General features: G+C 32.4%; 3 protein-coding genes, 1 long non-coding RNA gene and 1 pseudogene across 5 annotated transcripts; 2 read left to right on the top strand and 3 right to left on the bottom strand.

Annotated features, from left to right (window-relative positions):
* Nucleotides 1-9,351: 9,351 nt before the first annotated feature.
* On the bottom strand, nt 9,352-32,623 carry LOC134695987 (von Willebrand factor A domain-containing protein 7-like). Its single transcript, XM_063557496.1, has 20 exons — nt 32,234-32,623; nt 31,614-31,736; nt 30,003-30,164; nt 29,289-29,361; nt 28,790-28,872; nt 27,252-27,437; nt 26,235-26,453; nt 24,643-24,762; nt 23,978-24,142; nt 23,547-23,668; nt 22,847-23,006; nt 21,273-21,349; nt 20,288-20,441; nt 19,204-19,373; nt 18,363-18,474; nt 17,501-17,696; nt 14,240-14,309; nt 12,421-12,650; nt 11,342-11,492; nt 9,352-9,946 (listed from the first exon to the last, which is right to left on the bottom strand). The coding sequence occupies exons 1-20, from the start codon at nt 32,439-32,441 to the stop codon at nt 9,713-9,715; spliced, it is 3,015 nt and encodes a 1,004-aa protein (XP_063413566.1). The 5' UTR covers nt 32,442-32,623; the 3' UTR covers nt 9,352-9,712.
* Nucleotides 32,624-55,311: 22,688 nt separating this feature from the next.
* LOC134696166 (uncharacterized) lies at nt 55,312-74,251 on the top strand. Its single transcript, XR_010102907.1, has 4 exons — nt 55,312-55,430; nt 65,742-65,837; nt 72,231-72,457; nt 74,092-74,251. It is a non-coding gene; the product is annotated as an uncharacterized LOC134696166 (long non-coding RNA).
* Nucleotides 55,891-63,823, bottom strand: LOC134697437 (uncharacterized). 2 transcript variants are annotated; one of them, XR_010103115.1, is made up of 2 exons: nt 56,550-63,823; nt 55,891-55,943 (listed from the first exon to the last, which is right to left on the bottom strand). XR_010103115.1 is itself a non-coding variant. In XM_063559716.1 (2 exons), exon 2 carries the CDS (start codon nt 62,991-62,993, stop codon nt 56,844-56,846), a length of 6,150 nt encoding a protein of 2,049 aa, XP_063415786.1. In that variant the 5' UTR covers nt 62,994-63,085; nt 63,692-63,823; the 3' UTR covers nt 55,951-56,843. The 2 variants fall into 2 exon arrangements, 1 of the variants encoding a protein (XP_063415786.1); XM_063559716.1 differs by lacking the exon at nt 55,891-55,943 and having other exon boundaries at nt 55,951-63,085; nt 63,692-63,823.
* A 14,210-nt stretch (nt 74,252-88,461) lies between the features above and the next one.
* LOC134696636 (uncharacterized) lies at nt 88,462-104,371 on the top strand. Its single transcript, XM_063558549.1, has 7 exons — nt 88,462-88,551; nt 93,637-93,759; nt 96,818-96,901; nt 97,045-97,197; nt 97,636-97,740; nt 102,381-102,461; nt 103,516-104,371. The coding sequence occupies exons 1-7, from the start codon at nt 88,532-88,534 to the stop codon at nt 103,640-103,642; spliced, it is 693 nt and encodes a 230-aa protein (XP_063414619.1). The 5' UTR covers nt 88,462-88,531; the 3' UTR covers nt 103,643-104,371.
* Nucleotides 104,372-113,367: 8,996 nt separating this feature from the next.
* LOC134697694 (uncharacterized) lies at nt 113,368-115,096 on the bottom strand (annotated as a pseudogene).
* Between the last annotated feature and the right edge of the window lie 249 nt (nt 115,097-115,345).

Below are 115,345 nucleotides of genomic sequence, written 5' to 3'. Positions count from 1 at the left end.
TAATTAACATTGGAATTTCGTCTTCTATCTGACACCGATAAGAATATGCAGTCAGTACACATATGAAATATTGAAGTGATTCATTATCAATTGAACAGTTAATAATCGTAAATATAGTCTATTTAAACAGATTAATCGTGACAACTATGCAATTTATAACAAAAAAATATTCACTTTTAAATCTTAACCTAAAAATAGTAGGGCTTACAAATCTATTTAAGTTAACAAGAGATATTACAGATAAAAAGCCATGCAATTGAAAAGTATAAGATTTTCATTGCAGATGAGATCAGAGTAATTTATTTTCTATGAAGTAGACAAATATCCTTTAAAAACATTCACGTAAATATTAAACCAATTGTTGAAAGAGCTGTTTGTCGATTATGAAATGTACAACTAAGTATTCGGCTTATAACACATCTTAAGGGAAACAATTAACCCAAGATGACAAAGAGGAAATACATGACGACAAACACCTATTTGCTTTTTGACTTTTTTTGGAAAACCTACGATAGTCATCAGGTCCACTGGTTCGATAATGCACGGATATGCCCATTTCATATCTATACACATGGAAAAAAGTATTGGAACACCAAATTGGAATTGAAATTAAAAAAACACTCTTTATTTTTTTGGGATATAATTTGGTAAAATAGAACAAGTTAAACATTATTTAAGTATCACCTGAGTTTAATCAATAAATATAGGCTCGATAATTTTTTATCTGCACATGCAGCTACTGTACCCGTAAACAGCAAACAGTTGTTTATATCCTCATTGTTTTCAACACTTTAAATAACCAAATTTTTAAAGTTATGTGATTGACACCTTATAATGGGACCTTGACAACTCTTAACTGCAGCAATATGGCAGATTATCAGCATAAGAGAAGCAGGGATGTCGCTGTAACAACTGCACGTATTGTTGGTCATCACCATTTCACTATAAGTCGTTTTGATAATAAATCAGGCAATAAACGCTGTTACAGACCTTCCGAGATAATGAAAACCCCCTATACCATTTGCTAAGGAAAACCAAGCATAATGAAGGTTGGTCATAAGAAAACCCATTGCATACAAGAAAATCATAAAAAGAGAGTGGTGGCCATACAGGAGCCTTTTAACAAGAACTGTTCGAAATCGACTCATCGCTACTGGATATCGTGCGATAAGACCATTTCGGAGACCTTTGTTAACGAACAGACACACAGTCTTCCGTATCCAATGTAGTGCAGAGCTCGCCAAAGTTGGAAATTAGCATCGTGGAGGAAGATCCAATGTTCAAATGGAATTCGGTTCATCTTCCTTGGCACGATCGTAGCCCGGATTTCAACCATATCGAGCATATTTGGGACACTATTGGGCGGAAAGTGCGCGAAAGGACACCCCAGTTCAAACACATCATAAAAATAAACAATGCCCTTCATCAGAAATGATTGCTGCTATCTTAGCAACAAATTAGTCGATTTATGGCAGGATTCAGAAGACGTTTAGATGCGGTTATCCGTTTGAATGGAGGCTGCGCACAAAATTCTAATTCTTTGGCGTATAACGATCAACAATGATGTGAACAGTCATCTGAAGATTAATTTTGAAATGTCTGACATTGTAAAGTTCGACTACAGTAAAAGTTGTAAAATGCATTTTTTTTGTACAAAAACACTTCATTTTGGTATTAAAATTGTGGTTATATAAATCATATTTTATTATATTTCATCCAAAAAAGAGGCTGGTTTTTGAAGTTTTAAAAAATCAAGGTGATGCAATACTTTTTTCTATGTGTATATTTAATAATTATTTATCTATAAACAAACATGTACAATTTGATAATTTTAGACACAAACATGTCATATTATATCTTAATTTTAATTTACAGTGAAACAAGTAAATTCTACACTCGAGAGGTCGATTATAAACTTGGATATATGTGGTCCACAGCCGATATAAAGCAACAGACGAATAAATAAAGGCAACAGTAGTATACCACTGTTCAAAACTCATAAATCCATGGACAAAAAACAAAATCGGGGTAACAAACCAAAACCAAGGGAAACGCATTAAATATAAGAGGAGAACAACGACACAACACCGAAACGCAGCACACACAGAAACGGACCAAGCATCAGACAAAACACCACGAGAATAACAAATATAACATGAAAACCAAATACATGAATTTGGGATAGACAAGTACCGTGCCACGTCTTATCTCAATATCTAAAAAAAAGAGAAAACACAAACGACTCAACGTTAAAATGCAACACACACAGAAACGAACAATAATATAACAATGGCCATCTTCCTGACTTGGTACAGGACACTTTAAAAGGGGAATAAAAGTGGTGGGTTGAACCTGGTTTTATGGCATGCCAAACCTCGAACTTTAATGGCAAAGTTAAATATAACATTGAAATGACAACATAATATTACAGGACTACAATACAAATAAATAGGAGAACATATTAGACAAAGGAAAACATGATTAATAGATAACAAAAAGCATCAGGTTTAAAATTCAATACGCCAAAAACGCGCCTTTTCTACACAAGAATAAGCCTATTTAGCACATTACAAGGCCTTAAACACTGTGGCGTTCAAAACATCTTAACAGGTTTGTTTTTTTATGGGGGGAGGGGCAAATAATTAAAAAATGATCTGTTGTTTTGACAGACATATATAATTTATCAAAGTCATTGACCATTTCCTGCGTTTATGGTTACTAACAATAATGATAATTCAAGAAATAATAGAGTAATTTTCTGAAGATCGAAGCGTTGTCAATCTTATATATGTTTTTGATTTATGAAACAAGGAAAAAAATGGTTTAAATCATATTTAGAAATCAATATTCAAAGAGAGAGGCACCAAAGATACAAAGGTAATATTCAAACTTATATGTCGATGCCAATCTGAAAACGTCATGGCAATAAAAGAGAAAAAAAACCAACATAAGTTAAAAAAAATATACCACATGGAAAATATTTCAGACTGAAGAACATAAACCTTATTAAACAGCTTCTAAAGAGAAAGAAGATTCTGCTAAAATGTGGGACTTGTCGTGATTTAATGAAAGAACAAGCAGGCTCTAAGTCTAATTCAGTGATTTCCAATATAAGGATAAGAGAACAGGATTATGGTTGCATCAATTGAAACATATTCATAATTATATGCGACAAAAATGGCGATAACGGTCAACAAGCTTGTGACGGTGTCAGGATGACCTTAGCATCACCAATTTGGTATAATAATAACTTTTTGTTAATATCGTATCAACTGGGAGATATATATTCAATACTCAGGTTCTGTTAGAATGTTGCAACATAGACGTTGAAAGTTCAGAACTAGGAAACCTGCAATCATCTTTGTTATTATAACATTTTGTTCTCAACAGACTCTAAAAAATATAAGACGTACTGAACCGTATCTGCTGTATCTCATATATAATGTATGATGAAAAAGATCTGCACAACTTATTCTTCAATCGTTTTTTTTCAATTTGATGCGAGGACAGCATCTGTATTGTGGAACGGGAAGTGAGTGTTATAATCTTAGCATTTTGTTTAGTACAAAACTCCTGTGAAAAGTATGTCTAATACGAATAACGAAACAAGTCAGCAAGGAGAAAACACATGATTGGCACCAATTGAACTAAATGAACACAGACCTGTATCTATAAGGGCCACACACTATTTGTCAAATTCATGGAAGAAGCTTAACCGCTGCTGGATTATTCTCAGGAACGTCATTAACTTGCAAGCTTAATGCATACATAATACAACGGATATAAAGAAGTAAACGGCTTAAACATTTCCCTGGTTACCAACATCTACTTCTGCTGTACGAAACACTGTAGCATTTGATTTCTGTTTTCTACAGAACTTCCTACTGTTAACCTACATTGACTCGTGTAGATGCAAAAATTAATTAATACATTAAAAATTCAGATATTTTTCAAAAATCAAAACCATGTACTGTTAATACATTCGACATTTGATGACAACCGTTACTTTTGAATCTTCTTCTATCGTTTCTATTCGTAAATATAAAAAAAAGAAAAATAAGCAGACGTAAGCATGTTATATGTCACAACTCGAGATTTAACTAGTAATTTTAAAGGAAAAACTTATTTTATACAACCTCTTTTAAAAACCTGGACTGTCCCACGGACAATTACGTCGACGGAATTGAATGGGCTTCTTTATGGTGATGAAACTCGACAAACTTGTAAAAGGATGAACAAATACCGGTCTGATTTGTAAAATCCTCAATCCGTTGTTTTTTTATAACCATCTAAATAAACATAACCAAAATCCTTTTAATCTAGATCAAAGTACACATCATCGAGAAAATTTATCACCAATCCAATAACACTTTTCTAAGTATTCCTTTCCGGAGAGATACAGAAAATTCTGGATAAGGGAATTCGGTACTGCAATGGCATATGGTTGCAATGATAACATGAACGGAGTAAGATGTTTGTTAAATTCAAGTCTTGGAGCTTTGAGGTCCTTCCCTCACATCTACAAGGGTACAATTACCTAACATCTACTCATTTGTTTGTTAGCTTTCTAAACAACTTCAGAAATAATGCATTTGAAAAGTGATGCATAAATATTTTTTTCTCCAATAAAAAGACTGGTAAGTAGAATTTGTGATGTAGCTCTTTTCCGTCTTTTTAAACCAGATCAGAAGCCTTGCATGGAGATGAAGAAAGATAAAAGATACAAATGGGACTCTCAAACTCACAAGTCGAAAAAAAAAAGGACAAAGTCATTACTACAATGACAAACAAACAAACAACAGTGCACAAAACACAACATAGAAGAATATAGACTGCGCAACACGAACTCAAGAAAAAAATAGTTGGAGTGTCTCACGTGCTTGGATAGGTAAACAGATCCTGCGTTTGAAAACACCTAAGATTAATATATATGAATCGATGTGTTTTATTGCAATGAATGTAGAAGCAATTTCCTACAATGATCAATACCTTTTTCAACCCTTTTTTTCACGCAACATGATTTTGTGGTAACACACCTGATGTTATCGGCTAGTCGAACATGTTTGTTGTAATTTGTATTTTCCATAACAGTCAATCAATTGTTAATGGCGTCCGTTAAATTCAGAAAGGATTGCATATATGAAATTTCTTCCAATTAAGCTTTCTTATGAATGAATGGATGCTATAAATATAAACAACCTTTCATCGCAAAGAGGTAACTTCTAAAATTTCACTTAATATTTTTAAATCAGACTGTGCCTAATCTATCCTACACTTACACCATAACTATGTCACCTAAAGTATTCAACTATAAGGAAGAATTGTAGGGCCTTGATTTAGAAGAAAACTTTAAAAAAAAAAACTCAGACATTTGACTGTTTCCACTCGCCTTATATTAACAGCCCCTATGACCAAAACTAGAAATCTAATCTCCGAGAGACGACATCTCAAATTCCTAACATCAACACATCATTTCGAATCATTACTTCAACATACTAATGGATTTCATGTTGACTATGCAAGAGAATGGACTAAATAAGATGAATTTGAACTTTACACCTTGTAAGAATGGGTTTCAGTGTTCAGGTCAGTGATAACACATTGAATCCAAAGTTTTAAAAACTAGGTAAATGATCAATCAAAGACCTTATACAGAGACAAAGAAGCTGTTAAATGTCTATCATCTCTTCACGATTAATACATTGTTGTTTCTGCGGTCAGAGCTTTGAATAATTTTGTTTTGTATGAACATCCTACAACAACGGCTGTCTTATAAAAGATTTAGGGATAAATGAGCAGCCAGGTAATCCCACTTAAACAAACATATCATTTGACAAGGATGAAATTTTCGCGATGGTATCAATGAACATTTAATTAAACAGCCAATCTAGGGAGTTACCTTGTTTGTATTGGATACTTAAGCTTCGCAAAATTCCATACAAACATTGGTGAATTGCCGGCTCAGCTGCATTTCCTGCAATTGCAATTTCCATTGGATTGACAAAAAGTTTGTCCGTAGTGAAAGAAGGTGTTCAGAAATATTATGAAACTGTTCACTCGCAAAGTGGTGATAATCATATCATATGGATTCTAAAAGCAGTAAATCACTTTCTTTTTCTGATTTTTTTCTTACCAGTACTTGCTACCACTTTTCCCAATTTGAAATTGAAAAACTCATCTATATGAAATAATCAACAAATTCATTTCAATATGAAAATGATAGCATTCGCTATGCATTTATTGCTTTAGATATGTCATTTGGCATATTTTGATAAAAGTAAACTCATGCTACACCGAGGAAGAAGTGATCAGTATGCTGGAATTTCTTATTGACAACTTAATTGTTGAATTTAGAGGATGCACTTTGTCAAAAGATTGTCGTCATTCCGATGGGTGACTCTCCTTGCAAACGTCTTATATCCATATGAGTCAAAGTACCATCAGACCCTTGTCAAAGAAAGAAGAGCCAGATCATTTATTTTATATTCAGATATATTGCTGAGGTTCTTTCCATAAACAATAATAAACAAAAAACATTTCAGATTGGATACGATATATCAGCTAGAACTAGATGGAACAGCAAAAAAAAAAAACAGACACGAATTTCCTAGCCTCATATTTAGACGTATAGCCTCATATTTAGACGTATACCTCGGTTGAACATAATGTCATTTAGTCTTAGATGCATGCCTTTTTTATTAGTTGTTAGTGGCTTTGAACTTTCCGATTAGATTATCCTCTGAGTTCAGTATTTTTGTGATTTTACTTTTTGATCTAGCTGTCAGATAACTGCGAGTTCTCTCAGATATGTTCCTAGTGTCTTTTTGTTGTTGGGATGTACAAGTTCCCGGCCACGTCCACTTGTATTTTTGTCAATCTGATGAGTTAAGCTTTTTTCAACTGTTTTCTATAGTTCGTTCTTATAATGTACTGTTACACCACTGTCCCAGGTTAGGGGAGGGTTGGGATCCCGCTAACATGTTTAACCCTGCCATATTATGTATGTATGTGCCTGTCCCAAGTCAGGAGCCTGTAATTCAATTCAGTGGTTGTCGTTTCCTTATGTGTTACATATTTTGTTTTCGTTCATTTTTTTTTTTATATAAATAAGGCCCTTAGTTTTCTCATTTCAATTGTTTTACATTGTCATTTCGGGGCCTTTTATATGTGACTATTCGGTATGGAGTTTGCTCATTGGTGAAGGCCGTACGGTTACCTATAGTTGTTGATGTCTGTGTCATTTCGGTCTTTTGTGGACATTTGTCTTATTAGTAATCAAACCACATCTTCTTTTTTTATAATAATCACTCTTAGGTACCATAAACTATGACAAACGAGACGATTATAATTTTTGAATGATAGATTTACGCAATCAGATCAGCAATATATCAACGTCACCTGCATATCGGATATAAATTTTCCAACTCATTTAAAAAGCTTCGAGCTGCTACAATGTACCAAGACTTAATTAAAAGCACCAGTATTTGACCAGAAGGTTGACGAACTATGATTATATCAGAGATTTGTTTTAACTTTTTAAAACGAACATTCATCAGTTTGCATATTTTTTGTTGTGTCAATATACCTCAATTCTGTCGCAATTAGTTGAGTTTCGTGTATACTAATGGATAACTTTAAGATAAATTTATTTTTACCAAGCAACATATCCTATATGTATCACCAGGAACCCTTTCAATGAGAAATTTGATAATGTATCACGATGGATCATTCTGGCTAGAAAGTCAATAAATATGCTAAGGGTCCGATAACTCTTATTAAATTTGAAACAAATAAAAACAAGTGTCATACTCCTGACATGTTTAAGGCATTTTCTTATATAGAAAATGGTGGAGTACATCTGCTATCAATGTATTAAAACGCATATTTCGAGTTAATTTACACTTTGTGCTTTCTGATGTTTTGTTACTAGTACTATAATGAGATTAAAGAGGATCAGAAACAACAAAACACTGTTAATTCCTGCGCCTAGTGAATGTTAAGCACGTCAGATCTTGTCTTTCGATACACTATAAGTTTTTTTTTAGTTAATAATAAACTGATTCAGAAATGGGGGTATTTAATGATATTATAAATAAAATTGAAAATTGAAATGGTGAATTTGTAAAAAAAGACAACAACTCTACCAATGAGAAGAAAACAACCGGTGTCAACCAATGGGTCTTCAACACATCGAGAAAATCTTTTTACTAGAGGCTAGCCTTAAAACACAAATGCAAAATAGTTCAGTAAAAATTGATGTCATACATTGTACTAGTGTTTTTTTTTTCCTTTTTAGCCATGACAGTGTCGGTTTATTTTCGTCTGATGAAATTGACCTGCCTTCTGGTATCTCTCGTGTAAACTCCGAAATATTTTAATAAACTAAATCTATAACAAAACGTACAAGACCAACAAAGACTAGAGGCCCATCACTTGGAACAGGCGCAACAATGTGGCGGGTTAACTATTTTTAGTGATACCTCAAAACATTCTCCAATACCTCTTACCAATGTAGAATAAACAGATACACAGCAATACGCACAGTGACACTCATTTTAAAAGGAGTGCGAAATCAGGTGTCACAAAAAAGGAAAAATAACGTCGCTGGGCTTCTAAAATGTCGTATATGATTTTTTTGGCTAAAAATACTTTTTGACACCAATGGTCTGGGCGGGAGGAAATCTTTGGTATGACAAAATAACATACAGTTAGACCAATCAAAATGTGTGAAATAAAACATATTACAAAATTGCTATTGTCAGTTGTTTGTAAAGTTTGCTTTCAAAATGTTGTATGAAAACTTGAAAATCGTTTTAAAATGGCTTTGGAAAAAAATAATTGTACATTTCTTAATTTCTTGGAAAATAGTTTAAGTTCTTGGATAATCCAGAAATGTCAAAGTTTTTATTTTGTTATGCATTTTGCCAAAATTTTCAAATCCTGTTTGTGAGAAAAAAAAATTCTTGTAATGTACAACATTTTAGAAGCCCAGCGACGATAAGAAACTTTGCAAGAAGAACTTTGGCTAACAATTCCATGCTTTTTGTTGTTTCCCAACGTTGTACATATTTCTATCACTTGCAACTCCTATCTTAATTGACAGTTTAAATGCAGTAGATCGTTGATTCTCTCAAACATTCCGTCTACATCAAACATTGATTACTGATGAATAAAGTCTTTACTAATGAATTACATATTGACTTTCTGTTTTGTTCGATTATCTGAAATTCTGTGGAATAACACGATTAAACATAAATATTTCTTGAAAAATGTTATTTCATGAAGTGTTTGTAAGTATATATCGAGAAGTTTGTTACTTTATTGCAACAGATCGCGCGTATAGTTGGTTAAAAGATTTTTTAATGGAGAAAATAGCTGAATATTTGCAGTAAATTCCGTTGTGTCTCGCTACATCATATAAGAAAAAGACAATGTCATTTAATCATATTTGGAAAATAGTAAACATACAATATTTTGTGCATGCGCAAATATTTCATGACAGTTGTGAGTGTGATAAAAATTAAATCATAATCGGTCAACAAACAGACATTATACACAAAAAAGTCATGTGAAAAAAATTAATATGCAAACAGTCAACGCAGATCCATACATACAAAACAAAATAAATTTTATGATGCAAAAGATAGTATTACAAAGTAATAAAAGAGCCTATTATTGTGAAAGCACTAAGTTGATATGTTGCTAATGTCACTCAAAGGTTTTCCTTCTCGTCACTAAGCTCTTCTAATGTTACTGGATGATATTCTACACTACTGGGGCGTTGATTTTTGTCTATTCCTCCTTTCATGTTTTGGTTTACATTATAATTTACATTGTATGATGCCCGTTTAAATTTTCTGTAAGCAATGAATCCTTTAATCGACAAAACAACAACAATAATGACACCAACTACTATCGCTATGACAATTACTGTGTAACTATCCTCCTAAAAAATAAGTGGTTTTAGACATTAGACATTATATATTACGTTATATAAAATTGTTGAAAAGTAAAATAGTATTAATACTAAATTAAAATTATACATAGTTAATATATATAGATTCTGACACTGCAACAAGTGTATTACGACATTTCTCCACTCGAGACAGTTAAATTTTAACACGAGTTATAGTGTCGGAATCTGTTTCTCTAATGCTTTTTATCGTTCTTTTTCAAAGATTTGCAGAAATTTGTGCTCTTTACATGCGACGTCATCAGGCATTGCCGCCTTTTTTCATGACGTCACAATAGGAAAATTCAAAAGAAAACAAAACATTTAGATGTTATAATCAAATTTCGACTAATCACTTGCCGAGAACAGATTTTTCACTAGTGAGGAGAAATATTTCTCTCACACCGGTCAGGTAATGTGAAAAGAGTACAAAAATTAGAGAAACATAGTTCTCAAACTGATGTTTTGCTTTATTCGGCTAGTCTATAACCTAGTTTCCCTGAAAGTCCGAAGATAGTCTTGAAGTATAACATCCTGGCACTGACGTTGTTTATTATTTGAATTACGTGTTTAAGTATAGTGTTATGTTTTTTTTGTCTTTGTTTATATCTTAACTTCAACTTTTAGTCCAATTTAGGGAATATCCATTTGGTGTGGCTAGGTGTGCATACACTCTACCATTGTGTTATTGTACTATGGTACTTTTCTGTTCTGTCCTTTCGAGCTTACAGCTTTGTTTCTATATTTCTTTTTGCTTTTCTCAGCCGATATAGTTATTTGTTTTAAAGTGATTAAGGTTGTAAAATAATGTTGACTTTTATCATCATATATGGTAATTAAATAGGCATCTGTCATGCAATTGTTAGAAAAATCTATGTATACAACAGGTTAAATCAAACATATGTTACCTTAAACGTTAAACCATGACATTGGTTTGATGTGTTCAAGGTTTTGATTTTGTCATTTGTTAATTAACTTTCCATTTTGAATTTTTCTTTGAATTCAGTTATAATTCTATTTTTCTTTTACTGTAACCTAGTTTTTTAACCAACCACTGTATATTTATATATGTAAGGATGCCTCAGCGTTCTTGTGCATATCTTTTTGCATGTAAGGTTTTGAAATAATAATTTTAAGTGTACGTTCTATCGCCGAGATTATTGATGGAATATTTAATGCAGGTCGTTATGCAATGTTTTCAACATAATCTAGATGATGTTTTTATAATACTATGGACTATTTGACTGTCTTCAGACATCTTTTGTTGTTGTGTATTTCAGTTTGGAAGAATCAATACTCTTATACATTACAAATTCTTATTAATACTCTTATACATTACAAATTCTTATTAATACTCTTATACATTACAAATTTTAATTATTATGTTACCGAATTATCTGTCGCCACTGGGGAATTATCGGGGTCATAAAATTCCATTGGCGTTACAATTTGACCTCCTGAAAATTCTATTCTACATTGCGCTATATAACCATCAGTGTCGACAGCAGCAAGTACAACTGAAGGTGTACAACAACTCCCTCTGTGGCGAGATAAAAAAAAAATTGCTTATACAATATGGAATACAAATATCTATCAGCCATGGCTATAGGGTGACGAGTGTGTTTCTTAAAGTACAGAATATATCTTTGCATCTAAACAGGAGTAAGTGTACATTCTGAAATTGTAATCATTGAAAGCGAATCAAATTTCTGAAAGTGTTATAGAATTATGATGGTATCAAAGTTGTTTCAATTGGTGTCTGCTGATTTGATATATAAATTGTTTTTTTTTAATCTACAGAAACAGGTTTGCAATAAGTGGTACACAGCTAGTCTCAAATAGGAATTCCGTTAACTACATAAGCAAAAAGCTAATTTAATACAGGATCATGCAATTGGCTAGATAAAGACTTACATTTAATTTATTCAATACAAAGCTTAATTAATATCCTTATTTTTTATGCGCATTCTATTGACTGGATAAAGTGTCATGTTCCATGTATTTAATACAAAGCTTTATATTGCTGATATGCACAAGACCACGTCATCTCCAAGATATAGAGCATTTTGCATTTAAAATATATAATGCTTATCTCATAAAGATATTGAAATCACCATGCATTTGATAGTAACAGGACGTTGACGACTTGCATTCAGTTGAAGTAAAACAAAGCAAACTTGATACTGATATTCAAAGGACGTTAGCTTTGACTAGCTAACAGGTCAATTTCTCCTTTTGATTACGTGTAACGTGACCTGATGATTATATTCACAGAACTATGACTTTATTTTAGGTAAGGACTCATATTCCTTTACAATGATACAAAGTTCACCCAATACTGATATTTATTGCACAAAGCTATTGTGTAGATAATGAATCGTATTCAACTCTAATACTACATTGCTAACCTGACACTTTCAAAGAACAGTAATTTTAACTAGATATAACTTAAATAATGCAAAGCTTACTTGATACTAATATTCACAGGACCATGCCTCAAACCAGATATATCATCATAAACTAATTCAGTTGCTGAACCAACGGATGAAGTAAAATTGTCCAACTCAGTACCTTTGAATTTTATTTCAGCATCTACGAGCCAGTGATATTTATGGCATTGTGCAGTATTCAACGACGAATTACCACAAGTTCCATTGACAGTAACAACTGTACAAACTGGTCTTTCAATGTCAGTAACCTATAAAAATCAAGTGTAACACATGCGTTATTATATAGAAGCAGGGAAACATGAAGTTGGTTTTCTGTTCATTGTCTTACTTCGGGGAAGGGGAGACAATGTAGAAGAAAATAAATAAGATTGTCATAATTAATACTTGACAGTTGTTTAAGACAAACATCCTTATGAAAATTGATTGATGTTTAAGAAAGTAGAACTCAATTTTTTTAAACAAATACAGCGTTATTAATTTTGGTTAAGGATGTCCTTTCGTGCTCACCAAATATTGTATCAACAGCATGGAACAACGCTATATCACTAATTATATCTAATTGAAATCTGTTCTGGAATATCGAAAATTAGAGAGAATATCATAAGTATCATATAACATCTCTATATTAAAAAAAAATACAAAAAAAAAATCTTTATCAAAATTCACGCTTTAAAAAAACCAAACTACAATAAGGCTGAAATGTGCAATCAAATTGTATTGCACCCATTATCGTTAAATCGAGAGAAGGTTGTGCGCTTGGCAAATTTGTACATTTTGTGTTTAATATTAAAACAAAAACCAATATAAAAAGGGTTCTTGGAAGTATTTTCACCAAGAACGCTCAAACAAAGAGCACAAATGAATTGAAACATCATTATTCGTATGACCAAATGGGATTTAAAACAACTAAACCATCAAAGACAAACTTTGACTGAAAGCTTGGAACCATTTTTCCTTTAAAATATCAAAAAAACAAAAAGCATAGAATTAAAAATAATATCCTAAAAATCATGTCAGACCTTTGACACTAACTATACAGCTAATGAAACCAACGGGAATCATCTTAGAGCTATGCAAATGAAAATAGCACTTAGTGACATTTGGTAAATATACAAGCGTACTTGATAAACAATTTGACAAACATGGGACCGAAATGGAGATCAAATCTATATATATAAGGTGCAGCTATTTGTCAGGTTATTAAAATTTCCGCTTTATTAGAAATGTTTATCTTTTGTTAAGGTAGAGTCATGGTCAGATTTGACATTCAATGCTTATAATGTTTTTTTCTATTTAAAGAAAACTTGTTAATTAATTATATTATACAAAATATTTTAACAAATATCATTTTTTGGGGGTTTAAAAATCATTTTTTTTCAAATGAGTCATTTAGGGGGAGATAACTCTTTTAGTACAAAATTTATACTGGGCTAATAGGGATTTTTTTTATTTTTACTTGTAGCAAGAAAACAAGTTCGGTGACACCATGCTTTCTTTTTATTTTCTTAAAACATATTATGAAACCTTTCTTCTGACAATCTATTTCAAAATTCTATCTCATAGATTTTTTTTTATGCACACTAATGTGTTTTTTCATGAACAAACTAACTAAATTTTGGCAGTTTTCAACGATTCATAGCTTGAAAAATAGCACGGTGATCCATACTTATTATTAATTTTTTGAAAAGAGCTTAGTAAAATCTTCATTTTGGCAAATTATAAAAAAATTCTGTCTAAAAAAATATATACTTGTGATCTACCTTAATTATACTTATAAATGTGGAATGTTACGAAATCATGTTCACTTGTTATACAAAAATTTTTCAGTTATACTTACGAGAACCGTTTTTGAAATTCTTTGATTAATTTCTGATGAGGATCCCAGGTAAACTGTAATGGCATATTTCCTACAAGTTGTAAGTTGATATTATAAAAAATCAAAAATGAAAGCACAAAAATACTGTACTTCGAGGAGAATTCAATAACGCAAAGTCCCCAATCAAATGTCAAAATCAAAAGCTCAAACACTTCCTGATTTTATAGCAAAGCTAAAACTCTCACTTGTATAACAGTCGCATTAAATTCAATTCAATTGACAACGATGCGTGAACAATATAAAAGATAAAAATTTCAAAATATGTAAGTATTCGTTAATAATTTATTCTTATGAACTGATATGTAGTTCTCAATCTATCAATATGACACATTGTTGAAGTGAGCCTGATTGTATCATAATGTATTTTATCTTTAGGAACACATTGAAAACTTCAACTAATGCCTACATATTGATAGTTTATAAAGCGAATTTCAAACAGTGCCATGAATAGTAAATTCAAGACATATTCAACACAATTATATAGTGTAAGTACTATAAAGAGCTGATATTTTTATTGTCTTGTTTATTATCATGGTTGTGTACTATAGTTAGTTATACAAGTGAATAACTAATTTGGACCTGATGGAATATGTCTCATTGGCACTCATACCACATCTGGGACAATACCCCTAATGCGCCTTGAAATGAGGAACACAAAAGTCACATGTAAACAAAAAATCTCTGTGTAGTGATATTTGACACATTTCTATGATAAACAAATGACTGAGCTGAACCATTAGTGTTAATTTAGAAAAATAAGGGAACTCAGAATAAATGTGTAAAAACCATGGAGCTATGAAATGTGTTCAAAGTATTAAAATTTCAAAGAACTTATTGTGTTAAAATTGGGATTTTTTAACATGAGGAGCGACATCGCAAAAGGATACTCGGGGTTTGCTAAATTACGGAAAAATGAATCACACTTCGTACCCCGAAAATTTAACCACATATGTACAAATGTCTCAGCTTCGAAACAAGCCATCATACATATACAAGTTTACGATATGGGCTGAGCAACAGAAGAAAACATTACCATTACGGCCTATGGAATAACAATTGCGCATATTGCCCCATCTTGTAAGAGAGGATCCAGAGATATCTTAAGCTAATTTCACCTCGTACACCACAGAAAATTGTTAAAATGATGGTTAGTAGTTTTTTATTTATACCTAGTTATCATAAATGATTTCAGATAAATATTGTTGATAAAGAACAGCAAAAATTCAATAAAATTTTCACTTTTAAATGCATTACTGGCACGGGGCTGAACACTGTTTTTAGGCACAATCTTAACTTTGTTTACCCCCGAGAGATCCGAAATGAATTGTTTATTCAATTGAAAAAGGCAAGAAAAAACTTACATGTAATATAAATAAATTGTAAGTAATCATGACACAATATAGTCTTTGTTATGCAATTATCACTCTGGTCTACAGGAATAGCTGATAATCAAGGGAGATAACAAACTTCACACGAGTAAAGTGAGATACATTATACATGTGCTTTTATCCAATGATTTGACCCTGGTCAGTAGATATCATATGCAAATAAACAGGAAAAAAACATGTACATGTATTAAGAAAATCACGAATTACTACTGTTAATGCACACGAGCAAAACACAAGATATTGTCATTTCTCAGTGAAAAAGGGGGAGGGTCAAACCTTCTTGAAAACAATATTGCTATTCAACTACATGTATTAAGCTAGTTAGCTACTACTCATTGCTTCTAATATAAACAGTTTAAATGAAGGTGGCTAAGACACAAGGGAGAGGCATTTTTCTTTCTTTGTGATAAAACTTTCAAGAATTAGATTTTTCTCTCTCAATAATACTTATGTATTTAAATTAAATGATAATACAGTTTGAGTTAATTTTTTTGTCTTATTTCAGTTCCAGACATATCATTACTTTTAAATATGAGATGACAAACTAAAGGTTTTAAAAAGTCCTGAATAACTGGAAAGCATTTTGTTTTATTAGGTAAGCTCTAAATTATTTATTTATGGTATTTGTTGCAAATAAAATTACAGTCGGTATGTTAGAAATATGCTTATATGAAAACTGTTGCTATGGTCTTGCTATTAAATGAAAAGGCTTGGTTACTGATCTTTTCGACTCAACATTTCGAGTTAAATCTTGCGGCAACTGATTCTCATGTAACACTGCAAACTCTATTTAGCACTATTTTGATCTGTCATTATTTAATGACGCCATAATACGTGTGATGTCACAATGTTTCCTTTAATACCTCATGTGGATTTCTCACTGATAAAGGGTTTTCACTGAAATACATGTAAAAAGCCTTTTTTTCTCTAATAGAATTATGTGAATGGACAAGTTTTGAAAATTTGCACTTCATTGCACTCTAATTACATGATAAGAATGACTTTCCCAGTAGTTTTGAGGGGTTTCCACAGTATTATATACCAGATGTCCACTAGTAAGAATAGTTATTTTGGTGTGGTTTTTTTTATGAAATCTACATTTTTGCATAATTTCTCTGTCAAAATGCACTTTAAGACACAAGAAAATGTTATAGCATGCTTTAATAGGGTCTGTGTATTGCAATTTAAGGTTATCATCAGAAGTTGTGTCCTTGTTTTGACTAGTAAAGGTATACTGGAAGAAATTAATTATACATACACGTTGTATTAAAAATAAATGAATATAGCGATAAAAGTGTCATTGCCATATAGTGCTGAAACGACTTAATTTAAGAATAAATGTGTAAAAACCATGGAGCTATGAAATGTGTTCAAAGTATTAAAATTTCAAAGAACTTATTGTGTTAAAATTGGGATTTTTTAACATGAGGAGCGACATCGCAAAAGGATACTCGGGGTTTGCTAAATTACGGAAAAATGAATCACACTTCGTACCCCGAAAATTTAACCACATATGTAAAAATGTCTCAGCTTCGAAACAAGCCATCATACATATACAAGTTTACGATATGGGCTGAGCAACAGAAGAAAACGTTACCATTACGGCCTATGGAATAACAATTGCGCATATTGCCCCATCTTCTTATATCTACCAAATAACATATTTCAATATTAGATTTAAATCTGACAAATTAGTAATTCCAAATGAACTGCTGTGAAACAGATTTCATTTTGTATTTTCTTGTATTTGTTTAAAATCATTCTCAATTAGCGACTAATAATTAGAACACCTTTTGATAACACATATAGGCATATACAAGGTAAAGCAACGTACAAGATACTAGATGTTAATGTAGGCTTCATAGTAAACGATCCATTACTTGTATCTCCCGCTAAAATTGTATGCTGTCTTCTCATTGGTAGTACTGAAGCAGAATGGTCGTCTGAAATCGCTACTTCATAAGTTTCATTAATCGTTCCTGTATTTTCAACTTCATAATATACTAACACTTCTTTTCCAGTTACTGCACCTATAAAATTGAGAATAGAAATGGGGAATGTGCAATAGAGACAACAACTCGACCAAAGAGCAGACAGCAGCAGAAGGTCACCAACAGGTCTTCAATGCATAAGAAATTACCGCACCCGGAGGCGTCCTTCAGCTTGTCCTTAAACAATTATATACTAGTTCAGTGACAATGAACGCCATACTAACTCCAAATTGTACACAAGAAACTAAAAGTTAAAATAATACAAGACTAGCAAAGGCCAGACCCTCCCCCTTTACCTCTAGCAAGTACATAAAACTAAACCATACATGAATTTGATAATGTAATTTGAATGATTCTAAATAAAGGATTTCTCCGAAAAATAGTGTTCCTTATAGTAATATGTACGATGAAAATCGATTGCATTATTACAAAAATCGAAATAGAATATTGCGATAAAAGTAAGGAAAATCAATTAACCAAAATACTCTGTGATTAATCTCTGAAGAATCACATTTAAATAACATTTGAATAAGACGAAATATGTATTTAAAACTAAGTCTGAAAGATGCAGGCTCTGAGGCTGATATATAGATATAACAATTGTTTGTTAACACTTCAAAATATGCAGAATTGATCGATTTAGATTTGTTTACTGTTTTGATGTTAAAGTCATTACTTATATTTATATCTATATTACATACTCACTATCGGGCGGAATTACTCTTAGTTTAACATTTGTAGGTTTAAATACTAGTGAATTCTTTCTGGAAAATTCAAATCCGTTCTTGTCTGTTCCGTTTAACTTCAGCTGGAAAAACTACAACGACAATTTGAAATGGACACTGTTGTTTGATGGAAGATGGCCATTGTTATATTATTGTTCGTTTCTGTGTGTGTTGCATTTTAACGTTGAGTCTTTTGTGTTCTCTTTTATATTTTGAGATATTGAGATAAGACGTGGCACGGTACTTATCTATCTCAAATTCATGTATTTGGTTTTCATGTTATATTTTGTCTGATGCTTGGTCCGTTTCTGTGTGTGTTGCGTTTCAGTGTTGTGTCGTTGTTCTCCCCTTATATTTAATGCGTTTCCCTCGGTTTTAGTTTTTTACCCCGATTTTGTTTTTTGTCCATGGATTTATGAGTTTTGAACAGCGGTATACTACTGTTGCCTTTATTTGTTTCGTACGTAGTTGTCGTTTGTTGGTGGTCATTTAAGAGGACAAAATACATCATCTATGTCACTTGGGCTTAAAGTTGGGAATGACAGTAGATTGTTTCGTCCACAATAGAATCATCAGTGGCGCTTAATTCAAAACAGTTGGAAACCCAATAAAAATTTAAAGAGCACCAAAAGTTTTGAAAAATGATATTATGGTATTCATTTTATTTGACCCATAATTAGATGGAAGTTTCAATCTCTCATTGAAGATATAATAGATCAAAACAGATTTTTCTATGTTTTCTACATTAGAAAATTAAAAGACATAAATAATAAAAAAAAAATTACATTAGTGATTACATCTATTTACAAACGATATAATACCTGATTAGGTGTAGTGAATATGGCGGCACATCTTACTGCCATGTGTGTTGCCGTCTGAATAATAGGAATTTTTAACAATTCATTGCCCAGCACATCAGTAAGAATAAGGTCATTACAAGTCCCGTTTTCTCCAAGGTTATATATGTTAACATAAAAGGTATAGTTCTTTTCTACAATTGAAAAAAGCATGTTTGGTATATCAAAAAGTAAAGTTTAAGTAACATGACATGCGTGTATGGACATAATAAATTAATAACCTTTCTCAAAGTATTACAAATATACTTTGAAAACTTATTACTTATTACATAGAAACAGGTTCACACATGCATTTCAAAGGAAATAGAACAGAACATATGGTTATAAATGAAAAGAATTAGAAAAAAATTATTATACGATTTCAACATTTTACACCAGGACTTAATTTTCAATAGTATAACCAGAATTGAATACTTTTATTAAAGTTCAAAATAAACTGGATCGCCGAATTTCAAAAATTAAAAAAATCTATACCAGCAGAATGGATTCAAATTGTTCAAAAAGAGAATTCTGTCAAAACTACAATTAATATTCAGAGAAATAAAATCGTATGGAAAAATAATTTTATTGAGACTACATTATTAACAAATAAAATGTTATACAACTCTTTGGTAAATACAAAACTAGAGTCGTCAATAGGGATAAACAGATGGCTTAAAATCCTACCAATACAAGAAACTCTTAATATGAATTCATTGTACAAATTTATTTTTGAATATATGACTGAAAATAAATTAAAAATATTTAGATGGAAATTATTACATTATATTGTTCCAACTAAAAAACTGTTATTGCAGTGGAAAGTAACTAAGACAGATAAATGTAATTTTTGTAAGCAAGAAGAAGATTATGCTCACTATTTTTTGAAGTGTAGATATTTGAATAAATTTTGGCAAAAAATCTATGAACTCTTTAGAAGAAGTAAAATAGATTTTGATATCAAATTGCAACATCTGGTATTTGGATATAAAATCACAGATAGTAATTATTATTTTCTGAATTATATACTAACAGAATTGAATACTTAGTAAAAAGTTGTATGACTTACCTGCAATAGGACTTCCTTTAAGAATAGGTAATGCACCACTTTCAGTATATTCAAGTATTTCTGTTTCCAGTTTAACTGGACTTTGAGCTGTAACATTAACTGACCATTTATTAGGTAACTTCCTCTGTAGATTATATATGCCTGGAGGTGGACGCTGAAATTTAAAGAAACTTAAACGGCTATAATTGTTTTCATTTTAACCTTATAAGTTATACATTACACAAAGTATATCTATCAAACATTTTTTTTTATAGTTTAAGATATGAAACAAAGAATACACATTTGTCATTTAAAAGACAAATGGTTTAACTATACTATGCATATAACGTTTCCTACAAATACAACAAACACAACCTTGTCATTGCAATTGTTATCATGCATATATAGAAACATAAGATGTGGTATGATTGTTAATAAGACAACTCTCCACCAGAGACAACATGGCATAGAGGTTAACAATTACAGGTCACTTTACGCCTTTCAACAATGAGGGCCCTCATGGGGTTTTTGATTATGTGATTACTTGGCCGTTTTTTTAATGATTATTTGATTATTAAGCCAAATATTTCATGATTATTTGATTACCTAGGACTGTATTTTTAGTTTATGATTATTTGATTACTAATTAAAAGATAAGCAAATATTTAATGATTATGTGATTATATTGACAACAAACTGGTGATTATGTGATTACTAGGACCCCCCATGAGGGGCCTCAACAATGAGCTAGACTCATATTGCAACATTCGTTATAAGAGGCAAACAAATGTAGATGTAAATCATTTCAATAGAGAAAACTAACGGCCTGAAAAATGTACAAAACAACTAATAAAAATTAAAGGCATCTGAGATGTATTAGTTTATATTGTTAGTTTTAAATTAAGAGCCCTTGTTTTTATCTTTGCACTCAGGCAATGAAATGAGTAGCAATTACCATTCCTTGATTTTAATGAAACATAAAATGAAAATGTAAAATCATGTGTACCTGAAGGGAAATTATAACTTCTTTCCTCTTAGTGACAAGTTTACGTGATAATCTACTTGTAAATGTTTCTTTTGTTCCTGGAAAAAAAATTTAAAAATACATCAGCTCAAATAAACCTATAAATTTAGAAAAGCATATTTTGGAAAAATACAAAATAAGAAATTTACTGTAAATATGATAAGGAGATGCGATAGAGACAAATATCCACCAAAGACGAAAAGAATTAGAAAGCAAAGATAATTGGTCTCCTTCCTTCAAAAATTAAAGAAACCCATACCGTCCATTAAACAGAACTTATTAACCTTAAGTATATTATAGCTGTCTATTATCTCTGGAGCAAAATCACCGTAGCTTTTTCACAACAGTTCTGGGTGTATTGTTCCAAATGCTATTCACCGTTTAATTTTACTTGGCCGTTTTATCTTTTTTGGTCTGAGCGAACTGAGGATTTTTTTGTATACGAAAAAACTCATTGGACGCATTCAATCATAATCCTGTTTGATGTATCTAGGATGTGTTTACTTTGATAGATACATATGTTTTATTGTGATTGTAATTTGGTTGAAAAATACTATTTCTGTTCTTGTGTTAGTGCATTATCAACAATGAATATTGGTCATTTGCAAAATTGCGATTGTTTAAATGTGGCACAACGATATCTCGGATGATGTTATCGCGATATTTTTGACCCGTCATAGTCACACCCAGAACATCCAGAACATATATGTTCATTTTGCAGTCGAACGAAAGGGCAACCCCCATCTGTTAAACCACACCGGCGAACGTTGTAGTTCAAAGGATGTGCTGTTTCCTGTATGTTGTATTCCCATGACGCCATACGACCATGCGCTCATCAATACGATGAAGGAGGAATCTGCTCTCGTCAGACCAATGGACAAAACACCACTGTCTCAAAGTTCAATTGCGGTGACCATGTTACCACTGATGTCGAGCTTGACGATGCCTACGAGTAAATGTCAGTAATGGTCCTTTGACTGGTCTATTGGTACATACATTGGCACAATTTAGTCCGCAGTTAACAGTTTCTTTTCATTGCACGAAACTTGCAAGGAATACATTTGTATGTATCTTTTGAAAACCTGTTTTTTAAGGTAATTAGGAATATGATTAAACCTGAATTCTCACCTGTCCATTACAATATATTAACGAAATATATGGAAACAAAGCAGTATCAAGTTTAATTTAAAAACAAAAAATAGAAGCAAAATTATGCAAGTGTTCTGAACTTTAAGCGAGGTGTATAGTTTAATTAGACATTTTTTATTTCAATCTTATATAAATAAATCCTTGTTGCTTGTCATAGTTTTTGAAAGAAAAACAGTCATTGTTAAACATATGAAAAATTGAAAGGGATTCAGTTTTCGCAAAATTTCCAGGCATATATCTCGAAAAAAAAACCCACACAGACCCGTAATTGTTGCTGTTTTATTTGTTCCTTAATTGTTGCTGTTTTATTTGTTCCTTAATTTATTTTCTGTGATTTTACAACAGCTTTTAAAAAAACCTTGTTATTTTGAATTTTTTGTTGTTGTGAATAACCCTAATTACTTTACCGTTTGGGTAAAACAGTTCTACTCCACTGTCTTCGCCTGAACAGCACAAAGCAACCTTGAGAACTGTTACTGTACTATCAACAAGAAACATTGTGTTGTCATTGGATTTTAGGGACCATTCAAATGAATCCAATATAACTTCAGCAACAGGAAATGTTTTCTGGTAACAGTAAAGGTAATATTTATGTTGGATTAGTCGTTCATAGTGCACATATGATGCCCTCTCATCTTGATTAGGTTTTGTTCAACAAGCATTGTTTATATAATTTCTTTACATTTGGTTGAGGGCCAACAGTACATAAAAAAAAATCAAATAGGCAAACTTGGCGATAAGTACATCAAAACTAATGTTGCCGAAGATGGCGAACTTTGCGAATATAGTAATAATTTTGTAAAAATTGACGAAATTGGCAAATATAACGAACTTAAACACAATCCTGTACCTGTATAAAGATTTGATGGTAATGTTGATTCTTTATAAACGATAGATTATATAAAAAAAACAATACGTACGACTGGTCATTCAATTGCATGATCTATAATTCATTATAGAAGTCAGCAATAGCAACGCTGCAAAATTAACTAGTAAACTATCAAAATATATAATAAAATACATAAACGATTTGAATAATAGAAACGTTAAAAGAGGTAAATAGCTTGCACTAACAAATCATTTTCGTGTTTAGTTTTATATTTTTACCTCAATGATATCATTCAATACAACAGTTATTTCTTCTTTCGTTGTACGATAGACCTTTCCTCCTGTTGCCTGAGCAAGACGCTGAAAGAATGACTTAGTATCTCTTCGCTTTACATGTGTATCTAACAATAGAAAAAAAGAGTTACTAAAGTTAATAAACCATTGATCGAGAAAGTATAACAAAATATAACAGAAATTGAAATGAATATTTAGCCCAAACAATACAACAAACAATTGTGTACAAAAGCGAAAATAAGCGACTTACTTTCTTTAATTGATTTTTAAGTACTGTGAGTTTTTTTCCTACCAAACGTTGGTGGTTCTCTGCGGACACTACAGCTTCCTCCATAAATGAAAACTGATCGTCACGAAATAACAAAATATTACTGACAGTGGCATTAAACAACAACCAATTAATCAAGTTTACTTACTATTCACTGATCGCCGTCGTCTTGAACAGGTGCCGGTCTGTAATGTGGTTATGGAAATAGTTTTAGCTATTGCCAAATTTGCTACCTCTTGCTGTTTATCGTCATCTTTGGCGTCAGCGTCAGTAAACACAAATAATGTAGAACCGTTTCGAGATTTTTTGATGGCTAAAAAGAATACGACTTTACCAATCATCATTAACAAAAAACTCAACAGAGGAAATCGAAAGATAAGGTTTAAGTTGGTTTTAATTGATTTACCATATGAATTTTGTATAATTAATTGATTTACTTAGATTAAATTTAGATAGTGTAAACAAGCATCTGCCGTAGCAGAAAATTAAATAGATGACGGACTGAGTCTTTATGTTTTTATTTATTTAGCTTCTTATTTGATTGACTTATATAATTGCCAGAAAGCTCTCTGGTTCCTTGGTTTGAAAATAGATTAGGTATCATTATGGACATCTCAGCCTTTAAGGTTAAAAGCTTTGGATGTTCTTATATTTTGGACCTCTGTCATCCCCGAAGAGACATTAATTGTAGAAATACATATATCTGATGCAGAAAAATGTTATCATTCGATTTTGAAGGTAGTGAAGTACAACATGTTCAATATATGGTGCTACCTATTAAATTATGGTAAAACAAATTAACTGGATGTTTACCTTTTAAAATACCATCGGCTGCGAATTCAGGACAGTCACCACCTCCATCTACTATGATACTGTCGAGTTTCGTAATCATTTCATATCCGTCTCTAAACACACATGCTTGATTCATTGTGACTAAAAAAGTAAACAAACCGAATCATCAGTTGCTATGAATAATATTCAATCATTATTGTATAAACGAATTGCTCAATCTTTATTTTTTTATATAATATATGATATGTTTGTTTATCATATACTCAGACAAAATAACATGTGATTTATACTGTATGATAATAGCGTTAAATTGACGTAAATTCCATATTTTTTCGAATTGGTGCCTAGCGGACTGATATGAAAAATTTATCACATGCTTCGAGTGTTACATGTATCACATGCCTTTCCGTAACGTTATTGCATGGCATTCAGGTGAAACTCGGCTAATTCCGGAAAATACACCTCAATGCTACGTTTTCACTGAAAACATTACAAAGTAGTGTACCAAACAATTATTTGGATACTGGAAAGTAAATTTTGCCAATTAATCAAAACAACCCAAATAAAAAAAAACAAACAATAAAATTATTAAATAAATGCATTTGTTAAAAGTTTCAAATATAATTTAGAAAGTTACAATACAAATACAAAAGTTGACTTTTCCAAACAGTGTTCATTATGTATATTTTGAATTATTTTTTGGTCGTTTCGTCAAAATTTAAATGTTTTTCTTCTTGTTGAGGCATATGATAGAAAGATTTCATATCGAATGTACTAAATTTGGGGTACGAGGTCCGTGAACTTTTCACTCTTTGAACTTCTATTTGGGAACCACGTAAAATGATCAATATATGAATCTGTGATTTTTCTCCATCGTTGAAGCATATGATAAAAAGTTCATAACTTGTCATTTTTCATATTGCATGTATTATCAGCCCTCGGTCAACATCAGCCATCGAGCCATGCGGCTCTTGGGCTGATATTGAACCTAGGGCTGATAATGCATGCGATATGAAAAAGGCCATGTAATAATCTGATAACACATGTGTTTTTGCCATCGACTTATAAGTTTGCATAACCCATTTTTTTTATTTCGACTGCTCTTTTATAAAAACAGTCGAATTATATCATGACAATTAAGCAATATTTACACTTAAATCAGGACCCTGTTAATCAGTGGTTGTCGTGTGTTACATATTTGTTTTTCGTTAATTGTTTGTACATAAATAAGACTATAAGTTTTCTTGTTTGAATTGTTTAACATTTTTAGGTCTGGCCTTTAAGCTGACTATGCGATATTGGCTTTGCTCATTGTTGAAAGTCGTACGGTGACCTATAGTTGTTAATTTCTATGTCATTTTGGTCTATTGTAGAGAGGTGTTTCATTGCACTCATACTACATCTTTTTTTTATACTTGTATCTTAGTCCTAAATATTTTATTTAGAAATTTTTTCTTGATTTGAAACTTGTGTGTTTTTTAAAATAAAGATAGTTGTCCGTTAAATCCTATCAGATCTATAATAACTGTGCTATTAGTAATATAGTAATACTATGTTACTTTTTCAAGATCTCTTTTTTGAATCCATAATAATTGATTTAGATATTTTCGAACCTGGATCATTAAACAGCGATAATACATAATCAGCTGGTTCATTGTCAGAACCTATTGTAGCAGTCACAAGTTGAGTTATCTGTTCTTTAACAGCAGCAATTTCTTCCTTCATGGAACCTGAATAGTCTATAACGAACGCTAGTGACAGATCTTTTCTCGTTTTGATGTGGAATATTTCGTCGAACGTTTTACCTCCAAGCAAACTAAGAATACCGGTGTCTTAAATATAAAACGTGAAATTTTATAGTCATATAAAACAAGTGACCGGTGAAAATATTATTAATCCAATTCTTGAACCATTGCATACACTTAGTCTTCTGTGCCCGATGTTATCACCTTTTTTGCATACATTGCGGATAATCGTCAAAACATATTTCAATTGGACAGTGTTGTTATGAAAATACGGCAGACAATTAACAGTCGGGTTTTGAAGTCGAAGTTTAACGAATTTCACCTGTTTGTAAACAATCAACCAAGAAGCATTAGTTTATGATGTTAGTATGCATTTGTTCAAGAAATGGAATAACGTTATTTTTCACCGGTCACTCGTTTATTATGACTTTAATTGTTTGCTGGAAGCAAGCAATTAAAATCAAGTATATTTCATTTGAATTTCGACAAATTATAGAATCTTTTTGAAAAAAAAGCAGATGTAAATTTGTACTTAAGTTTATAATAAAAACTAGCCATTTACAAAATTTAACAAACATAAACAAAATTTTCTTTTAATTTCAAGTTTCATATGACTTTCAAGAAAGGTTTGCTATAATATCGTCAATCGTTTGTGCCATTTTCAACTGTCAACTGACAACTAAGTACAAAATAAAGATTACACTTTGTTAAATAATTATATGTCCGAGGCGCTTTTCTAGTCAACTTCATCTGATGATCACTTTGTCTTTTAAAGTCATCAAAATGTTGTCAATATAAAATGTGCAATTAACGCAGCTGAATTTTGAATCTTGAGTCATTCACAAGACCAAATACATTGTTATTATCTTAATGAATCTCTATTACCTTCCATTATAAAAAAATCTTTAGTTGCGGCAACAGCAGATACATATGCCCTATAATGAAGATGATGATGTGGAGATAAATTTTTGGTGTATGTTTCTTTGTTTATTCCACATTTTGCTACCATTTTACGACTCTCGTCGTACGGCCCGCCATGACTACATTTCCCAGTGGTTGAACCTATTGGTCCTGTTAAATAAGATGATTATATATGTTGAGAAGAACAGAAGTGGGAAATAATAATATATACTACTAAACTAAAAGAGTCGCAACTTATCTCAAACCATATACAATGTCGGAAATATGAGTGATATGACATATAAATATTGTGTTTGTACTTCTTATTTTTGTCTTTGAAACCATTTTATTATAACTGAAAACGTTAACTATTGAGAAAATATACCAATTGTGAGACCTTTATCGATGCACGACTGATACGCTATCGCGCATGCTGTATTGACGAACTGCCCGCAAATTTCATATGAAGGTTAGTAGAAGAGTTAGGCCTATACGGTTTCTGAATTGTAGTGTAAAATCAATTTGCTTAATTAAACGCCACATTCACCCTTTTTACCCAGGTGCAGAAATGTCCAAAATGAAATTAGCGTTGAACGTGTGGAAGTGATCTTCAACACTTTTTTGTGTAAACACAGGCACTCGACGTCAGGGCCCTCCCCTGGTTATGTGTAATCACAGGCACCCGAAGTCTTGAACCTTCTCCTTTTTATGTGTAAACACAGGCACTCGACTTCCGGATCCCTCCCCTGGTTATGTGTAATCACAAGCAGCCGAAGTCTGTTACCTTCTCCTTTTTATGTGCAAACACTGGCACTCGACGACCGGACCCCTCCCTTGGTTATGTGTAATTACAGGCAGCCGAAGTCTTGAACCTCCTCCTTTTTTTGTGTAAAGACAAGCACGAGATCCACACTCTTAATTTCATCACTTGTCCAATTGTAGAGCAGTTTTGCAGGCATCTTTTTGTTGTGTTAAAAATGAATCATAACGTGTAACAACTAACTCGTTTTTCAATATATCTTATATAACATGGTATATATGCGTAAAAAGTTTGACGGTTTCTTGTGCATCTAAAACTGATTTCATCTCAGAACATTTTGTTTCGTATCCATGTTATTCATTTGAACCATAGTTTGAGGCTCGTTGTTTTTCTTAATAAGTCTTTTATTTTTGATGGTGGATTGGGTGTTTTACAATATTCACTTTAATCTTTGTGATCCTTTTTGTATTTTACATCTGATATCATAGGTTGTTTGGCATGCATTTTGTTCAATGTATAATTTTTGATTCAATGAATAACACAGGCTTGAAAAAGAGGAAAACGTGTCGAACTTCTTGTCTTAATTGTTAATCCATTGGCTGATCATGATGTTCTTGTCCTAAAAATCTCATATTCTACCGAAGAAACGCATAACTTTGATCTTACAACATTGAAACTGTTTAATTTGTATCAGTCTTGGATATTTTGTATAATTAGTTGCGCTACCATGACATCTGTTACAAGTGCATGTAACTAATCTTACTTGTAGGTTTTATGTTTCCCCTTCCATGATGGTAACCACTGGTCAGCTTGTTCTTTACTATGATATTTTGTTCACAGTTTAAACTGCAAATTCACATTGAATATATTAGTGCAACTTATTTATACCAAAACAGGTTGACGAACAATATAGTACGGTGACAAGTAAAATATTTTGTGGTGGATTGAATGGTGGGTTGGAGTGTTGATATAGCTGTTTCATGCATAATGGTCATTCTTCTTATGCTACCATAATGTGTAATGAACAATGCACTTAATCACGTGCAAAACTATTTGTCCTTGTTTGCACATGAATTACAAAACTATTTGTAACAAATCTAGCGTGCTCTACGAAAAAGTGTTGATGTTGTCATTGACAAGCTTGGGTCCTGTAAAAAGTCGTAACAAATTGGACTTGTAAATTTTACTAGAACTATGGAGCTATTGGTGTATTTATGTTACATTTAGTTAATGACATTATGCAAAGAACACACTTCACTTACTCTATATTTTCGACATCTTTACAGGTATCTTCCTCTGGTAGAGCAACTGCCATAAGTCTTTTCCCTTTTATACCTACATTTTCAAGAATTTATATTTAGAACTATTTTAATTTTAACTTGTATACAGCCTTCATGGAATATATATTCTAAATATGTTGAATACAAGAGAAAATTAAAGCACGAAAGAGATCATGTAAAGACATGTACAATGTATATTTTCCCCCAACTTGTTTATATTATTTTGAAATCAACGTGTGGTTTGTTGATCTCAACTGTGCATTGCTCAAAAGTTGATTATGACGTGATATTTTATTGCTTTCTTCTAATTTTGTGATTGTGACGTCAAAGGCAAATAATCTGTTTTTTTCTTTTTGATCTTTTTCACAATTATGGAAATGTCTCGATGAAGTATACTTCCGAACCACCTGCAGATATTCTATAAAATTTCAGTTTCCGGAAAATGATTGTATGGTTAAGATTTTCAGTAGGTTTTGTCTTGCTCAACTTCTATTATGTGAAAGTTTGTTTTCTGGTATCAGACAAACACATACATCTATGGTAAACCTTAAATCTATATAAATTATTGATTAGTGTAGTTAATTGTTATTTTATTGAAACCAACTCTGAGCTTAATTTCTCACCTTATACACAAAAAAAACACATTTCTATCGTTTATGGATTTGTTAATCTTTTAAACGATGTTTCCTCACTTACCGAAATCTGTATAAGGTACATCACCGTACATTTCGACCCAGTTGGTGTTGCTGTAAAACGACTGCACAGTGTAAAGACATTCTCCCAACTGTTTTCGAAGCTCCACTACATCGTTTTTTAATTGGATGAGTTTATCCTTACACGATATCACATGTTGATGAGCTACAATATTTATCAAAGGTATCATGCTTATAGTGTAATACACCATACTCAGGTTTCGTCAACACAAGACTCATCAGTGACGTTCAAATCAAAATAGTTTAAGCCACACAAGTATAACGCCAAACAAGATAAAGAGCTTTGAGATCCAAAAATACCAAAAGGTTTAGCCAAATACTGCTAATATAATTTATGCATTGGATAGGAAAATAAAAAAATCATATTTTTATAAACAGGCAATTTATAACAACGACCATATAATTAATATTCATATCAACACCAAAGTACTGACTACTGGCCATGTAATACAAAGTTATCTGAACATTGTATGATCTATGCAACATGTTCTAGTTCTACTGTAAAAATGATTTATCATTTGCAACATTCTATTAAAAGAAGCGTAGCTGATATTTACTTTTTCATTTGTAAAGTGTTGTAAATTGTGTACTTGTAGTTAAGAGAACATAATAAGAACACTATTTGTTTGTTTGTTTACGCATTGTTGTCAATAAAATAGAATTTAATGCGACTCTCATTCAACAAATGTTCAAGTGACAGGTTTAGCAAGTTATATAACCAGGTCTAATCCAGCTTTCTTTATGTCTGTACTAAGTCAGATATATGACAGTTGTTATTCATTCGTTTGATGTGTTTAAGCTTTTGATTCTGCCCTTTGATTTTGGCACTTTCAATTTTTAATTTTCCTCGGAGTTCATTATTTTTGTCATTTTACTGTTTGATATAAATTTACAGAACTCGTGTAATATATAAAATTTATATATCAAAACCATCAAAAATGTATCTAATATTGATTAATGACCGAATTTCAAACCACATAAATGCAAAGAGATTATTTCACCGTCGTTCTTGTATTTACAGCAAGTGTCTAAGCTTACACACTTAGATGAACATAACCATTCAGTTGATGATGAACGATTGCTCCCTTTGGAAAATGTTTAGTTAAGTAATTGGCAGCAACATGTTCAGCCACAGATCTCGATCTAAAACAATCAAATTATAATTAAATCCTTGATTTGCTCTTGTTCTCTTATGCGCCACATGTAAGAACAAGAACAATTCAAGGATTTTGTTTTAATAAGATTGGATCTAGAATAATATAAATGTATACTGCTTTGTACTATACTGTTATGTAACGTTCAACTTGCTAGTTTACAAACTGAAGTCTTTAAGAAGACAGACATATATAAACCTAAACGTAGACATTAATTTGCATTTTGTCTCCGAGTCGACCAGTTGTGCTTTCTTGTTTTAGAAACACTCATCGATATAACAATTGTTCAACCATTCGTAGTAAGTTAAGTTAGGTATATAAAACTGGCTCATCGATTTAGCCATGCCCAAGTTTAACGAATGACATCTACAAACGAGTTAAGTATTACTCATGAGACACGGGACAGTACGTATTATATATGTACATACATATGGCGTTACCTAATAATATTTGATCGGCATGACAATGCACGTAGGCAGTATCCTTCTTTTCCACTTGTATATCGGCAATTGACTGTATAATGGCATTTATTGATTTACCCATTTCTATTTTACTGGAAGCATCTAAAATTTAAATGTCAACAGCTTAATGCACATTTTGATCTATGATGAGTTTATTTGAAATCTTTTAAAGGGTTTGTGTTACTTTGTTACTTTGACCTTAAAACTTGTTTTCTCTTAATCGATTTATGACTTTTGAACACCGGTATTCTACTGTTGCCTTTATTTACTTTAAGTTAAGTAACTATTTGGAAAGATAATCAATAATGGGACAATTCAAATACATAGAAATGTTATTAACTTAACGAATATGTAGATCTTTCAAAGTAAAGAGCATTCTGTATCTCATTACAACGTTTTGAAAGCGTCTCTTATTTTTTCCCTTATACATGATTTTAAAAAAAGAACGCAAAATTGAAAATCAATGCAGATGGAAAAATGTACGATACCTCACAATGTTAAGGTATATATATCTAGGAATATTTTGCGGTACACTAGATTGATTAAATTTAAAATTGGAATGGATAGTTTAATTTTATGTAAATGAGAATGTCACGTACCTTTCTCATAAAAGACTTCTACAGCTGATATTTCAGAGCCATTCTGTTTTTTTAACTTATTTTTCCAAATATAACTTGACAGGGCCTGCAATGTCCCTACTTCAGTTATGTCCTCATGAGTATAAGTCCTAATGTCTGGCGAATGACGCGTGTAAAATGCGGAAGTGAAAATTGGTATTACTATCAATATCGGAACAATTCTTTTCATATTTACAACACTATCATCGCTGTGCCACACGTTAATAACTTCACTGTTGTGCACGATGTCACAAAGACTGTAACTTGTTGTTGAGTTGATTAAAAAAGTCTATTCTAGATATTTAAAAAATACTTGTCCATACAATTTTTACAAACAACGAAGATTGTGTTGAAATCTTTAAATAGATAATAATGTCCTTAACATGTGAAGGTCTTATGTAATTTTACCTGACAGGTTAAAAACAAGTAAAAGATTTACCTTGATGATGGCACAAATTCATTGTGTAGTTGTTATTATAGATATCATTATAGAGTTATAAAAGTGAATTTAAACCAAAGTTAAACAGTTGTATTATATCAATTATTTACCGAAACGACATCTGCCTCTATTATACCATTTACAATATGACCGTTTAAAATTTGTTTTTTAATAATCCCGTTATTTTAGATTACGCTATTTGTTCTTTTTTTTTTGGGTAAAATTTTGTTTGTTTGAAAGTATAATAAGATATCATATTGGTGTGTATTTTGTTTTCGATTCTGCATTCGTAGACATGATTTTTTTCGATGGAAGGAAATGGGCGATTTTAAAGTATATAAGACTTTTCATTCAGAGGAAAATTTTTCAATTACACTGACAGCGATTGCACATATCCTTTTTCGGATTTGTAGCGTACCGGTGATGTATTCAGAGGGTGGTACAGGGGGTGCTTGCACGAAAAAAAAAGTAAAATAAGACATCATTTCACGTTGAGAGTGTAATAATTTCTGCCATGAATGTTGCACAAAAAATAAGACTTTGATTTAAATCTTTTGTGACTATTACACTGTCCTATTGTATATATAAACTCTCTGTTTTATATGTTATTACCTATTTAGTGTACACTTTAATGCTAGAAATGATTTACGGCTTTTAAAAAAGTATTTATCAATAGTCTGAACTTTTAAAAAGGAAATAAAAGAACAACATAATAGGTTTTTCCACCTTAATCATTTTTTTCTTCACGATCGCTGCCTAGTGTTTGAATTGTATTTGAAAATGACCCTGCACGCAAAATAAGCATATGAAAATCACGATGCACGTAAAATTATATAAGAAGAACACGTTGAACGAGTCAACTGTCTTGCACGTCTGAACGTCAAATAAAAAAGTAAAAACACGTTGAACGAGAAACAAAAAACGGCGATCACGTTGCACGAAAATAACCCTTTACCACCCTCTATTCAGATTTCTGCAACACATACATAATACGTTCATTAAATACTCGACAAAATCTCAATGTGAACAGACAGTAGTCTGTACTGATAAAACTAGTTTTATATTGTTTGAAATCCTATTCATTGATAACATATCATTTTACTTTTATCTTTTTTGTATTAAGATTATGTTTAAAAAAAGTCACGATCAAGGACACGTTAACGAGCTGTTTCACAGATTTGATAAAATCATGCTAATATGAAGATAATAGAGTTATATTTTCCTACAGAATTTAAACATGCATGTTGTAACCTGTGACATTTTGCGTCTGTATAATTCGTATCATATTTGTTTTTTATTTAATGTTTTGCATGTTTATCTTTTCGGGACACGCATCAACACATGTTTAATAGGCCAAATAAAGTACGAAGTTGAAGAGCATTAAGGACCAAAACTTCCTAAAAGTTTTGCCAAAGACAGCTAAGGTAATCTATTCCTGAGGTAGAAAAGCTTTAGTTTTTCAAAAATTCAAAAGTTTTGTTAACAGTTAATTTATAATTATGGACATATCAATGATAACTCAAGTCAACAGAAAATATTAGAATACTAGAATCGCTAGATAGCTGAACTCATAATATTATTTCAAATGAGGACATATATAACTGAAAACGATAAAAAAGTATTGTTAAATATGAAACAAATGGTAAATAATTTCCGAAGATCTAGGTCAATTAATCTTGGTGACGACAATAGACATCAATGATAGTTTTGATTAATCAACTGTATATTTTCCAAATGGTGAAGTTGAAATCATCCCTTCATAAATTTTATGGAAACCATCACGAGTTGGTTGTTAGTTGTTGAATAACCGTTTTACAGATGATATCAGATATGCTGTTGTGTCGTTACTACTATCCCTTAAACTTTCAAAGAATTTGAATTTGATTAGACCATTTACCAGTTTTGTAATAAGATCATCAACACGACGGGTGTCACATGTTGAGCAGGATCTGCTTACCCTATGAAGGTACCTGCGATCACCCCTAGTTTTTTTTTATTGTAATTCAGTTGCATAGTCTTTAGTTTTCTATGTATGCTTGTTATGTACTATTATTTGTCTGTTTTTGTGTTTTTCTGTTTAACCTTGACGTTGTCAGTTTATTTTCGATCTATGAGTTTGACTTTTCCTCTGGTATCGTTTGCCCCTCTTTTTAATTCTTAAAGTGTTCTTAGAATAATAGAACATCTAAACTTTTAATTGATCCCGCTTAATATTGCACAAAACACATTACTTTTCTCAAAATTTCCAAAGAGTTGTATTCAAACATAGCAAATGTCGCATCAACATATATTTGCATTTGTTCTTTAAAATATTTAATAGTTGTTCTATATGATAATACTCCACAAAACGCATTATTAGCAATGTAGCATTTACGATAAGATTGAGTAAAATATCATATGCTTAACATGCTTAAAGCAGCAACTGCATGCCTAATCTGCAAGTAATATTGTACCTAATTAAGTTTCCCATTTTGAACATATTCTGCTTTCTGTAAAGGTCGTAAATTTACGGTTAAAACTTTATTTTATTAAGATTGAAAAATCGTTTGCAGATGATCCTATTAACGTATGCTTTTTCATATTGCTTAATTTCATTGCTTATCCCATGGAAACCATCTAAACAAAGATGAGGGACTTATTATAATTTCGTTACATATACATTAAATTATCATCCTTTAACGCAGTATGTTGCGAAATTTTCGCAGTTGTTATCAAAAGGGCATACTTATAATTTCTCACTTTGCACCATCATCACACAAACTCCGAGAATTCTTAACCGTTTCCTCTTTGGCTTATAGCCGGAACTTGTAAAGCACAACATGCAGATTGTCGTTTTGCATAAGAACACACCTGTAGCAACTCTAAAACCTGGATTTGTCGCCTGCTTAATTTATAAAGTTTCGTCCTGAAGCTTTTTAACAACTATAGCATGATGATCATCTATCATACCTGCGAAAACAATATAATCCCCTTCATCAATTTGTTCACAGGTAACCCATGGCTTGGTTTAACTCATTCAATATAGCCACTATCATCACTCAATTCCATATTCTTATTGTCCGAACTAGTTTACTTCTTCTCTACGTACTTGCCTTTGGAATAATAAGTTGGTCAAAATCAAAAGCGTCTTTTAAACTTATATCGGATATTGTATCGTTATCCAGTTCCTTTTAAGTATATAATCCTTTTGCATGATCTACCGTAGTTTTTGAATCTCAACAATATTGGTCAAAGCATATTATTTTGTACAGAAACTTTGGACGAGGTCGTTGCAAAGTTGTTTTTCTACAACGAATCGGCTTTTAATCTTTCTCCATTGGTTAATTCTTGATGATTTTTTTTTATCGTTATCAAATTCCTTTATTGTTAATAATAGGATCCATCGTCGTGTTGGTGATAATGGATCCCTCAACAACATTTGGTACATGTATATGCTTTGTACTTTTTATAGAAGTTAAATAACGAGGTCGATGCAAAGATGTTCTTTTACAACGATTTGGCTCATTATCTGTGTCCAATTGATTTTCTAGATCATCTTTTGGCGTTGGCATTTTTTCAGACAAATCAATACCAGCCCAAGTTGTATGGCTATCCTTTATTTCAGATGGTGGTTAAGCGCAAATATGACATCATCGGAGGAACGTGTTAGAACGATATCATTACTTTAAGAAGACATTTCGAGAATGATAATTCTATGAATAAAAGAGACAACAATTCATTGCAAGTCAGACCATTATAAGATACAAACAAGTTCAAATATTTATATTTACTTTCGCATTTGAATATGTGACACGTCGAGCTTTGAAATTATATATATAATTGTCCTTTTCTGGATTTAGATATTTCGGTTTTAAACGGGCAACTCCACACTAAAATTTACTACAAAAGAGACGATTTTTCGTTCCCTATTGGTTATTTTCCATTTTTAGATGGTGATATTCCTTTGGCACCATCTTACGGTGTTTATATTTCACAACTTGTTCGCTATGCCCGTGTCTGTTGTGACGTTTTTGATTTTAACGAACGCAACCTATGTATTACTGGTAAATTATTAAACCAGGGATATCGTTACCATAAATTACTTAAAACCCTTACTAAATTTTTCCTTAGATATAAAGATTTGATTTTGAAGTTTGATTGTACCTGTAGAAAACTTATTTCAAACGGGATAGCACATCCTCATTTCTACGGAAATGTTGTAAACCGTGCCCGAAAATTAAGAAATGATCCATATGAATTTGTCGCTCCTTTAAATAAACATATTCTAAAAGGTTACATATGCAACACTGTAATAAGATCATTAAATATTGTTTTTTTGTTATCAGAAAATTAAAAGCTAAGTAAATATTACTAGACAAAAAAGTATGTTATATACATATTCATGGATCTACAATCTGTCGATACGTGTAACTTGGAATTGCACAAGTTCATGTTTTTCTCTTGCTGTTTATGACGTCTTTTCACTAAATCCATTGGATGTTCGATGTGTAAGGATTGATAGATTAGTCTTAGATGCATGATCTTTTTAATAAGTTTTTAGTAGCTTTGAACTAGTTGTCATATAACTGCGAGTACTCTCAGATATGTTCATTGTGTCTTCTTGTGTCGGGATGTATAAGTACCCGGCCACGTCCACTTGTATTTTTGTTCATCTGATGAGTTTAGCCTTTTTCAACTTATTTTTATAGTTCGTTCTTATGTTGTACTGTTATACCACTGTCCCAGATTAGGGGAGGGTTGGATCCCGCTAACATGTTTAACCCCACCACATTATTTACGTATATGCCTGTCCCAAGTCAGGAGCCTGTAATTCAGTGGTTGTCGTTTGTTTATGTGTTACATACTTGTTTTTCGTTGATTTTTTCACATAAATAAGGCCGTTAGTTTTCTTTTTTATTGTTTTACATAGTCTTATCGGGGCCTTTAATAGCTGACTATGCGGTATGGGCTTTGCTCATTGTTGAAGGCCGTACGGAGACCTATAGTTCTTACTGTCTGTGTCATTTTGGTCTTTCGTGTATAGTTGTCTGATTGGCAATCACACCATATCTTCCTTTTTCATAATAATTATATATAATTAGTTTAAGGATTATTTTATGATTTCGTTATGAGATAAAAATATAATTTAAAAAATGTTTCAACCGTTTCCTCAGTTGTTTGTTAGATATGTGTGAAAGTAATGTAACGATTTGAACAAAGTAATAAAAGGTGTCCTATTGTCTTAAATTTAAAAAACAATGTATGTCTTTACTTAGTTTATTATCTTCACAAATGATACATGATGGTCTTGGTGTATAGATTATGCGTACTGACGTTGTTAATCATCTTAATAACGTGTTACATTGTTCTTTAATTTTTCTTTGTTCTATTATCATGATTATTGATATTACTTTTACTGTTTGGTCTGTTTTGGGTGATGTCCATTTGACGTGGTTCGGTAATTATGCATGCCGTCAATGTGTTGTTTTAGTCCAGTCAAACTAAGATTTAACCTCAAACTAATTGCAACAGAAAATGTTTTAGTTCTAATCTATAGTATTATGCCCTTTATAAACACAGAAAAAAGTCCCATAAAATCTAACTTGAGGAAAACTCAAAATCAGCATTTTAGATTTTCAATGGAAATTAACATTGGGAAGGGAGATAACTCTTGCAAAAATTAGTCTTTTTTGGTCAGTTTGTGGTTGTTTTTCTTGAAATTTATGTATAGTATGATACTTTGATGGGGTTATAAGTTTGTATTTGACTAAATTATATAGTCTCCATCTCATGAAATGTACAAAACTGAAGTGTTATGGGTAGTTTTTATTTTTTTCGCACATTTTTCATTCAAGAAATTGCAAATTTGAAGATTTGTAACCATTTTGAAAAAATAATGTGAAAATTTGGTATTGTTTATATCTTTATATTATATTTTTTCAGCAACTTACTTATCTTAAGAAACTTTAAACCACAAAAAGAAGAATACATGCTTAATTATTTTTATTAAATTTGAGATTCTTTATCTTGACATGTTGAAAAATTCAATAAATGGTCAACTAATAAATTACGAAATCTAGATTATAGCTTGATAAAATATACGAAAACACCTTTAGAGTTGTTTGTTATACTCTAAAGACCGCTAAAAAATCAAGAATCGGTACATTCTGATGAATAGAAGCGGTAAAGTTATAATTTTGTATCAATTTTTATTGATATTTCTGCCTTTTTTGCAAGAGTTATTTCCCTTTTCAATGCAAATCTCCATAGGAATTTTAAATGGGGATTTTTTTAGTTTTCCTCAAGTTAGATTTTTTGGGACTTTTTACTGTGTATATTTGGGGTATAATGCTAAAGATTAAAACTCAAAAATCTTCTGTTGCAATTACTTTCAGGTTAGGGTCAAATTTATGCTAGATTGACTGGACTATTTGTAATGTATTTAATTATTGATGTTGTGCTTTGTACGCTTAATGCTATTATAATATTGTTCTTTTATAATTTTGAAACTACTTTGAGCTACAAAATTATTTTGTATCTCTACCTGTACATGTGTAACGTTTATATTCTGACGTCAAATACACGATTCTACACCAGAGTAAATACATGTACCAAGTCAGGAATATGACCATTGTTGTCCATTCTTTTGATGTGATTTATCATTTTAATTTGCCAATTGATTAGGGGTTTTCCATTTTGGATTTTTCTTCGGAGTTCAGCGTTTTTGGGATTTTACTTTTCATATCAATAACAGGATTTGTGATATTCTGAATATATCTTTTTGCACTAGAGTAACAACTGTGCGGAAATTGAACTATCTTGTTCCTGTTTATTGAAATCATTTCAATATATTTTATTTCGTTTGAAAATGGGTTTTCGCCGTTTGCTATTTGTAGTAATGATTTATAGATGAGAACTATTATAAATAGTTCTGATATCGGTTCTGCAACAGTATTTACTATTTATAAAATGTATGTTAGGTGCATAAATCACGAGGAAAGTTTATGTGGTTTCTACGGGTTGGGTTTGATGGTACTATATAAAATTTGGCATTAAAATGTATCGGTATCGAAGGTGCTCGCAGTTTTGTCAAACTTCTGATGAAAAGTCTTTATGAAATTCTCACTTCTAATCGTATCAATGAGGTAGAGTGTCAACCTTTTGTAGTATATCCGATTACTTTCAGTACAAAGTGCAGGTAAAGATAAACCTGTACTAGATTTGAGACATGTAAACAAATATATAGAAAACAAAAGGTTAAAGTTAAAGGTCTTAATAAAGCATTAACTTTTGCACATAATTCAATATCTGGATACGTTTCATTTAAAGCATAGATGAGAATTGTTTTTTATTTGACCAAACTATAACTAAATTAAAATGGAAACACATGATTAACCAAAAAGTCAACACTGAACGAATACAACAAGACTCTTTAATGTTCAGCTCTCTACAATACCTTGGTGGAATGTATCGCATAGGAAAATGTCATCCAACCGCATCTACTTGCTCTGCGAATATTCGAGATATATCAAGAATCCCAATCCGTTTAAAGATCCTAACTGGTAGCTATATACTGCAAACAAAAAGAGCTGTATTCAACATCACTAATCCTGATCCGACCTGCATGTTATGTGGAAAAAGTGATGAAACACTGAGTCATTTTCTTCTTGTGTGTACTGAGTTGGAAAATATACGAATGACACTAATTCGTGAAATTATTGAAGTGTGCAGTGTGCTTTTTGCAAAATATAAGCTCAATATTAAATTTGATCTGCTTACAATTCTCATCAACCCATATTATTATTGTATAGAACAATGGAATTCTAGGAATCTTATATCAGACATTGATCAATTGCTGGAACCTCTCTGTAGATGCTTATGCTACAAGCTTCATGCTAAAAGATATCAACTTTTAGACATTCAAACTAAACCTAGAACTGTCAGAAAGCTTGCAAAGTAGAATGTTCGCATCTTGGTACTGCCCACAATCCCATGTTTTTATACTTTTAGATCTCAATATACCTACTAATTTTATATTTTCTAGCCCTGCTTAAAGTTAAAGTGTAAATAATTATATCCTTCTAAAAGAGACATTAATCTTAAGTTAGTGAATACAGTGTGTTGTAATTATATCCTACTAAAGAGACATTAATCTAGTGGATACAGTGTGTTGTATATAATTTTTTCTTTTTTTTTTTATTGGTGGAGGACTTTAGAACAGATATATATTATTTACCTTTTTTTTTTTTTTTTTTTTTTTATATAAATAATCCGTGTATATATATATTCTTGGTGGAGGATAACCATATTATTACTCCCAATAAGTGGAGGTGTGCCTTTATTGGCAGAAGTTAGACAGATACAGATACAGATCATCAAAGATTTAAAGGTTCCCAGACAACATGAGTATGTTGGCCCAACATTGGCACAACGTATATCATTGCATTGGCCCATCGTTGTATTTTAACGTTGGCCCAACGTATAAGTGCAAAGTGGGCCTACGTTGGCCCAACATGATGGCTTCATGTTGGCCCAACGTTGTACGGTTATATGCAATACATAGGGCCAACATTGGCCCATTGTATGAAAAACGAAATCCATGTTGGCACAACGTTGGACCAACGTAGGAATATCTTTTCTTATGTTGGCACTATGTTGGTCCAAGGTAGATATTTCTCATTTTTATGTTGGCAATACGTTGTTCTATTGTATCAACCAAATTACAATGGATGCTGCATGAGGAGCTGGATATGATAAATACTCCGGAGCACATTTGATTTTTTTTTTGTGTTCCAAACTGCCAAAGTTTAAGGTAGCAATTCTGTATTACCCATTGTTGTTACTGTCCTTGTTTTTTTCATGAACTTTGCCTCTTTAATTTTATTTATTGTGTGACGCTAAGATATTTCTTTGGCAATGTTTGATGGATCACCAGATAAAGTCTGTGTCATTTGGTGTCTTGTAAAGAGTTGTCTCATTAGCAATCATACCACATCTTCTTTTTCATATCAATTTCGTTTATTCCTGTAACAGAACAAATGACGTATGGCTTATGGTTAGACGATCATACAAATAGTTTTTTCGGAGATGTAAGTTTAGTTCTATTGGTTCCAGATCCAGAATGAAAATTAAATAATTCAGAAGATGAAACTTTATTTATTTTAAATTTGATATCATTGGTCGTCACCACGAGATGTGTCCTCCTCAATTTGAACTTCAACACTGTCATTATTATTTATATATGTTATTCTGTTTTCCCTTCTCTGTTTCTTGCCACCTTCTCTGTCAAGGCATAAGCGCAGCCAATCTTTAGCTGCATCATCTATCTCCTTATCCGAAGACTCTTTACAGCTATGTTTTTTTTTCTGACCGACTCTGTAATAAAGTTATAAGTAAACTTGAATTGTGTATTTGCCTAATGCATGCGTGCGTAATCGCCCTTCTAGATATTTAATACAAATTAATGTATATTCTAAATATTTCAAACACTATTTAATACAAATTAAAATCTGAAATAACCATTTTTTTTACATATTGGTTATTTGTTTAATGGTCAGAAATTCATTAATATTAGAAGGATTTGTGGGTATAACAAACCCTTATTTTTTTTATTTCAGAATTCAGTATCATACTTTATACATTCGTAATATACATGATATATAAAGAATAATTTAGATGTGTATTAATGTACTGTTATATATTTGATATATAAAACACTGTTACACATGCAAGTGTGTATATGATCAGGTTTCACAATAGAACAATAAAACTAACAAATTCAGTTATCTTTTAATGAAGTAGAAATCATTATACCACATTTTTGAAACATTACGGAATAAGGTACATCTTAAGACAATTTATTCCATTAACTTCAGTTATGATCATACATTTTGTCGTTATAGATTTTAGAAAAAAATATTAAAATATTAGTAATTTTACAATTTGTTTGAAGATACTAATGTTCAGTGGCAAATATTTCATGATAATTAATAAGATGGAAATGATTTAAAATCTAGAAAATATTTCGCCTGAAACGTATAAACTTCAAGATCAGCATTATAAAATGATAGAAATTAATATATGTTTTGATTTTTAACAACATCCCTCAGATTAAAAAAATATATTGTATTTGTCATTCTGAATCGTATATATATATATATCAGATTTTTTAAAGTTACAACTTACATGTTACTTTCTTTCTCTTTGAATCTCAGATGATCGACATGATTTTCTCTTTTTGTTTTCTTCGTATCACTGCTTTCTTACAAATACACAACAGGAAATAATCACAAAAGTTACCATCCCATTACATTCAGATTTCCTATTAACTTAATTACCATAGCAACTATCTTTGAAATTTGTCGAACATATGGTCAACCTTATCAGAATGGGCTTGATTAACAGACTGGCTGTATCAAATATCACTCTGCATATAATTGCGATTATTATGTTTCACAAAGTTTAATGAATAAAGTTATTATAAATAATGATTGCAATAAATTTTAATTTTTAACCAGGCAAGCTATTTTTACGATATACATTTTTTTATTACAGTAATGATATTCCATTATAGATTTTACCTGACTTATATATATGGTATAATATATGATCAACGTTGGCCCAGCATTGGCCCAACATAGAGTTGTAAATGTAATTTCAGCTGATAAACACTTTCGGTATAACATTAACTTTTCATAAAGCCTGCTGCAATCGAAATTATCCGCCTCCCAAGAGAAATAAAGCGTAAAATAGTATATAATCAATTCTATTAACAAAATTTCATATCGGCCCTATGTTGCTACTAACATAATGCCAACAGTTGCCCGATTATTTATAACCAACATGAAATAATAATATGAATTTACAACAACAGACCAACGTTGGGCCAATGTTGTGCAGCCAACACCAACGTGCGACCAATGTATCGACAATTTGCCAACGTTGGGCCAATGTTGTGTAGCCAACATAAACTTGCTACCAACGGACCGACAATTTGCCAACGTTGGGCCAATGTTGTGAAGCCAACACCAACGGTCGACCAACGGGCCGACCATTAGCCAACGTTGGCCCATTGTTAGTCTGTTGACTGGGTTATTCATAGAAATTTGAATAAAAAAATCAGATTTTGTACTTTCACAGTTTTGTCTTTCGGTTTATCATCAGCAGGTTGTTTTTTTTTAATACTAAAAACGCTCAGAGTTATAGTACAATATTGGAGAGCTGTAGGTATTCCTATTGTGGTTTATTTAGATGACTTGTAGGGAACGGCAGTAAGTTAAAAAAATTGAAATTATGAATTTGCAGGTTACAAGTGAGTTAGAAAAAAGATGGTTTTATTGTAAATTATAGTAAGAGCATATGGACACAAGTTCAAATCATGGTATGGCTAGGTTTTAATTGTACTTTTAAAAGAAAGGACATAAGAAATATAAAAAAAAAAAATAATAAACTGACATATCTGGGCTTTTTTAACGTAATATAGCTATTAATTGTAAAACATTTACCTTAAGTGGGTTGAACAATAATTTCTATGTTAACAGCATTTTGCAATATTTGCCAAATTATTACGAGGCTTTTTTATATGACTATCTTGTAGAGCTTTTTGGGATTCATTTATATAATTGAATGACTTTAGGCATATTTTGTATTTACATAGAATGCCTGAGAGAATTCGTTTTGTTCGATGCCACCAAATATGCAGGTGTAGGTAATAAATGTAGATTATTTAATATCAGATAAATCGGACAGAACCAAGAATTCAACTTGGAGAGAATTAAAAGCGGTAAGCAATAATAATATGTTTTAGTCTGTACAAACCAAATGGAGTAAAACACTTGTTTAAATTTACACCGATAATCAGAATGTAACAAAAGTAATAAAAAAGTTAGTATGAGTTCGGAGCTTCAGACATAGCTTAAGAGGTTTTTATGCCCCACCTCCAATAGTAGAGGGGCATTATGTTTTCTGGTATGTGCGTCCGTTCGTCCGTCTGTCTGTCTGTCCGTTCGTCCGTCTGTCCCGCTTGAGGTTAAAGTTTTTGGTCAAGGTAGTTTTTGATGAAGTTGAAGACCAATCAACTTGAAACTTAGTACACATGTTCCTTATGATATGATTTTTCTAATTTTTAAATCAAATTAAACTTTTGACCCCAATTTCACGGTCCACTGAATATAGAAAATGAAAGTGCATGTTTCAGGTTAAAGTTTTTGGTCAAGGTAGTTTTTGATGAAGTTGAAGTCCAATCAACTTGAAACTTAGTACCCATGTTCCTTATGATATTATCTTTCTAATTTTAATGCCTGATTATATTTTTATCCAATTTCATGGTCCATTGAACATGGAAAATTATAGTGCAAGTGGGGCATCTGTGTACTTTGGACACATTCTTGTTTTATACATGCTTTATTGTATTATAAATGACCAAAAACTGAATGGATTCTTTCAAGAGATATAAATATATTAAAGTTGACAAATTGAGTAAAAAATTTGGTTTCGATGATTCGGGTGTTAATTTATTTCAAAAATTAATTTCAAATAATTTGATCTGTTAAGGGTTCATTCATTTGCGATTTATTTACCGAAAGCATTAATAAGAAGATGTAATTTGTCTGAAAGTTTTTTTTTACATCTGGTACCTTCAGTGTTGATGCATTGGCATATGACTGGGCAGTATTTTGATAATAACTGAATTAGTTTTGATACTTCCTATTAATTTATTGATAGGGTTATTTAATTAATTATATGCTGTAAAAGTGTAAAGCAAAAGGTACATTAGTTGTACTTAAGTGAAAAACGGCTGTGTACTGATTGTGAATTGTTCACCATGTGCATATGTAGGCTATATAAAAGATTTCAGTGATAAGAGAAATCCAAATCAGTTTATATACAAGGATCGGACGAAGAGAGTAATTTTTGCTATGCAACCATTTAACAGTAAAGTGCTAGTATAATTTGTTAAACATAAAAGTTGATTTGTCTTCAGAGCAATGTAGATGATTATATATTTAGATATAATTATAAGTGTATGTCACACTACGGGGCGCCGAATGGGACTCTTGTGGTTTTGTACAAAATTCAATTCTGTCATAACAAAATCATTTTTGTCTTACAAAACTATGTGCTACAGACTTGTTTTGTGAGAACTTCAATTTTGTGATGACAAAATTCATTTGTGTAGACAAAATTCATTTGTGTAGACAAAATTCATTTTTGTCATGACAAAAATCATTTTTGTAGACAAAATTCATATTTGTCATGACAAAAGTCAATTTTGTCTTAAAGGTATGCAAATATAAACATATTTGCATACAAAATTGACTTTTGTTACCTGATATGGAAATTAAATCACAAAAGTCAATTGTGTACGGTAAGATTCAATTTTGTGAGACAAAATTGACTTTTGTGAAACAAAATTAACTTTTGTGAGACAAAATTGACTTTTGTGAGACAAAATTGACTTTTGTGAGACAAAATTCAATTTTGTCATTGTTGAGACAAAATTCAATTTTGTCATTTTTGTTAAGACAAAAGTCAATTTTGTCTTTTTTGTTGAGACAAAAGTCAATTTTGTTAATTTTGTTGAGACAAAAGTCAATTTTGTCAATTTTGTTGAGACAAAAGTCAATTTTGTTAATTTTGTTGAGACAAAAGTCAATTTTGTCAATTTTGTTGAGACAAAAGTCAATTTTGTCAATTTTGTTGAGACAAAAGTCAATTTTGTCAATTTTGTTGAGACAAAAGTCAATTTTGTGACGACAAAATTCAATTTTGTGACGACAAAATTCATTTTTGTGATGACAAAATTGACTTTCGTGAGACAAAAATCAATTTTGTTAATTTTGTTGAGACAAAATTCAATTTTGTCAATTTTGTTGAGACAAAATTCAATTTTGTCAATTTTGTTGAGACAAAATTCAATTTTGTCAATTTTGTTGAGACAAAATTCAATTTTGTCAATTTTGTTGAGACAAAAGTCAATTTTGTTAATTTTATCTCACAAAAGTCAATTTTGTGTAACAAAAGTCAATTTTGTGTAACAAAAGTAATTTTTGTGTAACAAAAGTCAATTTTGTGTAACAAAAGTCAATTTTGTGTAACAAAAGTCAATTTTGTGTAACAAAAGTCGATTTTGTATGCAAATTAGTTCACAGAAACCGAACTAAACTAATTTAAATACAAAATTGACTTTTGTCGCTCAATTTTCAAATTAGGTAACAAAGTCAAGTCTTTGTAACAAAAATGAATTTTGTCATGACAAAAGTGACTTTTGTCCGCTGATAGATAATTTTGTATGACAAAATTTCAAATTTGTAGTATGATACAAATTTTGTTAAACTGAACTCATTTTTGTTGAACAAAAGTCACTTTTGTCCGTACAAAATTGAATTTTGAGTACAAAATCACAAGAGTCCCATTCGGCGCCCCGTACACACAGCGTGTACAGTTTATTCGTGAATAATATAGTTGTTCTGTTACATAATTTACAATATTGTGATGGACTTTGCATGGAATTTCATGAGCTTGGTTGTGTAGAATAAAGAATCCCACAGTGTGATTAGAAGTTGATGTATGTAGATATGAGATACATGCATGTACATCATGTATATATATGGTCCGAGTACACAGTTATCGTCCTTTGATTTTCGTTGTCCGATTTTCGTTGTCCACGAATACAGTCCTTAGTGTGGACAGTGTGTTACTTGCCAATTTTTGTTATACCCCTTCCAAATTTAATTCTCCATGTTGTATGCCTCATATAGCAAGTTGGGGGGTGAAATGACACTGTAAAAAAATTTGGGTCATAAATATTTAGGTAAAGTAGTGATTAGGTCCAGCTGAAAAAGGTCAAAAATTAGCACTTCGGAAGCTGTCAAAAGGTTTCAAGACCCCCTTAACACAAAATTGTCCATATTTTGAGTTAGAGCTGATGAAGTTTTCTATAATTTTGATATAATTTGTCCCAAAAGTAGTACAACACACTGTAAAAATATTATTGAGAAAGCGCAGGTGGGATTTTTTTAATTTACATTTATTGTCTAAAAGAAATGCATTACGAAATAACTGTGTACTCGGACCATATTATTTAGACTTTCATTAGCAATGTTGCACAGTGTAATAAAGAATCGCAGTGTGATTAGTAGACTCATTTTTCACGTTTCGTTAGTATAGGGAGAAGTTATTGTTTGTACGGTTACGTATCAATGTATAATTGTATACGTTTAAGTCTCTAGTTATAAGGCAAGTGACTATTTCATTTCGGGAACTTTCCCCCTGATACTATCCACGGCGTGCACAAAGCTGAGTCTACAAATGTAACGTCTTCAAATTACAAAAAAACATTTACGACGTCGGTATTTTCCCTCAGAAAACGTAAGCGTAACAAAAACAGTGGACACTTAGTTTACCACATACTTTTACATTCACGTTCAACATATTTCGTTTTTTTTTCGAACAAAAATGTGCAGCAAATGCACATTTTGAAAATATAAATAAATATTTGCTACTAGCAGTATAATGGAAATAATTAGCGACGATGTCGTATATCCTTTTCAGAAAACAGCGTTAAAACGACATTACATTAGATTGTAACATAATAGCTGGACATTTAAAAAATTCAGGTGTTCAGTCTGGACTATCGAATCATTCATATGTTGCAGATTTTATTAAACCTCTGGTTTTGCATATTTCGAATACCAAGTTATTTTGAAAATAAAAAGTTAGCAATTACAATTTTTTTCTTACCGATTCTTCCATTTTGACTATTAGTCCTTCCAAATTACTACTTCTTCCACATAACGAAGATCATTCCAAGCATATCTACTATGGTCGTTTTTGATTTTTTTGCGGTAAATTTCATATAATGTCAGAGTCCGAATCTATACAATTCTATTATACGAAAATGTGGGATACTATGTTAAAATTGTATAAGTTTTGGGTCAAAAACTCTATTTTATGCTAATTTAATGTTACAAGTTACACCGATTTTTTGCCGTTTTCTATTATGTCCGTTTCATGCTTTATAGATTAAATATTAATTTACCTTACTAGTGTATCAATATGTTTTTTTAAACGGATTATAGCTACGCTCACGAATAAATAAAACAAAATCGATAATGAACGACCTCCGACGGCCAGGAACAACAAAACAAGCCTAATAATGGGGTCAACTGAAAACCTGTATCCGACAAGTTGTCTCACCAGACATACTCGGACGTGTATTGTTTTAAAAAACATATTGATACACTAGTAAGGTAAATTGTCGAATTTAGGGTTGTCGGATTATAGCTACGCTCCCCTTTATAGATTAAATATTAATTTACCTTACTAGTGTATCAATATGTTTTTTAAAACAATACACGTCCGAGTATGTCTGGTGAGACAACTTGTCGGATACAGGTTTTCAGTTGACCCCATTATTAGGCTTGTTTTGTTGTTCCTGGCCGTCGGAGGTCGTTCATTAGAAATTCCGACAGTTCAGTAGTCCGACAGTCCGATAGTCCGACGGTCCGATGGTCCGACACGGACCTCTTCTGCTGAGGGGATGGGGGCTCGGATCTTCTGCTGCAAAGGATATGGATATCGTCCTGTATAAATTGAATACATTTGTGTAACTTCATTGGGATGTAAAAGCGTTGACCGAAGTAAATTTTGTATGAAGCGCGGAATCTTCACTCTCACCCCATATATCTCGTATTAGGTCACTAAAACACCATGTAACTAATAATATTGAAGGAGAGACGCTGAGAGACGCTATTATATGTCTCTGACGGATGTTTTGACGAATCTAGACTGCCTATACAACTCATGCACGGTCAGTAAAAAGCTTTTACTTATATTTGAAGTTCTAATCGGCCTTGTCTGGCTATACAGTCCATACACGGTTCCAATGTTCAACAAGTGGAAGTTTTTACCGACCTTGACTTTCTATGTAGTATTGTCAACGTATATTTGTTCCACCTAACAGAAGTTCCAGTGGAAACTTTATTATAAACGATCATGTCATAATACTTGTACCTGATGGACCAAATATTCTATACTATTTATTCCGTTAGGAACATTTACTGTAATATTTATTCCTGTGGAAGTAATAGTCCAGAATATTTTTTTTCCTTTTGGAACTGATATTATGAAGGAACTTCTATTCCGTGACAGCATGATATTAAATTATAATAAAAATTAAAGTTAAATAAGTAAAGAATGTATTATAGATGAAAAAAGTAATTTTCAAATATTTTCATTTGTTAATCACTACAATATTTTGTTCTAAGGTAGAAAAATAGTGAAAGTATTATTATGCCCCATATATGGTTTTATGTTTTCTGTTCTGTGCGTCTGTTCGTCCGTCTGTAAGTTCGTCCGTCCGTTCGTCCGTCCCGCTTCAAGTTAAAGTTATGGTTAAAAGTTAAGTCGAGGTAGTTTTTAATGAAGATCAAATCCAATCAACTTGAAACTTATGAAACATGTTTTTTTTTTATGATAGCCTATTAGGATAATTCTAAATTTAATGCCAAATTAGATATTTTACCCTATTTTCACGGTCCACTGAACATAGAAAATGATAGTGCAGATGGGGCATCTGTGTACTTGGGAAACATTCTTGATCTGATATGTTTTTGCATTTTTTTTTCTTCTAGATTTAATCTTTTTAAAATAAAAAAAACATAAGGTGAAGGAGTATATTGTGAAAGGTGAAATGAGTCAAATTATTATTTTAAATCAACTGTAAAAGACACAATTATTAACGACATAAAGCGTAGGTAATGACTGTTAATCAACAGTGCGTGTGTTTGACACCAAAGCTGTCAAGTGAAGCCATGCACTGAAATGGGTAATTTGAGTTTATTCAGCTAGTTGAACTCCTTGTCCAAGGAGAATTACGAATTTACTACGAATTTACCGCAATCATTTATGTTATAGATAATGCATATTTGAAGGCTTTGAATGTAATGAAATCGGGTCATTTTAAGAATTCCCGCGTTATTTATTTTTCTCAGATCACACTCGCAGGGTACGGGTTGGTTTACATGTATGAAGTCGTCATACTGATCGATTTGACACATGATTTTTTTGCGTAAACAAAAATGAATTACAATCGTTCCATGTCTTGATAGGCATGTTTTTCAGAGACAAGAAACTGTGAGTCGGACTATCGGGCTGACGAATTAAAGGACTGTCGGACTATCGGTCTGTCGGATTATGGGCAGTCCTCAAACAAAAAAACAAAAAAATGTCCTAACCGATCCAAGTTGGTATAATATTTAAAATTTGACAACCGTAGGGCAATTGCAAAAGAAACTACATATTTAAGCCTCCCAAACGAATAACAGTCTAATAATAATTAGAAAAAAATATTTTATCTAATGAGGTTAAATAATTGAACGTGGCTACGCACTTATACATCCATCCCGAATGAATGGAGCCCTGTAATTTAAACTGGTATTTAAAAAAAAAAATCGAACTGTAAAGCCAGTACTAAAGCCGGAGTTTGGAAACAAGTGATGACAGGAAAATTAGGGACTATTTCTATGTTTTTTCATGTATGCCCTCTGGGGAAACTGTCCGTAACTTTCTTATCCGAAATCTTTCCCGAGCGACTCTGTTGACCTTCGACCAACCCTCGTTGTGGTCTAAGATTGAAATGGTAAGGTTTTTGAGATCAGCTTGTGTGTGCCAATGTGATCTCAAATGACGACTTACGGGTAGGTCGGGCTTGCAAGTGTAGTCACTTCGATGACCATTTATGAGTTTGTTGAATGGCTGCTCTGTCTCGCCAACATACTGCATGCCACATCGACACTGAAGGAGGTATACAACATTCTGGGTTTTGCAAGTTACATTGCAAGATATAGTGTACACAGACCCAGTCGAGTGGCAAGTTAATGTTCGAGTATTCAGTATTTGTTGACAAGTCAGACAACGTCTGTTACCACATGACTTGCACCATCCTGCAATTGAACAGCTTGAAATATGAAATTTCAATCCTGTTATCTATGATGAGTTTATTCATAGAAAACTAAAGACAGCAACATGAACCCCACAAAAAAACTGGCGGAACTGTGAAGTTCGTACTGCACACTGTTGCCAGGGTAACTCAATACTGTAACCGAAGTTAGTAATTCTTTCAGGTTCCTGAATGCCATTCATTCTGCTGATGTGTTGTTCTTTTTGTCCTTTTATACCTGATGGAAATGGAATAATTTCTGTAAACGGTCTGCTCATCTGGTTGACGTTCTTCTGCATTTGCTAGAATATTTTGTGACATCACGTTGCTTTTCAAAAGGTTTGAGTTTTCTTTTCATTTGAAATGTAATGTGTAACTCAATGCATTACTTTGAAGCTGTAATTGTAATTTAATGCATTATTTTGATAAATGCTTCTTAGAGTTTGTTAATACATGGTTTTGTCAAAGAATTTATATAGAATGCATTTCTTTGATAAAAAGTAAAATCTCAAAAATACTAAACTCCGAGGGAAAAGTCCGAAAGTCTCTAATCAAATGGCAAAATCAAAAGCTCAAACGAATGAATAATATCTGTCCCATTCCTGACTTGGTACAATCATTTTCTTATGTGAAAATGTGTGGATTGAACCATGCTTTGTAGCGCTAAACATCTCAATTGCATCACTTTTCAACACAACATCATCGATGCGCGAACAAAACAAACAGACACATCAGGCGAAAATGTTAAAGATATAGCAGCAACATTATGTTATAATCTTAATCACTAAAAAACTAACAAACATGCAACCAAGACACACAAAATAGCATATAGACTAAGAATATTAGCAAAAATGAAAGACAGGAATACACAAATTAACAATAGTACAATTACACAACGATGGGATGTTCAAGTACAGAGACACGCCATATATGCAAAACGGAACATGAAAAGGCACACAGAAAAAAGAAAGACGAGCAATAAATAAGTTTTACAATAGCAAAATAACGGGATGTATATAAGTACAGAGACACGCTAAATGTATCGAAGTACCACTAAAAGACATACAGACGAGGCACACTTGCAAAAATGAAAGACAAGAATTCGAGAGTATCGTAAACAATAATGACAGAATGTACAAGTACCACATGTATCTTAATCGCAATAAAAATAAACGAATATTAAACAAAGTTGCACAAAAAGGCATTGGTCAAATTTAACAAACTCATTTATTGCTTTCTTATTATTGAATTCCAATATTTTAATACCCCCATAAACAATTGAAATATGTTAATTACTGGGACCGAATGATAAGATTAACAATGATAGGTAGATATATGAAATACTTTTGTAGTTCAAAGTATGAAAATAATATAGTCTGTAGTAGTTTAGGCATATCCTCTACAGAATGTAAATTAGAAGTTTACCTTTCTTTCATGCCGCTTGTATTTATTGTATATATGTGTATTGTGTATTTCTTCTAAAAAAAAAAGGAGATCCACTTAATTATGTACACAAATCATAATAGAACAATAAAACAATAGTGTGAAGTTGAAGTACATAGCCACGTCATATATGCATCAAAGAAACAAAAAAAGTCAAACGGACAAAGCAAATGTGAAAGATAATGCAACAATGACGGGTTACATAAATACAGAGCCTCGTCAAATGGATATGACATAAAATAGAGTAAAACAGTCAAGTTAATATTAATAAAGAAAAATAAAAGAACAATATAATACGTATAACGAGGTTAAAAACAACGTTAGCACGCCGAATTTATACCTCAAGACCATCGTGTATTATTTGTTAAGTTGATACGGAATATTTATCAACAAGGTCTTGGCAACTGTCGATGATCTTTTTTTTTTATAAAAAAGAACAAGACATTCTTTGACATACCCCTGGATCATCAACTTTCTGATCAGACACAGGTGACGTTTAATAAAGTTAGAGTAGAGGCTGCAAGCTTTTGAATTCCGAATAAGTTTGGAAATGAATATCCCATATGTAGGTGAAGTTTGTATATATATTGCCAAGGTTTGAAGAAATGATAGTTTCAAAATATAAATATCGTTTGTCATATATTCTGGTACTGAGATGACTGTGTATGTCTACAAATGAGGCAGAAGAAGCCGTGTCTATATTTTATTGTTATTAAATTCATGTTTTTGTCAAAGTAATTGCAATATAATACTTTGACAAATATGTCTTATGGTAATTAAATGCATGATTTTGTTAAGTCATTTTAAAATGATGCTTTGCAATGCCATGCAGTTTGCCCCATATGCCTGTTTCATCTGACAAGTGGTATGTTAATTATCACTAACATTTCATGACTTACGATTTAAATTGTATATGTGTTACCTAAATCAATATGAAATATGAAAGTCACAGTTGTTTTGTTATTCTGTGTGATTTGTTAGATCTTTTGAATTTGCCAGTTGATAAAGGGACTTTTTTTAATATTCCTTTGTTAAATTAAAAATAGAAATGGAAAATATTATAAAGAGACGACAACCCGACCAAACACCGGAAAACCGCCGAAGACCAACGTTGGGTCTTGAATACAGCGATATAATCCCGCACCCGGAGGCGTGCTTCATCTTGCCCCTAAACAAAAATGTGCACTAGTTGAGTGAGAGGGACGTCATACTAAACTCCAAAATATATATAAAAAAAACTCTAATGAAAATATAGACTAACAAATGCCAGCTCAAAAAAAATGCAGCGGGGTAAAACATGTCTCTTGCAATCTCAACCCGACCCTCATACCTCTAGACAATGTAGAATAAACAAACACACACCAATACGCACAGAGAATGTACATATGAAGAAAATAATTGGCAATTTCTAAACTCAAAACAGTTTTAACATTAAATTGGACACGTTTAAACTTTGGTAAATAGACACAATACCATTTAAGCAACTAGAAAAAAAACAGTACACTTATCTTACTAGAATTTGAATTTTTTTCCCCGTCCAATCTCAATGAAAATTTTCAACAACTTTAAAAAAAAAAATATAGTACATTGAACCTTCTTTTTTTATAAAAATAAGGAGATGTTGTTATAATTGTCAATGAGACAACTTTCCACCAAATTTCGAATGAAGTGGATGTAAGCCATGGTTATAGGCAACCGTACGGCCTTCAAACATGATAAAAAAATATAGTTAAAAAAGTTCCGGTATAAAAAAAATTGTAAAACTATATCAATGGAGACAATAAACGGCATAATTTGGAACAAAAATATATAAGAAAAACAAATATGAACCACCGACGATCACTGACCTCCTGACTCCTGACTAAGAACTTCCCCTTTAAAATAACCCTCTACGCGGGATATTTAGTGTGCATCAAATTTTTTAGGTTATTTCTTCATCGACAGAAAAATATTATAGTCAATCCTTCAATATTATCTTGTAAATTGTAGATATCATTTACATACTTTTTACCTATATATAAATCAATGATAGCGATGTGTAAAAATTAGGTGTGCTCAGTTTTGTCAACTAGTACAATTAAATAAACAAATGAGTAACAATACTTTAATATGTCACTTATAATATGTGTATATTTCCTACAAAATATGTCTTTCATTGTATGTCTTTATATATATATATATCTTCATTTATTCAAATACACAAAGTATATTTTCTTTCAATTACGTCATGATTTAAATGGATGGATTTGTTTTGTAAATAGAAAGCATACCCAAGTCGATTAACGAAATTGGCAAGATGTCAAATGTGCATATGACATCAAATTGAATATATGAAGCTACAAATAGAAACTAGCAGTAATTCCAAATACAAAATAAAGGTAATTTTCAATCGTGATTTTAATTTATGTATTTGTTTAGTGGTAAGATTTTTGCATTAAGCTGTAAAATGTTATTCAAATATAGTTTATCCTTTTACTATTTTTACTTTCGGTTCTAGGAAAAAGCTAAAAGTTATTTTTTTGCTTCATCTAAATCAATTGTATTGGATATTTTATTTAAGGAGTTGCTTCTTGAAAGTTTACAACTTTAAACTTTATTATTTTTAGAAATCGTAACGTCAGGAATAATGTTTTCGGATTTGTTTGTTTCGATTTTAATGCATGCCATGCAAGTGTGGATACAGTTCAGTGTTTTATACACATTTTAAGTTAAAGTCATGATATTTTGAGACTTTCATACTGGATTTTGTACGATGCACATGGTACTGATAATAGTATAAAGGAGTTAATATTGTTACGGGACGGGGGTGTCCCATAAGTAAAAGTTATTTATATAAGTTGTGCAATGTTCTATGCTTTATTGCTATTCAAACCCCCGGAGAGGGTACAAAACTACAACATAAAAAATACAATCATAAGTAAAAGGTATTTAGAAACAAAACATTTTCCAATATTTCACATAAATATCAACATACTGAAAATTGTAACCAAAATGCAAAAACAGTACTAACAGTGCTTTGATTGTGTAAAATTACATAATAAAGTTTTAGTCCAATCTTTAAGATTTCCTTGAAAATACATGTAGGTGTAATGTTACTTCAAATATCAATGCTGAACAAATAATTAATTGTTTGAAATGTAAAATGTCTCTAGAATAAAACATCAGTAAATTATGTACCATGTAAAATTTATCCTGTTTATATGATGTTATGTGTGTAAATATATTTGAGCATAAAATGTCTTGATAATACAAGTAATAATTTGTCTATACATTCATTTCAATTATATCAAAAAGTTTCATACAAATAAACCTGCACAATTGTACAAAAATAACTTCAATTAATGTTACAGATTTCCCGTAAAGTTCAATATTTAGGACGTTCCTCGTCTCATTGAAATGCACCCATTTTACAGATAATTTCAACGCCTCGATATTATAATGTTTATAAAAATACACTAATTAATCAAAAATCACCAATAAAAAAGGTATAAACTTACTTCATGAGGGGCCAACACCTAAATTCTATGTTTTGTGACAAAGCGTAATGTGAACATCAAACGTATCCGGTGTCATATAACTAATAACCAAAAAACGGTGTTGGTAAAAATTTAACCATAGCAAAAATTAAATCCGGGGCAGCACACTCCCCTCCTGATTTCTTACTGAAATCACTATATACCAAAAAATAATGTATTTGTACATGTATCTAACTAAATAACTCTTTTAAGGTTAATTTTAAAATAAAACCTTACAATCCTTAAACAGTCTATAAACATCAAATCACTACATAGTCACTCAGAGAGCAAACGGATGAGTTCACAAATTGGTCTCACATAACATCTACGGTCTTTAGCCACACGAATCTGTACCTTTCGGACATGATCATCACTGCTCGGAAATGTTCTTTCGACAATAGCCATTGGCCAACATGTACGATTTAGTTCACGGTCTTTCAAAAGAACTATGTCACCTTCTTTAATATCATCACTTGAAGTATTCCATTTACGTCGCTGTTGTAAATTTGACAGATATTGTTCGCGCCACTTCTTCCAAAATTCCTGAGAAAGAACAACAACATGTTTCCATTGAGATTTGTACAATTGTTTCGTATCCAACTCGGGCAATGTCTCCGGAAGACTTCCTTCCTTTTGAGTAAGTAACGTATTAGGTGTCAGAATAGAAGAATCATTAGGGTCAGTCGAGACTGGTACAAGCGGTCTGCAATTCACTATCGAACAAACTTCTGCTAGAAAAGTTGTTAGTACTTCATGGGTTAGTTCCTTCAAGTTAGCACGCAATAACATAGCATCTAAGATTTTCCGTGTCACTCCGATCATCCTTTCCCATACACCCCCGAAGTGGGATGCATGGGGAGGGTTGAAAATCCAAGTTACTTGATTGGTATTCAAATAATTCCGAATGTTTTCGTCTTCAATAAAAATAGAATTCATACTTAACTCATCAGATGCTCCAACGAAATTAGTTCCTCTGTCACTTCTAAACTGACGCACTGGTCCTCTAACAGATATGAATCTTCGCATCGCATTTATGAAAGATGAACTGCTTAGTTCCTCTACCACTTCAATATGTATGGCACGAATTACTAAACAAGTAAATAATATCGCCCATCTCTTGTGGTTTGCCTGACCACCTCTTGTCCGTCTTGCTATCACGTTCCAGGGTCCAAAAGTATCGACACCTACAAAAGTAAAAGGTGGACTAGGTGTGATTCTATCTTCAGGTAAGTCTGACATAATTTGAGTTCCAAAGAGACCTCGTAGTTTCTTGCATGTAACACAGTTATGAATACAAGTTCCAACCATTCTTTTACAACCTATGATCCAGTACCCTACTGAACGAATCTTCCCTTCAGTTATATGTCTTCCTTGGTGGTGAACCAATTCATGAAAGTGTCTAATAAGCAATAATGAAATGTGGCTTTTCTTCGGAACAAGCACTGGATTCTTGTCTGAATTAATTGTACATTTTTTGCCTACATTTAATCTTCCTCCTACGCAAAGAATACCATTTTCATCAAGTAATGGCGACAGAGAAATAATTGAGCTTCCAGAAGAGACATTTCTCCCCTCCTTGATGGAATTGATTTCTTTAGAAAAGTATTCGAGTTGTGCTTCCTTCAATATGAATTTCTCCGCATCACGTAAATCATCACTATTTAGCGCACACATATGCCATCCTTTGCATTGACCATTGGGTTGACTGAATGATTTGACAATATGTCGGAGTCTTGCAATCGTTTTAACTAATCGGGACCAACTAGAAAATGACTCAAAGATTTTCACAAATTCTGTATCAGATTTCACTTCTTTATCACTTGAGATAGTTTTACATGTAACTAACAAAGGCCTTACTTCTTTGTCATCATCTGGAGTTATCATAGAAAAACTTTCTGTATGATCAAATTTAGATTCACTTCCTTTCATAAGAAATGATGGTCCTAAGAGCCATTCACTAGTGCTTATATCTCTAGCAGAAATAGATCTGGTGGCTGTATCAGCTCGATTATCTTCGGACGGTACGTATGACCAGTGACTTGGACTGGTTGACTGACGGATCATATCTATACGATTTCCAACGTAAACATAAAAACGTCTCTGTTGATTATTGATATAGCCCAAGACTATCTTACTATCAGTGTACATGAATGTAGACTTAATTTCCAAAGTTAAGTGTCTAGTTACTGAGTCTTTAAGATTTATTGCTAACACAGCAGCACATAGTTCTAACCTGGGAATGGTATGCCCATGAGTAGGAGCAACCTTTGCTTTTCCCTGAACAAAGGCTAGTTGAGATACTCCGTTGACATCATAAAGTTTCAAATATGCGACAGCACCAATAGCATCTTTTGACGCGTCTGAGAAAATATGCAGTTCACGACAAACAATCTGTGATGATTCAAATGCAGTGAAACATCTCGGTATGGTCACGTTGTTCAAATGTTCAAGTGAATTCTTCCATGTACTCCACTTCGATAAATATGTTTCTGGCAATGGGTCGTCCCAGTCAGTGTGTAAGGCCATAATATCACGCATAATAATCTTTCCGGCTACAGTTACAGGTGCAACAAAACCCATTGGATCATATAAACCATTTATTGTTGCCAACACACCACGTTTTGTGAATGGTTTTGATGTTGAATTTAGTTGTGAAACTCTAAAAGTAAAGCAGTCCTTGGACATGTCCCACTGAACACCAAGGCTTCTCTGAAGTGGAGCCTCATTCAGATCCAAATTTATGTTCTTTAAGTCTTTTGCAAGATCCTCCTGTGGAAAGGATTTAATAACTTCCAAATTATTAGATGAAATTTTGTGTAAGCGAATGTTACCTTCTTCTTTTAGAATTTTCTTTGTTCGAGTAATTAAATCAACTGCTTCAACACTAGTATCAAAGGAACACAATGCATCATCAACATAAAAGTTGCGTTCTACAAAGTCACGCACATCTTGTTCAGCTGTTTTAACACAGTTTCTAAGGCCAAAAGTGGCGACAGCCGGAGATGGCTTGTTACCAAAGACATGTCTAGTCATTCGATATTCTATCATTTCATTCTTTGGATCATTGTCTTTGTGCCAATAGAATCTTAAGTAGTTTCGTTGTTCTGGTGGGACTGAAAACCTATAAAACATCTGTTCAATATCGGCTGTGATAACAACTGGACGTTGTCGAAATCTTAGTAGTATCCAAAGAAGGCTATTCACTAGATCGGGTCCGCTCAGTAGAACATCATTGAGACTTATATCATTGAATTTGGCTGAAGAGTCAAAAACGCACCTTATGTTCCCTGGTTTCTTCGAATGATAAATAGCGAAAAGTGGTAAGTACCAACACTCAGTCTGTTCTGTGATTTGAGGAGCAACTTCTGCATGACCATTTGTAAGTAATTTACCCATAAATTCATAAACATGGGAATGTTTTTCCGGGTGTTTTTGTAGATTATAGTCCAGTGACTTTGCTCGTCGGAGAGCCTGTACTCTATTGTTGGGAAGTCTTATTCGGTCCCGCCTAAAAGGTAGTGGAGCTGTCCAACAACCTTCCTCATCTTTGTAACTTTCATGTTCCATAAGTGCAAGAAATTCTTTGTCCTCAATTGAGAGTCCAGGAATATTATCATCAGGAGTTGTCTGAAATATATAACCATCTTTTGTGTTAAAGTTATTATTACATGGTTCTAATGTAGTTGTACGGCCATCTTTCAATGTAAAAGTTTTCAGTACTGATACTGAATCCTGTTGTACATGTGTAGCGGACAAACAACTCTCACCAATTATTACCCATCCTAAGAAGAGTTTTTGTGCAAATGGGCAATGCTCTGTACCTAATCGTTGGTCAATAACATGATGAGCTTTCAATAAGTCTCTACCTATTAGCAACATTATATCTGCATTATCATTAATGTCAGGGATGAAATCAGCAATGTCTCTCAAATGATGGTACGCATGAGCTATATCCGGTGACGGAATTTCAGTACGTATATCAGGAACCTGGTCACACTCTATGAGAGTAGGTAAATTTAATTTACAACTAGCATCAAAGGACTCAACTGCAAAATCACTTGCTCGTCTTCCATACTCAGAGAAGCTACCAGAACAAGATGATAATGTGTACGGTACCTCAGGTCCATGAATATTAAAATGTTCAAAGAATGAAGATTTTGCTAAAGATCTGTTTGATTGTTCATCTATAATGGCGTACAATAGTAAACTGTTTTCTGGTTGTCCATTCGGATACACTCTGACCAATACCGTCTTGGAGCATGATTTACTAGTTCCTTGGTTCTTGCATATTTGTGTGCATGCAGTTACCACCTTTTGAGTGTCCTGTTCCAACTTTGGTTCTGTTTTCTGTTCTTGAAATTTTGTGGTTGGCTGTTGGTGTGTAAATTTCTCAATATGTAAAGCTGTTGGGTGTGTAGTTGACTTACAAACTTCACATGTCACGGCTGCAGTACAATCTCTGGCTAGGTGACCCTTTTGACCACAACATCTAAAACAAAGTCCTTTACTCTTCAAAAAATCCTGACGTTCCCTTATCGGCTTTAATCTAAACTGTCGACATTTGTTTAACGTGTGATTTGTATTATGCAACGGACAGACAGTGTCACTAGTGTTCCGTGTATACTGTTGATTTTTCGTAACAGGCAAATCAGTCTTAAGCACTGAAACATTTTGCTGCTGCCTTTGTTTTGGTTTTGTCATGTTGTGCACCTTAGCTGAGTTTATTCCTGTATCCTCATAAATAAATGAGGGATCATTTTTCATGCGTGCAATTTTTCTTAAGAATATTTCAAACACTTCAAATGGTGGATATGAAGAAGAATGATATTCCTTGTACTTGTTTGCTTCTGTCGACCATTTCTCCTGCAACTGGTAGGGTAGCTTTGCGACAATAGGGTTAACTCCCGCAGACGAGTCGAAGTATGAAAATAATGGACGGTACTGCTCATAAGTTTTAATGGCTGCAATTTCTGAAACAATGTCTAATAGATCATATAATTGTTTTGGATCTTTGTATGTAATCTTCGGAAAATACATAAGTTTTTGCTTAATTGAAGTTTCCACCATTTCAGGTCTTGCATAACGGTCATGTAGTCGTTCCCATATACGGTCACGTGCTTTGGACAAGTCCAAATAGTTTGCTGAACGTATACTAACAGCAGACTTTGTCGACTCTGGTCCCAGATACTTAACCAACAGATCCACTTCCTCTGAAGCTGAGAGGCTCAGCTCCTTCACGGTGTCACAGAATGATTTTTTCCACGATCCAAAATATTCTGCCTTATCATCAAACTTTTGTATTCTGGATATCAGAAGATCTTTTTTAACAATAAATTTTGCCAATTCCTCACTAGAGTTATTAATAGTTGTAGGATAATATGGTGCAGCCTTTGCGTTCAACGTACACGACTTAGTATCTAAAGTTTGCACAACCTTTGGATCTGGTTGTGTAGTAATCTGAGTCACTGGTGATAAATCATTATCTTGATTGTTGTTATCGACATAAATATTCTGTTTCGGTTTCGTATCAGTTTTTTCAACAAAATCAGTTTTAGGAACTAGGATATCACCATTTGATATTGGATCCAAAATTTTATTTTGATCAAGGACAAACTGTCTTACTCTTTTTTCTCTAGTCTCTGACAAGTGTTTATCTTCAAATTCTTCTTCACTACTTTCCATACAGTCATCTAGTACTTCAAACACTTTTTGGCTTTCTGCAAATTCTCGCTGAGTATTCAAAACTTTAATACTTGCTTCAACGTTGGCCTTTTGTTTTAAAAGTTCTGCTTCCTGTTGCGCATACTCCACACGAACACGCAACTCTTCTACTTTTAATTTCTGTTTAATGTATAATGAATTAACATTTGATTTGTCGGAAATTTTAGACTTTCCAGATAGTTTTGACCGAATGCTTTTGGCTTTTGACTTTAATGTTATTTTCATGGGTGGCTCACTTTTAAGCTCTGACTTAAGCTTAACAGCTGTTAGTAAATCTTCTGAATCTTGTTCCTTCTGAATCACAGTAATGTTTTGTTCTGACATTGAATCCTGTTTTGAGGTTCCTTGATGTTCATCAACTCTATTAAGATAAAACTGGACCTCTTTTTCAATGTTTTTAAGTTCCTGATCATTATTTTCCATTTCAATGTCACTAAATCTTGTGCGAATTGATGATAGGTATCTATGAAAACCATCTGAGTTTCTACGATAGTGTTCAAGTTTTTGGCGTACATGCGTATCAACATCTGATACTGTGCAGGTCCTTTCACGAATAGCTTGAATCAACAAATAAATGTCCTGTTTTACTTCGGTAAGTGTAGTCCAATATTTCTGAACGATTACTTGGTATGCCTTTTGAGCCTTTTCTGTAAGGTTCCTTTGACGTCTAAGGGATTTGTCTGATGTCCACTCTGAAGCTGACATGTTCCTATGTGAAGCTGGTTCCTTGTAAGAATTTTGTACTGTGCAATGTTCTATGCTTTATTGCTATTCAAACCCCCGGAGAGGGTACAAAACTACAACATAAAAAATACAATCATAAGTAAAAGGTATTTAGAAACAAAACATTTTCCAATATTTCACATAAATATCAACATACTGAAAATTGTAACCAAAATGCAAAAACAGTACTAACAGTGCTTTGATTGTGTAAAATTACATAATAAAGTTTTAGTCCAATCTTTAAGATTTCCTTGAAAATACATGTAGGTGTAATGTTACTTCAAATATCAATGCTGAACAAATAATTAATTGTTTGAAATGTAAAATGTCTCTAGAATAAAACATCAGTAAATTATGTACCATGTAAAATTTATCCTGTTTATATGATGTTATGTGTGTAAATATATTTGAGCATAAAATGTCTTGATAATACAAGTAATAATTTGTCTATACATTCATTTCAATTATATCAAAAAGTTTCATACAAATAAACCTGCACAATTGTACAAAAATAACTTCAATTAATGTTACAGATTTCCCGTAAAGTTCAATATTTAGGACGTTCCTCGTCTCATTGAAATGCACCCATTTTACAGATAATTTCAACGCCTCGATATTATAATGTTTATAAAAATACACTAATTAATCAAAAATCACCAATAAAAAAGGTATAAACTTACTTCATGAGGGGCCAACACCTAAATTCTATGTTTTGTGACAAAGCGTAATGTGAACATCAAACGTATCCGGTGTCATATAACTAATAACCAAAAAACGGTGTTGGTAAAAATTTAACCATAGCAAAAATTAAATCCGGGGCAGCACATAAGTTATACACTGATTACTATATTCTTGGTAAATTCTAATATAGAGCTGTCAACTCTGGTGTCGAGTTACAAACTAAGTTATACTGGTAGCGTAGCTGGCAAAATAGTTAATACAATGGTAGCGTAGCAGGCAAAACGGTTAAGGCACTGAGATCTAAATATGGTAGCACAGAAACTCGTTAACATTGACTTGCTAATTACATGTACAACAGACACAATTTATAATATACAAACAATCAATACTATTACAAGCATTAATCCCATGAAAAACCACCAGAGCACTTAATAAAATATACAGAGACCCCCCTTTTTGGTACGTTAATCGTTTGTCAACAACGTAGTAAGCGTAGTAAAACATCTAGGTCAATCATGGTTTGGTCCATTTATCCAACGGGGATGCAAAGGTACATGTATTGCATCGACTGCGGCACTTTTGGTTTGCTTTGCCTTTGGTAAGTTTCCTTGGTATCAGCAGTAACTGCCCTGGTAGCGGGCCGCAGTCTATTTGAAGACTGTTGTGCACTTGTTTTTATATCTCTGTCCAACCAACGTCTCGTGCCCCTATGGAGATGGTGGGCAAATTACGTTATGCTGATTGGATGCTGATCTCAGATCATTAGGTCACTGACGTCAATAAACATTGTGATGCAAATGGCGGTGATCGGAATGTTGACATTCAGTCGAGTCGGGAAATGGACAAACGGGACTTATCTAAGCTTATTCTTAGCATGTATGGGCCCCGGTTACAATATTCATGCCTTACGCTAATAAAATAACAAGGTTATAAAGCGGGAACATGTGAAATAAGGATAAACAGAAGGTGGGAACCGTCGTTCAGTCAAGGGGACCCCCCATGGTCAAACAGTGAAGACGAACTCTATGTTATTATTCCCAGAGACCTTACTAACAATATTTACATACAATAACAATAAAAATATATACAATGTTCATCAAATGTCTTTGTATACGCGTTGGCTAACAGTAAACGACGAACGCGAAAATAGAATAGAGTGTTTGCTGAGTAGCCTAAACAGTCGTATGTACAAACCTACAGCTTATAATACCATAAACCGTAACAATATCCATATATTTTTTTCCCTTTTAAACTTGTTAATTACTTGTTGGGACTAGTCACAAAGTGTATTTAGAATGGTATTTCCTTTCTAGTATCAGTAATTCATGATTTTGTTTTAATGAGTGTGAAAAAAGCTGCATGTACGTCTTTCTAAATTTGATTTTGTATAAAACTGTAATATTATTACAGCAAACTTGGATTTCAGCTTGACACTATATTCCAAATAAGTCATAGCTCACCTCTTTATTTGTTAGATCTTTTTGGCATAAGTTATCTATAGAAATCGAACTGGTAAACGTTTATGTTAATCAATTTAAGCCTGGTGGTTTTTTTTCTGAGAAAAAAAACCAAAAAACCCACAACAAACAAAAAACACAAAAAAACAAGTTTGAACCGACTTATGTCGTACATGTATGTGCCAAACCTAAATCATGAGCATGATGTTCAGTGGTTTTTGTCGGTGTTTGACTGTCATACTCGTTTTTCGTAAACTGTTTTGAGCCCTTTATATCCAATTAAGTAGTATATGGTTTTCCCATTGTTGAATGCCATACTTTGACCTAGGCCTATGATTGATTATATCGACGTACTTTGGGGCAATCAAACCAGCTCTGTGTAGCTGTATTTCTATACAAGACATGAAAAGGTAATGCAGAATTTTGCAGTATAAAAAATTGAAAAATTGTTTTGATTCCACTTACTAGTATCATGAGACTGCCCTTTCACAGAATATATTATGATTGTTATAACCTTCTGTCGACAATCATTTTTGAGGTCATGCAAAATGCAATAACCTTACATTTCCCATGTGCTTTTATCTATTTACAGATCTAAAGATACTACCGAACAATGAACTGGTCACAGTAGAATGAAGAATCTTTAAGAGGAAACTCAACCTAGAGATAAAGATAATAGTTTTACTGGGTTTGTACTAACATGAGCAATACGTTTGTGGTATATGTGTGTCAACTGAGATCCCCTAGATTTGGGTGGGGCTAGTGTTACTCAGTATTATTGTGTTTTATGTGCTGTTGCTTGTCTGGTTGTCTTGTTCAATTTTGGGCGTGGCTGTGGCGTAATCACCACCATCTTTGCACATACTTCACCTTTTCCTTATTTACAGGCCAGCAGTTGTCTAATGTCTTATGTCATTGCTGATTTGTTTATTTCTAGAATTTGAGGTTGCAAACTGATTTTTTATGTCTTCTGTTTACTTGACAGACAATTTTAGATAATTATAACTCTGAACAACTTAGTAGTTAGGTGTCCTTTGTTTCTTTTAGTCTTGTTTTTAATCTATGTTTGCTCCATCTTTTTTTTATGTGTATACCTAAGGAGGGAGAGTTGTTAGCAAAGAGAGTTTTATGATTATATTTGTTAACCTTTTTATATCTTTCAGAATGTTACGTACGAATAACTGAACAATTTCTCATAAATGTTATTGTTCACAGTGAATCTGTTTTCTCTCTTTATCAAACATAAAATGTGCAAAACAGCTTATCTTTGTTAGTTTTTTTAATTTTGGTTCATTTATATGTTTGGAGTTTAGGATGAAATCCACTATAATTACTGCACTAGTTAACATTTTTAGATATAAAAAAAGAAAATGTGGTATGCTTGCCAATGAGACAACTCTCCACAAGAGACCAAAATGATCGTACGACTTTCAACAAAGAGCAAAGCCAATACCGTATAGTCAGCTATAAAAGGTCATGAAATGATAATATCACAGAATTTAAACGAGAAACCATCGGCCTAATTTATGTACAAAAAATGAACAAAAACAAATATGCAACACATAAACAAATGACAATCACTGATTTACAGGCTCCTGACTTGGAACAGGCATATACATACATAATGTGGCTGGGTTAAACATCTGTAAACAGATAGAAAGACTTGGGAGCTTTTGTTTAATGATAGAAAAAGAGGGACGAAAGATACCAAAGGGACAGTCAAACTCATAAATCTAAAACAAACTGACAACGCCATGGCTAAAAATGAAAAAGACAAACAGAAAAACAATAGTTCACATGACACAACATAGAAAACTAAAGAATAAACAACACGAACCCCACCAAAAACTAGGGGTGATCTCAGGTGCTCCGGAAGGGGAAGCAGATCCTGCTCCACATGCGGCACCCGTCGTGTTGCTTATGTGATTACAAATCCGGTAAATAGTCTAATTCGGTAGGTCAAATTCATGAAAGGGAAGGGGATTGTAGTTACGACGTAAGGAACATATCCGATATCATTTGTGAAATGGTTATTCCATAACGGTCAACCAACTCGTGATGGCGTCCGTAAAATTTACGAAGGGATGATTTCAACTTCACCATTTGGAACTCTTGATTTAATAGCTTCCTTGTGAGCAGTAACCCTCTATCAAGAAAATCATGATAGGAAATGCAAGCACGGGAATATCGTATCAATTGAGAGATATATACCCCGTATGCAGGTGCTGCTGGAATGTTGCTACTTAGAAATGGAAAGTTCACAATTGTAAAGCTGAAATCATCTCTTTTGTCGTAAAGTTTTGTCTTCAACCGACCCTCATTGTCAATTTCTAGATGTAAGTCAAGATATGAAGCTGACTTAACTGTATCTGTAGTATCCTTTATCTCCAATTCGATGGGATAGAACTTATTGCATGAACTTGGTGGTAAAACCTTTGCCAAAACACAACAACGTGGTGTCCTTGTCACCATCTTATTGAGTTTATACATCTCAACTTGTACGATTCGCTCGTTTATGTGACAGCGTATTAGATTTTAGCTAGAGAAATTTATGTATTATTGAAAAACTATTTCACCAGGGTTTTCAATATCACAAACTAGTCAAAACATTTACTAAATTTTATCATCAATATAAGGAAATAATTGGTAAGTACAACTCAACATGCAGACATCTTATACTTATGTTATGACAGACATCAATTATTATGCAAACTTGGTCAGATACTTATAAGTAAATTATATGCTATTTTTTTTGGAGTGTGATACAATTTCTTTTTTTAGCCTGTTCTATGAATACACCCGTACTATTACAGCCTTTTGTCATCACAGGCTATTTCCTAGTATTGATAAACCTGAAAATCATAAACGACATTTTCTTAAATTAAAATGTGTAAGTAGAGGTATTGATTTTATTAACTTGTCTAGCATATTCAATGACTCTTCTGTCTAATAGCTTAATGCCTCTATATTTTGATAATATATAGAGAACAACCTATTATTTCGTATTCTTATAACAAAAACGAGCAGACATTTGATTTTTAATTATACGTCTATTACAACAGATGTCAATATAGAAAATAATGTTCCTTCCACTTGATACTGCGAAACATCTAGTTTTAGATATGTTCCCTATGGTCATGTTATTAGGGGACCTCAACATCGTCGAAGACCGTGAGGTCATAACTTTTCTAAAGAAAGGACCGAAATACCGTCCTCCATTTATAAGATTGGAAACAGTGTCGTCAGGTTATTAATACGCTCTGTCTGCAAACTGTAAAAATTGGTGCAAACGTGAAAAATCTGATAAAATATCTTGTTAGACAGTTATTTGAATAAAATTATGAATACTGTTAATATTCGAATATCTCATTTAGAAAACAATTCTAAAACTATTAAAAGGAACCATGCTATTCTCATTTCTATAATGAAAAATACACTCAAGGTACTCGCAGAGCGGTTTGTGTTCGTACCGACAGACAAGGCAGCCAATAATGTAGTGGTGGTGTGATACATATACTTCACGGAAGTTCTTCAAAACGAAATTTTCAATTCCTCTACATTCAGGTCAGTGCGCACCACAGAGAGTCAAATCGTTAACAAGCATACCAATGCCACTACCCAGCTTAAAGCATCTTCTGAACATTTGAAAGTCCCTACCATGTATTGGTTACCGATAAAAAAAACTTTTAAATTCCGTTTCATCTCTGCTTCCAGTAACTGTTCTACTACTAATATATTAGTGCTTTTAACTACCTTTCTTACTACTATAAAAGAACTGGTTCTTAACTGTTGTAATAAAGCTTATGAAAATAATGGTATAAATTATTTTTGGAGTGTTAAAAATTCCTTAGTGGTTTTGAATAAAAAACATACTTGTGATGGTCCTTATAATTATGTTGACAGTAATGATTTTTCTATTCTGTACAATACACTTCCACACAATATTATAAAGTAAAAGTTTTTTGTATTTGATAAAATGGTCTTTCCAAAAATCTCATTGTAATTTTATTTGCTGTAACTCGTTTAAAGCCTTTTTTGTGACGAAAAACAAAGTATGCTAGATACACTTACTGGAAATGTGAGGATATGATAGAAGCTTTAAATTCTCTGCTTGATAACATTAATGTACGTTTTGGCGATAAAGTGTATCGTCAGGTAGTAGGTATTCTTATGGGCACTAACTGTGCCCCTTTAATAGCAGATTGATTTCTATATTTCTATGAATCTCAGTTTATGACCAAACTCAGTAAAATCCCATCATTTTTATATTTGGTCGATACATTCAAAAATACGTACCATTATCTGGATGATATTTTTTCGTTGAATAAACTATGCGTCGGAACTAAACACATTTATTTAAAAAAAGAAAGCAGTTGTTGGCATGACACGGGTTATGTTCTTCTCATATATTTTATGATGACATGATACTTAACCCCTAACGAGAGGGATCATGCCTGATATTCGTATGATGAAGACATAATCATTCAATCAGTTTAATTGGGGTCTGGAGCTGGCATGTCGGTTAACTGCTAGTAATCTGTTGTTATTTGTGCATTATTGTCATTTTGTTTATTTTATTTTGTTAAATCTTCTGAGATCGGACTCAAGACTTTTCTTAAACCGAATTTTAATGTGCGTATTGTTATGCGTTTACTTTGCTACATTTGCTCGAGATAGAAGGGGGGGTTGAGATCTCATAAACATGTTTAACCCCACCGCAATTTTGCCATTGTCCCAAGTCAGGAGCCTCTGGCCTTTGTTAGTCTTGTATCATTTTTAATTTTAGTGTCTTGTGTATATTCAGAGTTTAGTATTATTACTGAACTAGTATACATATTTTTGAATAGGCCAGCCGAAGGTCGCCTCCGGGTGCAGGAGTTTCTCGCTACATTGAAGACCTTCGGTTGTTGTCGCTTTGACACATTCCCCATTTCATTTCTCAATTTTATTGTTTCGATAAGTTATCAAATTCAGCAATAATATACGTTTAACAAACATTTCAACACTTTTGTTTCTTTTAATCTTGTTTTTCATGTATGTTTTCTCCAAATATGAATTTACCTTCGAGTCAAAATAAATGAAAAAATCAGAGGTTCATTCGCATGAAAAACACGGAATGAAGTAGTATCAACATAACTGGTTACAGACTTCCATTTTATGTAGGGTTGATATGCATTAAAAATTTCGCATTATTCTCATTGACAAATGAAATTACAGATAATATTACGGAAGGGGCAACCCATATGACGATTAACAAGAGAATAATAATGAACACATATGACACATCGTTCTAACCAAAGCGTAATACAAATGCATTCAAACACACGACGAGAAAACAACCCATTTGACTTGACTAATAAAACCTGATCGAGTTGCGGTCTGTTCAATTTACATTTTTTAAGGGAAATAATTAATTATGATATGAACTTCTCGTTGGAAATTTGTAACATTTATTTGTATCGGAACATTCTATATATTCATACTTTTTCACTTTTTTGGTCTTTTGGAAAATGTTGTTTGCGCTGTTTTTAGACCCTTCTACAACGAAATTTGTTTGACATGCACACGTATAAAAATTGCGGTTTTTATCCAACGCAATCATAGGTTTGAACGTAGTTTTCAATTTAGACTCGTTCATATATATATATATATATGTTAGATCTGTAAATTTGCGTGTCACGATATCTCAGTAGCATGGGTTCGAATCCCGGCGAGGGAAGAACCAAACATTTGCGAAAGCAAATTTACAGATCTAACATTGTTGGGTTGATGTTTAGACGAGTTGTATATACATTATGTACACAGCCATGTATCACCATCATTGATGGCGATCCGATGGATACATCTGTTGTAGGGTTGTCACTGACTCAGACGTACTTATGACTATAATTATTTTCTGTGACTGTATCTTACATTGATTTATTTGTAGGATCCTTTACTATAGGTAATTTAGCTGATCTGTAACAATAACATTTTCATGCCTTATATATCATGTACTGTAGTACGCCGCTAGATTAAAACTGACGTGGAAAGGTAACACATGCCCACCAAAAGCAAATTTACAGATCTAACATTGTTGGGTTAGTGTTTAGACGAGTTTAGACGAGTTGTATATATATGTATATATACATACAACTCGTCTAAACAGATTTATCCATCGGATCGCCATCAATGATGGTAATACATGGCTGTGTACATAATGTTTATACAACTCGTCTAAACATCAACCCAACAATGTTAGATCTGTAAATTTGCTTTCGCAAATTTTTTGGTTCTTCCCTAAATAATAGTCATAGTTTTTCCCACGAGGGGGCTGGATCGGTACAAGAAACGATACATGTACTCAATAAAATAAATTATATAAACGTCTAAAAAGTGTACACAACAACACAAATAACATTAAAAGACACTATAGATGTAATTATTTATAAATATTTCGGATAACAGATATCCTTTATCGGTATATACGATTGTGATGTTGAATGAATCATATATCAGTCTACTTAGATTAAGCTGTTACAATCTTGAAATTTATACAATAAAAAAGTCAAACCAAACATCAGGTAAGACGCTTGCACAATTCTAAAAATTTGTTAAACACGACATAGGTTATATGCCTAATTACAACAGAGTTCAAATATATGCTTTACATAAAAATTAGTTTATATCTTTTCCTTTTAGGTATCCTGCAGTTGGTGCTATATCATGTATACGGTATTAGTTTTTGTCTCTCATGGTTGAAGACCAAAGGTGACCAATATTTGCGTGCGTTCTCGTTCGTTTGTCTCATTGGCATTTATTCCTTATTTCCTAGTTTTGTAGAATAAAATATGAAGTAATAAAATACTTGTTTTGTAATTCACCTAACTGCAAAGCCTGATTGAAACCTAACACCTTAAACATAAATTATTTCTGTTATTGAAACACTTTCGAACAAACTTGTTTTTACACCTATTGTATATGCCGTCTTGATAACCGGAGATGAGAATAATTATAAATGTTTCCTCGACCTCGCCAACTCAATCCACAAAACCACCGATTCGATATATATTTACGACTTGATAAATCAGTGTATTTGTAGATAACACAATCACAGAAACAAATCAATGGACAGCATTGTCTGAAATAAGAAGATATGTCTCAACAGAACCAATTGCCAGTTTCCATACTAGAAAAAGAAAAAGAAATTTCAATTCTGAAATCAAAACTGCAGTTCGCCTTGATGAAATGTACTCAACTAGAAAGTAAACAAGACGATGAAAGAATTTATAAAAGTAAAATAAAAAGCCTTGAAGCAGACGTAAAACGGTTCGTACAATTACTATGCATGTGTACTATTGATTTGTGAACTAGACAGTGTGTAAAATGCTAGGTAAAGAGCAGTTAAATGCAAAATAAATTCGCACCAAAAATTTGTAATACACAATAATTATAATTCTTAGTACTTTGATTGAAAATTATACAATATCTTGTTTCATACTATAATTGATATAAAAAAACTAGAGGCTCTAAAGAGCCTGTGTCGCTCACCTTGGTCTATGTGAATATTAAACAAAGGAAGCAGATTGAAAATTGACTACAAAGGTCAATAACTCCTACAGGGGTCAATTGACCATTTCGTTCATGTTGACATATTTGTAGATCTTACTTTGCTGAAATTATTGCTGTTTATAGTTTACCTATATCTATGATAATATTCAATATAATAACCAAAAACAGCAAAATGTCCTTAAAATTACCAATTCAGGGGCCGCAACCAAAAAACAGGTTGTCCAATTCATCTGAAAATTTCAGGACAGATAGATCTTCACCTGATTAACAATTTTACCCATGTCAGATTTGCTCTAAATGCTTTGGTTTTTGAGTTATAAGCCAAAAACTGCATTTTACCCCTATGTTCTATTCATAGCCATGGCGGTCATCTTGGTTAGTTGGCGGGGTCACCGGACACAATTTTTAAACTAGATACCCCAGTGATGATTGTGGCCAAGTTTCAAATAATTTGGCCAAGCAGTTTCAGAGGAGAAGATTTTTCTAAAAGATTACTAAGATTTATGAAAAATGGTTAAAAATTGACTATAAAGGGCAATAACTCCTAAAGTGGTCAACTGATCATTTTGGTCATGTTCACTTATTTGTAGATCTTACTTTGCTGAACATTATTGCTTTTTACAGTTTATCTCTATCTAAAATAATATTCAAGATAATAACCAAAAACAACAAAATTTCCTTAAAATTACCAATTCAGGGGCAGCAACCAAACAACGGAATGTCAGATTCATCTGAAAATTTCAGAGCAGATAGATCTTAACCTGATTAACAATATTACCCCATGTCAGATTTGCCCTAAATGTTTTGGTTTTTGAGTTATAAGCCAAAAACTGCATTTTACCCCTATGTTCTATTTATAGCCATGGCGGCCATTTTGGTTAGTTGGCGGGGTCACCGGACACAATTTTTAAACTAGATACCCCAATGATGATTGTGGCCAAGTTTGGTTAAATTTGGCCTAGTAGTTTCAGAGGAGAAGATTTTTGTAAAAGTTAACGGCGGACGCAGGACGACGACGACGGACGACGACGGACGCCGGACGCCAAGTGATGAGAAAAGCTCACTTGGCCCTTTGGGCCAGGTGAGCTAAAAACGCAAATAATAGTACATCCTTTCATTTAGTTTGTATTTCTAATTGAAAAAAAACAATATCATATCAATGATAGCACTTTTTGTTTGCATTCCTGCTTCCTGAAGACTGTATAAAAATAGTGCTAGAATGGATTTAGATTTGTACTTCTTTTTTGTCTCATATTCCTGGTTGTCTATGGTTTATAAGTGAGAAAGAACATTTGAGTTTTTGATAAGTTTTATCAGGGTATTATAGGTCTTAATTAATCATGAAATGTTTTATTTCTTTACACATTAATGGTTCAAACTGCATTTCATAGATTGAATGCTGAGTTAAAATCAAAGAAAGAAGCAGAGAGATCTTTGAAGGAAAAAACTCGACAGCAAATTGACACAGCACTGTACCAATTATACCAAGCAAAAGCAAGAGAAGCAAGAGCATTGAAAAGTTATGAAACCGTTCAAGACCAGGCAAATGAAATTTCAAATTTGAAACAGCTTATAAACAGGTTTGTGGAATACAAAACTGATCTCAAAACAGTACTACCTGTGACTTTATCTTATTAATGGTGGCCATAAAAAATATGTTCACCATGTCGGCCCTATATGTCCATCATCATACCCCCTGTTGCTTTTTGAATACACACGGTATTAAACAAAAACTAGTTAAGGATAAAGGGAAATCTTGAATGCATTGAAGTGTTAAAATTATATAACTTACAGGTCAGGTGTCTCAGGTAAAATATATTTGTATGTGTTTGTAAAATTTAATAACTGTGTTTATGACAAGAAAGTAGAAAATAAAATGAAATTATAAAACTAGTTGAACAAACAGCTTTATAAGTACCCGGCCACTTCCACTTTTATTTTTTGTCTATCTGATGAGTTAAGCCTTTTTCAACTGATTTTTATAGTTCGTTCTTATGTTGTACTGTTATAACACTGTCCCAGGTTAGGGTGGGGTTGGGATCCGGCTAACATGTTTAACCCCGCCACATTATTTATGTATGTGCCTGCCCCAAGTCAGGAGCCTGTAATTCAGTGGTTGTCGTGTGTTTATGTGTTACATATTTGTTTTTCGTTCATTTTTTTTAACATAAATAAGGCCGTTAGTTTTCTCGCTTGAATTGTTTTACATTGTCTTATCGGGGCCTTTTATAGCTTACTATATGCGTTATGGGCTTTGCTCATTGTTGAAGGCCGTACGGTGACCTATGATTGTTAATATTTGTGTCATTTTGGTCTTTTGTGGATAGTTGTCTCTGAATAGAATATTTATAAGTATTAAAAATATTCATTACAGCAAAATTTGATAATTTGTTTATTGTCATATGATATTTTAAACATGATCCATGTTTTAGAGGTTAAGCATTTCTTTAACTTTTTGTTCTTGGGTTAGAGACATTATAATGAGATGGTAAATAATTTTCAAATGGATTATCTCAAAGTTGTTTTGTTAATTTTACGATCAAGGAATAGGTGTCCTTCATTGACCTACAAGAGGCACAGTTTACACATTCTATCTTTTCTAGGAATTTTATATTGTCCTATTTTCTATTTCTAAATTATGACCAAAAATTCTCTACCTATTGACACAATCAAGTTTACAGTTTTTATCATAAGTTTTTTTTTTTAGATTTTTCTTTAAATTCATTTTTTATTAAGGACTTTAAAAACTTTACTTAAAAACAATTATTTAAAGTCTGTTTTTTTCAAATGCTAGTCAATAACTTAAGCTCTGACTTTTTGCCATTTCTTCTCAAGATTCTTACTAAGAAGAAATAAAAAGAATAAGAAACAAAACTTACAAATATGAAAAAAACAATTAAAAAATTAAAAAATTAAATAAAATTAAAGACAAAAAAATAATAATAAATTAACAGACAAGAACAATATTTTATTCTACATTTTCAAAAAAAGCTGAAATGTCAATTTGAAAAGAAACCAAAGTTACCTGTACAGGTAAATTGTAACGAAACAGACCAGCTGAAAACTTCAACCCTGATTGATTTTAACAGGTAACATAATTAGATAAAAAATCTGCCTATGATTTATGACCCCAATAAATTGCCAACATCTCAAGTTTGAATACCCAAATAAATGTTCACCATTGGATGTTGACCATGCAAGAGGGTGGACATAACTAAGAGGAAGTCACAGGCTGTACTCTACGTCTTTAGCAAAATCTACATTTTTCATTTCAAAAATAATCATGAGAGTATTGATTTATAGTCAAAGGATCTTCACCATATATTTTGAATTGATCATTTCCACTTTTGTTTTGATAATTCTGATAGATATACTATTTTTCAATCAGATATGAAAATCGTGTTATCTTTCGTGGCATATTAGTCACCCTTTTCACTAATACAAATAATGTCATTTCTGCTATTGACTTTGCACCAAGCATCGCAAACAAGTAAATCACATGATGATAATCAAGCTGTATTGATAACCGCATTTTTCAAAACGAATAAAAATTTGAGACGAAAATAACTATTTTCTATTGTTATTGGATTGGTTTTTTAATTGAAAAAAATGAAATCGACGAGATCTATGCATTTACTTTTTGGTACATAATGTGAAATGTCTGCAAATGCGAACTTGCTAAAACAACGAAGGGGACATAAAGCAGAATATGATTGCCTATGCCTTTTATAGTTGTTTCTCTCGGCTGTGGTTTAATTTGTTACTCGGATTTCTTTTTCGCTTAGTAAATTGATGACTATTGAAAAGCGGTACTACTGTTGTCTCAATTAAGGAAGATTTGTTTGTTAGCTATTTATTTGACACCGTAGCCTTTACGGTTCAATATATTATTAGGGCCCCGCCGACTAAGGCGGGTCGCCCTATAGTGATCAGTCTGTCCGTCCGTCCGTCTGTCCGTCTGTCCGTCCGTCCGTCTGTCCGTCTGTCCGTCCGTCCGTCTGTCCGTCCGTCCGTCCGTAACACTTTAACTTTGTGTCCGCTCTATATCTTGAGAACCGTTATGATTTCAAAGTTTATACTTGACATCCATTTTAACCAACACCAGAAGGTGTGTCATGATGTATGTAAAACTTCCTAGGTCAAAGGTCAAGGCCAAAAACTTTGGTTTCAGTTGACAACCCTGTGTCCTGTGGTGAAGATCGTGTCCGCTCTATATCTTGAGAACCGTTATGATTTCAAAGTTTATACTTGACATCCATTTTAACCAACACCAGAGGGTGTGTCATGATGTATGTAAAACTTCCTAGATCAAAGGTCAAGGCCAAAAACTTTGGTTTCAGTTGACAACCCTGTGTCCTGTGGTGAAGATCGTGTCCGCTCTATATCTTGAGAACCGTTATGATTTCAAAGTTTATACTTGACATCCATTTTCACCAACACCAGAGGGTGTGTCATGATGTATGTACAACTTCCTAGGTCAAAGGTCAAGATCAAAAACTTTAGTTTTAGTTGACAACCCTGTGTCCTTTGGTGAAGACCGTGTCCGCTCTATATCTTGAGAACCCTTATGATTTCAAAGTTTATACTTGACATCCATTTTAACCAACACCAGAGGGTGTGTCATGATGTATGTACAACTTCCAAGGTCAAAGGTCAAGGTCAAAAACTTTAGTTTCAGTTGACAACCCTGTGTCCTTTGGTGAAGACCGTGTCCGCTCTATATCTTGGGAACCCTTATGATTTCAAAGTTTATACTTGACATCGATTTTAACCAACACCAGAGGGTGTGTCATGATGTATGTACAACTTCCTAGGTCAAAGTTCAAGGTCAAAAACTTTAGTTTCAGTTGACAAACCTGTGTCCTTTGGTGAAGATCGTGTCCGCTCCATATCTAGATAACAGTTATGATTTCAAAGTTTATACTTGACATCCATTTTAACCAACACCAGAGGGTGTGTCTTGATGTATATACAACTTCCTAGGTCAAAGGTGAAGGTCAAAAACTTTGGTTTTAGTTGACAACCCTGTGTCCTGTGGTGAAGATCGTGTCCGCTCCATATTTAGATAACCGTTATGATTTCAAAGTTTATACTTGACATCCATTTTAACCACCACCAGAGGGCGTGTCATGATGTATGTACAACTTCCTAGGTCAAAGGTCAAGGTCAAAAACTTTAGTTTTAGTTGACAACCCTGTGTCCTTTGGTGAAGACCGTGTCCGCTCTATATCTTGAGAACCCTTATGATTTCAAAGTTTATACTTGACATCCATTTTAACCAACACCAGAGGGTGTGTCATGATGTATGTACAACTTCCAAGGTCAAAGGTCAAGGTCAAAAACTTTAGTTTCAGTTGACAAACCTGTGTCCTTTGGTGAAGACCGTGTCCGCTCTATATCTTGGGAACCCTTATGATTTCAAAGTTTATACTTGACATCGATTTTAACCAACACCAGAGGGTGTGTCATGATGTATGTACAACTTCCTAGGTCAAAGTTCAAGGTCAAAAACTTTAGTTTCAGTTGACAAACCTGTGTCCTTTGGTGAAGATCGTGTCCGCTCCATATCTAGATAACAGTTATGATTTCAAAGTTTATACTTGACATCCATTTTAACCAACACCAGAGGGTGTGTCTTGATGTATGTACAACTTCCTAGGTCAAAGGTGAAGGTCAAAAACTTTGGTTTTAGTTGACAACCATGTGTCCTGTGGTGAAGATCGTGTCCGCTCCATATTTAGATAACCGTTATGATTTCAAAGTTTATACTTGACATCCATTTTAACCACCACCAGAGGGCGTGTCATGATGTATGTACAACTTCCTAGGTCAAAGGTCAACATAAAAAAAACTTTGGTTTCAGTTGAAAACCCCGTGTCCTGTTGTGAAGATTGTGTCAGCTCTATATCTTGAGAACCGTTATGATTTTAAATATTATACTTGACATCCATTTTAACCAACACCAGAGGGTGTGTCATGATGTATGTACCACTTCCTAGGTCAAAGGTCTGTCTGTCTGTTGGTCTGTCCATCGCTAACAAATTTGATCCACACTATATTTTGAGAGGACAGCTGTTATTATTTCATACTTTATACCTGACAAACATTTTCAACTTAACATATATATTAACCAACACCAGAGAATGTGTCATAATGTATGCATCTTAGGTCAAAGGTCAGTCCGTTGGTCTGTCCATCCGTTCGTTGCTCTTAACAAATTGTGTCCGCTCTACCTCTCGAGAACCGTAAATATTTCATACTTTATACTTGGTGGGTCATAATATATTGAAGGCATAATTCTAAAAATATGTGACAAATATCAATTGGGCAGCACTTAAACATTTTGTTCAAATATCAATCCATACATCCAGAAGTCACCTTACAGTAGTCAACAATGAGTTCACATCATGCAGTCATATCACTATTATACTATGAAAGTAAGTTGAGAGTATTTATCAGTTTTAACTTAAAATCTTAGATTAAATTCACACGTGAGACTATGTAATAACTTCAAATAATGCTTCATATCAGATTATCCATACAACTTATTTACCCCACGTTATTGACAGCGGGGCCCACAGAGATGGCTCCCATCTCAATGATATCTAGTTACGGCCTGATATATGAACCCTAAGAACCATATTAATACATAATTGGGAAGTATACTCAAAAAACGTTTCAGGGTGAGAGAACATATTTTTTCAATAAAGGCAACAGTAGTACACCGCTCTTCTTAAGTCATAAATCGACTGTGGGAAAACAAATCCGGGTTACAAACACGTCAACTATATGAGAAAAACAACGAAACAACAAATACACTTATGTTCAACAAAAAACAAACGACGATGCAACACACACAGAAACGAACTTTAAAATAAAAACTATATTTTTCGAGACGTAACAAGTTGGTGGTCTCGACAATTATGTTTTTGTTTGTTTCGATTGTCTTATTAAGAAAGATATTATATAATTGAAGGTTGTCAACAGAGAGAGATGCACTCCAGGTTTTGAGGAAAGACACCAAAATATGTGCAAAAAAGATAAAGAAATGAAAAAAGCAGCAAATAATTTTAAAACTGAAATTACAAAATGTAAAAAACAGACAAAGGAACTGTCAGATAAGTAAGAAAACAATCAGCATATTTTATTGCATATCATACCTCAGACAATAGAGAATAGAAACAGGGAATGAGTAAAATATGTCATTAAAGTGAGAGGGTTCGTGCTATAGAAACAGGTTTAATCCACCATTTTCTACATTTGAAAATGCATGTACCAAGTCAGGAATATGTCAGTTCTTGTCCTTTCGTTTTTGATGCGTTTTGTTATTTGATTTTGCAATATTATTAAGGACTTTCCAAATTGATTTTCCTCTAAGTTCAGTATTTTTGTGATTTTACTTTTTATATGTAATAGTCCGACCAAAGGGTAGAAAACATGCCATCAATTGGTCTTCAACACAGCAAGAAAATCCCGCTCCCGAAAGAGTTACAGCTGGCACTTAGAAAATAATTGAAACTTGATCAGCAAAAAGGATGCCACACTAAACTTCCAACCCAATAAATAAATAAATCAACACACACACGATTAACAAAAGTATGATTTTCCTGACAGGCTTAACATGCAGTTGATTTATTTAAGCACTCATAAAGCATGGCAACTGTAGCTTTAAGATGCAGAACAGTAATGTAAGCTTTGAACCATTTTACTATACGTTACTGATTTTGTGTTATGATTTAATTTGACATTTTTATTTTACGAATCAAAATAATAATATGTACGTAATTAATCATTGCCGATTTAAAACAACTTTTAATTTGAGTTCAAACTTACATTTTCTTTTATATTTTACTAGGGATAATGTTCCGTTTTGCTGCTTTCTAATTACTTGTTTGCTTAAAATTCACAAGGAAATCTAATAAAACTCTAATTCGAAAGATGTCCCAATGCAATGGACAGCTTCATTTATGACCAAAGTTGGCGTTTAAGAACAAAAAAAGATCGTACCAATGCTTTGACGAAAGACAAATAGCTTGAATATGTATATTTTGAGGCATCCTTTTCAAATCTAAACTTTGTCTACATTTAATTTCTTCATTTTTTCCTCAACCATTATGCCAAATGTCTATATACATGGCGAAATATGTTATCATCTACAAACTATTAAATTCCTATTTCAAGCCATATAATGTAAACATTTGAAAGGTAAAATTTTGAATGAGTGAATATTGTCAAATATTTTCTTAATACATGAAATACTGAACCATATCTATATACATGTATCGCAATTTTAATGGTTTTGAAATAAATTTAAACATCTTAAAAGTTTTGTTTAACATACATAATACATAACAATAATTAAAAACCACTTGTTCAGAGAACAATTGAAGGTCTTTCCACCAAAAACAATGTATTTTAATATGAAAGTTGTAAAATTAGGTTTAAAATGATAGCTAATTGTACGCTGATTCCAAAAATATATGGGTTCTATACAATATCTATTTAAATAAGAGAGATAATTTGTTACTTCCGGTTTGAAAAAAAAGTTACTTCCATTAATATTTGAATATTTACTTGACACTGATTCCAAAAATATCTGGTTCTATATACTTTAATATAAATGAAGTACAAAAAATAGCTACTTCCGGTTTACACAGGGTCACTTCCCGTTGTTTTTATCAAGATCAAATGGTTTGATAACTTTTGCCAAAAAATCAAGGCTTTATCATGTATACATATGAGGTTAAAGCAAAGGTTAAAATCTAGAACGTCAAATTAAGCTATGACCTTGTGATCAATTTCAAGGTCATAAACCAAGGACCTCAAATCAAAAGACCATAGGTCTTAATTATATTTGGTTAATGAGTTATATCACCATACGTGTATTTTTAAATACAAGAAGGGAGAAAACTCCTTTTTTCATTCAATGTACCCTTGTAATAAAAATTTAAGTGTTAAGACATGTCGCAACTAACAATTTAGAAAAAATAATTTTTCGATATCTTATACGGTTTCGGGAAATCAGTGGAAATAAGCCAAATTCAAAAATTAAAATATGACCTTGACCTTTGACCTTATTTAAATTTTTTTGGACCAAGGACGTCAAATCAAAAGATCCTAGGTCTGTATCACTTATGGTTTACAAGATCGAAATGCATATCACTTATATCAAATGTATAAGGGGAAATAGAGTGGGGTGCTCATTTTCGCCATATCTTTCCATGTTTTCTTCAGTTTATGCTCAGGTCTTTATGATTTTGAAGTATACTGATATTTCTATATGAAGATAACTTCAAATGCAAAATATTCTTAGCTTGAAAACGTGTTTGTTTTCAGTAAAATCATCTGAAAAGTTGGATTAAAGGGTGTTTTAAATTTCCTAATTTTTTGTCAACGGGGGACACATAATCGCCGTTTTTACATATCTATTTAAAACCAAATAACTGCAGCTTTAAACAATATTTATCAAATAGATTTCATTTTAAACAAATAGCAGACATTTGAAAGGTGTAAAAAAACTGGAATTAAGGGCAATCAGTCAAAGAATTACTACGGAATGCTTCTTTGAAATCGTTTTTGTCATTCAGGAAATTGGCTGAAAATCGTTGTCCATTTTTCGGTCCTTTGCCATAAGTGCCGAAATTTAGTTTCATTAAAAAAAATAATCATATTTGTTATAAAAATATAATTTAACGGCATGTTTCTTCCAGTTCAACCATCCTTTGAAGTTTTTACACCTCAAAATCATAAAACGGCGAAATTGTGTCCACAGCGAATATGAGCGCCCCACTCTAACTCTCATATGGAGCGTTCATATCGCTTCCGTCAAAAAAGGACAAATCATGGATATAACAAGCAATTTTATAAAATAAATTTGTCGTAATCTTTTACGGTTGCGAAGGAGTAGTGGACACAAGGAAAACACTGTTTTGGGAGATAACTCCTACAAAGAAAAGTATTTGGTTACGCAGGGTAAAAAGAGCATAAACTATTCGATATCATATACCAAATATTTAAGCGACATATTGCGAAACAAATATTTTTCCCAATAACAAAATTAGGCGGTAGAAAAAAAATAATCAGAAAAAAAAATAGGTCTTTCCACAGAAAAGTGGAAAGACCTTACTATAAATTGTCAAACCTTATATCAAAATAAAACAAAAAAACAATGAATTAAAAGAGTTTATAACTGTGTAATTTGTATCTTTTTATAGATGTACGAGATATATCAATATTGAGACAAAGTATAAAGAACTACTTTTACAAAAGAACACTATTGAAAATGACAAGCGATCATTTGCAGATAAGCTACATGATAAATGTGAAGAACTAAACAGAATGAAACAGTATGTACAAATGATTATTAACATCACTGTCAATATTTATATCATCTGGTGAAACTAAGCATATGCAGCACTTGATGGGCATGTTTCAAATTAAACTGCATTTTGGCTAACTGTCATTATTATAACTGCTATATTATTAAAAAGTGTGGTCGTGTTTACACCACAAAACTCTGTGTACAAACACTATGTGTTCGAGGAATAGGATTGAGTCACGAAACAACCTACCTAGAGGTATTTAAGTTGAATACAGTATAAGTATAAAAAACATTTGAATCTTCCAGGGGATCTTTAGTTAATTGTATTCATTAAAGAAGAGGATAAAAGAACCTAAACCTGAATTTTACTGAAGCAAGTCCACTCAGTTACATTTATCTTACCCTTATTTTTGTGCAGTTATCTTGTTTCCCCTAATTGAAGTATTGCACATATCAATTAATACAATGCACTACAATTATTACACTCGGTTAGTTTTTTAACATTCTGTCCAAGTTCAACCTTCACATCACTGTATTGTTTTTTCGATCAAGAATTGATGAACAGCATCCTGGTATCTATGATTATTTATATGCACCTTTTTTATATTCATACTTTGATCTATAATTGTTTACTTTTTACACATTGAATGGGGACCTGTATAATTGGCACTCATACCACATCATTTTATTTCTATATAATAGTTTAAAAATGTATTGGCACGTACAAATTTTAAAAACTGAATCACACAATCTATTTTGTTTTTCATTCACATTGTGATTTCAAAAATTAGGTTGCTCATCAAATTTTTGTTTGAGGTGTTATTTCGTGCGCGAGATATGAATAAGGGACACTTTTCCCTGAATTTAATTCACAATGAGGGTAATGGAAAAAAACTAAAGCCATATCATATACAAATGTTTTCTAACGTTTAATATAACTATTTTTTCTGTGTACCAAACATGACAAAATCAAAAGACAACAAAAGTCTTAAGGTAGCAATACAGTCCGCATTTTCAGTCTTTAAAGTTTAATTTCTCCAAAACTAATGAATGGATTTTTAAAATCTTCAAATCATATTGAAGCTGAAATATAACTATTTCTTATTATACCGATAAATCTATTTGTTATATGATTAATCACAATATATAGCTCATAATTTGTCAAAAAAAGTGGTCTTTCAACTTGAATAAGAATGGCACATCTAGGTCAAATAGTAGTAAAAACTTGTTTCCATCCCTTTACGCCCTGATCACAACGAACCCACGGCACACATACGCAGCGCCACGACACGACATTTGGTCAAATCGCGGGTCATCTGTGATCGTCGTACGACATTCGCACGACAATCGAACGATATTTTGAGCATCGTGGCGCTGTTGTGTGTCGTGGGACGAAAATTGAACAAGCACCATTTTTGCTTTACGCTTTTTTGTCGTGTGACTGTCTTATGGCTGTCGTGAAAGAGTCTTACCACAGTCGTGCAACGGTTGTGCGATTAAACACTTTTTCGTGGGTACCAACATAATTTTTTTTTATAAAAACAATCGAACGACTACGTACGACAATTATACAGTCACACGATTGTCTTACGAATACCAAATTTCATACGATGCTCGTACAGCATTGATTGTATGTCGTACGACAGTAGTACGTTCGTTGTGAAACATATTTTGTTTTATTTAGATGAAGACAATTCGGCGGGAGAAGAGATGGCTATTCCACCAGAACGAAAACGCTTGACCCTGCTGAATATGCGCCTTGCCGGACTGCAACAATAGCAAAACATGATCTTTTTGGTGTTGATTCAGGCCCGTGAACAGTAAAGGAACCAATAATACGCCCGACGTTGGTTTAGTTAGGTCGTCATTCGAACGGTTTAAATTCGCTTCATCAAGAAGAATTATAATATATAAACTAATACGAAAAACGTTGTTTACCTGGACCTATCTTTTAATCACACTGAGGAAAATTGAAAGCAAATTGCAAATGACACGCAATAAATCGGGACCTCTCGGTATATTAATACTAGAAGTTCTGAGTCAAACGCGATAGTGACCCACACTGTTGTGCAACAGTCGTACGATAATCTAACGAAATCGGCGAGACAGTGGCACGACAGTAACACGCGCATCCAGTGACATGAAAACCTGAAAAAAAATTGTCCCAAACAACTCACGATTATCGTCTGACTGTCGCATGACCGACTTACGACAATACAATTACATTTTTTTTCTGTCATGTACGTATCGTGGAACCACCGTTGACATGTCGTAGCTGATGTGACCACACACAATATTTTATAGATCTTCCACGACAAAACATCGTACGATCTGTTGTGACCAGGGCTAAAATCAACCACACACATGCTATAGAACTGTGGCTTAGATTCTTAATGAATGCGTCTGGTAAGAAAAAAAATATCGATTTAACTGTTAGGTTCGAAAACTAAGAACGGCCATGTACCACCACCCACCGAATCAAGAAACAACTCTCAATCTGTCAATCATTTCAGTGTCCGGGCCGGATGATTTTTTCCGTGTTAAGTCAAATTAAGCTGCAGGCTCCACTCCTGGTGGTGCCCTTATGTCAATTCCTTTAAATAAACTCATCATAGATACCAGGACTAAACTTAGTATACGCCAGACGCGCGTTTCGTCTACAAACTTTCATCTTTGCAGACCTATAAATTCATTTAGAAACAAATCATCCAAACACTGGGACAAGGTAATGCAGAAAATACTCCCCTTTTATCACATATTTCAGTCAAAGGGGGTACCTATAAAGTTTCTATTTTTATTTTTTTCATAACAATTCTGATGAAAAAATTGTTCAGAAAAATAACCTTAAAACGGAATTTCCTCCTTAGAACCCATATAAATGCATAAATACAACATTTCCAAGGGACCACACCAAGCTTAAGAATGTTCTTACACCATAACTTTATAAACATAACCACATTCTTAGTGTCTTTGATGCTCTCATGCTGTAAATGTTTTATTACGTGCGCACTGGCCAGTACTAGCTTGGCATTTGACGGGAGTTGTCAGTCATAGATTTTACAGACATCTGTGACGTAGTTATTAAAAATAGATAAAGCTCCGCCTCTTTCCAGTCAGTCTTAAATAAGATAATAACAGGATTGACCGACTGCATATAATCATATAGATTCCACAACTGTAACAAGTGTATTACGATATTTCTCCACTCGAGGTAGTAAAATTTAAATATATAAAGCGCGAGGCTTGCCGAGCTTTTTAAATAATTAAAATTCCACTGTTGAGAGTGGAGAAATATCGTTATATACGACTTACTCGTGATTTCTGTTTCTCTTATGATTTTTATACTTCCTTCTCAAGTTGTGTGCTTTTAATGTGACGTCATCAGACATGGTCGCCTTTTTTCATGACGTCACAATTGGAAAATTCTAAAGAAAACAAGAAAATTAAAGTTGATTTTTGAGTTTTATGGAATTGAAATTTTTTCTCATCACCTTTAAATTGGTTAAAATGCCTCAAACTATTCAGATGTAGAGGACCAAAAAGAAGAAATTTATACAGGAAATCAGAGGACTTTAATGATACTCTCACACTCTTTCCATAGTTTTGTTTTAATTTTTGGTAGATTTGTCCTTTAAGTTTTTTTCCTTTTCATATCTTCTTCACTTCTCTGTTTTATTCCCTGCTATATGAATTATTTTTGTTGCAATACAATGAAAAAGACCACAGTATTTATCTTGGGGCCAGGGATTAACAGCTGGACACTGGTATCAACAAATGATTGACATATAAGCCCCTCCTACAAGCCTATATATTTAGATTAATCACCATGTGCATTTATTTATATAACAAGAAAAAAGAAGGTTATCAATTCACTCCCGTTTGTGATATGATAATGACTATGGGATTTTAACAAACTGTGCCGTATAATACTTACTTCAAAATTGTGTGGTAAAATATATCTTAAAAAAATCATTGTTAGACGGCAGTGCTACTTAAAATGAGAGTTAAATTGCAAAAACATAACGTTTGAAAAATACTATAATAGCAGCATTCTTTGAAAAGATTGATTACGAAATTTAGCCTTTCTAGATAATTTGTAGATCTTAGTCTTATATATTTATGCCAAAACCTACGATAGTAGAGGGGCATTATCTTTTCTGGTATGTGCCTCCGTTCGTTCTTTCGGTCGTTCGTCCGTTCGTTCGTCCGTCCGTCTATCATGCTTCATGGTAAAGTTTTTAGTCAAGGTAGTTTTTTATGAAGTTGAAGTCCAATCAACTTTAAACATGTTTTCTAAGATATTGTATTTCTTATTTAAATACCAATTTAGATTTTTGACCCCAATTTAACGGACCACTGAACATAGAAATAAACTCATCATAGATACCAGGACTTAATTTTAAATATACGCCAATCGCACGTTTCGTCTACAAAAGACTGATCAGTGCACTCGAATCCCAAAAAAGTTAAATAGGCCAAATAAAGTACGAAGTTGAGGAGCATTTAGGACCAAATTTCCTAAAAGTTTTGCTAAATACAGCTAAGGTAATCTATGCCTGCTGGAGAAAAGCCTTAGTATTATTTTTTCTTCTTTTATAAACAGTTAATTTATAAATGATAATTCAGGTCAGCACATAAAGTGCTGACTACTGGGCTTGTGATACCCTTGGGGAAATAAATCTCCACCAGTAATGACATCGACCCAGTTGTTGTAAATAAACTCATCATAGATATCAGGACTTAATTTTTTATATTTTTATATACGCCAGACGCGCGCGTTTTGTCTACAAAAGACACTCGAATCTAAAACAAGTTAAAAAGGCCAAATAAAGTACGAAGTTGATGATTTGAGAAAATGATATCTTATACTTGTATTTTAAAGTTTACTTTTCTTTTATAATTTTGTCACATTTGATTAGAAGCCAAAATTTATCAAACTTCATCATGTAGAGGCAATTACTTAAATTAGGAGTCGTCTGACAACTTTTGTTTTTCTTAATGTAATTAGATCATTTACCCTAATGTTCTATTATAGCAATGTTGGTTCATTCCTATGGAGCAAAGAATATGAACTTTAAAGTAGATATTCCATAAAATAGTCAGCCAAAATTTTGAACAATGATAAAGTTCTTTCAACAGCCGAGTTGCGCAATTATTTTAATCAAAATGTACAACATTTGATTGTAAGTTGTTCTAAACATGACATAACAATAAAAATATCTACTCACAATCAAGTGATTAAGTTGCAGTCCATGGTCAATGCCATTCATAAGATTTTGATATTGAAAACTTACTTTGTTTAAATGGATCCGCGAATATGATTTTTCTTTTTTATATATTCTGCTTTATTATTATTAATCTATAACATTGCTTTGGACTAACCACCTTTAGAAATGTATCCCACACACTAAGTCGTGTTATATATATATTGTAGAATAATAAAAGAGCTAGCTGCACATGAAGAATTAAACATAAAACTTTCAGAGGAAAAAGATAAACTGGAGATAGAAATGTCAGCGGTTGAAAATAAGTAAGATGGAAGTATTGCAAATTTGAATGATATAAATATCTTTTTTTTATCTATATAAATAGGGGTGTGCTCCTTACTCAAACATACTCTTGTAGAGTTATGAAGAAGAAGAACTGCAATCGACATAACAAACGTGTTGCGAGCATCTTGCACCATGGAAGTGATCATATGGCGAAAACATATGATAATTCCGATTTCTGATTTCGTTTCAAAAGTTGTGTCAAATTTTTATTTAGGAAACCTTTGTGATCAACAAGTTATATTCAGAAGAAGCGACCACCATCACTAGAGGGTCATAATCATTAAACCTAAAATTGACAATTCTGGCTCTATACATCAAACTAATAATGTATATTCAGTACAAATCAAATAAAATATAGTCTATGTTTGCAAGTCTGTGAATTTATTTCAGGTAGATCATAAGGTTACATTTCTTGAAATATAATTTTCTTTTACTTTGCCAAAACTAAGATTTTACTGGGTTTTTTTTCTTCACAAATATAATACAAAGTATTGGTAACCGTAATACTTTCTTAGCTATGAGTGGTTTAAAGTCAAAAGAAACCTCAAATTAAAAAAAAACCAATGCATATTTTTTTTTATAACTCAATGGATAGTTTTCATTATAAAACTTATGTACATATACTTTTTTCTGAAGAAAATTCTTTAATTTGTTCCTATTTTGAAGAGGTTTAATTTGTTTTAGTTGTTTCCTTCCAGGAAGCAATTCCCGACATATGTTCCGTATGTAAAGTTACCTCAGTGTGACCCATCTCGTAAAAAATCCAGTGATCGCAATAACATGAATGTCCTTAAAACAAACTTCTATCTGATTGTACATGTTAAACACTTGCTTAATATCCATGTTATTTTGTTGGTTGTTGACAAACAGGGGACAATCGTTAAACTTTGGCTTCAAAACACGAACTCTTATAATATTTTTACAACTGACAGGTTAAAAAAATTGACGATTATACGATATTAATGCAAAATTTATAAAATAGTGCACAGAAGACTATGTTTGTAAGTTTATGATGTTTGTATTCCTTGGTTCAAGATTTCGAATAACCTTATTTTTCACCGGTCACTCGTTTCATATGACTTTAAAATTAACTTTGATTAGATTGTTCATGAAAAAAACCAGTTGAATGCATAAAAAAGTTCTATGAGATAGAATTGTGAAACAAGTTGTTAGAAGATAGGTTTTTAGTATATGTTTTTGTTAATGTTATACGTAAGAAACTACTAAAGACAAATGATGTTATCGAACTTGTTTTCTAACTACGAATAACAATTTAAAAAATCCCTATCAGTCCAGTATATACCTTTTACAAAAAAAGACACAATGAATAAAAAAAATGATTTATAAAATACAAAATTTGATACTTGTTTAAATAATGCTTTATACCACCAAGTTGTATTTCTTTAAATAAACAGTCTAAGCATTAAATTGAAAAATCTGTCTCCAAATTTTTAGATTTGGTGAAATAACCTGACCGATTTTGTACTGCGATTGTACAAGCCAAGATAGTGGAAGACCATGAATCTTCTTCAAGAGTTTATAAATGAGCAAGGGCCTTATCAAAACATCCCGTGGACATTGCAATTCTAAATCTATTTTTACGTGGCTGCCATCAATGAAATTAATTATTCTGCCACTTTTGGATGCACATGAAGTGATTTATATGAAAAAAAGAGAGTATGGGGTAATCCTTTTTAAAATTGAAGTTGAAAACATGCTGGACGCTGGTTATTATTGTAAAAGAGCCTTGAAACATCCAAGATTACCTACACTAGTGTTGGCACGCGGTCAAGTGCTCCAGGCTCTAATTGTCCTCTTATACATATATAGTTTCTTACATTCTGTTCTGGACAATAGTTCTTTCAATTCGTACGTTATTTAATTGTATGTCTAGTGATCATATCATTGCGAGTCTTGTTACTTCTTGATACTATACTATCTGTAAGCAACTTTGCTACTTTTCTTGATACCATTTTAAGTAAATGGTTTTTTGTTCTCTGTTGGAACTGTTTCTAGACTGTACCTGCATACTCCAATGTGTGTCAAGTATAAAATTTGTAGGAAGTTTGCTTTGAAGAGGTGTTAGTACTGATATTGTGTTTACTTTTCAGAAATCAAATGGTCTTGTTGCCTTATTTCATATTTTTGTATATGTCCGTACGCGTTCTCATTCATATATGAACTTATGGTAAGACCTAAAGGTCTAAACGATATTACTGATTTTAGGATGTATTCTCTCCCAATTGATTTGCGTTGAACGATAATTTTTCCATTTTGCTTCTCGAATTGTAAGTTTTTGGATGTCTACTTGTTAGTGACCACTGTCTGTGTCTGTTGCTCAGGAAGCATATATTACTATAATAGTATTATCGAAAAAAAAGTGTAATCTTTGAACAAATACATTTTGGCAAGACATTTATGTAAAGGGAAAAAACAAAAACCAGTACTAAATCTAGTGGAACACCTGATTTTGCGTTCAATGATTCTGATTTTCCCCTCCTATAAATAAAACTCGTTACGTTTCTAAAAGAAAATTTAATCATTTTTCTTCGTTGTTCACTTGTGATCCAGTGTTATTAGGATTTGAATGCCTTTGAAAAATCTATAATTAGACAGTGTGTTGTCTCTGTACATGTACTCATGTTTATGATTGTAAAGTCAACAGTTGTGGATCGATCGAACAACAGGCTTCTCCTGCACTGGAAATGAATATATGTTTTATATTTCTCAGCATCTGTCAGTGCGTGGCTCATTAGAATGTACTTCATTTTTTTGCAGCAAATGTCGACAAATGAAACTTGACGAAAACTTTCGGCCTCAAAGTATTTTTCTTTCGTTAATATCAGTCATACATTTGCTCTTTTCCGTACTACCTGTTTCATAGGACCACCGGAAGATAATTGTTACTATTGGCGCATTATCTGAGGTACATTGGATAGAAATCTACTTTATGCAAATGAATATCTATATCCGTTAACTTATTTCGGGTTGAAAACAATCAGAATGCGAAGTCTGCAACTGTTTTTAATTAGGTTTATATAATATCACTACAAAACAGACCAAAAGTCATTTCTATTTCGTATTCAAATGTTCAAAAATCAATCAAATTCTTATACATGTATACATGCAAACGCGCATTTACATCAGGGAGATTTTTATCCGACACAGCCCATCTAATTGAAGTCCATTTACTACTTACGCTATTATACTGTGTGGACCAGCAGCCTGATATTGGTTTCGATTTGATAATGCTTTTTCTGTTCTATTTTCCATGACGTTGGGATCAAATATTTAAGGGTATCTTATCGAAACGGATTTCTAAATTGATGTCTCCAAAATTTATCTTTTCGCTGAAAAATTGGTAGTTGACAATTAGAAAGTTAAAATCATCACGTTCATTATAGATTTTAGTTTGATGGCTTCTATTTGTGTGGTTTACGGTAAAGTGATTGACCTAAATAATAATGATGGCAAGATCTAAACATAATGCTATTTTTTTTTAATTATATAAAAAAGAAGATGTGGTATGATTGACAATGAGACAACTATCCACAAAATACCAAAATAACACAAACATTAACAATTATAGGTCACCGTATGGCCTTCAACAATGAGCAAGCCCATACCGCATATAGTCAGCTATAAAAGGCCCCGATAAGACAATGTAAAACAATTCAAGCGAGAAAACTAACGGCCTTATTTATGTAAAAAAAAATGAACGAAAAACAAACATGCAACACACGAACAAACGACAACCACCGAACCACAGGCTCCCGACCTGGGACAGGCATATACATAAATAATGTGGCGGGGTCAAACATGTCAGCGGGATCCCAACCCTCCCCCAAGACGGGACAGTGGCACAATAGCACAACATTAGAACGAACTATAAAAATCAGTTGAAAAAGGCTTAACTCATCAGATAGACAAAACATAAAAGTGGACGTGGCCGGGTACTTATACATCCCGACCAGGGTTTCCCCTGGGTCAATTATTTTTTTCGCCACCTCTTTCGCCAAAACAATATATTTTTCGCCACTCTATTATTTTTTTCGCCAAATAACATTAATATATTTTTTGTTTAAAATTTCCATTTTTTCTAATCCCCCCCCTTTTCCCTTGAATAAAATGATTTTGCCCCATTGTGTCTATGATTATTCGCTAAAAATTATTTTAGAGTTAACATTCTAATGAACATAATGAATAAACACTAAACATTTACTTTAAAAGCAACAGAATTTTTTTTTAACTTAAAAGGAAATATTCATTGTATTTTAAACAACTTTTCTAAATGACGGAGCCACTATACTTTTAAATAATAAAGAATATATGTGTCCTGGAATATAACTAAATTCATGGACATGTTTTGATCATATAATACCAGTATAGTTCTTTGGGAAAGTTTCTTTTAAAGATAAATACTGATGTGCCCTTTTGTACTAAGAAGTGGTTTTTACAACAAAACAAAAGCTTTTATCACATGAAATTGATCCCTCATTTCATTTGTAGTCCCGACACAAAAAAACAGAATGAAAAGATCTGATAGTACTCGCAGTTATCTGACAGCTAGTTCGAAGCCATTTACAACTAATAAAAAAATTATGCTCTTAGACTAAGCAATCATTCCGTACACATCCAACATACAATGGATTTAGTGTAAAGACGTCATAAACAGCCAGAGAAAACATGACCTTGTGCAATGCCAAATAACAGGTGTCGACAGATTGTAGATCCATAAAAATATATATGTCTATAACATACTAGTAATATTTAGTTAGCTTTTAATCTACTTATAACAAAGTCAATATTTATACCAATAAAATAATATTCAAAGTTCTTATCACAGTGTTGAATAGGTAGCCTGTTTGGCAATTTGAAGTTTAATACCAAAACAAATGTGTAAGACAAACTTCAAATATCTAAATTCTAATGCTCAATAAACTCACGTCCTCTGAATATCTATATAAAAAAGATATTTGAAAGATTTATATATTTCTTTATATTGAATTTCTAAAATAGAATAAACCTCCTACTTTGATTATCATTTTTAATTTCAATTTTAGGCTGAAACATATGACGACAAGAGCACAAGACACATCAAAATTAAAAAACGAAAACGATATGTTGTATAAGACCATAGAATCGTTAAAGGAACAAATAAAAGAAAAAGATGATATACTTAAAAAGTAAGTTTTACCAAAGAATAGCTCTTGAAACTGTAATAGCCGTCTTCAAAAGATTTATTTTATAGTTTATTTTGTATTTATATAGGAACTTATCTTATAGATTTATAGATATATGATTGGTTCAAGGACTAAACTTGATGATTATGTATATTTGATATAGGGAGTCCTAAAAAATTAAGGGTTGGTTACATACATGGTTAGTTACCATATGGGGTTAGTAAGGAGTTACTTCCCTTTCAAAACAATAAGGACACCTTAATCCTTTATAAAAACAACACGGTGTTGATGAAAAATTTTGAAAGGAGTAAACAGACGAAGAAATTGCTGATGAATTGTTAAAATAAGTTCATAAATCATAATTAAAGATACCAATTTTATTGTCAGCATAACAGAGCTACTTTCCTTTCAAAACAAAAAAAAAAGAAATCTAAAAGGATTCAACAGACGAGAATTTGCATATAATCTATATTTCACATAAACTGAGCTGCGACGAAATGTTCATTAAAATCAATCTTAATAATATTACTAAATAGCTGTGATGCATTCATGAAGACAAAGCGTTGTGCTGTACTCATCAAACAAACTTCAACAACACTGTTGTGCAAAAACTTCTTAAAGAAAACTCGTCTTGACCATTGTCAGTGCGTACACTGAAAATATCAATGTAGAAGATGATGAAATGGATTAAACAGATTGGAGGGTTTAAACACTTTCTTTGATTATGAAATATTTGTACTCTTTATGAATATGTAAACTGTAAAAACATTTATACTGCACTCGTTCTATTCGAGCAGTCAAAATGCGTTGACTGTATATTTTTATGTCATATACAGTCACTGACCTGATATAACTTTTCCTCATGAATATTTAAATAGAAATTGCCGAAATTGTAATTAATTGTTCATGCGACCAATGTATACAACGACTCAAACTTATTTCTTTTACAATTTTTAGAAAAAAATAATTTCACTTTAATTATTATGTTTTATGCTTATTGTTGATATTTTAGTTCCTTCTCAAACAATTCCTTCACCATCGATTAAGGGTTTCATTAGGAAATGTCCATTTCATTGTGTTGTATATATCTCCGCCTGCATAATATGAGGCCTTTTATAAAAGGGGGAGTTTCTCCATATTTAAATCAAATAATAAAGTTAACACATTAAACAACAATTGAAAATGTTTTTTTTAGATTGCAGTATAAAGACAATAATAGTGCATTGACTTGACATATCAACGATATAAGGATTCGACACGAAACGGAGAAAATGCTCGGCATAGCCTCGCTTTCCCCTTTTCTAAGCCTCATCCTTATGTCGTTGATATGTAAAGTCAATGCACTATTATTGTCTATATAACATATAATATGATGTTACTTTGTATCAATCAAATACAATGAATTAGAAAATCCTTAATATGTGTCTCAGAAATGCTGTATGCCATCATTACTTCATACCAGACTAGTTATACGTGAAAAGTAAAATCACAAAAATACTGAACTTAGAGAAAAATCATAATTTGAAAAGTCCATAACCACATGGCAAAATCAAATAACAAAACGCATCTAAAACGATTGGACAAGAACTGTCATATTCCTGACTTGGTACAGGCATTTTAAAATGTAGAAAATGGTGGATTTAACCTAGTTCTATAGCGTTTCTAACCCTCTCACTTTAATGACAGGCTCATCAAATTCCGTTATATTTACATTGATGCGTTAAATAAACAGACACAATAAATAAAATAGTCAAAATATGGGTACATCAGTCATCATCGTATCACAATTTTAAAAGGAACAATTTAATAGAACACAAAAACATCTACTATCTACGAACACATTGATTGATTTGAGTGTCTGACGTCAGATTTTTTTTATTCGTTACATAAATTTGTCGATCAATGTGCATACGAACAATTTTAAAATTTACATAGGCAATGTAGCATATAGGGTTGAAAAATCTAAAGTGTGTAAGAATAAATTTCAGAAATAGACCGAGATTTAAACTAGTCCAAAATTTATATATAGAATTTACAAGAATTCAAAAATAGTTAATTCCACTACGCGATTGAATGATTTTGACGTTTGTGGTTCAACGTATAAAGTAATTCATAATAGAAATATATATTATAATGACATATAATAGAAAAATATCATACTGACGGAATCGTTTAAAGTACAGAGTCACGTTATAAGAACAAAAGAAATACAAAAAGTCGCATATACAAAACAAACCACCAAAAAATGAAAGCCAATACAAACACATTGACGAGATGTATAAGTACCGAGCCACATCAAACGGATATCACATAAAACCATTCAACAGTAAAAGTAATATTAATAATAGAACAAAGATGATAAACAACATCAGTACGCAGATATGTTTGTCTTATCTTTTTTGTCTTATAATTCGATATAAATATTTCAAGAACAAAAAATGCATGAGCAAATGGGATAACCCAGAATTTATTCCTTTCTAACGAATTTAAATAGACTATTTCATTTATACAGATGATACCTTAAATCAAGTTATGAAATGATTTTGCTTTTATTCATTTAAAAATACTTATGGTTTGCTTGTAGCACTATTTTCCAACCTAAGCGTATCTTCTGTTGTCAATATACGATTCATCTAGGACCATTTTTGTGGGTTGTTGTTTGGCTATGTAAAAATCTTACTCTGTTTCTTTACTGACATTCTGCTAACATTGCTAAACAAAGTTTTATTATTTAGGTGTGCTTTTAATGTCGCTATTCGTGGTTGTAGGTTTTATTGGTAGATGAATTCGAGTTGCCAGGAGAGAACCATAGTAAGAGACATAGTCGAACAAGATTTTTCATTAAATACCGCAGATTAAATTGAGAATGTACGAATATACGAATGCATTATTTGTCCGAATATTTATTGCTTTTGAAATGAAATGTTGGCAATTGTGTTGTATGACAATTTTATTGATTTTATCATATACTTGGTGCTCCTTGTACATAAACTAATGTTTTTCGGCAACTATTATTCATTGAAATATAATAATCATTAACTATTCATCAACTTTTTATTAGGTCTCAGTTAGATTATCAAAAAATCCTAGGCGAATTGGCAACGCAACATTCAGATAATAGAAGGATTATGAAAATTGCAAAGAGGTAAGTCTTTTATAGTCAGTTTGTCTTAGATCTGTATAAAAGTACAATTGTGCTTTTGATTAAGCAATAAAACGATGCTTCGTTGAACATATTTATCAATAAATGTCCAAATACTGTATAATAATTGTGTTTTGCAAATTCAGATCTGATATGAGGTTCTCAAGAAGGCGAACTATAAGTGACTTAGACAGTTTTAAAGACGATTTACGGAGTGCTGAGAACACTGAAAAGCAACTCAAGAGTGAAGCAAAATCATGGGGAAAACGCGCAGAAAGCATGCGGAATCTTTTGGGAGAGTAGGTATATTATTGTAAGAATTACGATAAACAACATTAAACCACGAAATAACAATCCTTAATGAAAAAGTATGTTTTATGTTATATCTGATTACAATGCAGTTTTTTTTGCTTAAAAACATATGAAGTACAATGTAAAAGTTTACATGATGATGACAATACAGCTATTTATTGTATTGTCACTATTAAAAGTATGGAATTTGTTTCAGGTATATATTCAAATAGGATAATTATTTAACGACCAGAGTTGTTACTCTTATGAAGTCTACTTCATACACAACCCTCTCGTTAAGACAGCTTGAAAATAACAGCATGTTTACCGTAAAAAAACTCTAATTAATTTTGCAATATCTGTTATAAATTTATTCCTGTATTTATTTGCATTTTTATTTTATTATATTAACATAACACTATATTAACCTGCTAATTTTTTTTCAGAAATCACAATTCATTGCAAGAGAATGACGAAGATAGTATAAAAGAAAGTTCTTCCGAATCATCAGATGATTCAAGTATCGTTTGTTCCGGCGTATTGAGAAAACAGTGAGTTATAGTATACCAATATATGATTTCAATGAATCGAAAACAGAAATTAAAAGTTGAACTATATTTGCTGATATACAACGTTATGAGATATTCAAAATATTTAAAGATTTAAAACAAGATAATGTATACCCAGAAAGGACTTATAAATGTACGTAAATGTTTTAACAATGTTAAATATTTAGGGAGGCAGATATTGAGAAAAGCTTTTTTTGTTTTATTTTGCATTATCAGCTTATGCATAATTTGAACTGTTTGCTAGTTTCTGTGTCCAAATCTTTTAGATAACACACAGCGTAAGGTCATCCATTCTATTTCCTTTCTATAATCGTGTAGTGTATCCATGTTCCACTTTGTAAACTTTTCAAGAGCTTCTGAATGCAGCATAGGCTTCTCTGATAAGGAATTATACTATCTATACAAATGAAAAGATGTGGTACGAGTGCCAATGAGACAATTCTACATCCAGGTCAAAATGTATTAAAAAAAAACTTAGTTCAAAGTAATGCCTTCAACACAGAGCCTTGTCTCACAACAAAAACCTATCTACATAAGGTCCCAAAATGACTTGTGTAGAAATTTGAACAGAAAAACGCCATTCTAGTCTTTATAAAACACCAGAAACGAAACACACATACGAACAACATCTCAAAACTACAACCACTGAACACCAGGCTCCTTATTCTGTACATGTGTATATAAAAGCAGCTTGTTCAAACATTCTAACGGGTACCTAACCGGAGTCATTAGTGTGACATTACAACGATAAAAATAGTTATAAAATATCAATTGAAATAGCTAAACGCGATAAAAAAAAACAACACCATATACTTGAAAGTATTAATACTTTGAACGAAAAAGTTAAATCTATGACACACTATAAATACAATATTAAACCATGATGCCCTTAAAACATAGATGTGGTAGTAAGAATATGCAATAAAAGATGTAGGAATAGTGTCTACAACTTTTACCAGGGACACAATGGCGTTTATTAAAACAAAGTACACATGTAAATTTGATCATATTTAATTTTTGTTTAAGTACTGCAGTAAACATTTTTCTAAAACTAATAAATTTGTTGTTCAGAGTACGCGTACGACACCAGAAATGAAGATTAATCGTACTACTAAAAACAAACCAAATGTGGAAAATATAAAAAGAAAAGTGATACAAGATACCACACATGAGTTAATATTTAATCACAGAACTGCATTGCAAACTGTGTCAACTGGTCAAATTAATACGGAAGTTGACTTGAGAGTATTTGCAGCCACTGAAAGTTAGTTAAAAGAATAAAACAATAACTATTTAAAATCATGCATTAGACTAAAATCAAATAAACTATTTCCTAGGGATCTAGTGTTTTTACGCCATGGACAGTAAAAGAAGACACAACTAATGCGTGTAGTACAATGTTAAAATAAAAGTATAGACATGCGGTAGGATCATAAGGATTTAACTTATAAAAATAGGTATTATTATTCATATAAATTAATTAATTTCTAAATAAAAAATAAATGTGGATGTGTATTTCTTAATTAAAAAAAATCATTAGAAAATAATGCAAACATAGTTATGATATAATGCGTTGATGACAAAATCGATGTAAGTGCTAATTTAAACATTATTCAAAGATTTGTTTACTATATAATTACGATAACCTTTACTTAAGGTATCAATAATATAAATCAAAACATAAAGGTTATTCCTGAATAATTTTTCGAATTATTTTATTATTAGAGGCCTTAAGAACCTTTGGTGACCCCACAGTTCAAATTCTATAATAAGTAAGAAGTGAGCAATGTTCGTTACATACAAACGTTCTCCTAATCTGTCCCAGTCAATGGGATAATTCAGATCGTCAATCAATGGCTAGGACCACACTGTTTTGAATATGATTCTATATATATCACTTTTGTGCATGTCTCACCTAGTTTCGAGTGATCTAAACGACTCAGAGAAAACACCCAATTTTTCTTAGTATGGATTGTAAAATTGGGTATTTTCTCTGAGACATACACAAAATTGATACATATGTATTATAAATATAGAAAGTTGACTATTTTGATCAACAACAACAAACAATAAAAATATATATGTATCATATACCCAAGCGCCTGTGGACAAAACTACATAGCTGACATGGTTTGAATTATGTAAGACCACCGATTTCCCGGTACCAAATCATTTGAAAAAACAACAACAATTTATTGCGAAATGACCTTTAACATTGAAGGGTTAAACTTGCATTAAGTCGTGTTCAGACAGAAAATAAATGGATATGGGGTAAACATACACGGGAACTTATCGCACACAAAGTCAATGCATAGAAAAAATTCAAAGGATCAATGGTCAAAATTTTTATTCCTGTTCTTCATCTTGATAGTTGCTGGAGGGTACTCAATAACAAAAGAATTATTGATACTGTAAAAGAAGGTCAAGATGGTCCATAGTGTCGAATTAAGGTAGCACAATAAAAAGATTGTTTTACTTCCAATCACTAACCTTTGAAATGCTGTAACTTTCTTATGAATGCATAGAAAATAATAAAAGAGGTATATATAGATAGATAAAAGATTCATCTTTTAAATGAATTCAATATTTTTATTATGCAATCATTATGTAATAAGTGTCAAAATCTGGGTAAGTTCACTTGAATGAATTTAGCTCTATCATCTCTTTAACTACACAGAAAATTTTAACGAAATCTTAATCAGCACATCATGGGCTTCAAAAGGGTGTCGCAGATTGTCCCTATGGTATTCCATTCTCTCATAAATCTCTAATTAGTGTAAACATCCTAACCACATAAAAGAAGATAATGTGTAATTAGGTGTAAAATTTGTTCTTTACATTCTATCTGAAATCTGAGACACCCTTTTGTAGACAATGGCCATAGGAACAACATATAATAAAATCAATCCTCTAGGGATACACATGCAGAAGCTAATTTCATTTGAAAGTGGAAATTTGGTGAAAAATATTTTAGACACAGTTAACATTATAATTGGTTACATAATTGTTGCATAATACTAACATTGCATTAATTTAAAAGAGTAATCTGTTAGCTATCCAAAACTACCACTTTTATAAATTTTCAAGCATTATTAAGAAAGTTGCAGCATTTTAAAACTTGGGAGTTGGAGTTATAAAATCTTTGTATTGTGCTACCTTAAGCAGTACTAGTACTTTAAGTATAATACTGCACTGTCACTATATTTAAATCTAGTCATAAACAAAATCATCAAAGTCAGCACAATACAAGACAAGAGCAGACAGACAGACCCGGTATTACTGGTTATGAGAAATACGAATTTTACTTTATTAAATAATATCAGCAAATAAGCCCAAATACGGATAAATCAGCATGTGCAATACTAAAAACGTTCCACTGTCGATATAAATCAAGATTTAAAATTGCTATTCGAACAGGGCCAATACGGAAAAAAACAGGGCCAATACAGAAAAAAGCGGGGAAAAAAGCCGTATTAGCCCTAGGGCTTATACAGAACGTTCACTTCCGGTTTTCATTTTTTTTACGCCATTACTTAACTTTGGAAGTATCGTTATGCATAAAAACATTTATATAATATTTTTTAAATTAAAGTCATAAAATAAACAGGTTAAATGATGTGCAATGTTCTGTAACGTCTTAAAGTTTTGAAACGGGAAAAAACAGGGCCAATACAGAAAAAAGCGGGAAAAAAGCTGTATTGGCCCATGGCACTTCCGGTTTTTAATTCTGTTATAATCATTTAATAAAAGTGTTATGAACTGGCTGTTTCTGTATTGGCACTGGTATAGGTTCTCGGTCAGCTGTGTTGGCCCTCGACCCTACGGGTCTCGAGGCCAATACAGCAAACCTTGAATCTATACCAGTTTTTTTTTTTTAGCATTTTTTTTTTTTTTTTGTTGAGACCAGAATATTGTCGAAAACATAGTTAAATATTATTTGCATTTCAATGTAAGAAAGAGTCCGTGGAACGCTCAGAATGCACGATTTTGCGTTATTTTACTAAAAGCTTCTGGGGGCCTTGAGCGGCCCTCAGACACTTCGCCAAAATTTTTTCGCCTCGCTACGCTCGGCGAACATATTTGGCCTCATTATTAAAAGAGGGTTGTTACGGCCCTGCATTCCGTTTTAAGGTTTCCTCGGGGTTAGTTGTCTGGTTATGTTTTCTTTTTAAATCACAAACTGATGTCAGGTAAACATAGGTAACACTATTCATATATTTACAGCAAAAGCACTACTGTTAATTCTTCCTCTTTATTATGAGTATGCTGATGTTCCTTTTACCCCTAGGCTTACATGCAGTATGTATTTTCCGACGCTATATCCGTGTCTAAAGTGAGAATTTAGATTTCAAAGGACGTAATTTTTTTAATTTTTTTTGTGACTGGCAAATTATTTACATGATTAAGTAGTTAGATATTGTGTTACCAAAAAATTGCTTTTAAACCTAAGTTCTCAAAACAGAGTCCACGAGTTGTGTGCGAAGTTTGAGTGTATTTGTTGAAACCTTATCACAAATGAGATATCACATTCTCTATTTGCAGTGCTGTTGTTCCAAGAGCTAATTGTTTTGTCAAATTACATTGTTTCTGTAATTTATTTATTTAATTTGTTTAATTAAAAGGTCTGAAAGCCAAGCGGTTCTATCGAGCAAAGACAAAGTAATGAACTCATTAACTGTGAAGAAGAAAGGCAACAAAGAAATGTAAGATGATATAAAGTTTATCAGTCTCTTTTTGTAGAATTTGAAAATTATATATAAAAAGTAATGGAAAGATCCCTCTTATATTCATATTTGACCGCACTTCTATGTCTAGCGTCAATTAAGTTTGTTTTCACATGTTCCTATATTTTTCAAACAATTTACATACTTCTAAAAGGAAGGTATATTTTTAAGTTTGGTGAAATTTAAATAAACATAGTGGTAACAAAATATTTTTTTATAACAATTTACAGCTTTAAAATACATCTTTGAAAATGTTACATAGGTACATGAATAATACGCTATTCATAATTATTTTCCGCAATAAAAAAAAATAATTTTAAGAAAATAATTTAGATACGAATTGCCGTAAAAAGAGTTATGGTAAAATAAGTCATTTATATGTTTTAGAGTTAAGGGTGACTTCAATTTTCACTGAACTAGTACATTTTATTTAGGGGCCAGCTGATTACCACCTCCGGATGCGGGATTTCTCGCCTTGTTCAAGACCAATTGTTGGCCTTTGCTTGTTATCTTTTTTTTGTCGAGTTGTTGTCTCTTTGACATATTCCCCATTTCCATTTTCAATGTATGTAGAAATGAATATGGACATAAAATTATGATTTAATTATATTGTATCAGTTATACACGTATACAGGTTAATTTTTGGCAACTTCTCTAAATCCATACAAAAGACTTGCACGTTACTGTTGTTTTTGAGGAAATATTGTTGATGTACATTATCACAATCAGTTGATCAGTTGATAATTTTAGGAGTTATGAACCTTTGAATTAAGAATCTGGTTAAAAGTTGCCCCCTTCAAATTTTTAGAATGGAGGGGGGGGGGCTTTGGGTATGTGGGCGTATCACAAAGAATCTTGTATTTTCTAATGATAATGTGATAAACAACTGAACCAGAGAAACAATGATGTATCCGGTTACTAATTTAGATAGTTATGCTAATATAAAGGATAAAGTTTCTAGAAGGCTGTTTTAGTCTCATATAATTGACGATGTATGTTCTACAAATGTATAATTTATCACATTTCATTTCAGCAACGTCTATAATTATAATATACAAAAGTGTGCACATATAACCGTCAATTCAAAAATCACGAACCGAAACAGTGACGAGGATAGTGGGAGCAGCAACACTCCAGCGATAGAAGAAAGTAGTGAATAACAGTATCCCCTATCTCAATTCAGACATATACATCTTACACAGAATAACTGCTATTTATACCAACATCATCTTGCTGACATTACCTTTCGCCAATAATATATACATAGTGATAGGCAAAAGAAGTGTTTTCATTTAAATATTATACTTCATTCATAATGTAAAAATATGAACTTAATGTTGGTTAGTTTTTCTATTTTGACTGTAACGTTTTGGATGTTAAGACACAACGATGATTTCAATCTCAAATCGAACATTGTTTACAGGATTATAGGTGTTTCCATTGCCTTTGATAAACTGTGGTCATGCGTGACATTTGTAATAGACTTTTAACGAACTATGCGTGATGTGCTAATGGTTGCGTGTGCAATAAACCATCGAGTAAACTCACGGGTGTCATTCGGTATATCAAGAAAAATGTTCGAGAAAGAATAACTAACAGTGGTCAAGCATTGTTAAAGGAGTGTGAAAATTTTGTAACATATTATAAATACAATTTATTGTATTTATACTATAAAGTCTGCTGCGGAACAGATCAGAAAAAAATATACATCTGTGAATATGATTCAACTTCCTTAATAAATCTGTGCACTACATTACAACACCTTAACTTGCAGTACATGTAAAGGAAACCCAAAATGCAACCCACAATCATATAACAATCTTTGTATACATAATGGTCATATTTCAATGAATAATGATACATTTGAAACTTTATATTTATAGAGTCAGATAGTCCAGTAAAGCACGAAATTACTTTTAAATATATTATTTTTTATTTGTAATTACAAAAAATCGTTAACAACACATTTAAAAATTTATAATTTATTTCGTCCGAAGCGCCTTTCTTGATTCAACTTCATCAGGATATGCATAAGTACCGAAAATCGTTGAAGAGCTATATGTCAAAAGTACCTTAAATAAATAGCCAAATCAATTTTAAGCAAACTTTGCCTGAGGGAGTTAAAACCTTAGTTTCATAATAATTTCAAAATTTATAAACGAACAATTTTAGTAAAGTTTGTTAAATCATGTCAGTACCGAAGCACAGACTACTGAGCTGATGATACCCTCGGGGACTGATAAAATTGAGCGTAAAAGGTACGACAACGTATTTTAAAGATCGTGAAAGACAATGCATGATCAGACCTATTGATTAAAAAACAATATTTCCTCTACTAATTGATTAACTGAAAAGTGCTTGTAATTGGTTGACGCATTGAATTACCAGCTAACTGTAAATAAATCACACAAAAAAAACAAAAAAAACATTACTGTACGTAAGTATTTACATGCTTTATACATATATACAAATGTATTTATACATATTAACCTTCACGTAGACCTTTTTTTTTTATTTCGGAGGCTATGCTTACTGGGCTTTCAAGACAATAAGCTAAGCCTCCAGGATCGTAAATGGTCGAAAAATAAATATCTTTGTATTTGTAAAACTTTTCTTATTGAGTCCAATTAATAGTCCTAAACTACAGATCACAGACAAAACATATTCAGCTTCCCAATATTCATTTGTTAGACATATAACTCGACTACAGCTAAATTCCAGAGTCTATTACAAACGAGATGATTTCAATTTTGAAATTATTATTTTCCTCGACGTAGCAGCAATTTACCAACTTCATCCTCGTAAAGAACATACATTTCTGAACTCATACGATATATAGGAGATTGAAGCATCTTTTTTTTTTAAACTTCATCAGTGTCTGAGGAAAAAATGAATGAACATGAATTTTGTGAAAGACAGTTTCGTCCTTTTTCTCAAAATTTCATTGAAAATTACCAAGACCTAATAGATAAATATTCAGTGTCTACTTCACAAATAATACAGGACGCTTTTAGATAGATTCTAGGGATTGACTCGGTTGAGAATGTTATCAACTCTACCGTTTTACCTGCATTTGTGTTTGTACTTTTATGTTCCATGTGTCGTATGATTCTTGAAGTTGTTAGTTATATGGACATATAGCTTTCAGGTTTTGCCCTCTTCCATACCTTTTTCTGTTTGTGATCAGAGATGCAATTCGGACACATTAGTTTTTTATAATTTTGTTTTCATTTTCCCTACCCTTCTATTTCTATTTTAATTATTTTGTATTTTATCGCCAAGGTGTATACGTCATTTTCTTTACTAACTGACTATATCGTTCTTTGGACGTTTGATTGAGTTGTGTTGTATGTCTATGATGCATATGTTTCATAGTTTAGCTTCTTGATCCCAGTAGTGAACACGTTTATCAATTTTGATTTTTAAGATTGCACAAAGTATTAAGCAATATGACGGAACATTAAACAATTTTCACAATCGAAACTGAAACGAAATAATTCATAAAGATCTAATCTGTTGACATACCAATGACAAATATAAAGTATCACGTGTTGCAAAATAGATTTGATCGTTCATGTAGATATATGCCATAGCTAAAAAAAAACGCAACCGGTGATCTTTTCACGATCATCAAATAGCGATTCTCGATCTTTAATTATCCGAAATATCAAAATTTTACAAATATTTCCTTTTTGGAATTTCATGATAAACCTTATAAAAAAAGTTTAAAACTCATTTCAAACAGTAGTATAGCGACATTTTTGAGAGAAAAATTGTTTATGAATTCAAAATATGAAAAAAAACATTTTTGAGTACATTTTTATTTCTTTGAAATTTCGATGAGCAATCTGGTTTTGTAGTTTTGTAAAAACGATGTATTCTTTTCTCGGATATTGATCATGATGTTCAACAATTGTTACAGACAGTTACTTTTCTCCAAAATTTGTCATTATTATTCTTTAAATTAGATAATTTACGGACGTTACATATGTTTATCGATAATATTTCCTTCATGATTCTTCACATCTTGTTCGATCCAATCGCAATAGTTGACAACCGTTTGTTATTCTGTCATTATTATTTTTCGACATACCGAATGTTAGCATTGACACTCAGTAATTCAATGGATAAGGATTGAAAAATACAAGTAAGACTTATCCTTAACAGTTAATGTGTGAACTTGATATTTATAGATTATTACATGGCATTTTTCATATTGCCCTGGTATCAGCCCTAGACTCCCATATCAAGCCAGACGGCTTTACAGTAGGTTTAACAACGTTTTGTGAAAAGTTTCAGAAATGATTAACAATAAGTATATTAATTCTAAGAATTGCAAATATTAAACGACTTTAAAATGTTACATTACAAATGTTAAAAAAAGCTTTTAAAGAAGAATCCTATATCGCTACTCATTCCAGTGTGGCGTCATATATTTTATAAATTCTTTATGACGTCAAAATTTTACGGGAACTTTGTGATTTCCACTGTTGATTTCTACTTTTTTCTTCTACAGCAGATTCGTAACTTTCTAAATTTCTTTTCATTGTGTTCAACTTGTTTACAAATAGTCTTTGATTGACAGTTTGTCGGAAGTTAAACTCGGGGGCTTGATATGGATTTCGAGGGCTGATATCGATATCGGCCCCGAGGGCTGATAACCAACCTTGACTTCCGGCTATTATTGGCCATGCAAAAACGTACATATCAGTACAAAATATGTGATAAATATATTTATTACAGGACATCTCGTTAAATAAAAGAAGTAATACAAATACGTCAAACTAAATAGAAAATGTTTGCTTGCCTAAAAGAATCTGAGCAGACGTACCCAACCTGTGACGACATTGCATTCGTTTTGTGTGTATTGTATATTTCCTTAGCTTGTAAATAAAATATATGTAAAACAATGCTTACAAAATTCATATATGAATATAATATCATGTTTTATTTGCTTGATACTTTATCTATCAGATGTACATAACAATACTGTGTTCGAGGTGTTTCTTTTAATGTATTAAATATTAAAAGAATATGCTTATAAAGTAACTAACTGTATGTTAAAAGATACTTGTATGTTTATGTATCATGAGTACACCATAATATCCTATCATTATATTAAACAATAATTCAGAATTCAGTAAGTGTCTGATTTTGTTTAGCGCGTTTTATGTACAATTAATTTACCACAAAAAAGAAGGACAATTAACTGGTATCAAATCTTTAAATAAAAATCATTCTTTTGAAAAATTCATCTCATGATACGAAGTTTTAAAAACACAATAGCAAGTTAACAGAAAAATATTGTTAACACTGAGATCGGATAAAACAACTGGAAATAGATCTGAATTTGACAATTAAAAAATTGAAAGAACATATTGCTTAGCTTGGTAAAAGCGTAGAAGAACAGCATAGAAAAAATGGCAAATAAATGGGATGTTACATTTACACAAGTACATAATCGGATGAAAATGCAAACAATAAAACATTAAACGGAGAGTGAAAGGTATCAACAAGTGCAAAGCGTTTTCAACTGGTTTGCCCTTTGTTTTGATTGAAGATCACCTATGACTAAGATATGTCTTCTAAGGCTGGCGTAATCGTTTGTTGTAGATTGTATTGCAGGAAGGTTACGAACAGTGAATATTATCACGGCGTACCGGAAATTGGCATGTTGTGTTAGCCATCATAGTAATTTTCCGTTATAAAGATGATGTTCTCTTACTAAATAATTTAAAATTTGGTGACTATGTTGAACACATCTATCCCATTAAACTTGAGATAAAGAATACACCAGATACAGTTAAGTCTGTATCATATCTTGACTTATATCTAGAAATTAGCAATAAGTATCGGTCGAAAACAAAACGTAACAACAAATTGGATGATTTCAGGTTCCCAATTGTGAAATTTCTATTTCTATTTAGAATTTTTCCAGCTGTACCTGAATACAGAATATATATCTCCGTATACGATATTCTAGGGCTTGTATTTTCTATCAAGATTTCTCAGATAGAGGGTTGCTCCTCTAAAGGTAGCTATTAAATTAAGAGTTCCAAATGGTGCAGTTGAAATCACCCCTTTATAAATTTTAAGGACGCCATTACGAGTTGGTTGACCGTTATGATATATCTATTTTACTGACGATAGTGTCGTTATTACAATCCTGTCCCCTTTTACAACCAAATTATGCTTGTAACCGGGTTTGCACTAACATGGACAACATAACGGATGGCACACGTTGATCAGGATATGCTTACCCATCTGGAGTATCTTAGCTCTTAGTTCGATTTTTTTGTTTTGTCTTTAGTTTTCTATGTCGTGTTTTGTGTATTATTGTCTGTCTGTCTGTTTTTTTTTAGCCTTGGCATTGTCAGTTTTCCATTTATGATTTTTTAAATCCCTCTGCAGGTTTCTTTTGTCGCTCTTTTGTGTTAAAGATTAGAACATTCATTCATGGTCGTCTGTGATGCTGATATTCTATAGCAGACAACTTTACTTTAGCGTTTTTTAGCTATCTATCTTGTGTCTAGTGTACTATTTTTTGTGCGTATTTCTTTGTTTTTTGCCATGACAAAAAACGGTACACAATGTTACCTTTAACGTTGTATTACAATACACATTTGATATTCGGTGTCGTATCCTTATGACTGGATACTAATTGTGTTGTTTTTTTGTATGCAGATATTATTTATAAATCTTTTATCAAAATTTGAGTTTCATTGTTATCCAGCTGAATGTTCTGTACAATGCACATCATTGCCAGGGATACATGATGTCTTTGTTTGCATATTTCACTAATAACAAGTTGAACAACCACATTATATCGTAATACACAGATGCAAGATATTGGTTTTATCTGCTGCACCATATGCCCATTCGAAAATTTACTTTTTGTCAGTAATACTCGAATATTTGAAACACACAAGTCTCGTACTTGCATTATAAACAGATATATCATGTTAAGGAGGGGTATTTGCAAAAATACAAGTCGAGAGAATATGTGTTGGCAAATACCACGGCAGAGAGGGTAAGAAAAGTCAAAGTATTTTTGCAAATACCCCGGCGGCGTTCAAAATGAACGATATTCATTTGATTACAGTAAATTGCTGAAAAATATACTGGCTATCAACCAATCAAAACCCAGGATTCTTACATAAGACGTAATAAGAAGAGAAAATTAATCATTAAGGATGCTCGACAAAGTTGGGAACATCAGAGAATAAGAGAAAATTCAGGGTTTTCTCAATTTTACCAATCTCAAGAATAATTATATACAAATAATATATCGACAGTAAAAAATATTGTGTACCGAGTAACTGATACCATGTTCAATAATCATAACCACATATGTCTTCGGTGAGTGTGTTTCTTCGTGCGTATTTTCAATGCGTTACGGACTAAACAACCTATTGGTATCACTTGATTAACAAGAACGTTTCATGAAAACACACAAATCATAGATATAAAATAGTATGCAATTATGGCCCGTTGAAAAGGTGAATATTCAAAATTGTCAACACGAGAAGGTTATTTCAATGAGGGTGCATATTTATAAATTCACTGTTTACAAATTTTTGATTTTTTTTTGGAATACTAAGGCTTTTCTACCTCAGGCATAGATTACCTTAGATTTCTTTGGCAAAACTTTAAGGAATTATGGTCCACAATGCTCTTCAACTTCGTACTTGATTTGGCCTTTTTATCTGTTTTGGATTCGAACGTCACTGATGAGCCTTTTGTAGACGAAACGCGCGTCTGGCGTATATGCTAAATTTGGTCGTGGTATTGGTGATGAGTTTATTTGTTAAAGGAAACACTTCTGTAATGTTTTGCGAGATCATAATAAATGAAGTATAGGCAAACGTTTATTTTTTGTTGTTATTCGTCCTAAATCAGTTGATAATTGGCTGTCAATACTGGCTAGATGTAAATCATCTTTCAGAAAGTCACGTGTGCCTATCTTTTCTTAGGTTGGATGCTATCAACATAATCATGATATACACTTTTGATAGAGTGTATAAAGAGGTGCAAGAGGGTTGAAGGATACAATTGAGACACTCAAAATCACAAGTAAAAAATTAACTGGCAAAGAATGGCTTTAAAAAGAAAAAGACCAATACTGGCAAGAGACAAACGATAGTACACAAAACACAGAAAACTAGATATTTTAAGAAGATGAGGTATGTTTGCCAATGAGCCATTCCTCCACAACATACCAAATGACACAAATAACTGTGGGTAACTGTTACCACTGAGCAACATGAACCCCATAGAAAATCGAGGATGACCTCAGGTGCTCTGGAAGGGTAAACAGGTTATGTCCTACATGTTGCACCCGTCGTGCTGCTCATATTGGTACAAACGCGTCATTAAGTCTAGTTAAGAAGGTCACACTCGGGTAGAGGGGTAGAATTGTATTAACGACATTAAACACACTTGTTTGCAACTGTCCAAAGTTAGATACCTGATGTTCAGTGGTTGTCTTTGTTGATGTTGTTCATAAGACTTAGTGTTAATCGTTTCTCGTTTTGTATGTATATTTGACTGCGTTGTTTTCCTGTTTGAATGGTTTTACACTAGTCATTTGTGGTGCCCTTTATAGCTTGCTGTTACTTTTACTAATTGTGGCTTGCATAGAGGGTTGTCTGATTGGCACTCATACCACATATCTTCTTATATCAAAAAATCCGCTATCATCCGTGAAACAGATATTCTATATTTATTTTGAACCGACCACCATTGACAATTCCTAGATGTTAGTCAGACTTTAAAATACCTGATGTATTCTTTATCTCAAGTTCGATGAGATATATGCGTATGAAACAGTCAAAAATTTATTTAGGGAGAGAAATCATCTATATAGCGGAAAGTAAAGTTAAAAGATATTGTTTTATTATTTTCTTTATTCTGAGAGGTTCCTGTATACAACCAGCCTAATATATAATAAAGGAAAAGGTCCACAAGAACTGAGACACAGTGGGTTTTCATGTTGATGGCGATTGTATGTTTAAGAGAATCAACTATGTCCTCAATAAAAATTAAGTTGAAGATAGAATTGATATATTGATTGATATATTTGTTAGAAATACCTAGGAGCGTGGTTTTTTGAGTGCAGATCGAGTTTTTCGATTGATAATTCAATTAAATTCGGTTTCGTAATAAGATTAGTTTTTAACTTGACCACCCATTTGATTTCAATACTTTATATGTTTTTAGCAACAAAGAAGCACACTTTTCTTGTATTTAACCAAAAGATGAAGTGTTTGTTTTTTGTACTGGTTTTTCGAGAGTAACTATTCACCCGTCCGTTATTTTTTCAACAATTTTAAAAATGAATTGTTGCCTTTTCTAGTTTATAACTGCAATTGAATGAACTCAAATATTATATATTCTCAATAAATCACCACAACATATTACTACGTTGATCAAAATAAACCTTTTTCAATTTAATGCTTTTTTTTCTGTTCGGAAAACGTTCTACCACTACTTTTCAGTCTTGAATTAGAAGTTATTTGATTCTTCCTTAACAGATCTTTAGAAAATAGTACAGGGGACTCATCATCTCTTCAACATCATTAAATGGTTCTTTTGTGTCACAATTATTAATATATTTTCGTGGTGAACGCCGGAATTTTTATACGGGACGTATTATGATATACCGTTGTCCGTCCATCCGTCCGTCGTCAGCATGTCGGCCATAAACCTTTAAAACGCTGTAACCGATTTTACATGAAATTGTTTATATTTATTGAGGTATCCTCTCTTCCAAATTTTATAAATGTTCATGATTGATAATGCTTGAGAATGGATATTGCATGATAAAAACTCGACTGATTTCAATATACTAATACACGAGCCTTCTGTGATATCCCATTATCACAATTGTTTTTAACTGTTTTGCCCATGGTAAACACTCTCAATTGTGTTATATTAATAGTTTCGCGATTCGTTGGTCAAATATTTTTCATATAAAATGTAAATCGTCGTAACCTAAAAGGTCATCAATGACTAAAGGAATAGACAATAAAAATGCCGTAATATCGTTTTATGATGCTTGCTTTCGTATTGTATCACCTTTTCGGTTCACACTTCGTGCAGTAACACGAGAAATGTCCATTCATGTTAGAACTAGATATTAAGCAACAACCATAAGTGAATGAAGAGTATGAACTTTATTCTTTGCAAACTCGACGGTCATATAATGCGTCAATGACGCAGCTGTTTATTAAAAAATGCAATAAGAAACCTACTGGACAGCAGCGAAGAATCAGAAAGAAGCTATGTTTAACACAATGCCCCTATATATATTTGTACAAATATTTTGATAGAACACGAACGCACTTGAAAAAGCCTGAATAAATACTAACACACCTTGTATATCTTTGAATATTAACTCACGCTTCTATATCACGTCTTGTCAGAAAGGAAGGCTGTTTGTTTACATTTTGAATCGACATATTAACTCGACAAAAAAAAAAACGATCAAATCACTCAAGAAAACCACGATCATAGCCAGACACTTCACCTACCGTGATATTTTACATATATTTCGGTGCATAGGAGAAATTAGTTTTTTTCACCAACGAAAATTCACTTTTTACATAAAAACATTTGATTCACTGGGTATTTCTTTGTTTTTCATTGTTTATCAATTACGAAAAAGTTACATCTTTAGCTTTTTTGGTTGTGATTGTAAAATTTGTGTTGTTGTTTTTTTAGTCATTTTCAATCTATTGCATTAGTTCTTTGAGTTGTTCTTCGTTTTATAATTTGAACTGTCTATTTAGCATCTTAATTGAATATAATGTTCTATATTTGCTAGTGAAACCAAAGGTATCACATAAATAACTGTTTATTCATAATTACATTCCTTTTTTTATTATTAAAAGCATTCCTTTTCTAGTTTCAGTTTACACCAGCGAGCAAAATGACTTGAGTCATTAGAAAAGAATACAAACTGCTGTTCATCTACTCTCCCCTTTGCTCTTTCTACGACAGTGTCTGGATCATAAATGTTGTACTTCGGAGGGTCATAGAACATTTCCCATTGAAATTTATTTTTAGTTGTTCTTCAATGATTGTTCTATGTGACAAAAATCCACAGAACGCATAATGAGCAATTTGGCATTTAACACTAGATTTATTGATATTGTTAACGCTTAAGACAACCGCTTCGTGCCACAAGTTCCAGTAACTCTACCTAATTATGTCCCCTTTTTGAACATCTTCCTCTTTCATTATAGTCTTATTTTCACGTCTAATAACATTTTGTTTATAGTGAAACAATTCTCACAAATTATCCCATTCTCGTATTCCTTTTCATTTCTTTTCATCTCATTGCTTATTCCTACAAACCCACCATTCAGAAACAACCGACCTGTTAATCTTAATTTCGTTACCTGAATACTAAATTTCCTTCCTGTAACGCAATACGTTGCAAAATGTTCACAATTATTGTCGAAAAGGTCATATTTATAAGCTACACGCTTTCCTTCCCCTGCACAAAAATTCCAAGCCCTTTCAACAGTATCTTTTTTGAATGTTGCCTTATTCTGTAGACAATGACACGAACCTCTTGTTTAGCAAAATCGAAGGATTTCACTGATGACCCAATAAGAGCTGTTTTTTCCAAGAAACATGCCAGTAGCCACACCTAAAATTGTATTTGATGCCAATATTATTTTTAATTTTTCATCTGCAAGCTTTGCAACAACTATTGCATGGTGATCTTATATTGCACCCGCAAAAGCAATATGGTCTCCTTCATCGATTTCATCGGATGAAATATTAGGTATTGCTTTAACGCATTCAATACATCCACTGATTTCAGTTACTTCTTGAACACTTAGTTCCATATTTGTACTGCATGCACCACTTTCATATTCCTCTATTTTCTTTGCTTTGGTCTCAAGATTTTGTTCAGAAACAGTAGAATTGCTCGAATTTTCATTTACTTGTTTTTCGTTGTCTACCAACTTTACGATCATACCTGATCCGTCAATTGAATTTTGTCGACGCATTTCGTCACAATTTGTAATTCGATGCGAAGAGGACAGATAAAAAGATGCACTTCTATTAAAAGCTGGCATGTGTTCTTTGTCCAGTCGTTTTTCGTTGTCTAATTCGTTTATAGTATCTTCCGACTTAATGTTCATACCTGGTCCGTCATCTATATTTTGTCGACGGTCTCGTTCACGGATTTTGATAGATAAACTAGAAAGAGGTCGTTGCAAATTACTTCTATAAAAATCTGGCTTATGTTCTTTGTCCGGTTGTTTTTCGTCATGTAATTCTGTTATAGCATCTTCCGACTCTTTAGTAATTCTTGATCCGTCAAATGTATGTTGTCGATGAATTTGTTTACGTTTTTTGAAAAACAAAGCACGGGGAGTTCGATGCAAAGAAGACGGATTAAGCGATATACTTCTTTGAATTTTTGGCCTATTCTGTTTCGTCGGTCGTTTTACGTCATCTCTCGTCGATGAGCTGATTTCAGATTTATCAATGTCAGTCTTTATGATAATATCTTCGATTTCTGATGACAGCTCATGCTTTAATATGATTTCAACGGCGGAGCATTTTTCAAGGGTCTTCTCGGTTGGAACCGCCATTGCTCAGCGATTAGTCATACGTTTTTCTAGGAATAGAACAGAAACTGAAAAATAAGCGAATTAATAATGTTAATAGAAATTTAATCAAAAGCAAATACTATTTTTTCATATTACCCTCGTTGTCAAATATTTAAATAAGACTCATGTCTTTCGTCAGTTTCGATTTTTTGTCTTCAAGAAGACGTTTATACAATCTTAAAAACAACGGTCTAGGTTACTTACTTCAACCGGCTGAAAGTACTTTTAGTT

This window comes from Mytilus trossulus, chromosome 14, assembly GCF_036588685.1.
Source record: "Mytilus trossulus isolate FHL-02 chromosome 14, PNRI_Mtr1.1.1.hap1, whole genome shotgun sequence".
NCBI classification, from domain to species: Eukaryota; Metazoa; Mollusca; class Bivalvia; order Mytilida; family Mytilidae; genus Mytilus; species Mytilus trossulus.
Note: the sequence above shows the minus strand (reverse complement) of the source record. Positions and strands in the feature narration are given on the sequence as shown.

What these genes read in the sequence shown, in the direction of transcription:
- LOC134697437 (XM_063559716.1), bottom strand. Translation starts at nt 62,993, where the DNA reads ATGTCAGCTTCAGAGTGGACATCAGACAAATCCCTTAGACGTCAAAGG.
- LOC134695987 (XM_063557496.1), bottom strand. Translation starts at nt 32,441, where the DNA reads ATGAAAAGAATTGTTCCGATATTGATAGTAATACCAATTTTCACTTCC. An exon ending in AGAAGTCTTTTATGAGAAAG is followed by an intron (nt 31,737 to 32,233) that starts GTACGTGACATT and finishes TTTAAATTTTAG; the next exon opens with ATGCTTCCAGTAAAATAGAA. An exon ending in TGTACCTTATACAGATTTCG is followed by an intron (nt 29,362 to 30,002) that starts GTAAGTGAGGAA and finishes TTGAAAATGTAG; the next exon opens with GTATAAAAGGGAAAAGACTT.
- LOC134696636 (XM_063558549.1), top strand. Translation starts at nt 88,532, where the DNA reads ATGTCAGCGGTTGAAAATAA. An exon ending in ATTATGAAAATTGCAAAGAG is followed by an intron (nt 96,902 to 97,044) that starts GTAAGTCTTTTA and finishes TTGCAAATTCAG; the next exon opens with ATCTGATATGAGGTTCTCAA. An exon ending in ATGCGGAATCTTTTGGGAGA is followed by an intron (nt 97,198 to 97,635) that starts GTAGGTATATTA and finishes ATTTTTTTTCAG; the next exon opens with AAATCACAATTCATTGCAAG.